Source organism: Argopecten irradians, chromosome 10 (assembly GCF_041381155.1).
Source record: "Argopecten irradians isolate NY chromosome 10, Ai_NY, whole genome shotgun sequence".
Classification (NCBI taxonomy): domain Eukaryota; kingdom Metazoa; phylum Mollusca; class Bivalvia; order Pectinida; family Pectinidae; genus Argopecten; species Argopecten irradians.
Window position 1 is genome coordinate 54,311 of NC_091143.1, and position 123,228 is coordinate 177,538.

At 35.9% G+C, this 123,228-nt stretch overlaps 1 protein-coding gene and 2 long non-coding RNA genes across 6 annotated transcripts; 2 read left to right on the plus strand and 1 right to left on the minus strand.

Moving 5' to 3' along the window:
- Positions 1-8,453: 8,453 nt before the first annotated feature.
- Positions 8,454-13,905, minus strand: LOC138332849 (uncharacterized). The gene is made up of 3 exons (XR_011209893.1): positions 12,759-13,905; positions 9,395-9,467; positions 8,454-9,133 (listed from the first exon to the last, which is right to left on the minus strand). It is a non-coding gene; the product is annotated as an uncharacterized lncRNA (long non-coding RNA).
- Positions 13,906-40,815: 26,910 nt separating this feature from the next.
- LOC138332851 (serine/threonine-protein phosphatase 6 catalytic subunit-like) lies at positions 40,816-99,262 on the plus strand. 4 transcript variants are annotated; one of them, XM_069280806.1, is made up of 7 exons: positions 40,828-40,951; positions 47,014-47,133; positions 59,390-59,469; positions 59,775-59,892; positions 66,059-66,149; positions 70,385-70,442; positions 98,080-99,262. In XM_069280806.1, exons 2-6 carry the CDS (start codon positions 47,064-47,066, stop codon positions 70,404-70,406), a joined length of 381 nt encoding a protein of 126 aa, XP_069136907.1. In that variant the 5' UTR covers positions 40,828-40,951; positions 47,014-47,063; the 3' UTR covers positions 70,407-70,442; positions 98,080-99,262. The 4 variants fall into 4 exon arrangements, with proteins under 4 accessions (XP_069136904.1, XP_069136907.1, XP_069136906.1 ...); XM_069280805.1 differs by lacking the exon at positions 98,080-99,262 and adding an exon at positions 70,884-71,979; XM_069280803.1 differs by lacking the exons at positions 66,059-66,149; positions 70,385-70,442; positions 98,080-99,262 and adding an exon at positions 92,692-92,852 and having other exon boundaries at positions 40,816-40,951.
- LOC138332850 (uncharacterized) lies at positions 77,178-89,929 on the plus strand. The gene is made up of 3 exons (XR_011209894.1): positions 77,178-77,259; positions 80,958-81,077; positions 88,005-89,929. It is a non-coding gene; the product is annotated as an uncharacterized lncRNA (long non-coding RNA).
- Positions 99,263-123,228: the final 23,966 nt, after the last annotated feature.

The following is a 123,228-nucleotide window of genomic DNA, read 5'->3' on the forward strand; positions in this document are numbered from 1 at the left end:
CTTCTTGGGGTTATTTTTAAAAAGGCTTGTTACCTGAGTGAATTGTCCCTTTAAATATCCACGTGTAGTTGAAAGAAAACAAAATAGCCAGTTAGAGTTTTTTAAAGTAAAATCATGGTCGACATACACGACATGTTGTCAAATATTAAATTGAAGACGACAATTGCTGGTACCAAAGCAATAACTTTCGCGATATTCACGTTGCATATACATGTAGCATTTACACGGTAGAATTTTTGTTTATCTTTCAACTACACGTGGATATTTAAAAATAAAACCGGAAGCGAAGTTCCATTGGCTGCCGTTTGCTCAAAACTAAATGTGTATACGGGCGGCCATTACAAAATGTGTACAAATAGAAGGGTTCTGGAAGTAATTTCAGGATTATACATCAGTTGTTTAATTTCATAAACATCGGGTTGTTTTATGGGGGCAATAGGAGCACAAAAGATCGCAATATAAAGGTATGTTTACGTTTTTTCCGGCATTGCACGGACGATAAATTAGAAATATCCGCTGACGTAGCGTAGGGCCAAATCTGAACAAAACTACTAATTTCACATTTTTAAGGAGGTACCAGCAGCTGATCTATATCTAATTAGGCAAAAAAAAAAAAATAATAAAAAAGCCTCATAAATAATATAGGCAGGTTTAGCGGACTAGCCATTTCCCCACTTTACAGTCTAGCTATTTTCAATCTCTCCCAAGTGCATTGCGGTTACCCTTCATTTAATGAAGGGTAACCGCAACACTATGGGAGAGATTGCTAGATTTTGTCGGATTCGAAGGTTTTCAGAGCGTAGTATTTCAACGTTACCATGACTACATTTATTTACACACACAGAGTTTCGCTTTCAGAGTTTCGCTTGTGGAACCAATCATGTCGGGGACGCGATTGGAGCTGTGCCCTCTATGACAATATAATATAAATATATTGATCGTAAAATAAGAAATTTGTTGTTCATATTACTTTCGGTAATTGACGTATCACCAGCTGCACATGACTTTATAATTACATTTTGTATTGTGTATGCTACAACATTACTTTTGCTCCGACATTGAATAGATTCACGTGCGTTTGCGTGCACGAGACGTAGCTATACTTCCAGGCGATTAACTTTAACATTTATTACCTAACTTTTTTCACCTTACATAGTAACATTTATCTCTGGAAAATCAATAAAAAATAGCTTGTATAACAAATGAGTTCTGACGAAATAGTTGCAGGCATTGCATGGACTGAAAAAAAAACGAATTAAATCGTTGCGGTCAATTTTATAAGGAAATGCAAACACAACGATTTTGTTTCATACAATACTTGAAATTGAGTTGTTATATGTTTTAAGATAACATGTTCATTGAAAGTATATTCAGTCATACAATACTAGTAGAAATGTTTAGGCCCACTTACGTACTAAACCACGAAAGGGATCTGCAGTCCAAAAGCGCTGTGTGTCGATATTACGTGGCAGACGTGGTGTCTGAGCAGCGCAAGAACAATGGCCTTATCATTAATAAAACTAACACTATGTGCCAAATCTGAATTTGTATTTTTATTCGTGGTTGCATTTTCTTACAAATTGAATTTTTATATGGAGAATAATGCCTGTCGCTCTAAACGAAAATTGAATGAAATACACGTACATTTTTTGTTGTAATTAGGACATAGGGATAATATTTATAGGATGCTCCACCGCCGAACATAGCATAATTGATATTCATCGTAGCCTGAACAATAAGTGAGTGTTTGTATCATTGTATTATATATGTCTAATAAATATTCAAAAAAATAAATATAAAATAATATTTTTTAGCCTTTGGTGCATGCGCAATTCAGTACTTCCATTCCATATAGATATAGTGTGACACGGATTTTTTTACGGGAATGCAAATTAATTATTTTTTCTTGCTTTTAACTTGAGTAAAAATGTAGAAGCCTCAAACTCTTTTAATGTTGGTAATGGTGTAAACGCTTAGTAACTTTTGTAACTGATAGAAAAATACTAAAGTCTGTCCTGTTTTTGAAAGTGAAAAAATTCCATTGTCAGTAGGTGGAGCATCTTTAAGTAGACTTTGTTTTTTGCAAAGTCTAAATATTTTCAGGAATTGGACGATGACCATTCAGACAATTAGCACAGTCTGTACCTAGCTTGTGTTGCCGATTGTTTAGATGATGAATTCAGAGAATGAGTTATGACCTAAACATGTATTTATTTTATATATACCAGCATTGCCATAAGTTCAGATAATCTTGTCTTTTTGGATTGACCTGTGAAAATATCGTGTATTGCGCACTCGATTATCACTTCTTTGCTTTACAAAGAATATTATGTAACTGCAAATCAACGAAATGCCATCAATAAAATATGAGAAATTTTGGGGTTCATAATATATTAAATAGAACATTTAGTCCAGGGTACTTACACGCATTTTTCACAATACATTTAACACGTTGCCATACTTTCTGATAAGAAATTTAAGAACAATGGCCAATGGTGATTTAAAGGGAAACTTAAAAGACTTATTAGAAAATAAAAATAGATATTGAAATATTTATAAGAAATAATTGATGAAAGTTTCAAATTTATATGACAAAAAAAATGGGTAGTTTCTGCACCTGTTTACTGCCTGTAAATCACATACATTCAAACAATTAAAGGATTGTTAAAGTTTGCATTTATTATGGAGATATATATGCCACCCATGTGCATTTATATCTCCAATCAAATGTAATCTAACAATCCTTATAATTATTATATTTACATTTTGCTTTCTAGTTCAAAGTAAAAGATAATTTAGATACGAGTGAACATTTAATTTCCCGCTTCAGCCATTTAACCTCAACAGCCAAGTTCAATGTGATAACAAATTAGTCCCCTAACAAAATATTGAAAGATAAACAAAATTTCTATGGTTTATCAATAGCTTTTCAGTTTGTCCATTACATGACATTTAAAAAGATTTTTTTTTAAAGTTTCATAACCAAACTAGTTTTTATTCAGTCCACAATTCAATTTTCCCACGCGGACTTGGTGGTCAGTATACAAGCCTCACATCCATTTATATAGATATTATTACACCAAAGTCTGCATTTATTGGCACTTAATGCAGATCACTGGCGATTATCATTAGAATAATCGGGAGTCAGCTGTGTCAAAATGTAAATATAATGATAAAATAACACTGTAATAGCTATACAGTGGACCCTCGATAATCCGGACACCTTCGTTCCCAGTCCTAAACCGTCCGGATTACGAGTTTTTTTTTCCGGACTGCCGAATTCCGTGCTCTTAGTCAATTAAATTGTCACGTACGAGTTACTCCCCTTGACCTTGTAATCGATGACAGGCTTTTATGTAATATACGTGTATTATAATCAATACTTCGTTTGTTATGTTTTATAGGTATTTATATATCATTACGTTAAGAATAATAAATAAACGTATTTCTTTTTCAAAATACGAAAACCTAAAGAAATAGTTAATAGGGACAATTCACTTCAGGCTAATTGTTTTACATAACCAAAGAAGCAATATATGACATATGTATATTGTTCTACATTTCTTATAAGCATATGACATAAAATATTGACAAATTCACGTCATTATTTGTATTTTAATTGATACAAAGTGTAATTACAAATCGTTGATCAATAACGATTAAGCAGGTACAATATGTACACTGTACATCTCAAATTAGCCAAAGTCAAAAAAACTATGAACTAACAAACAACTGTGGAGTTGAATGAAATTTTTTGGCATTTCAGACAATTCACCTAATTACTAAGGTAAACACATAACTGTCAGAGCGATTGGAGAGTTAAGACAAAAGTACAGCATTTACTCTACGAGCAAGGGACTCGGCATACAAGATGTTCGACCAACACAACTATTGTGTAATGGCGGACAGCGAGCGAATTTGAACATATACACACGCAGTTTCACCACCATGGGCTTTTCTGGCATAATCACAGAAAAAGTTTTGGTCTAATTTCCATTAGAATACTGGGTTTTATCCGATAAATGTATAAATTTTAATTTTTCCTTAGACCTGAATTGTCCCTTTAAGTATAATGCTATGTATGCATATAGCTACGTATTCCAACTAAAATGATCTGTCGTATGGCAAAATATTTTTTGCCTGAAACCAAATATCAATGTCAATCTACGTTCTTGGCATGAAAAACTATGATAACAATAGTTGTGAACACTTTAGGATCTATATAATTGTTATTTTGGATAATGTGTGTTTTAATGACATCTACAAGTCTTTGCTTTTTCTGATATTACAGACGTATGTAACAACCACGCGCCGTTCACGTCTAACGTTTCGTGCACAATGTCACACACATCGCTAAGGCAAAAAAGGTTGTGCAAAGTGATCGGGCGACACGTAGAATTCGAATAGATTTACATACATTTAAAATTCTTATTAATTTTGTAAGTATTTTATCTCACTTTATTGTATCTGATACTCATATCGATATATATTCGCATGCGAAACATGTAAGGTATCTACAGCATACGTACCCGTGAAACCCAAGCTCAAACTTCTGTTTAAAAAGCGTGTGGCTAAAAATAATATATTGCGTATCTCAATCAACACTGAAGTTTGATCTCCTATAGAAAACCAATGAACCGTTACATGACTGCATGTACCCGTGTGAAAGGTGTTCAGGTAAACGCCTGTGGCTATGACCTGGCAGCCGTCGTTATGACAACACACTCAGTGTCAAGTGATAGTGTGTACTGTATTGTACACATGACTAGCTGGCCTTGGATTTTCACGGCACGTGTCGACAACAAATTGTCCGGATTATTGCGGGAATTTACTAACGAAAATTACATTCCGTTTCCAAAATGGAGTTCCGGATTCGGAACACGAATTTCCGGACTAGTGAGTATAAATAACGTTACGGAAATCCGTTGCCTGACATTTCCGTCCGGATTTGAAATATATAGAACTATCGGCGAACGGATTAGTACTGTGGTACTGTAGTTACATGTCATATGTAGAGCAAAGGCAATCTCCTGGTTCCACAAGATTCATGTTATTGATTCAAACTCTAAATGAGCCCCCACATGCGAGTAATGATCAAATAGGTGTTCATTTTGAACCAAGCCCCCCCCCCCCCCCCCATGCATCCCCCCATTCCCCCCCCATGGTATTCGCACCCCCCCCCCCTCCAATATCTCTAGAAAACGATTATTCTCTCACGAATTTCCCCGGATATACATCTGAATATCACGGAGTGATTTGTCCAAAACTCATAGCTAAAGATGTGCCGAATCCTTATCATTTAAGAATAGCAGATCTTTGACACCTAAACATTACATGGACGTAATTGCGGTACGTTTCAGTCCGTTGAGGCAGATACTGATAGGACATATATGTTAAATGGAAATTTGGATTACAAGAGTTAATTTGATGTGTAACCATATATATCTGTAATTAATAATCAAGCTAATACCTATCATCACTTTTAATGCAATATTAAGTACTGCACTGGTTTATGATTTGCCACTTAGTGCAATGAACAACAGGGCCATGAATTTTTAAAGAAGAAATCACTGCCCCATTATCCCTTCTTATCGGAAAAAGAACAAAGCATTTCGGAATAATTAGACTGTGCTGAGATAATAACCTTCAACATATACAAACTAAAAGGTGGTTGCTTACCGCATTGAGGCTGGATTTTGCATACGTAAAGGAAAATTGTACAGTTGGGATAACCTCTAGTAAAACAATGAGTTGAGAGGGTCCCAGTTGAACAGGATGCCTTGATTGCATAAGTAGTTGTCGGATCCGAGTAATTAGATATGTGCTCTTGTGGCAGGATCCTTGGGATCACAGGATTTTGACACGCGATGCAATCAAAATTCTGACAATTCAATCTAGTACTTAGGTGATCGGTCGTCATCCCGATGATATTACGGCCCAATGGGGGGATTCAGGAATTTTAAGTCTACTCCCGAGGAAATAACCGACTGATCGTCCATGGTGAATTAGGGGCTCTGTTAAGTCTCATCCATGTTTACCATGGTGGAGACAATCGTCAATTTTAGTTTAAAACTAATATCAGTTCACACGTGGAAGGTCTCCATCGAATAGTGGGAAACAACCTACGACTAATAGACGCCCGAATGTTTAACTTTGCAACAGCACACTGGGGTAGATCATTGGCATATATGCTAAAAAACTTTGTGTAGATATATGTATATATTGATAAAAACGCTGATTCGGCACATTGTATGACGCCTGCCACACTCAATCGCCAGTTTCCAACTGAGATTGTCGTAATGAGCTTAATGCTTCATCAACATCCAAAAAACTCTTTGGTAGAGCTATGAGACCCAACAATCCCCTCTTTTTACTTATGTTTGGCTGCTGGATTGTGCACCATTATAAGTCATATGTTATACTTCAGGCGGTCAGTTCCGTAGAGTATATCATCTATCCATCAAAGAACATTGCTATGGGCCTAAATAAGTGCACAATATGATTGTGTACTGGGGAAGTGTAATGTAAGCCTTAAATTACAATAGAGCCATTTTCAATGGCAAAATGATCGCTCTATTTTGTGATATATGCATGTACATTTCCAAGTTCGTAAGGATCTAAAGGGATACCGCGATAATGAATAATGTTTGCAGACAAGTCATATTTATGCGACATTCATTGTTTTGTGTTCACTAAAAAATAGATATCACTAAAACATCCACTAGCTATATGTATATATAGGCACATATTGCACATCACGATTATCTAGATAACTGTAATGAAATTACGCATGTGGCAGTGAATCTAAATTCCTATAATGGCTCTTGAAAATACATTATTTGTTATATGTTATTAAAGGTGCAAATAAACACTACTATTTTAAAACAAATTAATCAAATGAAATGCTGTGACGTATTTGATTGTTGTTAAAGGTGAGGAAATTCAAAAAAAGTGCATTACGTTTTATGCCGTAATAACAAAACATGAATTCACCCCTTCACGCAGACACATCAGTTTGAAGTGACAAAATTTGGGACCTGGTATCACAGTGAAATGTTACCGCGTTGTTTGTTACTATTCACGACCGGACTTGAGGCAAAATATGTAACGTAAAGTTATCAAAGGAAGAAAACAACTAGACACATCAAACATCGTTCAGTATGTAGACAGCGTTTATATTTTCGTAACGGGGTAACCGGAATAAGGCCGGTTAAAGATGTGTAGGCGGGTTAAAAAAATTATGTTGTTCAGACTCTTGATCGTGGTTCCGACTAACTATCAAATACTTAATCAAATTATGAAAGCCTAATGTTAGGTGATTATAACACAAATTAAAGAATGCTCCACCGCGAAATAGCATAAATGAATATTCAACTATTTGAACAATAATTTGGTGTATTATCGTGTAAAGTATCACAATAGACGCTGACTAGATCAACAAAAGAATGAAAAAATATATTTTATAAATAGTTTAATCAAAACACAAAAATGATGCGCCAAAATAATTTAATTTCGCCGTTGGTGCATGCGCAATCAGTACTTCATTCCATATAGGATATAGTGCAACGGAATTTTTTTCGGGATGCAATTAATTATTTTTCATATTTTTTTAACTTGAAGTAAAATTAGAAGCTCAAACTTTTCAATGTTGGTAATGGTTTTGTAAAGTAAGTAACTTTTGTAGCTGAAGAAAAATACTAAAAACGTAAAAACTTCTCCTGTTTTTGATAGTGAAAAAAATACCAATTTGTCAGCGGTGGAGCATTCTTTAATATATACTTGTACGTTTTCTCTAGTTTTTTTTTTTTTACTCGAGTTTTTTTCCGTAATTACTTACTCGTACAAGCTTTAGCTTATAACATTGCTAAGAAAACATTCTGGATGCAGAAACTGAAGAGTTATGTTATAAACGATTCTCAAAGTTTATAATTACTATGAATATGTATGGTGGCCGGGGGTGAATTTATTTATTAGGTTTAGGTAAATTATCAAATCCTTTAAAACCTAATTAAAACCTTCCATCAATTCTACATTGTCTGCTAGACGTTTATTAGCGAATAAATTAAGGTACATTTGACACAGGATTGTGGTGTGGGGGACTTGACAGGGTATGAGATCGATGAAAAACATGTCATGCATGAGTGGTGGTAGAGGTGCCGGGTTAGAGTTACCAGACACAGGATTGTTGTGGTGTGGGGATTTGACAGGGTATGAGATGGAGACACGTCATGCATGAGTGGTGGAGGTGCAGGGTTACAGTTACCAGACACAGGATTGTGGTGTGGGGGACTTGACAGGGTATGAGATCGAGACACGTCATGCATGAGTGTGGAGGTGGGGTTACAGTTACCAGACACAGGATTGTGGTGTGGGGGACGTCATTGATGGACAGGGTAAGTACAACAGTTGTGGTGTGGGGGACTTGACAGGGTATGAGATCGAGACAAGTCATGCATGAGTGGTGGAGGTGCCGGGTTAGAGTTACCAGACACAGGATTGTGGTGTGGGGGACTTGACAGGGTATGAGATCAAGACACGTCATGCATGAGTGGTAGGAGGTGCTGGGTTAGAGTTACCAGACACAGGATTGTGGTGTGGGGGACTTGACAGGGTATGAGATCGAGACACGTCATGCATAAGTGGTGGAGGTGCTGGGTTAGAGTTACCAGACACAGGATTGTGGTGTGGGGGACTTGACAGGGTATGAGATTGAGACACGTCATGCATGAGTGGTAGAGGTGCTGGGTTAGAGTTACCAGACACAGGATTGTGGTGTGGGGGACTTGACAGGGTATGAGATCGAGACACGTCATGCATGAGTGGTGGAGGTGCTGGGTTAGAGTTACCAGACACAGGATTGTGGTGTGGGGGACTTGACGGGTATGAGATTGAGACACGTCATGCATGAGTGGTAGAGGTGCTGGGTTAGAGTTACCAGACACAGGATTGTGGTGTGGGGTATTAGGTACTGAATTCAGAGCTAGTGGGGGGAGTGAAGCTATCTAAAGTTACAGGGTTTAACATACCATTCAACTGCGGTTCTGTTACCGCAACAGGCTTTAGTTTAAGCTTTCTGCATTCTGCAGGGTCAGTGATCGACTGTCTTCCCTTTGTCTCTTTTCTGCTTCAATTTCTGTGAAAGGAGAAAGCATTAAAATATATGAATGTAAAGAGATGACATATTTTACAAACATAACTTAATTGTTTAATTATATTTTTGTGAACAGTTTGCTAGGACATTTTTTGTAATATAGACATATATATAACAATTAGCAATGTTGTTTATTCATAGTTAAAATAAATCAATCAATCAATCAATCAACACAATCTCAAAATTATGGAATTCTTAACTTGAAATAAATAATAGGTAAGATGTTATTTTTAATATACTCACCTGATTTTTTTCTTTTTTGCAGGCTGTTGTTCAGGGCACTCTCTTCCACTTTTTTTAGATTTTGATGATGAAGCTGTGTAGAATAGCATTCAGAATTTAATATAAAGGAATAGCATGAATAACAAGAGATCCCAGAGGGATCTTGGCGCCCACCAAAGAATGATCTATATCTGACAAAGGAAAGATGGATCTTTTCTCTACTTTTTAAACTTTTTTAAACATACTACATATGAAATTTGAGACAGATCGCTTCAGTTCCTTTTGAGAAATAGCGGTAACAAACTTCAACTATCAAAATCCAAGATATGACTCCTTGGCGGCCATCTTGTTGATCAATCGGTCCCAAATCACAATATGCACAACTAGGGCCCTAGGGGAACCTACATGTGAAATTTGAGAAAGATCCATTCAATACTTTCTGAGAAATAGCGATAACAAACTTTGAATATAAAAATCCAAGATGGCAGCCTGGCAGCAATCTTGTTGACCGATCGGTCCCAAATCACAATATGCACAACTAGGGCCCTAGGGACACCTACATATGAATTTTGAGACAATTCCCTTTGTACTTTCTGAGAATTTTGAGACAATTCCCTTCAGTACTTTCTGAGAAATAGCGATAACAAACTTTAAGTATCAAAATCCAAGATGGCTGCCTGGTGGCCATCTTGTTGACTGATCGGTCCCAAAATGCAATATGCACAACTAGGTCCCTAGGGGAACCTATATATGAAATTTGAGACAGATCCCTTCAGTACTATCTGAGAAATATCTATAACAAACTGTAACTTTCAAAATCCAAGATGGCGGTCTGGCGGCCATCTTGTTCACCGATTGGTCCAAAAATGCAATATGCACAACAAGGGCCCTAGGGGAACCTACATATTAAATTTGAGAAAGATCCCTTCAGCACTTTTTGAGAAATGGGGATATCAAACCTTAACTATCAAAATCCAAGATGGCCGCCTGGCGGCCATCTTGTTTTTCCTATCAGCCTCAAAATCTGTATGGCACAAAAAGGGACCAAGGGTAACCTCCATGTGAAGTTTGAACAAAATTCCTTCAGTAGTTCTCAAGAAATATCGATAACAAACTTCAACTGCCAAAATCAAAGATGGCTGCCTGGCGGCCATCTTGTTTTTCCGATCAGCCTCAAAATCTGTAAGGCACAACTAGGGACCAAGGGTACCCTCCATGTGAAGTTTGAACAAAATCCCTTTAGTAGTTCTCAAGAAATATCGATAACAAACTTCAACTGCCAAAATCAAAGATGGCTGCCTGGCGGCCATCTTGTTTTTTTTCGATCAGCCTGAAAATCTGTATGGCACACAACTATTGGGCAGCCTCAAAATTGTATGCACAAATATGACCAAGGGGACCCTCCATGTGAAGTTTGAACAAAATCCCTGCAGCAGTTTTTAAGAAATAGTGATAACAAGCATTGCTTACGGATGGACGACGGACGACGGATGGCGGACTACGGACGCAGGGCGATTTGAATAGCCCACCATCTGATGATGGTGGGCTAAAAAAAGAAACAATGAAGATGAAATCAACATGGACGCCGTCCATAGTTCTCATTTGTAGATTAGGGATTCATGAATTCATAATTGCAATAGACTTTCCTCACAAATTAACATGAAAATAAATACCTTGATGGTGAAATATTTGTGATTTACAGTGTAAGTCCTTAATCCAGTCATTAAATGAAAATTAATTAAACTGATCAATATATTTCGCCTCAGGGACAAGTCCCTGTATAATATCCATGCACATAGGTAAAGTAATATAATTTCCCATTGTTGATTCAGGATATGAAATTTAACTTAAATTTAATTTCATATAAAGTTCAGAGCAGCTATTGGCATATATAAAGTATTGCACAAACAAGAGGCCCAGAGGGCCTGTATCGCTCACCTGGTTTTTAGTTAGTAATTATCACAAGAATCTGACAATTAGAAAAATAAGCAAAATTGACTCCCAAAGTTTAATTTTGAATCACAACCATACAATGATGCTATTGATACCATACAAATATGCTATCCAATACAAAGGTTCAGAGACAAAGTAATTTATATGAAAATAGTAGCCTAATTGACCTTTTTGACCTCGCATCTATTGCCGTTTAAGGCCCCGGGGGTCAGCCCTATCATTTGTACAATTTCAAATCCCAACCCTATAAGGATGCTACCATTGCATTATAAGTGCTCTTCCATTCTTATAGTTGCAGAGAAGAAGTCGTTTATATGGAAATAGCTAAATTGACCCCTTTTGACCCCACCCTTCAGGCTCCCGGGGGGGTCAGCCCCATCATTTGCAAAATTTTGAATCCAAACCCTATAAGGATATAACCATTGCATTATGAGCGCAATCCCATGTTAAGTTGCAGAGAAAAAGTCATTTATATGGAAATTGACCACTTTTGACCCCGCCCCTCAGGCCCCCGGGGGTCAGCCCTATCATTTGCTCAATTTGGAATCCCCAGCCTACAAGGATGCTACCATTGCATTATGGGTGCTATACCATGCTTAGTTGCAGAGAAGTAGTCATTTATATGGAAATAGCCAAATTGACCCCTTTTGACCCCGCCCCTCAGGCCCCCCGGGGGTCAGCCCTATCATTTGCACAATTTTGAATCCCCACCCTATAAGGATGCTACCATTGCATTATGGGTGCTATACCATACTTAGTTTCAGAGAAGAAGTCGTTTATATGGAAATAGCCAAATTGGCTCCTTTTGACCCCGCCCCTCAGGCCCCCGGGGGGGTCAGCCCCATTATTTGTACAATTTTGAATCCCCACCCTATAAGGATGCTACCATTGCATTATGGGTGCTATCCCATGCTTAGTTGCAGAGAAGAAGTCGTTTATATGGAAATAGCCAAATTGACCCCTTTTGGCCCCGCCCCTCAGGCCCCGGGGTGTCAGCCCCATCATTTGTACAAATTTCAGTTAGTAGCCCATAAGGATACTACCAGTCAAATTTTATTGAAATCCGACCAGCGGTTATGGAGAAGAAGTCGATTGTTGACGGACGACAGACGACGGACGACGGACGCCGGACGCTGCGTTATCCCATAAGCTCACCTCGGTCCTTTGGACCAGGTGAGCTAAAAATAAGAACAACATTTATACTTAACAGACAGATTCTCCAGTTTAATATTATCTATGGCCAGTTTTCTTTGAAAAGCAAAAAAATGCACTTATTATTAATGTATATAAAGTTTTTCAAATATATTTGAGAGTTAAATGGATATCTAATGGTTTAATGTTCTCCTTGAACTGCATACATTATACAATATTACAGGTATGATACTGTTGTAATGTTACAATCACCACATACATATAGCTAGGTAGTATTTACAGCTATTGACTTTGACTTGATTAGAAGGCAGTAAGTCATGATCTGACTCAACAACAAAGTCATCCCCCATGCTCTTTTTTTTGGTCTGTCTCTTTTTTGGTCTGCCTGAACCTATATATAGATCGAGATAAGTAAAGCAATAAATACCAATGTCAACACAGTACGGTCAGGGCATGGATCATAAAAAATTGTCTCCATTTTTTATTTGTGCCAATATTTCTGAAAATATTTATCAAATCATCCGCCTGTTAGCCAATCCCCCATGGTGAGGTCAATCAGGAAGCTATAGCTAGTGCATGCAGACCATGGCGCATATCAAAATGGTTAATTGTCTCCATTTCATTGTTGCAACATTATTATAAGATTTCAATATAATGCACATATATATATATGTAGGTTTTTTGAGTGATATTAAAAGTGTCTTAAATTTGTGCTGTCATACAAGGTTTATGGAACATGTCTTGACATATAGCTTGCAAAAAAAAAAAAAACACACACACAATTATATAAGACTTGTTTCATAAAAACAAGCTAGCTCATTTAAGATCATATGTGTATCTTCTTTAATTAGAATCTTATTGAACCTTTGTATTCTTTTGTTTCCTACACAATGCATTACGTAATTGGTCTACGTAAACAATGGATCTTCATCTGAACCTGGAACATATACATCGATCATATAGGCCTACATATAAAAGTAACGAAATTGCAATGAAAATGCATACATATTCAAACCTGGGACATCATTTACGTGTATGTGATATTTAGTTATTTGATCGATAATTGTGTGTAAAATTAGCGTGCAAATGTGTGTAAAATCAAGTTACGATTGGATGAAAAGGATCGATCCCAGGAATAACGATCCAAAAAAATATGTAATATTACTAGAACACTTTTAAAATAATTAAGCCGATAGTAAACCTTGCGTACTTTATCACAACGGTATATATGTAAACCTGATAAATCTGTAAATTTTGAACGATCGGCTTTAAAATATTATAAACGAAATGTTGCACTTACCTCTGTACACTAGAGTTACTTTATATCTATCCCTGCCATACATGGCCTCGCATTTTTTGCCATACACATTCTCATCGAGACTGCTGGCCTCTCAATGTTTATCAAGTCGCCGATTGACACCACGCCAAAAATGTATGGAAACTACTCTGTTTTTAAATTACAATATAGGAGGCCTAAAGGGCCTTAACGGTCATCGGAAACTACATTGCGCATTAGTATAATTTAATTTCATTTGGTGATCACTTGTTGTCAGGAGACATTGTCAGAGCCAGATCTGTTAAATTTCTTTCAACAATGTTTCTTTCAATCTCAAGAGGCCAAAAGGGCTCATTAACATGTTAGGAAGTTAATTTAGTTATTGTGTTACATTGGTAAGCCATTCTTCCGAAGTTTGGGTATCACCTCCAGAGATGTAACAAACACTTTTGGCAGGTCCCATGTTTCAAGGATCAGTTCTTGCACGTTATCAGCCCATATCGCTACTGGTTAGAAACCTTGAGAAGATGTTCAAAAATCGTGGTTGTTCAAGATGGCGGCCTGTGGCAGGGCATCTTGGGATTACGGATCGACCCGAAAAATAACAACACTTTGTCGGGACCCATATCAGGATCATTTCATGCCAGTTTCAGCCAAAACCGCACCGGTAGAACTTCAGAAGAAGTTCAAAATGTGTTTTCAAGATGGAGGCCATCTTGGATTTCGGATCGACCCGAAAAATAACAACACTTTGTCGGGGACCATGTCAGAATCATTTCATGCAAGTTTCAGCCAAATCGCACTGGTAGATCTTGAGAAGAAGTTCAAAATGTGTTTTTAAAGATGGCGGCTGTGGCGGCCATCTTGGTTTTTGGATGACCCGAAAATTAACACACACTTTGTCGGGATCCATGTCAGGATCATTTCATGCAAGTTTCAGCCAAATCGCACAGGTAGAACTTGAGAAGAAGTTCAAAATGTAGTGTTTCAAGATGGCGGCTTTGGCGGCCATCTTGGATTTCTGATGGACCCGAAAAATAACAACACTTTGTCGGGACCGCGTCAGGATTATTTCATGCCAGTTTCAGCCAAAGCGCACAGGTAGAACTTGAGAAGAAGTTCAAAAATGTATTTTTTCAAGATGGCGGCTGTGGCGGCATCTTGGAATTTCTCGACCGAAAAATAAACAACACCTTTGTCGGGATCGAGTGCCGGTTTCAGCCAAAGCCAGGTAGAAAAAATGAAGTTCAAGAATGTGTTTCAGACGGCTTCTGCGTGCGGCCCATTTGGTCGGAACCGAAAAATAACAAAACACCATGTCAGGATTATTTCATTGCAAGTGTTTTAAGCCTGTGTCTATCGCACAGGTAGATACGCTTGAGAAGAAGTTCAAAATGTGTTTTCAGATGGCGGCTTTGGCGGCAATCTTTGAGATTTCGGATCGACCCGAAAAAATATACAAGCACTTTGTAAGGGGACCCATATGGCAGGATAGTTCATGCAAGTTTCAGCCAAATGCGCACAGGTAGGTCTTGAGAAGAAGTTTCAAAATGTATTTTCAAGATGGCGGCTGTGGCGGCTAAATTCTTGGATTTCGGATTCGAGCCCGAAAAATAACAACACTTTGTCGGGGACTATGTGTCAGGATCATTTCATGCAAGTTTCAGCCCAATCGCACCGGTTAGTAGAACTTGAAGATGAAGTTCTTCAAAATCGTGTTTTCAAGTATGGCGTTTTGCTTTGCGCGGCACATCATTGAGGTCATTTTCTGGATTGCATACAAGAAAAAGTAAACAACATTGATTTGTCGGGGACGCCATGGATCGAGGATCTCTTTTCATGCATACGTTTCAGCCGCAGAATATCGCTAACTGCGTTAGGAGCTTCGAAGAGAAGTTCATAACTGAGATTGTTGCTCTAATGATGGCGGGCTGTGGCGGCCATTTTCGGATTTCGGATCGACCCGAAAAGTAACAAAACAAACTTTGTGTCAGGAAGACATATGTCTGGGTCTGTATCTATTTGTGCTAAGTTTCAGCCTAATTGACAACAGGTAGAAACTTGAGGAAAGAAAGTTCAAAATCGTATGTTTCATTACGATGGCGGTGGCTGTGGACGGCCATCTTGGAGATTTCGGGATCGACCTGGAAAAAATAAACAAACACTTTGTCAGGACCATTTGTCAGGATCATTTCATGCACATAAGGGGGTTTCAGCTATATCGCACCTGGTTGTTGTAATCTGTGAAAAAACATGATATATTTGACCAATAATTAATCATTTTTATTTTAATGTCAATTATGAGTGGTCTAGTACTAGTACACAGTTCACCATTTACCATGTAACTTGGTGTACTTTTTTTTTCAAATCCAATAGCAGTTTACAAAATTTTAAATAAAAGCGCTCAATTGTTCGTACATTTGTAAAACCCCATATCTCACAACCGTATAACAAAACCGGTTTAACTATTTTTTCAAATAGTTCAAAAATACATCTAACTGATAAATTCAATTTTCTGCCTTTTCTCAAAATATCATACATTGCAATCGATGCTTTTTAATATTCTGACTCTTTGCATCATTACCTAAATAGTTAAATTTATTAACACATTCTATTACGTTATTATCAAATCTGAAAACATGTCTATTAACAAATCTTCCTTTTGAAAACGCCATACATTTGGTTTTATCACTATTTACTCTTAATTTCCAGCGAATACAGTATTCACTAAATATATCAAGCTGATTTTGAAGATCAGTAGGATTATCGGAAAATAATTAATTTTCTCTTTGTTACAGGCTTTCTGATTGGTCCATTCATTTTTTTCATTCCACGATGAAAAAAAATCTGAGAATGGCGCGGAATTCCCGACGTTATCATGACATCACAATAGAAACATTGACGTTGCGTATTGATTTGGAAAAAATAATCCCTTGGAAAAAATCAATGGAATCGTACGTGTAAATGTATTTCATTTTATAAAGTAGCCTGGGAAATTAATTATAAGTATTGAAGTCACTATTTTTTAATTTCATCGGGGTATGAAATAAATTGTGTTTGCAAACTTTTGTAATCCGCTACGCGGATTCACACAGTTTGCAAACAAAATTTATTTCATACCCCGATGAAATTAAAAATAGTGACTTCAATGCTTAAATAAAATTGTGTCATTGCATAACATATAGAAATAACAATGACGTTTATTCCGCATGTCTCACCATTTTTACGGTTTACACTATAAATGGCGAGACAATAGGTTAAGTGACCAATGCTCAAGGTCGCCAACTGGTAGATTTGTGTATCTCTTCTAGGCTACGGATATTAAATTATAAATGGGATATACAAAGCACAATGCAATGGTTGTAGCGCTGTTGACTATGCTAGTCTGCTTTCCTCAGTAAATTAGTTTGTCGTAGAAGAACCAGCTATATTTTTGTTCAAACAATTACGTTTTTGGATTGTAAAATATCAGATAATCCTGGGTTTTTCCTCATATATATTTTTTCAATCATATGTAATATTTACCTTTACAAAATACAGATATGAAATCATATAATGGAAGGAATTGTTAAAATTATGTATTTTGGAAAGCTCATTGAAATTTTGGGGGATGTAATATTTAGAGACGATATAGTGCAACTACTAACTATGATAATACCTTAAGGAATTGAGAACGCGACTTCTTTAATTACAAACATGTATGAAAAGCTACAAAACGATGTATGTCTGTTAACATTAGGAAAAACGATAAATGCAAGCGAGCGAATTAAAAGGACGCTTTGGACTGATAAGGATTTGTTCAGCCTTCGAAAAACCGTAAATAGTCTTTGGTAGTAAACTTAAAAAGTCAAGATATGACTCGCACTTAGGTTAAATTCCTCTAATATACAAAACAACTTAAAAGGATGAAAAAACTAAAAAGAGAGCTTTCAAACAAACATTACTGAACAAAATCAATAGAATATCAATTAATGATTCTAAACAGTTATTGGCAGCAAGTACTTAAAATGCAAAAAGCAATGATAACTGTGAAGATCCTCCTAATATTGGCAAGAGTTTGTTGCACATTACAAAAACTTGGGGAATCAAATCTTGTACCCAGATCTATACCAAATTTAGAGAGAGATATTGAGCTGCAACTTGACCAACTAAAAACCCAGTTGTTGCAGGCGCCAAATGGGACCATTGTAATTTTGAACACGAAATCCAATTTTGTGTGGACAAAAATGAATATTGTTCAACAAAAATGAGTCCACTTTTTCATTAACAAAATTTATAACATATTATAAAAGTAAGTTTTACAAGAGGCCCATGGGCCTTAACGGTCATCTGACTATTAGTACAATACAACATAGTCGTTTAAAGATTTTAGCCTATTTGACCTCTGTGACCTAAAATGAAGATCAAGGTCATTCATTTGAACAAACTTGGTAGCCTTTTATCCCAGCATGCTTCATGCCCAATATCAGTACCCTGGGCCTTCTGGTTCTTGAGAAGAAGTTATTTAAAGATTTTAGCCTATTTGACCCCCGTGACTTTGAATGAAGGTCAAGGTCATTTATTTGAACAAACTTGGTAGCCCTTCATCCCAGCATCCTACAGGCCAAATATCAGTACCCTGGGCCTTCTGGTTCTTGAGAAGAAGTCGTTTAAAGATTTTAGCCTATTTGACCTCTGTGACCTTGAATGAAGGTCAAGGTCATTCATTTGAACAAACTTGGTAGCCCTTCATCCCAGCATGTCACAGGCCCAATATCAGTACCCTGGGCATTCTGGTTCTTGAGAAGAAGTCGTTTAAAGATTTTAGCCTATTTGACCCTCGTGACCTTGAATGAAGGTCAAGGTCATTTATTTGAACAAACTTGGTAGCCTTTCATCCCAGCATCCTACAGGCCCAATATCAGTACCCTGGGCCTTCTGGTTCTTGAGAAGAAGTCGTTTAAAGATTTTAGCCTTTTTGACCCCTGTGACCTTGAATGAAGGTCAAGGTCATTCATTTGAACAAACTTGGTAGCCCTTCATCCCAGCATGTCACAGGCCCAATATCAGTACCCTGGGCCTACTGGTTCTTGAGAAGAAGTCGTTTAAAGATTTTAGCCTATTTGACCCTCGTGACCTTGAATGAAGGTCAAGGTCATTTATTTGAACAAACTTGGTAGCCCTTCATCCCAGCATGCCAGAGGCCTAAAATCAGGTCTCTAGGCCTCTTAGTTATTCACAAGAAGTTGTTTAAAGGATTTTACCCTATTTGACCCCTGTGACCTTGAATGAAAGTCAAGGTCATTCATTTTATCAAACTTGGTAGCCCTTCATCCCAGCATCCTACAGGCCAAATATGAGTACCCTGGGCCTTCTGGTTATTGAGAAGAAGTTGTTTGAATGAAAAGTTTACGCACAGCAGACGCCGGATGGCACACGGCGGACGGCGCACAGCGGACGGCGCACAGCGGACGGCGCACGATGACGGACGGTGCATGATGACAATAGGTCATCCTGACCCTTCGGGTCAGATGACCTAACAATCTTCCAGTGGACAAAAGTCAAGACGAAATTCAATTTCGTGACACAAAATTGAATTATGTCGTAACAAAATCACTTTCGTCTTACAAAAATGTTTTTTAAAATAACAGCTTCATTTTCATTATGACAAAAATAAATTTTGTTAAACAAAATCATCTTTCAGTGGACAAATTTCATTTTTGTGGACAGAATTCATTTTCGTCTCAACGAATGACAGAGGCATCTCTCTCCAAAGGTGTTTTGAAAAGTTATTTAATTTTATTTTAAACAAAAGGCTTAAAATGTTTATGCAAAAGATTATATGTCCAAATCAGTTTGGGTTTCAAAAATATTGTAGAACTACTGATGCCTTGTTCGTATTACAATGTAACATTGCTAAAGATGCTTAACCGCTGACAGAGCATGAATGATACTCATCATTTGAACAATCATTGGTGTTTGATCATGTATATGTATGTCTAATTAAAACACAAAGTAATATACAATATCTGGTTTTGCCTTTAATCCTCAATTAAGTTTAAAACGTCCATGACAGAATATTCTAATATTATTGGGGGGTGGGGGGTGGTAAATAAGGGGATAGTTTAAGTCCTAACCTTTTCAACATGTACATTTATTACATTTATGATTTACCATTCATTCTGAATAACAATTTAGCTGTTGGTAGTTTGTCATTTGCGGATGACTTATTGAGTTTACCAGAAACTCCCGAGGGACTGCAGTAATCATTAATTGAATTGGAAAAATACTGTGAAAAATGGCAGCTACAATAAATACTAAGAAAACAAAAACAATGATCTTCCAAATAAGGCAGAGATATATCCAAACTAAATATAATGTAAAACCGTTTATGTTTAAAAATCAGGAAATTGAATAAATCACTGAGTATAAATATTTAGATACAACTTTATGTAACAACGGTAAATATATGCTAGCTGCTAAGGAATAGTGTAAAAAGTAGAATTAAAGTTTTGTACTCAATTAGGCAATATTTGAATATAAAATAGCTGATATGCCCATATGGCTCTGGAAAAAGTTGCATAATTCTTTAGTCAGGCCAATCTTAACATACAATTCTGAAAAATGGTATGCTGACTTTTACAATAAAATTGCAAATGCAAGTATAGGAGCTAGTGTGAATAATTCAACATTTGACGAATTTTCAATAATAGATAAAATGCTATTTGAACAAATAAATTTAAAATTTGGAAAGTTTGCAGTAAATATTGCTTACAGTTCTGAATTATCGCACTATAACACTAGACTGATTCATTAATACACAAGCATTGTGTTATTTGACTAAAGAATATCACAAGATGACATGAATAATCTTGTAAAAGAAGCTTTGAAGGTAAGTAAAAGCATTCATGAAAGTGGATCATATTCGTGGTTTTCAAACTATCAAGTATTATCAACGAAAATACATCACATTTGACATTAAAAGGGAAAACTTCAGTAGGTAGGAACAAGCCAGATTAAAGCGGTCATTTCAAAAATTTATACTTTGTAGATTTGACATTATCTTCTTAAAATTGCTGGCAAAACTTGGACCTAGATATTGAAGCTGGTAAGACAAAAAAATCCTCATGTGTATACAGTGAATCCTACTGAAAGAAAAATGTTCTTATCTAAATACAAAATTAACTCTATGTTCACAGACTATGAAAATTTAGTAAATTAGTAAAGTTATTGTCATCTAATGAACCACAACTTCTGCAGGATTTGGGCCTCTTTATTAAAAAGTCGTTTGACCTGAGGAAATTGGGCTTGCTGAATGCATGAGTTGTTCTCGTTTTATTATTATTGTTTGATACATGTAAACGTTATCTTAACTAATTTGCTATCAACTCTTTTGTGTGGATGTAAAAATGCAAATACAATGTATTGTGTATTAGTAAACGATTTGGTTTACGGAAAGTGCCGAACATTCCCGACTGGAAAATGATTCTTACAGCTCTTTCAAACTGTTTCATCCCCTGAAATTCATTCCCAAGATTCTGGAAGCAATAACAATTTGATTGGTCAATTCAAAAGGTCACCGGAACGTGGCCCCTAACGATATATCATTAGGCTGACCCAACGACCGATAACTAGCAAGGAGACCTAACTCTCGATGGATCGTGAAATTAGTTAAAGTTGAAAAGTTTTTTTATTTAAGTTCATAAACAAGAGGCCCAGGGGGCCTGTATCGCTCACCTGGTTTGTAATGTCAAGTCATGTTCTGAATACAGGTTCATTGTTTCTTTTCTGAAGGAATTTGAATATTTACCTCTTATTTCCCTATTGGGCCCCACCCCTCCTGCCCCGGGGGGTCAGAGCCAAAATTTATACAAGTTCTGTTCCCCTTCCCCCAAGGATGTTTGTGGCCAAATTTGGTTACAATCCATGCAGAACTCTAGGACAAGTAGTGATTTATAGGATTTACCTCTATTTCCCTATTGGGCCCCGCCCCTCCTGCCCCCGGGGGGTCAGAGCCAAAATTTATACAAGTTCTGTTCCCCTTCACCCAAGGATGTTTGTGGCCAAATTTGGTTGTAATCCATGTAGAACTCTAGGACAAGTAGCGATTTATAGGATTTACCTCTATTTCCCCTATTGGGCCCCGCCCCTCCTGCCCCCGGGGGGTCAGAGCCAAAATTTATACAAGTTCTGTTCCCCTTCCCCCAAGGATGTTTGTGGCCAAATTTGGTCACAATCCATGCGGAACTCTATGACTAGTAGCGATTTAAATTAAATGTTGACGGACGGACGGACGGACGGACGGACGACGGACGCCGCGCCATGACATAAGCTCACCGACCCTTTGGGCCAGGTGAGCAAAAAATAACTGTTAAAATTTAAATAGTATTAAGCAACGATTGAGGTTAATGTTAGCATAACTTAGGACAGGCAAACATTTTCAACAATTTTTAGTGCTGTACTGTAACGATAATGACATGCATTGAAAGAATAGCTTTCATTGTAAAGATTAGATGAAACCACTTCAAGTATTTGAAGAAATAACTCAATATCTATTATATTATTTAAGGTGAAAAATTGATACATACATTTTGGCAGGACATTTGACAGTAATACAGATATTTGGCACTATATGTAAATACGGTAAACCTTCGGTTAGTTCGAACAAAATTAAACAAGAGGCCCATGGGCCTTAACGGTCATCTGACTCATGGCACAAAACAACAAAGTCACAGTATAAAGTATTGGTTAACGATTAATATAAACAATACAAGGAACTCCTTAGTTGAATATGTAAGTTTCTGAAAAAGGTAAATGTCATTTGTTGAACAAACTTGGAAGCCCTTCATCCAAATATGGTCGAAACCCATTCAAGGATTAATATAAGGAGGAGTCAGATTTTAAAGCCAAATTTCAGCAAAGCTCCCATTTTGGACCTCGGTCATACTATCCCCATGGGTCTTACCTCGGTCCTTTATAAAATATGATTGTCCTTACCTAAAGTTCCCCCTTCTGAATCAATTAAAACCACTATAGACCAATTTTCATTGAGATCGGAGACTGAAACCTTAAAACAGGAAGTGGGCCAGCGGCCATCTTGGAATACCAAAATCTTTACGAAAATGTTTGCATGTTGTTTGGCATCAATTAAAACCCCTACAGACCAATTTTCATTGAGATCGGAGACTGAAACCTTAAAACAGGAAGTGGGCCAACGGCCATCTTGGAAAACCAAAATCTTTACGAAAATGTTTGCATGTTGTTCGGCATCAATTAAAACCCCTATAGACCAATTTTCATTGAGATCGGAGACTGAAACCTTAAAACAGGAAGTGGGCCAGCGGCCATCTTGGAATACCAAAATCTTTACGAAAATGTTTGCATGTTGTTCGGCATCAATAACAAACCCTTTTGACCAATTTTGATTGAGATCGGAGACCGAAACCTTAAAACAGGAAGTGTGCCAGCTAAAATTAAGAAAATTTGCCCTTTTGGGACCCCACCCCTCAGCCCCTAGGGGTCGGACCAGACTCATTTATATAAAATATGATTGTCCTTCCCCAATGATGTTTCATACCAAATATGGATGAAATTCATCCAAGGATGAAGGAGGAGTAGGATTTTAAAGCTAAAATTAAGAAAATTTCCCCATTTGGGGCCTCAGCCCCTAGGGGTCGGACCAGGCTCATTTATATAAAATATGATTGTCCTTCCCCAATGATGTTTCACACCAAATATGGATGAAATCCATTCAAGGATAAAGGAGGAGTACGATTTAAAAGCTTAAATTAAGAAAATTTCCCCTTTTGGAGCCCCGCCCCTCTGCCCCTAGGGGTCGGACCAGGCTCATTTATATAAAATATGATTGTCCTTCCCCAATGATGTTTCACACCAAATATGGATGAAATCCATCCAAGGATGAAGGAGGAGTAGGATTTTAAAGCTAAAATTAAGAAAATTTGCCCTTTTGGGGCCCCACCCCTAAGCCCCTAGGGGTTGGACCACGCTCATTTACATCAAATATGATTATCGTTCCCCAATACTGTTTTACACTAAATATAGATGAAATCCATCCAAGGATGAAGGAGGAGTAGAATTTTAAAGCTAAAATTAAGAAAATTTGCCCTTGGGGTGCCCCATCCCTCAGCCCCTAGGGGTTGGACCACGCTCATTTATATAAAACATGATTGTCCGTCCCCAATGATGTTTCACACCAAATATGGATGAAATCCATCAAAAGATGAAGGAGGAGTAGGATTTTAAAGCTAAAATTAAGAAAATTTGCCTTTTGGGGCCCCACCCCTCAGCCCCTAGGGGTCGGACCAGGCTCATTTATATAAAATATGATTGTCCATCCCAAATAATGTTTCACACCAAATATGGATGAAATCCATCCAAGGATGAAGGAGGAGTAGGTTTTTAAAGCTAAAACAAGGACATAGTCATTCAGATCCCCCGCCAATGGATATATCAAAGCTGCGCATGAAGTAAGTTTGATTGTGGAAACTTATGTGTATGAAAAAAAAAACAGGAAAAAGGAAGTTGCATGCAGAGCTAAAGAAAGATGGAGTATAATTCAAGTAGAGCGGGGCTGCAATTGTTGAATCAGTTATACAGCCTTGACATTTATATTACCGGTAGACTATATACACAAAGATGGGTGGAGTTTTGCAAAGTAACATTTACCATTTACCATGATATTTTCAGCAATGTTTCCATGGTAACAGAAAAAGTGCAAAAAATGAAAACCTAAAAATAGCAAAAGGTACTACTAGACCATAAAAAGAATGTGTTTATGAAGTTTCGTGGAAATATCTCTGCTGGTTTTAGAGTTATGCTCTGGAAATGAACCTGCTACAAAAATATGATATTTTCAGCAATGTTTCTATGGTTACAGAAAAAAGCACAAAAAGTGAAAACCTAAAAATAGCAAAAGGCACTACTAGACCAAAGAACAATGTGTCTATGAAGCTTCATGGAAATATCTTTGCTGGTTTTAGAGTTGTGCTCCGGAAACGATTCTTACACAAAATCTGCCATTTTCAGCAATGTTTCCATGGTTACAGAAAAAAGTACAAAAAGTGAAAACCTTAAAATAGCAAAAGGCACTACTAGACCATAAGACTAATGTGCCTATGGAGTTCCGTGCATATATCTCAACCGGTTTTCCAGTTATGCTGCGGAAACGAACCTGGTACAAAAATATGATATTTTCAGCAATGTTTCCATGGTTACAGAAAAAGTGCAAAAATTAAAACCTAAAAATAGCAAAAGGCACTACTAGACCATAAGAACAATGTGTCTATGTGTGTCTATGAAGTTTCATGGAAATATCTCTGCTGGTTTTAGAGTTGTGCTCCGGAAACGATTCTTACACAAAAATCTGCCATTTTCAGCAATGTTTCCATGGTTACAGAATAAAGTACAAAAAGTGAAAACCTTAAAATAGCAAAAGGCACTACTAGACCATAAGACCAATATGTCTATGAAGTTTTGTGGAAATACCACTTCTGGTTTTAGAGTTATGCTCCGGAAACAAACCTGGTACAAAAATATGATATTTTCAGCATTGTTCCAATAGTTACGGAAAAAATGCAAGAAATGAAAACCTAAAAATAGCAAAAGGCACTACTAGACCATAAGACCAATGTGTGTATGAAGTTTCGTGGAAATATCTCTACTGGTTTTAGAGTTATGCTCCGGAAACCATTCGTACGGACGGACGGACAGACGGACGGACGGACGGACGGACGGACGGACGGACGGAACCCATTTGTATATCCCCCGCCAACTTCGTTGGGCGGGGGATAATTAAGAAAATTTGCCCTTTTGGGGCCCCACCCCTCAGCCCCTAGGGGTCGGACCAGGCTCATTTATATAAAATATGATTGTCCTTCCCCAATGATGTTTCACACCAAATATGGATGAAATCCATCCAAGGATGAAGGAGGAGTAGGATTTTAAAGCTTAAAATAAGAAAATTCGCCCTTTTGGGGCCCCACCCCTCAGCCCCTAGGGGTCGGACCAAGCTCATTTATATAAAATATGATTGTCCTTCCCCAATAATGTTTCACATCAAATATGGATGACATCAGCCTAGCGGTTAAGGAGGAGTAGCGTTTTAAAGGAAAAAGTTTACGCACGACGGACGGCGCACAGTGGACGGCGCACAGTGGACGGCGGACGGCGGATGACGACGGACAAATCACGATGACTATAGGTCATCCTGACCGTATGGGTCAGATGACCTAATAAATATTGATGGACCAGTTCTAAAAATCCGAAATTAAGCTTCAGGAAAAAATCGTGAGTTCGAACTATCTGAGTTGAAATCGGTAAAAACCAGTTTTGAGTACCGATGTACCTGGCATAAGCAATGTAAGGCAGAAAATCTATAGGGAAAGTATTTAGTTTCCTGAAGATAATTTATTCAATCATTTTCTCGTAAACATGAGCATTTAATTTGTGAATTTATAATTAATTGCGTAGCAGAAGCCGCATGCATATGTGCACATGGACAAGGCCCCAAACAGCACCGTTCACGATCGAAGCCTATAATTTACATCGACGTCTGTCAACTGAGATAGAAACTTTATTTAAACCACAGAAAATCTAGTTAGATCTTTGTTATATTTCGTAACAAACTTAAATTTTTTTCATTTACTTTTTAGTTAAAGAAAGTCCAGTTGCATTTACGAAACTGCTGTTGAAAATATTTGTTTACATTCAGTTCGTAAAATTAGGTCACAATCGCATTGTGACTGTCAGATTGTCCAAAACCCGATTGCATATTGTCTGCTTCTAAAATTACGTAACTAGTTTTAACCTGATGAAAAGCTACGTATCTATTGTTTAATTACCCAACACGTGGATTGTTTTGGCTGGAGCTGAATATGTAATCACACCCACTTGCTGTGACCCAGCGGCTGGCTTTTGATGCTCGCTTTGACACATCATAACTGGCCTGTCCAAGCCAGTGTGAGGCACGTGTTTACAGGTAATTTAACACCTTGATCGGCTGATTAAAGATAGATTGAATGCATATTTTAATGTCGACTTAAACTGATATCCGTATCTAGATTGGACTTAACAAACATTGGCAATTTCTTCCATGTGTTTCCATCAGGTACAGCGAATTTAGATATACATTGTCGGGGCCTAAGATTAAACATTTGGCCTTGCTGCTTTGTGTACGATATCGGCATAAATAATTTTTATCATTTATGGCTTAAAATGTTCATTACTTATCTGTCGTATGGTCATAATAATGATCATTTATACAATCTTTATTCCAAACATCAAAACAGTTGCAATATGCAAAATATATCGCCATTTTTGAGGACCCCATTGCGTCGATTTGCCGACAAAAATCTTACTATACGTTCATAATTTGACGTGTTCGAATTATCCGAAATAGGATTGATTATAAAAAGTCAGTGTTCGAACTATAACTATAGCTAAAAAATTACCGTTTTTTCTGCAAAAAATTGCGTGTTCGAACTATCCGGCAGTTCGAATTAACCGGAGGTTTACCGTATAGATATTTAGAGATATCTTTCATATATAGAGATTTAGATAGTAAATTATCTATGTCTCTGTTACATGCATTATATTTGATTAAGAGAAAAACATTGAGGACGAAAATTGTGTGCTATTGAGATATTGACCCATGTCCATCTTTAGCTAATTATGATAACATTTTCATTAGTTACATTATGTTTTAAATAAACACCCAATCAACCCCAGACCCTAGATGACAACGTAATTACTACAACAACACTGACACCACAGGGATCTGAGAATTAGTTACAGATTACATAATCATGGACGTTTAAGAGATCTAGATAAAAAAAACGATAACAAGAGGCCCAGAGGGCCTGTATCGCTCACCTGGTTTTTGTTTTTTGTAATTTATCACAAAGACTCGTACAATTAGAAAAATTAGTAAAATTGACTCCAAAATTTGTTTAATTTTGAAACACAACCATATAATGATGCTATAGATACCATACAAATATGCTATCCAATACAAAGGTTCAGAGAGGAAGTAATTTGTATGAAAAAAAATTAGCCTAATTGACCTTATTTGGCCCCGTGTCCAAGCCGTGTCAGCCCTATACTTTGTACAATTTTAAATCCCCATCCTATAAGGATGCTACTATTGCATTATGAGTGCTCTTCCATGCTGAGTTGCAGAGAAGAAGTCGTTTATATGATAACAGCAAAAATTGCTCCCTTTCGACCCCGCCCCTCAGCCCCCGGGGGGATCAGTCCCATCATTTGTACAATTTTGAATCCCCACCCTATAAGGATGCTACCATTGCATTATGGGTGCTATCCCATGCTTAGTTTCAGAGAAGAAGTCGTTTAAATGGAAATAGCCAAACTGACCCCTTTTGACCCCACCCCTCAGGCCCCCGGGGGATCAGCCCCATCATTTGCACAATTTTGAATCCCCACCTTATAAGGATGCTACCATTGCATTATGAGCGTAATCCCATGTTTAGTTACAGAGAAGAAGTCGTTTATACGGAAATAGTCATATTGACCACTTTTGACCCCCACCCCTCAGGCTCCCTGTGGGTCAGCCCTACCATTTGCACAATTTTGAATCCTCACCCTATAAGGACGCTACCATTGCATTATGGGTGCTATATATATATATCCCGTGCTTAGTTGCAGAGAAGAAGTCATTTATATGGAAATAGCCAAATTGACCCCTTTTGACCTCGCCCCTCATGCCCCTAGGGGGTCAGCCCCATCATTTGTACAATTTTGAATCCCCACCCTATAAGGATGCTACCATTGCATTTTGGGTGCTATCCCATGCTTACTTTCAGAGAAGAAGTCGTTTCAATGGAAATAGCCAAATTGACCCCTTTTTGCTCCGCCCCTGAGAGGCTCCTGGGGGGTCAGCCCAATCATACGTACAATTTTCAGTTAGTAGCCAATAAGGATGCTACCAGTCAAATTTTGTTGAAATCCGACCAGCGGTTATGGAGAAGAAGTCGATTCTTGACGGACTGACGGACGACAGAAGCCGGACGACGGATGCCGGACGCCACGGTATGGCGTGATCGAGCTAAAAATGATTCTCTACATGGTACTATATACGATGTTGTACCATGTAGAGTATCATTTTTATCGTTTCATAATTGAACTTATCAAGATAAACTTAAAGCATGCGTAACAAGAGGCCCAAAGGGCCTTAACGGTCATCTGACTACCTTGGCAATAGTAAAATTAATTATATATGGTGTCACTTTGTCAGGACCATGTCAGGATCATTTTCAATTTCTTTCAACAAATTTTATTTCAAACAAGAGGCAGAAGGGCCTTAACATATAGGAAATTAATTAGATATAGTGTCATGGTAGCCATCTTCGATTTAGGATCAACCAAAGATGTAACAATACTTTGTCGGAACCATGTCAGGATCATTTCATGCAAGTTTCTGCCAATTCCCACTGGTAGAACTTGAGAAGAAGTTCAAAATGTGTTTTCAAGATGGCGGCTGTGGCGGCCATCTTGGATTTCGGATCAACCCAAAAAATAACAACACTTTGTCAGGACCATGTCAGGATCATTTCATGCAAGTTTCAGCCAAATTGCACCAGTAGAACTTGAGAAGAAGTTCAAAATGTGTTTTCAAGATGGCAGCTGTGGGGGCCATCTTGGATTTCAGATCGACCCGAAAAATAACAACACTTTGTCGGGACCATGTCAGGATCATTTCATGCAAGTTTCAGCTAAATTGCACTCGTAGAACTTGAGAAGAAGTTCAAAATGTGAAAAGTTAACGCACAGCAGACAGCGCACGGCAGACGCGGACGACGACGGACGAAACATGACGGCTATAGGTCATCCCGACCCTTCGGGTCAGATGACCTAAAAATTTAAGTTGAAAACTCCACACACAACATTTTTGCTTTGAAAAAGTGTGATAAAATAGCTAGGGTCGGAAGTAAAAACTAGGATAGGTAGGGGTACCTAAAACATACATATTTTTTTTGGGCCTTATTAGAAAAATCTGACAAAAATGCACACACAAATAATGGCAGGGCCATGTTGATTCAAGAAAACCTGCTGCTCCATCGCATCTCGCTGAACAATGACGTCACAATAGATTTTTGACGTCATTGATAGTCCATTTATTTGGGTACGACCTGGAGCCATTGGAATCTTATATCAACCTAGGATGATGTCACAATGCATAGTTCGGAATTTTCTGGTGGATATCGTGTTGTATCACAGGTTTACGACGCGCAAAAAAAAAAACTCTAAAAAAACTTTTTTTAGTATTTTTTTTTGCGCATCGTAAACCTGTGGTTGTATCAAGGCGGGAAGTGTAGTTTCAGCCAATCATAATCAGGAGAGAGCAAAAACGTGCACAAGTCAATATGATGACACTTTTTAGCAGGACTGAATGATGTTATATTCATCAGAAGGTTAAAATTTGGGGTCAAGTTAGAAAAAGTCTCGTCAGGTGTCACGTGGAACAAATTCATGTGCTCTTGTTGACAGATAAAGTACAAGTTTATCTGGCATATAACTAGTGGTTATCCGTCAGTATGTGCGGCAAATATATCTACATTCTCTAGAAAAAACCACTTGATACTATGGCACGACATTATGTCATAAAATAAATATATTACTTAAGGTCAAATTTTTTGCCCTTAAGGTAAAAAGTCAAATCTTTTTACCTTAAGGTTAAATCTTTTGACCTTAAGTGCAAAAACGTATGGCACACTGTTTTGTTATAAAATACACATAATACTTAAGGTCAAATCTTTTGACCTTAAGGGCAAAAAATGTTTTTTGCCATTATGTACATTTCACCTTAAGGGCAAAAGATTTGACCTTAAGGTCAAAAAACTTTTTTGCCCTTTAGGTCAAATCTTTTGCCCTTAAGGTTAAATGTACATAATGGCAAATAATTAATCTATAGAAGTCACTATGCTATTCATACCCCTAATCACAAAATGGACTTGTCCACATACTGAACAACATGAAACACTTAGGGAAATGACATTTTTTAAGTGCTTTAAAAGTTAAAAAAAACAATGAAAACACCAAACAACTGATGAAAATTGAAAATCTCCAAAAAATCTTTTGCCCTTAAGGTAAATAAATCTTTTTGGTATAGCAGATAAACAAGAGGCCCAAAGGGCCTTAACGGTCATCTGACTACCTTGGCAATAGTAAAATTAATTATATATGGTGTCACTTTGTCAGGACCATGTCAGGATCATTTTCAATTTCTTTCAACAAATTTCATTTCAAACAAGAGGCCCAAGGGCCTTAACATATAGGAAATTAATTAGATATAGTGTCATGGTAGCCATCTTCGATTTGTGATCAACCAGAGATGTAACAATACTTTGTCTGGCCCATGTCAGGATCATTTCATGCAAGTTTCAGCCAAATCGCACCGGTAGAACTTGAGAAGAAGTTCAAAATGTGTTTTCAAGATGGCGGCTGTGGCGGCCATCTTGGATTTCGGATCGACCCGAAAAATAACAACACTTTGTCGGGACCATGTCAGGATCATTTCATGCAAGTTTCAGTCAAATCGCACCGGTAGAACTTGAGAAGAAGTTCAAAATGTGTTTTCAAGATGGCGGCTGTGGCGGCCATCTTGGATTTCGGATCGACCCGAAAAATAACAACACTTTGTCGGGACCATGTCAGGATTATTTCATGCAATTTTCAGCCAAATCGCACTGGTAGAACTTGAGAAGAAGTTCAAAATGTGTTTTCAAGATGGCGACTGTGGCGGCCATCTTGGATTTCGGATCGACCCGAAAAATAACAACACTTTGTCGGGACCATGTCAGGATCATTTCATGCAATTTTCAGCCAAATCGCACTGGTAGAACTTGAGAAGAAGTTCAAAATGTGTTTTCAAGATGGCGACTGTGGCGGCCATCTTGGATTTCGGATCGACCCGAAAAAATAACAACACTTTGTCGGGACCATGTCAGGATCATTTCATGCAAGTTTCAGTCAAATCGCACCGGTAGAACTTGAGAAGAAGTTCAAAATGTGTTTTCAAGATGGCGGCTGTGGCGGCCATCTTGGATTTCGGATCGACCCGAAAAATAACAACACTTTGTCGGGACCATGTCAGGATCATTTCATGCAATTTTCAGCCAAATCGCACTGGTAGAACTTGAGAAGAAGTTCAAAATGTGTTTTCAAGATGGCGGCTGTGGCGGCCATCTTGGATTTCGGATCGACCCGAAAAATAACAACACTTTGTCGGGACCATGTCAGGATCATTTCATGCAATTTTCAGCCAAATCGCACCGGTAGAACTTGAGAAGAAGTTCAAAATGTGTTTTCAAGATGGCGGCTGTGGCGGCCATCTTGGATTTCGGATCGACCCGAAAAATAACAACACTTTGTCGGGACCATGTCAGGATCATTTCATGCAATTTTCAGCCAAATTGCACTGGTAGAACTTGAGAAGAAGTTCAAAATGTGTTTTCAAGATGGCGACTGTGGCGGCCATCTTGGATTTCGGATCGACCCGAAAAATAACAACACTTTGTCGGGACCATGTCAGGATCATTTCATGCAAGTTTCAGCCAAATCGCACCGGTAGAACTTGAGAAGAAGTTCAAAATGTGTTTTCAAGATGGCGGCTGTGGCGGCCATCTTGGATTTCGGATCGACCCGAAAAATAACAACACTTTGTCGGGACCATGTCAGGATCATTTCATGCAATTTTCAGCCAAATCGCACTGGTAGAACTTGAGAAGAAGTTCAAAATGTGTTTTCAAGATGGCGACTGTGGCGGCCATCTTGGATTTCGGATCGACCCGAAAAATAACAACACTTTGTCGGGACCATGTCAGGATCATTTCATGCAAGTTTCAGCCAAATCGCACCGGTAGAACTTGAGAAGAAGTTCAAAATGTGTTTTCAAGATGGCGGCTGTGGCGGCCATCTTGGATTTCGGATCAACCTGAAAAATAACAACACTTTGTCGGGACCATGTCAGGATCATTTCATGCAAGTTTCAGCCAAATCGCACCGGTAGAACTTGAGAAGAAGTTCAAAATGTGTTTTCAAGATGGCGGCTGTGGCGGCCATCTTGGATTTCGGATCGACCCGAAAAATAACAACACTTTGTCGGGACCATGTCAGGATCATTTCATGCAAGTTTCAGCCAAATCGCACCGGTAGAACTTGAGAAGAAGTTCAAAATGTGAAAAGTTAACGCACGGCGCACGGCGGACGGCGCACGGCGGACGACGACGGACGAAACATGATGACTATAGGTCATCCTGACCCTTCGGGTCAGATGACCTAACCAAACGTTTTTGCCCTTAAGGTAAATAAATTTTTTGCCCTTAAGATAAATAAATCTTTTGCCCTTAAGGTCAAAAAACGTTTTTGCCCTTAAGGTTAAAAAAAGTTTTTTAACCTTAAGGTAACTAAATCTTTAACCCTTAAGGTCAAAAAAACGTTTTTGCCCTTAAGGTAAATAAATCTTTTGCCCTTAAGGTCAAAAAACGTTTTTTCCCTTAAGATAAATAAATCTTTTGCCCTTAAGGTTAAAAAATCGGATAGGTAACATAATGGCAAAAGCGTTTATTTGACATTATGTCCATATTTTTTATAACCTTAAGTTGTTGTAAACAAATCTTTAGATAATAGCAAATCTTTTGAGCTTAACGTCAAATCTTTTAACCTTAGGCCATTCCAATTTGATTTCTTGTTCTTCGGATTTTGGGATTTTAAAATAGGAGCGAGCGAGCGAAATTTTTTTATTCTAGAAATATTTTGAAAGCGGAAAAAATTGGAGCGAGTGAATATTTTCACAGTATTTTTTTATTAGACTTTTATGTTTATTTCTTGAAATAACAATTACTATTAAATAACAGAGTTTTTATGTTAAAGTATGAGTTTTGCTGTTTTCTTCAGTGTTTTCAACATTCATAACTGTATCAAAGTTGAACTTTTTGTCAATAATTTCAATAATTAATTTGCTGTTGACAGAGCTATCAGCAAAAACCAACAAACTTATAGAAACAATCAGGGATTAGCATTAATGGAAAATATTTTAAACCAATATAACCTCATCTGACATGTACATTCTTTCTTAGTTGTCACATAATATTGTATGGAACTGACTGTTTATTATTGATTTTCTCATGAAACGCAAACATACATATAACCTATCAACACAAAAATGAAGGCAATTGTATGTTATATTGTCGTAGAAAGTTAGTAACACTGAGTTTGGATCTCAGTAAAATGTGTAATTTACTACTCATGTTAATTTGACCGAATAGTAGACGAATCGTCACCTAGCTAGCTGTTAGTAAGTCATGCAGTCAAAACATGTTTGCAAATGCAAACTATGTGGGCCACGTGTCAAAATTCACACTGGCCAGGTCTTAAGATATAATGCAACTGATGTGTTAATTAATTAGGCTAGAGATTACCTTCAAATAATGGACATGCTTGATTACCGTTATTCGTTCGTAAGTCGGCCAGTCAAATCACCTGTCATGGTCGCCATTTTTAGAGTGAGATCGAACGCAAAGTCTTTTAAAAGAGTTGCAGACATCGGCAAAAACAGACTGAAATCGGGACACATCCTATTAAAAAGTATGCGTCCCTCAGTCTCTACCTCACAGTACCACTCTGCACGTGGTGGCGGAAAAACTTGACATTTCTGCTGTTGTAAAGGTTTGCAAGACGCTTGCGGGTTTGAAGACACAATGTACGAATAATTCAAACATCTGAGTGACCAGGAAATGGTGACTAGTAAAATTGAACCCTATGAACATTTGCCCGGGTTCGTCAGATTCCTGGACAAAAAAAAATGAGGAGCGGTAAAAAAATCATTTTATTTTTATTTCATTTTCGGAAAATAGGAGCGGGAAATCCAACGAACGAGACATTAAATTGGAATGGCCTTAAGGGCAAAAAATATTTTTTGTCATTATGTGTGATGTCACAAATGTTGACACACAGGTGTTCATTTCTAATATAAGTATAAGTATAATACTGGGTCAAGATCTATAACTCGGCCGGTCATATAACACTACCCAATTTCAGAAAAAGAATGATTATTAACCAACCGTATAGGATATTACAATAGGAATACTCTCAATCGACAGCCAGATAATTTATCTTTAATTTGGTATATGATACAATATAAATCATGCCGTATAAATGTCACTAGGTATCCAGAAACATCGGAAAACAGCCAGGGTGGTGGCTAAATCTTGTATCCCGTGCCACGCCCACCCGGGGAACCGCGCCGAGCTTTGGTTATTTTTTCATTTTTCTCTTCAACGACAGTCTACATTACAACAATTTCTTGTACATGTATTCTTTGAGTTATATGTTATTCCGTGTAAGTTACGTAACATGAGATGACTCGGAACTTTATAAATCGCCGATTTCAGTTTGTCAAGTGTCATTTGTTTACCCCGCGCTCAAGCGTTGAGTTTCATAAACAAACTGCATAATACAGAATAATACAGAACATTGGATAAAAGAAATATATGTAACTATACACAGGAGAATTACAAGACAGCAAAGCATGACACTAGCGGTTATTCTGCAAAAAACAGACAAATGGCACAATGACAAATTTGGCCATCCCTGTTTGTCTGTTGTTGTACACATGGTAAAATTGCTTGTAACATTTTCCTATTTTACCCATCAGTAGATGTTAACCGAATTTCTAATGATGCTGACAAATGATCCTTCTGCCTAACTAGTTATACCTATCAAGCGATCAAGTATTGAAGTATATATACCTCACTACCATCTTCCTCTTGAACTGACACTACCCAATGGTCCTCACTTGTATGATGGATCTGTGCTGCTGATGCTGAAGTTGGTTTCAATCTTAACGCATAATCCCAATTACCATTTTTCAAAACTGTTTTAAAATATTTGAAAAAGTATAATTATACATGTATGTTACACATGAATAAAAAATATATACATAATTGGTAATGTATTATTTATTTAATACATATCCATATAGGTAATTCATATCTAGAGATGTTGTTATTTACAAGAGATTTAGAAAAGCAATTGTATAAATATAGCTAGCTCAGTGTATAAGGTCAATAGAGTTGTCTACCCTAAGCGCGGGCACAGGCGCAGGTAAACAAATGAGATCGGCGAGGCCCGCGCTAGTAGACAGGGTTACAAAAAAGACAGAATTTGTTATGAAAAGATTTGTACTTTATGTTGAAATATACACATTTGTAATCAGCTTGGTTTACTTGATGTTGGAATTATAACAATTATTACAATAAAAGCTTTCTAGAAATAAAGTAAATAGTTTGTATTAAAGAGGTAACGTTTTAATATAAGTATATTGTTATAGTAGAAAATCTAGTTACTAGTTATAGAATAGGTTCATTAGAAAATCTAAAATAGTAAATTCGGAAAGAAAATATATGGGCTCCTTGTAGAACTGTGTCCCTGTCGTAGATCTAGAACCCGGTAACATTCCCAAAAGAATGGTTAAATGTATGTTCTATTCTAACTAAAAGCTTGATAGTATAGACCTCGAGTTGTCTGCCCTTAGCACGGGCGCGGGCTCGGGTAAACAAATGAGATCGGCGAGGCCCACGCTAGTAGACACGGTTACAAAAAAGGGAGAATTTGTTATCAAAAGAATTGTACTTTATGTTAGAATATACACATTTCTAATCAGCTAGGTTTACTTGTTGTTGGAATTATAACAATTGAATTATTACAATAAAAGCTTACTTTTGAAATAATCTGCAAAAAACCTTGAAACGATATTACAAAATTTCGAATCATCTCAAATAACATAACTTACACGGAATGATACAGATTACCACAAAGACTAATTGTGCAAAATATTATTTTAATGTATGCTGTCATTTAAGTGAATAGTCGGGCAAAGAAAACCAGTCTAAATGCGTTCATTGGCCTTCCAAAAGTTCTCACATACTGTATTAATACGACGGCCAAGTTCTGCTTAGTTTCCCAGTTCTGACCATTAAAGTAAAGAAAATTTGAAAGCATTGAAAGCAAGGCTGCATGGAAATCAATGATAAATCTACATGCGCATCCCGAGTCCTGTACTCACAGAATTTTAAAAGGACCCATGAAATTTCTGGGAATTGGTATCTATAACACTGTGGGACCCATGGTTTTCACAAAAACCATTGAAAAGGACCCACGAATAATGATCGTAGATTGAGCTCTGGGAAATGTAACCACCACTGTGGGTATCCGTACACCAGTTTTGCAATATTTTCACAGTTTTAATGTAATTAATGTATCTGTAACTATTGGTCAGTTCAAGCTTATTATATATCGTGTCCGTATGCGATCTGTCAACCCCCATCGACATATATTCATTGAAGAATAGACAGGAATCCAGGGTCACCTGTAAGGGGGTACCACAATGAAAACGACTGTGAACAACTGTTGATGATATTGAATAACTAGATTGTTCCATGTTACCATTTTCGGGTTGTATAGACGGGTTATGATAGGGAAGTTTATGTTTAGGTTAATTTCATACTGTCGTGGCCGTGGATGTTTCCACAAGACGACTCAAAATTTAGTTTGTGTACGGGGACTTGCTAAACTGGTGTACGGGGACTTACTTTATGTGATAAAAATTGTGTACGGGGGCTTGGCATCATTAAAATGACAATCTTCACAATAAATTTAAAACAGATAGTGTCTAATCGTCCAAAAGACAGATGCAAAGCTTTCTTTCGACGCCTATGTCTTCGTAGATCTCATGTTAAGATGTCAATGGAATAGTAGCCCTACCAGACGAAGATGATGGATGTTGGTTGGTCTGTAGTTTCTGTATACAATATCAGTTTGTTTGTTGCTGACAATTTTGTTAAATTCTTTAACGGATGGGATCATTTTGAGGAAGGAATGTATTTGAATTAGACAAGCATATAGCGCCGATTTCGATTAGATATATAATTTCATCTGGTAAGATTCAAGTAATTTTACTTTTGAACTGTAAACCATGACTACGAATACATATAATTTGTTATAGCTTTGTTTTGACATCGCGTTTGTACAAGAAAAAACTCCAATCAGGTATTTTCCACAATGCTCCAAACACAATGAAGGTGAGTAGTATATTTTAGCATAGTTAATTGTAATATTTAATGATATATACGGTGCAATGTTTGATGGAAAGTCTGTGACCCTCAGCAGCTGCAAAACTCGTCATTACAGATTTAAATATTGACGATGTATTTTGCAATGAGGTCGTGTTTGATGACAAACCGATGAACTCTATAATTCGAGAATACAGCACGGAACTTCAGTTTAATGCACACTGTCCAGATGTCATCCTTTACTGATATGATTCCGTTTCTTACATTTTCCGTTTTAATTTTGCATCCTATCCTTATTTGTCAGATTTATTGTTTATCATTTGCAGTTATTTATTTTATCTACAGATAATGTTTTAATACTTTAATACTTTTAGGTGCCCAAACTCAAAATTAATTAATTGAAAAGAACAGTTTTTGCCTGAATTGATCAAAATCGTATAGAACGCTATATATATTGCTATCTAGAAAGGAATATTTGGCTTATAAAGCTACGTTTCTCAATTCCTCAACCAATTCGTCGTACAATCCTCAACCAAGCTGCCGTACAATCAACATCCGAGCCCCCGTACACTTGATTTTTAACAACAAGCAAGTGCCCGTACACAATGTGATTTTCACTGATTCATTTTGTAATCTTCATGACCTGAAAATTAGCCATCGGGGTGTGAGTTGCTTTCTTATAAGATAAGATAAGATAAGTTTATTTCTGGTTCAGGACTTATATGTAAAGTCCTCTATACCAGACTCAGACAAAATATAGAGTTTACAGTTAATACATTTTTATCCGGTAATAATAATAAATTAATGATGTATAAAGGCTTTGTAGTTGTATAAGAGTTCTTGTTCTTTCCAATGTTTGTCTAACGCATTTTTGAAGGAGTTTATATTTGGCGCCATCACTACATTCTCTGGTAGATCGTTCCATATCTTAGTAGTTCTTAGTGAAAAAAAGTTTCTCCTAATCTCATAGTTTGATCTTGTATGGAATAGCTTCCTCCTATGCCCCCTGCTGCTCTCGCGGTCCGTTGCATCTTTCCATAAAGATAAAATGTTACAACATTCGGAGTCATATATTCCATCTAAAATTTTGAAGAGTTCTATCATGTCTCCTCGTATTCTTCTATATGCCAATGTTGGTAATTTCAGTTTCTCCAGCCTTTGACTGTATGCTAGATGTGACATTCCTGGTAGACATTTTGTCGCTCTTCTTTGGACACTTTCTATCATTTCTATATGCTTCTGTAGGTAAGGCGCCCATACGGGGCAAGCATAGTCCAAATGAGACCGAACTAAGCATTTATATAGCGGAATAAATGATTTGATGTCTAAAAACTGAAAAGTTCTTCTCAAAAGTCCAAACATGGAATTGGCTTTTTTTACTTTCTCTGATATATGGGTGTCGAAGCTTAACGTGGAATCTATAACTACTCCTATATCTTTTTCTTGGTCTATATGTTGCAGTGTTTTTCCATTGAGCTGGTATTGTATAATTTCCTCACGTTGGTTTCTTGTTCTCTGTTTGTGTATCCTCATGTGTTTGCATTTATCTGGGTGCATTTTTAGAAGCCACGTTTCACTCCATTTCGACATTGTATCTAAATCACTTTGCAGATCTAAAGCATCATCTTTGCCACGGATAGCCTTGAATATTTTAGTATCATCCGCAAATAAGTATACGTCTGACTGCACTATATCTGGAAGATCATTAACAAATATCACAAATAATAAGGGTCCAAGAACCGATCCTTGTGGAATTCCTGATGTTACACTTGACCATTCGGAATTTTTGCCATTCACTGTTACCATTTGATGTCTTCCTTTCAAAAAAGATGAAATCCAAGTTTTCATCTGCTGGTTGAAATTATATGAGTTTAATTTATTCAGTAAACGGTTGTGCGGAACTGTATCAAAAGCTTTCTGATAATCCATGTATATACAATCGACTACGTCACCTTTATCTAAAGCAGTTGTCCATTTATCCAAAACTTCTAAAAGTTTTAATGTTGTTGATCTACCTGATAAGAAACCGTATTGTTTGTTGGAGAAGTACTTGTTTTTCCTCATAAATGTTACTATATGATCCCTTATTAGAGTTTCTAGTGTTTTACAAACAACTGACGTGAGAATTATGTTGAGACTTATGTTGTGAATTAGCCATAGAAAATGAATTCTGTAATCAGGAAAGCAATTAATATCCATATAAGTGATTTATTTTGAACCGCCTTTCTCACTGCGGTACCCCTCTGCATGTGACCCTGGATTCCTGTCTATTCCTCAATAAATGTATGGCGCTGGGGGCTGACAGACCGCATACGGACGCGATATATAATAAGCTTGAACTGGACAATAGTTACAGATACATTAATTACATTAAAACTGTGAAATATTGCAAAACTTCCCCTTGTTGTGACCGATCACCGCCTCGTCGATACCAATATCCGGTGTACGGGTACCCACAGTGACCACGGACATAGTGAGCCGGGAGGACGTTTTAGAATTTCCATACTTTAAATTAATTTCTGGATACATTCAGATTTTGACGAGAGATTTTATTTTTCCGTTTCATAAGAAATTATACTGGATACATTCACACCATTTTTACCGACTTCAGCCATCCTTGCCCGACTGTTCAATTTAAGGAGAAAACTGAAAATAACCAAAGCTCCGCGCGGGTCCCGGCGCGGGTCCCGGCGCGGGCGCGGCACGGGATACAAGATATAGCCACCACCACACGCCAGGGCTCTAATGGGTAGCTCAAAAACCACTGCATGTCAACATTTCAGCTTCATAGGAATTAAAGTTTGGTAAAAAAAACTTACCTGTATGTTAGTGTTTATTAATATACCATCCATTTGCTCAATACAGCCCTTTGAAATTTCCGATTGAAAAACTTTGTGTCTCTAGCCGCCATGTTGATATGTGTGTAGTAGCCTACATTTGTTTTCTCGGCGTTGATTGGTCAATTAATTTTCGAGAGCCAATCAACGCAGAGAAAACAAATCTACTGCTCACATACTTACATGGCGGCTAGAGACTTAAATTTTTCAATCTGAAATTTCAAAGGGCTACGTTAGGCAAATGGATGGTATTTAGACATGGACTTACTAACCGGTAAGTTTGTTTTCTACTAAACTTTCATTCTTTTGACGCTGAAGTGTTGACATGCATTGGTTTTTCAGCACAGGCGTCTGCATCTGGTTTTGGAAAAATACAATGCCCTACCCCTACTATATCATATATGTTCTAATATCATAATATATGAACATATAGTAGGGGTAGGTTATTATATTTTCATCAAACAAGAAGCAGACGCCTGTGGTTTTTGAGCTACCCATTAGAGCCCTGGCGTGTTCATCGGAGGACACCAGTGTCCGACGAGTTGAAATCTGGCTGTTTTCCAATGTTTCTGGATACCTAGTGACATTTATACTGCATGATTTATATTGTATCATATACCAAATTAAAGATAAATTATCTGGCTGTCGATTGAAAGTATTCCTATTGTAATATCCTATACGGTTGGTTAATAATCATTCTTTTTCTGAAATTGGGTAGTGTTATATGACCAGCCGAGTTATAGACCTTGACCCAGTATTATACTACGTTATACTTATGTTAGAAACGAACACCTGTGGTTGACATACCACTTGCTGGGAAAGGTCAGATTTAGTATGAATTTCATTAAGGGGAAGGAAGAGTCATTTTTAGATCAGGTGTTTCTTCAATTTACAGAAGCAGCGATTGACAATGAGGTTTCAATGTTTCAAAAAACCAAGAATCTTATAGTATTTTTCATATTTTGAAGGGAAATGGTGAATTTTTTTTATCATAGTCTAAAGTATAAAATAGTCCAAACTGTTATTTAACCTTCAGGTAAAAAGACTTTTTTTTACTCAGGCTAATTCTAGATATAACCAAGAAGCAAAATATGGTATAAATGTATTGTTCTACATTTCTTATGAAACATATATCATGAAATATTGACAAATTCCACGTCATTGTTTAGTATTTTAATTGATACCGTTGTTATTACAAATCGTTGATCATTACGATTAAGCAGGTACAATATGTACGCTGTACCCATACCCGAGCCAAAGTCACGAACGCTAAACAAATGAACTACATAGCCCTTGTTGAGGTGATACAATGATATATAGGCAAGACAATTCACCTAATAAGGTAAACACACTACTTTCAGGGCGATTTGAGCAGTTCTAGACAAAAGTTGCATTACTCTACGAGCAAGGGACAGGGTTCGGCATACAAGATGTTCAACCACAATGTGTAATGGCGGACGTGAGCGAGTTTGAACTTTCACACGCATTTCACCACTATGGACTTTTCTGGCATATCAAGGGAAAACCGACTGATCTTATATCCATAAGGCAAAAAAAAATTAATTGTTAGTTTCTCAGGCCACTTTTTTAAAAAGTCAGTGCAGGCGGCGGGAATATTTTGTATTCCTCTGAAAACAAATGCGGCAGATAACATTTTATTTTTTTCTCACTTGAAGGACATGAAAATCAATGAAAACACGTGTAGAAAATGTAAATTCTTACTCAGTCTTTAAGAATAGCTTTTAAATATGTCAATCATCACTATATCAAAAGAAAACCAGTTGAAAATACATAATCCTGGGAGGAAACATTCCGTTTTGAGCAAATGCTGACATCGGCAGCCATTTTTTACCGGAAATGAAAGGTGCATACTAAAATTGGAGCCAATTTCCGGGTGTGTTTTCGAATGGAAATTTCGGGCAAGTTCGAATGGAAATTTGGGGTTCGTTCGATGCGGCGGTCTGGATTTTAATTTCTAAGTTATGGCGCATAAAAAACATTGGTGCGGGGGGTAAATGTCGACGCGGCGGGGCCTAAGAAACTAAGAATTAATTTTTTTTGGCCTAAGAACTTGGTTTTTTTCGATATATGTACAAATTTTAATGTTCTCTTAGACTGAATTGTCCCTTTAAGGTTAAAAAAGTTTTTTGACCTTATTAGGGCCAAATATTTATTTACCTTAGGGCAAAAGATTTATTTACCTTATGGTTAAAAGGTTTTTGACCTTAAGGTTAAAAAAGTTTTTTGACCTTAAGGGCAAAAGATTTATTGACCTTAACAGCAAAAACGTATTTGACCTTAAGGCCAAAAAATTTAGTTACCTTATAAGGTTAAAAAAGATTTTTTACCTTAACAGCAAAAAAGTTTTTTGACCTTAAGGGCCAAAGATTTTTGACCTTAAGGGCAAAAGATTAACTTACCTTATGTTTAAAAGATTTTTGACCTTAAGGTAAAAAAGGTTTTTTGACCTTAAGGCCAAAAGATTTAGTTACCTTAAGGTTAAAAAAGTTTTTTTACCTTAACGGTAAAAAAGGTTTTTTGACCTTAAGGGCAAAATATTTAGCAGACGTGATATTTTTTGATCAATTTGTTTTTGATACATTCAGCTTTCATATAGAATCTTCTACAGTGCATCCGACAACTTGTTGATATTTCGCTCAAGGTCATTCATTAGTGTCTTTACTTGAAAAATAAATCATGCACGGGTCAGACAATAAAAAATGAGACTGAAGATGTCTAATCCAAATAGCAGATATCAAGTATCAAAATCAGAATGCTTCTGAATAGCCAATGTCGTGCTGCGTTAATCTCTTCACCTGTATACTGCAGTATAAAACGCGTGGTCAACTCTGGCTAATTAGGGGGCTAACGAGTTATGTAAGAAAGGTGTTTAGTGACCTGTCAACTAGCACACGTCACTTCTCAAAATATCTGTCCACAGGTAAGTTAGACGAACTATCATGTAATTGTTGTATAATGTCATATTTACAGTAAAATATACTGTTCGTACATAATATATAACAAGTGTAACACACTATATGCATGTTTAATATTTCTGATAGTTGCTCCAATTCTTTGCGAATTTTTGTCAATTTCGATCCTTATATGATACCAATAATGATTATCTATATAACCAATAAATGTACTGTTGAAGATTGTTTAAATAACACATGTCGACACAGGAAGTTTTTACACAAAAAAAAAATAATAATAAATAAATAAATAAATAAATAAATAAAATAAAAATATGTATATGATATCTACGTGTATTGAGCTATGAAATACATTATATAACATACTTTCTTTTTGTTATGTTGGTTCTTTATTTATACAGAAACATATTCAAAGGGATAATTATATATAACCATCATTTTCCGAAATCGTCTCCATTTAGATTACATAGTGAAAATTAAATATTCCCGAACTTTGATAATTTAATAATTTAATAAAACAGATATTAGATTTCTAGTAAAAAAGGTACCGAGCCGTGTATGTATGATAGTTTACACAAGGCAGAGATATAGATAATCTAATTTTCAAATCTCTACATAATTATGTATTTTAGCCTTGTTTCAGTTGCACTATTTCCTTATAGATGATCAAATTGTCATCATAACTATATATACTTGTAAAATTCTCGTTAGCCCATTTCAGGAATACATATATGTCCACCTTTGTACTATAACCCCACTACCAAACAACCCACTGCCGTTGTCCTCGTGACGTCACATCCGGCTATTCCCCAAATCAGCGTGAGTGGCCGATTCCCTGAATAGCAGTCGATATACAGGTAAAAATTGGGCAGTTCAGAGGGCGGTATCTCGGTATTGAAGTGGCCAATTTTGATGCGGTTTTCAACATTCTTGTCAGGAGATCAAACAGAATAACATATCAAAATATAATTTTCCGTTCCGTGTACACTTTAAGGGCAAAAGATTTACTTGCCTTATGATTAAAAGTTTTTTGACCTTAAGGTTAAAAAAGTTTTTTGACCTTAAGGTTAAAAAAGTTTTTTGACCTTAAGGTTACAAAAGTTTTTTGACCTTAAGGGCCAAAGATTTATTTACCTTAAGGGCAAAAGATTTATTTACCTTATGGTTGAAAGGTTTTTGACCTTAAGGTTACAAAAATTTTTGACCTTAAGGGCAAAAGATTTATTTACTTTAAGGGCAAAAGATTTACTCAACTTATGGTTAAAAGTTTTTTCACCTAAGGTTAAAAAAGTTATTTGATCTTACGGTTAAAAAAGTTTTTTGACCTTAAGGGCAAAAGATTTAGTTACCTTAAGGTTAAAGATGCTCCACTGCTGACAAATGGTATTTTTTCACTATCAAAAGCAGGAGTAGACGATGTAGTATTTTTCTTTAGTTACTAAACTTACTTACTTTACACCATTACCACCATTGAAAAGTTTGAGCTTCTAATTTTACTTCAAGTTAAAAATATGAAAAAGAATTAATTGCATCCCGAAAAAAATCTGTGGCTCTATTTTCTATATGGAATGAAGTATTGATTGCGCATGCACCAAAGGCAAAATAAATTATTTTATGTTATTTTTTTTGTTAATTATACCTATATATACACGATTATTCACAAATTATTGTTCAAATAATGAATATCATTTATGCTCTGTCGGCGGTGGAGCATCTTTAAAAAAGTTTTTTTACCTTAACGACAAAAAAGTTTTTTTGACCTTAAGGGCAAAAGATTTATTTACCTTAAGGGCAAAAGATTTATTTACTTTAAGGGCAAAAGATTTACTCAACTTATGGTTAAAAGTTTTTTCACCTAAGGTTAAAAAAGTTATTTGATCTTACGGTTAAAAAAGTTTTTTGACCTTAAAGGCAAAAGATTTATTTACCTTAAGGGCAAAATATTAACTCACCATATGGTTTAAAGTTTTTTGACTTTAAGGTTTAAAAAGTTTTTTGACCTGAAGGGCAAAAGATTTATTTACCTTAAGGGCAAAAAAGTTTTTTGACCTTAAGGGCAAAAGATTTACTTACCATACCTGAAGGGCAAAAGATTTATTTACCTTAAGGGCAAAAAAGTTTTTTGACCTTAAGGGCAAAAGATTTACTTACCATATGGTTAAAAGTTTTTTTAACCTATAAGGGCAAAAAAGTTTTTCGACCTTAATGACAAAAAAAATGTTTGACCTTAAGGGCAAAAGATTTATTTACTTTAAGGGCAAAAGATTTACTCAACTTATGGTTAAAAGTTTTTTCACCTAAGGTTAAAAAAGTTATTTGATCTTACGGTTAAAAAAGTTTTTTGACCTTAAGGGCAAAAGATTTATTTACCTTAAGGGCAAAAAATTTACTAACCTTATGGTTAAAAGTTTTTTGACTTAAAGCTTTTAAATTAAAAAGTTTTTTGACCTTAATGGCAAAAGATTTATTTACCATACCTTAAGGGCAAAAGATTTACTAACTTTATGGTTAAAAGTTTTTTGACCTTAAGGTTAAAATGGTTTTTTGACCTTAAGGTTAAAAAAGTTTTTTGACCTTTAGGTTAAAAAAGTTTTTTGACCTTAAGGGCAAAAGATTTATTTACCTTAAGGGCAAAAGATTCACTTACCATATGGTTAAAAGTTTTTTTACCTTAACAGCAAAAAAGTGTTTTGACCTTAACGGCAAAAAAGTGTTTTGACCTTAACGGCAAAAAAGTTTTTTGACCTTAAAGGCAAAAGATTTATTTACCTTAAGGGCAAAAGAATTTATTTACCTGTAGGTTAAAAGTTTTTTGACCTTAAGGGCAAAAATTTATTTGATCTTAAGGGCAAAAAAGTTTTTTGACCTTAATGACAAAGATTTATTTACCATACCTTAAGGGCAAAGATTTACTTACTTTATGGTTAAAAGTTTTTTGACTTAAGGCAAAAGATTTACTTACCATATGGTTAAAAGTTTTTTGACCTTAAGGGCAAAAGATTTATTACTTATGGTAAAAGTTTTTACCTTAAGGGCAAAAGATTTACTTACCATATGGTTTAAAAGTTTTTTTTTGACCTTAACGGTTAAAAAAGTTTTTTGACCTTAAGGGCAAAAGATTTATTTACCTTAAGGACAAAAAAGACCTTAAGGTTAGTATGTATCTTTAAGACATTGTGAATTACAAAGTTTGTGACTGTAAAGTAAAATTTTACATAACAATTATAGAAATCCTTGATTAAAGTATTGAGGTAGGTACACACTGATGATTGTTAACCGAATAAATTGAGATACATTTATTACAATACCGTAAAACGTTTCAACATATGGTAGAAAGATTTTTTTTTATACTATAAGAGATCTAAATATTGAGATATTAAGCAAAATAAACTATTTTTTTCAGACCGTTCGGTTTTGTAATACCTGGACCTGGATGTTGTTTACCTGTACACAATGCCATTTCATCGAACTCACCTGCAATTACCTGGCCAGGGGCAATTTGCTATTTGGTGGACTATATCAGGTATTTGCTATAGTCTTACTGTCAGTCAGGTTAGGACATCTGTTAATTGGATTGTGATTTGAATTATGGAAACCCCTAGTCCGCTTAACCTGCCTATATTATTAGACTGTTTTGGTTTTTTTTGCCTAATATATATTACGCAAAAGAAAAAAAAAAAAAAAGCCTAATAACTAATATAGGCAGGTTTAGCGGACTAGGAAACCCCGTACATCTATGCTCTAGATTTTTTATTGTCAACTCCATTTTTAAAATGAAGATGTAAAAGCAAATGGAAATAAAATATCCCTGATCATAACTAGAAATATATATTACATATATATGTCGCACACATGTAAAACAATAATTGAAGTTGACTTATTCAGAAACAAAAATGGTTCTAAGAACTATTTCACTAAAGGTTTAACCTTAAAAATGATTCAAGTCTATAAGTACTGTAATTACGGAATCGTGGCATATAGCACAGGCGTCTGCATCTGCTTAGGGGTAGGTTATTATATTTTTATCAAACCAGAAGCAGACGCCTGTGCATATAGCAATCTCCCGTAATGTCTAAGGTATTAGTAACAATTCTAAGCATGTATTTTCACCTTTCGAATCTACATGTATAGTCATACAAGAAGGGTTACAGGATTACCACAATAAATACACTTATTTAAATATCACTAAGGATATTTTTGAAAAGGTTCAAGATATTATATCTATTTATAATGCCTGTATACAAGTAATTTCATTTTTCATTTGAACATTATATGAAGTTACTTTTTGGATTATAAGATAAATGTTCATATATCATACTATGAAATCTCGGTATGATATACAAAAGGATCGACAATAAATATACTATTTTAAGGATTTAGTATAATTTTGAAATAATGAATTTAAATCTACACTTATACAATGGGGACAACCTATATGTCACCGGAAGTGATATTGGGCACACAAAAACAATGGAAAAAAAGCCCTCTTCAAGATGAAAATCGACTGAAATTATGACATAAAAGCAATGCATCTTCTAAACCTATCGCGCGTCAAAGACAGTGTATTGTTAGAGACTCTGTGAAATTATTAGATATCGTCAAACTAGCTCAGATTATGCAAACACCTCGACACAATATTTTTTGACAGCAGGGATATCGGTCACATTTTATTCACTAAAACATTATAAATTGCAAATAAATAAATTGCAAATAAAAAAAAATTTCTACCACAAAACTATCCCGTTTACTAATATTTAATGTATGACTGCATGTTGGAAGAAAATATTTCATTCATTATATCTGATAGTGGAGAATCATATACGGTGCTTAATTAGAAATTATGAAAGTGATATCGGTCACTCTTAGAACTTTAGGGGTAACGGTCACATCCAAAGTTACGAAAACTGTGGATAAGACGCCAAAATACTTTGTCCGTCTTTTTTTTCCACAGCGTGGCTATTGGTCACATTTTTGTCAAGTGTAATTTTTTTTAACTTTACTGTTATATACTGATATAAAATACCTTATATTTCAAGTAGTAGCTATCGTTCATTTTATCCGCTACAAAAGTGACATACCTGTATAACCTTGTTGGTGTTTTGTTGTTTTTAAAAAAGATGTCGTTTACAGGGTAACGGTCACATCAAAAGATTTTGAAATTGTTTGTCGCTTCGTAAAGATTGCTGAAATATTGCAACGTTGTTTTCCCTAACTAATCATTCAGGTAAAGTGGATATACTACCGAGATACATGATACATCATAAACTATTATCGTAATTATTTTTTTGCTGAATACTTTGTGTGGCTACATACAGCCTGGCGATCAGTCAATCACCAAAGGGTAGGACTAATCCACAGTAAAACGCAAATTACACAGGGGCTGATGACTTGCTTATTAGTCTATACATGATAGGCACACGCATATTTGATACAAAAGTAGTTGTCATAGTCATATGGAAATGTTCCGGTCAAAACGTATTGTGACATTCATTGATATGGGCATTTCAACCACAATTTTAATAGCTCACAGGGCCAAGGTGGGAACATGGTGACGTTGCTAAATAGCGAGGGCATCATACTGTCTGTTCACAGAGTAGAAACATATTTTTCTAGCATAACCGCAGTAGATCAAGTTTTGTAACATTATTATAAAAATTTGTAAGGTAAAGGTCAAAATATAGGGGACAGTAAGGTAAAGGTCAAAGTACAGGGGACAGTAAGGTAAAGGTCAAAGTACAGGGGACAGTAAGGTCAAGGTCAAAGTGTAGGAAAACATAAGTTAAAGGTCAAAGTGTAGTTGACATTTAGGTAAAGGCCAAAGTGTAGGAGACAGTTAGGTAAATGTCAAAGTGAAGGAAAGCGTAAAGTAATGTCAAAGTAAAGTGGAAATGAAGGTCAATGTCAAAGGATAGGGGACAGTAAGGTAAAGGTCAAAGTGTTAAGTACAGTAAGGTAAAGGTCAAGTGTATGAGACTAGAAGGTAAAGGTGAAAGTAAAGGAGACTAGAAAGTAAAGGTCAAAGTGTAGGGGACAGTTAGGTAAAGGTCAAAGTGAAGGAAAGTGTGAGGTAATGTCAAAGTAAAGATGAAAGGAAGATAAATGTCCAAGGGTAAGGGACAGTAAACTAAATGTCAAAGTGTAAGGAGACTAGAAGGTAAAGGTCAAAGTGAAGGAGACTAGAAAGTAAAGGTCAAAGTGTAGGAGACTAGAAGGTAAAGTTCAAAGCGTAGGGAACATAAAGGTAAAGGTCAAAGTGTAGGGGACAGTAAGATAAATTTCAAAGTTTAGGAAAGCTTAAGGTAAAGGTCAAAGTATAGGGGACAGTAAGATAAAGGTCAAAGTGTAGGAAGCATAAGGTAAAGGTCAAAGTGCAGGGGACAATTAGGTAAAGGTCAAAGTGAAGGAAAGCGTAAAGTAATGTCAAAGTAAAGGGGAAAGGAAGGTCAATGTCAAAGTATAGGGAACAGTAAGGTAAAGGTCATAGTGCAGGGTACGTGTAAGGTAAAGATAGGCACAGTCAAAAGCATATTAAAGGTCAAAGTGTAAAAGTACAAAGTTGTCAAAGTCATATGGAAATGTTCCGGGTAAAGGTCAAAGTGTACATTACAGTAAGGTAAATCAAATTGTCAACCACTAAGGTAAAGCTCATAGGAGTTTAAGTGTAGGGGAAGGGGGTAAAGGGAAAATCATACTGTTCAACAGAGTAGAAACATTTTTTAGTAGACAAGTTTTGAAACAGTTTATTATCAAAATTTGGTAAAGGTCAAATTTTTTTGGGGACAGTAAGGTAAAGGTAAAGGTCAGTAAGGTAAAAAGGTCAAAGTGTGTAAAGGTTAGGTGTAGCATGGAAAGTTAGACATAAATGTAAAGGTCAAAGTGTAGGGGACAGTTAGGTAACCTTCAAAGTGCCAAAGAAAGGTTAAAAAAAGGTCAAAGTCCAAGACTTCTTGAAAGTAGAAAGGTCAAATGTCAATTAGGCTAGGGGACATGTTAAGGTAAAGGTCAAAGCGTTTAAGTAAGTAAGGTAAAGGACAAGTACCTTATTGAATGCCAAATGGGTAAAAACTCAAAGTAAATCTTCTAATGACTTCTTATGAAGTTCAAAAGTAGGGGAACAGTTAGGTAAAGGTCAAAGTGAAGGAAAGCGTAAGGTAATGTCAAAGTAAAGATGAAAAGGAAGGTAAATGTCAAAGGGTAAGGGACAGTAAAGTAAAGGTCAAAGTGTGTGAAGTTCTAGTAAGGTAAAGGTCAAATATTAGGCCTGACTAGAAGGTAAAGGTCACAAAGTACTGAAGGCAGCCATCTTGGATTTTGATAGTTAAAGATTGTTATCGCTATTTCTCAGAGGATCTAGAAAGTTATTGAATGAATCTTTGATTTTTGATAGTTAATAGATTGTTATGCTATTTCTCATGAAAGTATTGAATGAATTTCATCATATATAGGTTCCTCTAGGTCCCTAGTTGTGCATATTTCGATGTATTTTGATAGTTGAAGTTTGGTTACTGCTGTTTCTCAGAAAGTACTGAAGCTATCTGTCTCAAATTTTATATGTAGTTTGTTTTGCAAAAGTTTTAAAAGCAGAGAAAAGATCCCTCTTTCCATTGTCAGAAATAGATCATTGATTGGAAGGTCAATGTCAAATCCCTATAGGGAACAGTAAGTTAAAGGTCAAAAGTGCAGGGTACTCAGGAAGGTAAAGGTCAAATGCAGGGGACAGTCGGTTGTAAAGTTCAAAGTGTAGGAACTTTTAGAAGGTAAAGGTCAAAGTTCAATAACTGAAAGACCCATACTGATTTTTTGAAAATATTAAAAAATCTTCTTTACCAAGTTTGTTCAAAGAAAGCCCCAGAGACCATTGTCAGTTTGACTTTCATACTCAATTGGACATAGATCATTGATTGATCTTGATCTTATTGTGAAGTTCACTAATATTAAGCCAGTGAGTAGCATGCTGAAAATTGGCTAAATGGCTTCTAGTAAAGTTCTAGAAAGCCCATAGGAACCTAATATTAGGCATGCAGCATGTTGACATAAGATTGACTACCATGTTTAATTTGTTGATATGAATGACATTGACCATCATTCAAGGTCAAATGGGTAAAAAACTCATAAAATCTTCTAAAATGACTTCTGATAAAGTTCGTAGAAAGCCTAAGGAACCTAAAGCATTAAGCCGAGTTAGTATGCTGGAAATAATTGGCTACCCATATTTGTTAATATGAACGACCTTGACCTTTATTCGAGGTTCACATGGGACAAAAAAAACCTGAAAGCTTCCCAATGACTTTTTGTGAAGTTCTAGAAAGCCTTAGGAACCTAATATTAGGCATGTAGCATGTTGAAATAAATGTAAATGCCACTACCACTGTTAACAATGGCATGTTTAATTTTGTTGATATGAATGACATTGACCTTCATTCAATGCCAAATGGGTTTAAAACTCATAATATCTTCTAATGACTTCTTATGAAGTTCTAGAAAGCCTAGGAACTAAACATTAAGCCAGTAGCATGCTGACATAATTGGCTACCATGTTTGTTAATATGAATGACCTTGACCTTTATTCGAGGTCACATGGGCCAAAAAACTTGAAACCTTCCAATGACTTCTTGTGAAGTTCTAGAAAGCCTAGGAACCTAATATTAGGCCTGTAGCATGTTGACATAAATGACTACCATGTTTAATTTGTTGATATGAATGACATTGACCTTCATTCAATGCCAAATGGGTTTAAAACTCATATCTTCAAATGACTCCTTATAAAGTTCTAGAAGGCCTAGAGACCTTATATTAGGCATATTGCATGCTGACATCAATAGTTTATCAAGCTTGTTAAAATGATTGACCTTGAACTATATCCGGGATTACAGGGCCAAAAATTCCTAAAATCTTTGAACTACTTCCTGTCAAGTTCTGAAAGGCCTACTGTAGGGTAGAGACCTGAAACTGGACTAGTAGCATGTTGAGATATTTCTTTCAGTTTTTAGCCCACCATCATCATATGATGGGCTATTCAAATCGATACTTTTTCTGTGGTCCGTGGTCCGTCCTTCCGTCCGTATATTAGTCCGTATCTCACTCTAGTTAACAATTTTGTTATCGCATCAAATATTATCTAAAGTACTGAAGGGATCTGTCTCAAATTTCATATACAGGTTCCCCTAGGGCTCTAGTTGTGCATATTGCGTTTTGGGACTTTTTCGAAATCGGTCAACAAGATGGCGGCCAGGCTTTTTCTATGGCCATCTTGGATTTTGATACTTAAAGACTTTTGTTATCGCTATTTCTCAAAAAGTATCCCCCCTAGATAATGAAGGGATCTTTCTCAAATATACTACTTTTTCTATGGCCATCAAATATGGAGGTAGATATTAGACTTATCTAGTTGTGATATATGGCCATCAAATTTTGCGACCGATTCGGTCAACACTCTAGATGGCCGCCATATGTATCCCCATCTTAGATATATTAGACTTGATAGTTAAGAGACTTTTTTATGGCAAATTTCCCACAAAGTATTGAAGGGATCTTTCTCACTCTCAAATTTTTTATCTATAGGCCCAAATATGGATCCCCTCTAGATTTGCATATCTCACTGTAGATACTTTTTTATGGCCATCATTGATCCCCCCTAGAGTCAATTAGACTTATGGCTCACAGGCAGCCATCTTTTCTATGGCCATCAAATAGTATTAAAGATTGTTATCGCTATTTCTCAGAAAGTATTGAACGAATCTGTCTCAAATTTCATATATAGGTTCCCCTAGGTCCCTAGTTGTTCATATATAAGATCCCCCCCCTAGATATATATTTTGATACTTTTTCTTGAAGGTTGTTACTTTTTGATCAGTTTGTCTAGATATTGACTTGGCTGAAGCCATCTGTCTCAAATATTTCCCCCTAGATATGTATTTGCAAGTTTTATCTCACTCTAGATAAAAGATGGCCATCAAATATGTATCCCATAGATGTATTAGACTTATCTCATCATTTCATTGTGGGCGCCAAATATGTATCCCCTGGGAACTTATCTCACTGTAGATACTTTTTCATCTATGGCCATCAAAGGGTCAGGTATGACCTAGATATTTTGTCATAATGCACTCAAGAGGTCGTTGCTATGGCCATCAAATTGGATCCCCATAGATAAACTAATTCTTCTCTAGATACTTTTTCCTATGGCCATCAAGACCCAGGGTACTGATATTTTTTGATGTATCAAATATATATCCCCCCAAAGGCTACCAAATTTGTTCAAATGAATGACTTTTTTTCTATGAACATCAAATCAAGTATCACAGGGGTCAAAAATATTAGACTTATCTCTAAACGACTTTTTCTCATGACCATCAAATATCCCCCAGATATTGTACTGATATTTGCCATCCTGTATCATCTGCTATGGATAAAGTTCTGCCAATTTTGTTAAAATAAATACTATGACCATCATTCAAAGTCACTAGGGATGAAATAGGCTAAAATTCCTTTAGACATTTTTTCTTCTGAATGGCCATCAAATATATTTCCCCTAGGCCTATCTCACTCTAGATACTTTTTCGATATATGTTCCCCCGAATACTAACTTTTTCGATGGCCATCAAATATGTATCCCCCCCTAGATATCATACTTATTTCCCCTTGATACTTTTTCTATGGCCATCAAATATGTATCCCCCCCTAGATATATTAGACTTATCTCACTCTAGATACTTTTTCTATGGCCATCAAATATGTATCCCCCCCTAGATATATTAGACTTAATATCTCACTCTAGACACTTTTTCTATCGTCATCAAATATGTATCCCCCCCTAGATATTAGACTTATCTCCCCCTAGATAATTTTCCTATGGCCATCAAATATGTATCCCCCCCTAGATATTAGACTAAATCTCACTCTAGATACTTTTTCTATGGCCATCAAATAAGATCCCCCCTAGATATTAGACTAATCTCACTCTAGATAATTTTTCTATGGCCATCAAATATGTATCCCCTCTAGATAATATTAGACTAATCTCATTCTAGATACTTTTTCTATGGCCATCGAATATGTATCCCCTCTAGATAAATTAGACTAATCTCACTCTAGATACTTTTTCTATGGCCATCAAATATGGATCCCCCTACATATGTAGGTATTAGACTAATCTCACTCTAGATACTTTTTCTATGGCCATCAAATAAGATCCCCCATAGATATCATACTTATTTCCCCCTAGATAATTTTTCTATGGCCATCAAATATGTATCCCCCTCTAGATATTAGACATATTTCCCCCTTGATACTTTTTCGATGGCCATCAAATATGTATCCCCCCTAGATATGACACTAATCTCACTCTAGATACTGTTTCTATGGCTATGGCTATCAAATAAGATCCCCCCTAGATATCATACTTATTTCCCCCTAGATACTTTTTCGATGGCCGTCAAATATGTATCCCCCCTAGATATATTAGACTTATAATTACTCACTCTAGTTTCTTTTTCTATCGCCATCAAATAAGATCCCCCCCTAGATATTAGACTTATAATTATTTTCCCCCTAGATACTTTTTCGATGGATGTCAAATATGTATCCCCCTTGATATTACACTAATCTCCCCCAAGATACTTTTTCTATGGCCATAATAAGTATCCCCCTAATAAAGATATGACACTTAAATCTCCCCCTAGATACTTTTTTTATGGCTATCAAATATGTCCCCAGATATTACACTAATTGCTACCTAGATACTTTTTGATGATCATGAAATATGTATCCCTCTATATCCCACATTTCGATAATACAAATATCTCGATCCCCCAAATACTTTCTTTTGCATTGGTCATAAAATATGTATATACATGTATATTATACTCCACTTCCCAGAGACATCTTCAGCTACAGCTATACTAATATAAATAAAGCGCCACCAATGACAAGTATTTAAATATATATAGATATTTTATAAATTTTCCCTCTCACACATATTTCCTTTTTGATAATATATGAGTATCTTTCTGAGATTTTGTCAACAAAGCTGTAGATTTTATTTCCAGATCTATGCAACTATATGTATACATGTATGCATATATAGTGTATAATCCTTATATAAAGTTGAATTACAACTGACATACAATTTTACACTTTTGCACTCATAAAATAATTTAATACATTGTATTCATTAAATTAGTAAATATGTCATCTGAAATATATATGACAAGGTATTTTGGTTTTTTTTCCAGATACAAAATCAATGTAATCAATCAATTAATTGGTTCATATATACATATAAGCTTATAAATGTGTTTGTATCTATTAATAACAAAGGTCTTGATGAATTATATATGTGTACAAGTTAAGAGCTATATATATAGTTTTAAACATATGTTAGAAAACATAAATAAATTGTATAAATTTGCAAGCACAATAAAATCAAGGGATGATGTACCTGTACAGGTAAACATTTGGTAATACAACTGTGTACAGGTGACTATCTGACAGTGCCTATATATAGACACACCTGTACCTGTCCCTCCCACCACTAATTAGGTAGTTAGGTAATACCTGACCAGGTGTAATTAGTTACCTGGCACCTGTAAAGGGACTCCTGGTATATGTATATGACCATTTGATTTACTGCCAACTAAAATTATAACAATCACTATTGATGTCATGGGGGGATACTTTTTTGATAGGGGGGATACCTTTTTGATGGGCAAAAAATGGGCAAAAAAGTATCCGGATACTTTTTTGATGGGGGATACAAATTTGATATGACACCGGTACCTTTATCTTCATTCTAGGTCACAGAGGTCAAATATGCTAAAATCTTTAAACGACTACATTGTGTTGTGCTAATAGTCAGATGACTATTAATCTGGTCAATATTGGTTGATAATATATCTATCCAATTTTGCTTTAGTCACACGTTAAGTGGTTCATCAAAGTACACTAAAGGCCTATATCCCATTTTGTATTAATGTAGTGTAAAACTTCACATTCCTTCTCAAGATTCATATTCTAATGCTAAAATAATTATCCTTTATTTATGATTTAAATGATCATTTACCGTACTGTACAGTAGAAATTCTATTAAACAGATTAAAACATATTCTACGCTTACCTTTATTTTAGTCATCGTATCCATCTTGTTTCTTCGACAGCTTTTCTCACAATTCATCACATGTGCAGACGCATCAGCATTTTTATCTTCTAACGCAAAAGATTTCACGCTCTTATATAGTACATGGGGTTACTATTTAAGATGACCATGTCAACAGTCAATAGTTGACTATTTAGTATGGAGCATGTGTTGAGAATATACATATATAGTTACAAGAATACAAGTATACCATGAAGGGGAATAACTCTTTATAAATTAAAAACAAAATGACCTTCTTTTGACTGTTATACATGTACTATAATCTTGTAACAACTATTCAACCTACATAACCAACAAATTGGGTTTTTTTTTCTTTTGAAAATCATTTTTTTATCAGAATTTGGTCATTCATGTGATATTCATCATACATTTTTAGGTCAACTGACCCGAAGGGTCAGGATGACCTATTGTCATCATGCACCGTCCGTCGTCGTGCGCCGTCCGCCGTCCGCCGTGCGCCGTGCGCCGTGCGCCGTGCATAAACTTTTTATTCAAACGACTTCTTCTCAATAACCGGAAGGCCCAGGGTACTCATATTTGGCCTGTAGGTTGCTGGGATGGAGGGCTACCAAGTTTGTTCAAATGAATGACCTTGACCTTCATTCAAGGTCACAGGGGTCAAAAAGGCTAAAATATTTAAACAACTTCTTCTCAAGAACCAGAAGGCCCAGGGTACTGATATTTGCCCTGTAGGATGCTGGGATGAAGGGCTACCAAGTTTGTGCAAATAAATGACCTTGACCTTCATGTAAGGTCACAGGGGTCAAATAGGCTAAAATCCTTTAAACAACTTCTTGTGAATAACTAAGAGGCCTAGAGACCTGATATTAGGCCTGTGGCATGCTGGGATGAAGGGCTACCAAGTTTGTTCAAATAAATGACCTTGACCTTCATTCAAGGTCACGAGGGTCAAAAAGGCTAAAATCTTTAAACAACTTCTTCTCAAGAACCAGAAGGCCCAGGGTACTCATATTTGGCCTGTAGGTTGCTGGGATGGAGGGCTACCAAGTTTGTTCAAATGAATGACATTGACCTTCATTCAAGGTCACAGGGGTCAAAAAGGCTAAAATCTTTAAACAACTTCTTCTCAAGAACCAGAAGGCCAAGGGTACTGATATTTGCCCTGTAGGATGCTGGGATGAAGGGCTACCAAGTTTGTTCAAATAAATGACCTTGACCTTCATTCAAGGTCACAGGGGTCAAATAGGCTAAAATCCTTTAAACAACTTCTTGTGAATAACTAAGAGGCCTAGAGACCTGATATTAGGCCTGTGGCATGCTGGGATGAAGGGCTACCAAGTTTGTTCAAATAAATGACCTTGACCTTCATTCAAGGTCACGAGGGTCAAAAAGGCTAAAATCTTTAAACAACTTCTTCTCAAGAACCAGAAGGCCCAGGGTACTGATATTTGCCCTGTAGGATGCTGGGATGAAGGGCTACCAAGTTTGTTCAAATAAATGACCTTGACCTTCATTCAAGGTCACAGGGGTCAAATAGGCTAAAATCCTTTAAACAACTTCTTGTGAATAACTAAGAGGCCTAGAGACCTGATATTAGGCCTGTGGCATGCTGGGATGAAGGGCTACCAAGTTTGTTCAAATAAATGACCTTGACCTTCATTCAAGGTCACGAGGGTCAAATAGGCTAAAATCTTTAAACGACTTCTTCTCAAAAACCAGAAGGCCCAGGGTACTGATATTGGGCCTGTGACATGCTTGGATGAAGGGCTACCAAGTTTGTTCAAATGAATGACCTAAACCTTCATTCAAGGTCTCGGGGGTCAAAAAGGCTAAAATCCTTTAAACAACTTCTTGTGAATAACTAAGAGGCCTAGAGACCTGATATTAGGCCTGTGGCATGCTGGGATGAAGGGCTACCAAGTTTGTTCAAATAAATGACCTTGACCTTCATTCAAGGTCACGAGGGTCAAATAGGCTAAAATCTTTAAATGACTTCTTCTCAAGAACCAGAAGGCCCAGGGTACTGATATTGAGCATGTGGCATGCTGGTAGCATGCTGGGATGAAGGGCTACCAAGTTTGTTCAAATGAATTACCTTGACCTTCAATCAAGGTCACAGAGGTCAAATAGGCTAAAATCTTTAAACAACTATGTTGTATTGTACTAATAGTCAGATGACCGTTAAGGCCCATGGGCCTCTTGTTTGACTTGCTAACAGATCATTGGTATCAACTAACCAAATGTCATTTATTAATTACATACATGTATTACTGTATTTCAGATGGCCAGACAAGATCACATTATTACGAGGAAACCATGAAAGTAGACAAATTATATATATACACAAATCTATGGGTTTTATGGTGAGAACAAACAACACATCTGTGACATAGAACATTATAGTAAATAACAATAAACTGTGATTATCAAATGATGATTTAGTGTGAATAACAAAAATCTTATGCTTTTCAGGGAAGATCAGTATATCTCAAGATATTCTATGTTGGGAACAGAGAATTCTAAGTACATGTACCAGTACATGTATATGGAAACATGAGACACATCATTTTGTTGGCTTATCAATAATAAAAGTGGACCTTAACTCAGTCAAGGGTTAAAGTTTATTGTATGGATGCTGAAACTAAGTCTTTTTAAATTTTTGCAGATAAATGTCAAACCAAATATGGAAATGCCAATGCGTGGCGGTACTGTTGTAAAGTGTTTGATTTGTTGACAGTATCAGCTGTAAGTATCACACTAGTAAATGAAAATTCATTTGTCATTAAGTCTTTGTTTAATGATTTTCCACAGATGATATCAAGTTGAAAACACCTATACATGTGTAATTGGATATCTGATGTAATAATGTGAATGAAACAAAAAATCTAAATGTAAAAATACTTATGGATATGTGTATGTGTCATATGTTTCTTCCTGCTTATTAATTCATGTATTTATAATTTAAAAAAAAGAAAAATCTAAATGTTAACATACTTATAGATATGTATGTGTGTCAAACATATTGACCGATTGATTTCCTTGCCCTACAGATTATAGACGAGTGTATCTTGTGTGTTCACGGCGGTCTGTCCCCAGACATCAAGACCATTGACCAGATCCGAACTATAGAGAGAAACCAGGAAATCCCTCACAAAGGAGCCTTCTGTGATATCCTTTTATTGTCTTCTTGTGTATCCAGCATGTTGATGATAAATGTACAGTAATAGCTGTAGAAAATAAATATATGGTAACAAAGTCCTTGATTTAAAATACAGAATTTCGACCAGATACTCAGAAGTTAATGCCCACTACACCATTAGAAGTAAATGCCCACTACACCATGACCATTTTCGATTATATGGTTTGACTGGTTGGACCTACTTTTATTGATTAAAGACGGACCTGGTGATTTTATATTGTTTTCAGACGAGCCTTGACACAGTCACAGGCCTGTATTAAAACTGTAGGTCCGCAAGGATTTATTCTTGAAATAATGACTTTAATAAACGGTCGAACTGGTTGTTCCAATTGAACGGAAACGGCCCTATAGTTTTCTTTATAGTGTATAGTATATTTTCGCAGCTAACTAATTTGCTTTAAGGTCCAAACACCCCACCTAAATTGATGCAGAACGTACAAAAAATTCCAAATTATCAAGAAATTTGTGAGTAGTAATTGGCTCCCCAAACCATACAAGTGTAGAATATGAGCTTATTGTAGAAAAAATAGGTTATAATTAACTTACATTATATATAATAATAATAATAAAAATACTGTAAGAGGTTTCTTCATAATTCCAATTGTTCTGAAATCAGAACGATTTTTAAGTGTTCCAGCAAAATTAATGTAGTGTAACTTACTTACTTTTGGAGAAAATTGACTTATTGTGTCCCTATTTCCCCTATCCAGATATTCACTATTGCCATACTTGGAAGGTCTTTATCACTACGGTGTTTATTCCCGTTGAAAACAAGCGCTCTGACGCCCTTTGCGGGTGAAGTTCATTTTACGAATTTAAAGTCAACAAAAGAAGCGGAACAAAATCAAGAAACAATGCATTTTCAGCACTAATATCGACGTTAGTCGGGCACAGAAATCGATACCGGATTATAAGAATTTCCTGTAATATATTCAATAGGAAAATCTTACGATGTCTGTAAATAAATGTTTGATTTCTTTCGTTTCATTCAATTTCTAAATTTGATGACTTGATCCCGAACATTCCAGTGACGTCACGTTTAGTAGGAGTGAATGAAACGGCATTCGGCAAACCTCGGCCGATTCCAGTACCCTACATCTAGGGTACCGGAATCGGCCGAGGTTTGCCAAATGAATGAAACGGCAGTCAGTCCCGCCAAACAGTGACGTCACAATCACCGGAATGACGTCGCTTACATATTTCCAACGGTAGTCAAAAGGAGTTCACACTCATTCGGTTTAGTGAATGCATCTTTTCTTGATCATCAAAGAAGCGTTTCGCTTTGAGTGAAATCGTGTAAATAACAGGCAATTTGCTTTCGTTTTGAATACCATCTTCTGTATATATAATGAAAAAGTTGCAGGATAAACAGAATACACAGTCACTATCTTACAATACAAGTTTTATTTTGGTGTCGACAGGGAAAACCGAGATGACTCGGCAAAACCTCTTCATCTCATCTCCTCGCATAAACGATAGCAGCATCGATATTAATTTTAGCAAAATAAAAATGTCCAACGTTGGAAATATTGCAAGAACATTCATTATTTACATAAACCAGTAATAAGAATAAACATTTATTTCATCTAGACTAAATAATTTGCAAATCCCATACACTGCCTGCAAGGAGATGTCCTTGGCCTATCGCTATCCACAATGCTCTCGATCGTGGTCTTATATTATGTAACTTTTTATAGGATATTAAATCTAGATATAACCGGTTTTAACAGTTTAATTTCTATGAACATGTGTAAAACAAGCAGTCTGAACTGCTATTCCGAGACCGTAAAATACAATCTTGGTCACCTCAGCCAAAACACAGGGGCACGCAAATTATAAAACTCGGTTAGCTTTTTTATTGTCATTATTGTTATATACACTGTATGTGATATTTAAACGAAAACATATATTTACCTAAGAAGCCAATGATATATATATAATGTAAGTATCGGTTAGCTTGTAATAATAATAATAATAATAATACTGGACGCAGGCATAATGCCTATATATCCAGATCGCTAATCATGCTATACATCCCGACTATTAATAAGTTCAATATTATCTATCTCATGATGAAAGTAGCATTCGGGCTGCCCCAATGCTTATCCAAGCGAGATTCAAATGTTTTTATTGATGGTGACGTAACCACGGCTTCGGGAAGAGAGTTTCAGTGATTGATGATCCGCTCCTTGAATAAATACTTTCTCAAATTAAAACGACTTTATCGTTTTAACAATGTCAAAGAGTAGCCCCTATAAGTTCTTTTGTTGTTATTTTGAATTAAAAATCTCTCTACGACAACTCGATCATATCCTCCATGTATCAATTTATATACTTGGATCATGTCTCCTCTAAGCCTTCTGTGTTTTAGTGTAGGTAACTTCAGGATCATCAGTCTGTTTTCATAGGTTAAATCTTTCATTCCCAGTATTTGTTTTGTTGCTCTTCTTTGTACATTTTCTATCTCATTTATTTGTGTTTGTAAGTACGGGTTCCATATGCAGGCTCCATATTCCAAATGTGGTCTGACAAGTGCTTTATATAATAGACAGAATGTTTGATTATCTAAATAATTATAGGTTCTTCGGATAGTTCCCATTATTCTATTTGCTTTATTGACGGCATCATGAATATGTTCACTGAAGCTTAGGCTGTTGTCTGTTGTTATCCCAAGATCCTTTTCTTTCGAGACCTCCTCTAATGTTACCTGTATTCTAGCTTCCTTCCAAAGTGTCTTTATATAAATGTAGGGCGGTTTTATTTGGTATCTTCCCTAGATATAGCACCTTACATTTATCAGGATGAAATTTTAAAAGCCATTGATCAGACCATTTTTTGAGTTGATTAAGATCATCCTGTAGATTTGTGTTTTCGTTATATTTAAAAAGTTTAGTGGCTGATTTAAGTGACAAGTAAGTGGCTGATTTAATAGTTTCGGGAAGGTCATTAATATAGATTACAAACAGAATCAGTCCTAAAACACTTCCCTGGGGGATACCACTTGTCACCTCCATCCATTTTGACAGTTCTCCGTTTACCGATACTTGCTGTTTCCGGTTACTTAAAAAACTTTCTACCCATTTGAAGATTTCAGGTGATAATCCGTATGATTTTAATTTGCCAATGAGCCGCAGGTGTGGGACTGTGTCAAAGGCTTTCATGAAGTCTAGATATATGGTTTGGATTGATCCTCCTTGTTCGATAACTTCTGTCCACTTATCAATTACTTTAAGTAACTGTAAAATAATTGATCTTCCCTTGATGAATCCATATTGCTGTTTACAAAGAAGATTATTCTTATCTAGATGATCCATTATTCTTTTCCTCACAATTTTTTCCATAGTTTTACAAACAACACTTGTCAAACTTACTGGCCTGTAATTCCTTGGGTTTTTCTTGTCTCCTTTTTTGTGGATCGCAGTTATCTGACTTTCCTTCCAAGTTTTGGGGAGCTAGTTCTCCTGTTTTCAGTGACCACTTAAATTGTTCGCTGTTTCTTTTAGTACTTTCGGATGAATATTATCTGCTCCTGGTGATTTGGTTGGATTTAATGCCTTCAAAATATTTAATACTTCCAGTTCCGATATATCAATGTTAATAAATGGATTTTCTATGCTAAGTTTCTTCAATACGGGAATATCATCTTGAAAAATAGTCCGCTAATACGTTTGCTTTATCTTGATCAGAGTGGGCAATGGTCAGTTCGTTTCCACATTTAATGTGCAGCTCTGTGATTCCGATTTCGATTTAATTTTTGAATTTGCATATCTCCAAAACTTTTTCGGTTCGTCTTGACATCTTTAGCATCCTTTCTAAACACTTTTTCAATTTTCTTACTAATGTTTTGACATTGATTCTTGCTTTCACATATTCGTTATATTTCCGCACTTCCCTGGTTTCAAGATATCTCTGCCAGCTCCTATGTTTCCGTTTCATAGTTTAGGGTTTTTTAGTATAGTTTGATTGTTAAGAGGATTTTGCCTTTTCTTCGTTTCTTGAATGTTCTTTGGTATATTCATATCAATAGTGGATTTTACAATCTTCTGAAATAATTCTTATTTTGATTAAGTCTCCGGTGCGCGCTGTAATATTTCCTTCCAATCTATTGATAGATCTGTCCTTATTTGTTTGTAATCGCCCTTGTTGTAGTTATACTTAACTGTTTTGCTAATGTCTTAAGTTTTTGTACAGTTCAGTTCAAAAAATATGGTACCATCATCGCTCTTTCCTAATCCGCTTTTTATTGCAATGTTACTAGTCATATCTTGTTCGTTTGTAAATATTAGGTCTAAAATACTGGGTTCATTATTGGCTCTGATTCTCGTTGGATTCCTTATATGTTGAAATAAAAACGCATCTTTGATTGATTCAATGAATTGGTATTCCAAATGTTTTGCTTTTCTAGATGGAGTCAACTGATCCCAATTGATATATTTCAAATTAAAGTCTCCCATTATTAGCAAATGTGATGTTTTCATCTCTACTATATTGGTAAGTAGCGCGCACAAATCTCTGTTGTTTTCATCCTCGCTGTTTGGACTCCTGTACAGGCACCCAATAGTTAATATGTTTCCATTATCAAGATTTATATTTACCCGTAATTGTTCATTAAATGTTTTTGTTGATTGATGGCTCCTAGTTTGTGTGCCCTGTATATGATAATTCCTCTCGATCCATTTTTTTGCTCCATCTCTCCGGGAAAAGCTTCAAATCCATCAATATTCAACTCAGACTTGTTTATTTGGTATCTGGAATTTTTTGGAAAAGCAACAACTCCTATTATATCTAACTTTTCATGATTTATTAAAGATTTAAGTTCCTCGATTTTGTTGGTGAGAGTATCTGCATTTGTAAACATACATCGGAATTTTTCGACATGCATTATTCTTTTCTTACTGCCAGTCGGACGATTTTCCTGTTCAACGGTGGTCCCCGTACCCGATGCATGAATTTCCCCGATTCTTTCTTTTCCCTTTCCTTCGCCTCATTTCTAAGAGCGGTTTCCGCTTCCCTTTCTTGTTTTGTGAGGTCGCTACTGATACGAATTTCTTTGTATTTATCGCTGTTTTTTAATTCAGATATATGTCTGAAGAGTGATTTCTTTCTCTCGGAGGATACTAAGAAACCAGCAGCGGCCTCGATTTCACTTATGTTTTGTCAAATTTGCCAAGTCTTATGACTTTAGCTACATTGTCCTCATAAATAACTTTGCATGTTTTGAGCATCTCCCGTATTTCCTTCTCATCTGCTGCTTTTCTCGCGGACCCGTCTGCACTGCATTGCTCCTTTATTCCGAAGACAATGATGTTTGCTTTCCTGGTTTTTCTCTCATTGATTTCCGTGATAACATCCAGTTGATGGGTAGTGGCCTCCTTTCTATTTTTCTTAGTTTCGTGCTGTTCGCTTTCTTCTTCCCTTTTCTTTAACTCGTGTCTTATCATTTTCTTTATTATGTTCTTCACTACACATATTATAAACTCTTGCCTCCAGTGATTTGATTCTTTCCTCAAACATTTCTCTTAATTCTGCACACTTCTGTTCAATTTGTATTTCTGTCTGGAGGTTTTTCTCTACTGTGGCAAGGCAAGGAGGACAAAACCACATGGAGTCCACAGAGTTACTTAATACGGCATGCATGTTGTTATTTTTTGTTGACACATTTGATGCAGTATTGATGACTACATCTCCGACATTTCAGTACCTTTGTATTGGAATCCAGTACTACTGAGCAAAGTTTGTAACAGTCTCCATCCCACGGTAGAAGGAACAGGTTTCCGGGAGGCTTCTCAGACTTGCTTGTTGACCTGGTCGCACGGATCGTTGCTTGGTCTCTATCATTTTGTTTGTTGACATCACGATACTCCTGTCCTGGTTGTGGCATGTTGATGTTTGACGTTTTCTACAGGTTTCCAGTTTCCAATTCTTCCAATATTTTGGGTGTAGCCTTTTGGCACGTCGCTGCCTAATTTGGCTGGATTCTATCTCTGTTTACAGCGTAAATCTGTAATATTTGTCTTCACTGTTTACGGAGCTCAGGACAATCACGTCTTTTGCCATCGATGACGTCAGAATCCAATGTTATGCATGACTTTGACCAACAAGAATTATCTTGATATTTACCTTAACTTTGCGTACATCTGGTTTGGTCCGACCCGGAGGATGTGGAAACTTGGGCAATCAGTCCCCGGGGAGCTGGTTGGCTGTTTGGATCAAAGTCACCAATGAAGTAAGTAATCCGAAACCTTCAGTTTTCAACAGAAAATATTGGTTATAACTTATAGGAATATTTTCTCATTTGATATCCTATTGTACAAATAGAAACTATTTTGTCTTTTAATTGTAATACTTATGTTATTGTCTATCGTATATGTTCAACAATTAAAGTACTTACATTAAAGATGCTCCACCGCCGACAGAGCGTAAATGATATTCATCATTTGAACAATAATTGGTGTTTAATCGTGTATGTATATGTCTAATTAAACACCAAAAAATAATATAAAATAATTTATTTCGCCTTTGGTGCATGCGCAATCAGTACTTCATTCAATATAGGATATAGTGACACGGATTTTTTTCGGGATGCAATTAATTGTATTTCATAACTTGATGTAAAATTAGAAGCACAAACTTTTCAATATGGTGGTAATGGTGTAAAGTAAGTAACTTTTGTAACTGAAGAAAAATACTAAATCGTCTGCTCCTGTTTTTGATAGTGAAAAATTACCATTTGTCATCGGTGGAGCATATTTAAGTGTACGTGTGATGTCTATTTTGGATGGTGTATCTGGTAAAGGTCATCAATGGTAAAGGTCCAGAATGGAGAATGTAAGAATAAGACGTATGAGCACACTGTGTATACATGATGTAAAACATAAAATTTCACAGAAAATGTATATTATTTATCTGAAGTGGAGACATAATTAATAGTAACATGTTGATGTAGAATATTAAGGGAAGTAACTCTTGAAAGCTGGCGTTTAATCAATTTTCTACATCTGTGTTTGACAGATTTATAACTTAAATTGTCAGGTCACATATTTTTAGCTCCCCATCATCAGATGGTGGGCTATTCAAATCGCCCTGCTTCCATGGTCCATGTCCGTCCATAAACAATGCTTGTCATCACTATTTCTTAAAAACCACTGCAGGGATTTTGTTCAAACTTCACATGGAGGGTCCCCTTGGTCCATAGTTGTGCCATACAGATTTTGTGGCTGATCGGAAAAACAAGATAGCCGCCAGGCAGCAATTAATCTATGATTTTGGCAGTTGAAGTTTGTTATCGATATTTCTTGAGAACTACTGAAGGGATTTTGTTCAAACTTCACATGGAGGGTACTCTTGGTCCCTAGTTGTGCCATACATATTTTTAGGCTGATCGGAAAAAACAAGATGGCCGCCATGCGGCCATCTTGGATTTTAACAGTTGAAGTCTGTTATCACTATTTCTTAAGAACTACTGAAGGGATTTTGTTCAAACTTCACATGGATGGTTCCCTTGGTCCCTCGTGTGCCATACAGATTTTGTGGCTGATTCCAAAAACAAGATGGCCACCAGGCAGCCATCTTGGATTTTGGCAGTTGAAGTTTGTTATCAATATTTCTTGAGAATTATGGAAGGGATTTTGTTCAAATTTCACATGGAGGATTCCATTGGTCCCTAGTTGTGCCATACAGATTTTGAGGCTGATCGGAAAAAACAAGATGGCCGCCAGGCAGCCATCTTGGATTTTGATACTTGAAGTTTGTTATCGCTATTTCTTGAGAACTACTGAAGGGATTTTGTTCAAACTTCACATGGATGGTTCCCTTGGTTCCTTGTTGTGCCATACAGATTTTGTGGCTGATCCGAAAAACAAGATGGCCACCAGGCAGCCATCTTGGATTTTGGCAGTTGAAGTTTGTTATCACTATTTCTTGAAAACTACTGAAGGGATTTTGTTCAAACTTCACAAGAAGAATCCCATTGGTCCCTTGTTGTGCTATACAAATTTTGAGAATAATCGAAAAAACCAAAGACCGAAAAAAAAACCGAAAACTAATCCGAAGGTTTCTGATGTTAGTACTGTGTATAAATAGAGAGTAAATATAGTCCACTAAATCTGACCATATTATTAGGATTTTTTTTTTTTTTTTTCACTGCAGGAAATTCCATTTTTCAAATAAATAAATAAATACTTTAACTACTTTAATCAAACCGCTTGAAATATCACAACCTATTTTGAATAACTTGTTTGCTGTTTCCCTGTTTTACAGGACTGTTCAAATAATCTGACAAAAAATAATGTGAATAGTGCTATAATTCTAAATACAGTATCTAACAATACTATGATACCGAAATCTGCCACCTGCATGCACAGCTGAACTTAATATATAGGAGGAGAAAAAAAGATGTAGACCAGTCCCACAATCACAGACTTATCAAGCACTGGAAAATAATGTGAACAGTATGAAATACCCGGTGTGCCCGTCAGCTATGCACGGAAATATACGATACAACTGTACTAAAGATCAGCAAACATGCTCGGACAAGTTAGTGTTTAGATATCAACCTGCCCTCATATGTTGTAACCGTTGATTAAAAGGAGCTTTGCAGTACCAGTCTATTCTCTGAATGACAGAGCATCCCAGGGGAAAAATAGGTACCTTTTAGGTACTTTTTTAGGTGTACCTACCTTAGGTACTTTTATGGTAAGAAAGAAAAAGAGGGAGAATGATGAGGGGTTTTATATAGTCAATATAGGTACATTTTAGGTATGTTTTAGGCACAGTTTAGGTATACCTACATGTAATATGTGCCTAGTGGCATGATGTGCCTAAAAAGTACCCGAAAGCTGCCTATGATATACCCAGAGAACTACCTAAAAGATACCCGAAACATACAAAGTACCTAAAACATACCCGAAAGCTACCTACCTAAAATGTACCCGAGAGCTACCTAAAACATACCAGAAAGTACCTAAAACATACCCGAAAGCTACCTAAAAGGTACCCGAGAGCTACCTAAAAAATACCAGAAAGTACCTAAAACATACCCGAAAGCTACCTAAAATGTACCCGAAAGCTACCTAAAAGGTACCCGAGAGCTACCTAAAACATACCCAAAAGCTACCTAAAACATACCAGAAAGTACCTAAAACATATGTCAATTTGACAAATAGCATTTCAATGGAGTTAACCCCTTGTGGTTGTCCACCAATCTGTTAACAATGCTTTGTAACAAATTATTTCTGACTCTGAAACTTATATCGTTACAATAATGATTTGTGAATCCTGAAGTTTTATATTGCAATTTTCAAGAATTACATATCAAATTTTATTTTGCACTTTTTTGACAAATGCTTCAAATATATTCCACACACATCAAAGAACGCGGTAACGACTTTGTCCATATTTTTATCAGATTGTTTGAATGATAATGAAACTAGAATGAGGAGAGAAAAAAGAGAAAAGAATTAAAAAAATCTATCATTCATTTGACTAACATACAGTAGAGCATACAATGGTTGGCGCCAAGATCCCTCTGGGATCTCTTGTTATAGTTAAAGTTTGTTACCACTCTTTCTCAGAAAGTGCTGAAGTGACATCTCTCAAATTTCACATGTAGGTTCCCCTAGTGCCCTAGTTGTGCATATTTCATTTAAGGACCGATCAGTTATCAAGATGGCCGCCAGGCCGCCATCTTTGATTTTTCAATGAAGTTTTTTTACCGCTATTTCTCAGAAAGTACTAAATGGATACGTCTCAAATTTCATGTGCAGGTTCCCCTAGGGCCCTAGTTGTGCGTATTTCATTTAAGGACCGATCAGTTAACAAGATGGCCGCCAGGCCGCCGTCTTGGATTTTTCAGTTGAAGTTTTTTTACCGCTATTTCTCAGAAAGTGCTGAAGGGATATGTCTCAAATTTCATGTGCAGGTTCCCTTAGGTCCCTAGTTATGCATATAACATTTTGGGACCGATAGGTCAACAAGATGGCCGACAGGCCACCATTTTGAATTATTTCTCAGAAAGTACTGAAGCGATCTGTCTCAAATTTTATATGAAGGTTCTCCTAGGACCTGCATATTGCATTTTGGGACCGATCGGTCAAAAGATGGTCAAAAGTAGCCATCTTGGATTTTGATGATTGAAGTTTGTTAGTGTTATATATCTCAGAAAGTACTGAAAAATTCTTTCTCAAATTTCATATGTAGTAATATGTAGTAAAAGTTTGAAAAGCAGAGAAAATATCCCTCTTTCTATTGTCAGATGTGAATCATTCTTTGGTGGGCACCAAGATCCCTCTGGGATCTCTTGTAATACTTTGTATACATATCTTTAAGAGTTAAATGGATGTTATGTGTTTACGTCTTCCTTAAGTTAAGCAAAGAAACAGTTTAGGAAACAGGCGTAACATATCCTAGAGTTGTATGTGATTGTGGATGTTTGATAATTATGTACATGTATTCTCTTTTCAGTTTGTACACATTAACAACCTGAAGTTGATACGCCGAGCACATCAGTTAGTCCATGAAGGTATGAATCACCTCCACAATATGTATTAATGTTCATTAAGGGTACAGGCAAATAGACACCTGATTTAACAATGCTAGCAATAGAGAACTTGAATTATACATACATGTACCTATGAATCTCTTGTGATTAAAATATGCCATGCATTCTGGGTAGAATAATTGTTTACTTTAGCCTATGGACTGTAATTTCAATTTGACTTTAAATCTGAAAGATATTAATTCAGGTAACATGTTTTCAATGGTAAAGAAACAAAATTCGAGATTTTATACCCATTGAATGTTTGTGTTTATGTGTTGATTAATAAGTTCATTCATATGGCCAAACCATAATAGAAATATAATATTGTAAATGTAAATGTTCATCTGTCATCTTAGAATGTAGAAGCATAAGAATCAATACATGTTATGTGATGTTTGTGTCTGTATTTGTTTCCTGTTTTAGGTTACAAGTACATGTTTGATGAGAAGCTGGTGAAGGTGTGGTCAGCCCCTAACTACTGCTATAGGTGTGGAAACATAGCGGCAGTCCTTTCCTTCAACGACGCTGATCAACGAGAGGCCAAACTGTTCCGAGCAGTACCCGACAGTTAACGTGTGATACCATTGCGCACGACGACACCCTACTTTCTATTGAAATATGTGATGACCTTATAAAAGTTGTAAATACTCGTACAGGACCATTAAGGTAACGGACAACGTGTCGGGCATAGCAGTGCTGATGTCATTCTAGGTCTATCTAATGTAGGACCTGCTGTGATTTGATATGAAAGACAGGGTTATCTTCAGATGGATTTGTATGCATCAGATTTGTTTCAGTCTTGAAATGTTTAACTGGAATTGTGATGATCTAAATTAAGTTGATCCTCGATTTTAAACTACTTTGGTTAGTACACAAACAATATATGTTACCATGGTAACTGTGGAGTGAACACACAAAGCTAGCACTGTTAAACATTGATAACCACCTTTAATACATGTTTACTAGAGTCCTATTCAGTATTCTCAATAGAAACAAGAGACTCCTGTAAAGCAGATATCAATTCCAGTAAATGAAATCAGATGGAATCATGTATGAATCAAGAAAAACTGAATTTGCATTACGTGCCCAGCAAGACAAGAAAATTTGTAGAAACAAGTACTAATAGCCTTTCATGATTTTTATTGTGAGTGATTTTATACATTTTAACTACTACAGGTGTGAAACCCTTCCGTAAGAAATGTTTATAAATCAGTCTACTGTATGCAAGGTAAATTATAGACTTTTCTGTGTTAATTGTAAATGTTCATAAAAATTAGTATCTTCAGTTCTCAATTTGAAATTAGAACCAAGGACTTGTGAACTATTTTCTTACAACTGTTTTACTGTAATATGTGATATTATATGTACGAAGGGGTTGTCTCAACAGTTAATACATTTATAAAGTACAGATACAGACTTGCAATGTTTACGGAGGAGAAAGTATAAGGGCTTGAATGTGTGGTATGATTAAGGTTAGATATTCGTGTTCAGTGGTTCTCCATTGCATGTATTGATGTACAGATTTGTTCTCCATTGCATGTATTGATGCACAGAGGAAATAAATCATTATCATTTTAACAATAGTTTCCAACTTTTGTTTTGGCATTGAATGAAACAAATTGCTGAATAGCAAATTATTTGATGTTCAACAATGTCCAGTTATTAAAAAGTGATTAGGTTAATTACCTGTGTAAATATCTTATTTCTATGGGAATTCTTTTATGTCATATAAGCGTTTAAAAATTATCTTTAAATGTAATTTACCCGATCACCTTTTCAATACAAGAGCCCAGGATGCAGCGTCAGATGATGGATTATCCAATTGCCTTTGTTGATAGTTCAGTATCAGACTGTCTGTCCTTTAAAGGGACAATTCTTGTTATCACTATTTCTCAGAAAGTAGGAATCTTTTAAAAACTCCATATGTAGGTTTCTGTCTGTACCTTGTTATTCATATTCCATATAAGGGGGATTGGAAAACAAGATGGCTGACAGACAGCCATCTTTGACTTTGACAATTTAAGTTAGTTGCAAAATAGCTAGGTTCCCCTTGATTCATCGTATTGCATATTTCATTTGCCAGCAATTGGAAAACAAAATGGCTGACACACAGACATTTTGGCAATTTTGACAATTAAAGTTTGTTACCCAACTTTCTCCAATCTCCTTAGTCCATAGTTGTACATTTAGGAAGAAATCAGAAAACAATAAGTCATTGATATTTTCTAGCAAATAATTCTTTGCTAGCTTATTTTTCTGTAAACATACACATTTTGTCTTATTTAACCACATTAGAAGGAAAATATTGATGAGACTTATTAGCATAACATTATTCAGTGTATTTGTAAATGAAACTTAACAAAACATCTTCATGAAAAAATGTTTTTATTCCACTTCAAATCCATCTTAATGGCATCAATTAAATAAAATATCAATAATTTTAAAAGGCTGATTGCACAATTACAAAACAGTGGATATATTCAAAATATGCTACTATGGCAACTGTTACAAAAAGCGTGGATTAGGACATTTTTTTCTTCATAGTATACAATAGCAATAACGCGCACCACTAGATATGCTAGAACACCCAATGTATGTCAAAAATATGACAACCAATAATGTTTAATCAAATTTTGCGTATGTCATATACTATATATGAATTTGCAAAAATTGAGGAATGTTAACTCTAGATCTCAATACAAGACAGAATCACGGAATTAAACCGGAGAACATTAAATGAAGTCGCCATGGTAATGATCTGGTTAACAGTAACTGCATCCTTGATACTCCAGGGGTTCCTATCTCATTTAAAACTGGAGGCAAAGGACAGAACTTTATATCTTTGATGTACATCAAAAGAGTCATTTAACATTACACTGTGGTTGACTGTGTGGCTTTGATGTACAATGTAGGGCGTCACTTTTTCTGTAGTCTTCAAAGGGAGCCTTTGCAGGACTTGGATTGGTTCAGATGTTTTCCCCTGAGCTGCCTCCAGTTTTACGATGAGATAGTCCAGAGATGTAGAGATCATAAGTGATCAGAACGCCTGGAGTATCGAGGATGGGGATGAAGAGATCATAAGTGATCAGAACGCCTGGAGTATCGAGGATGCAGTAACTGAAATATACATCATTTCTCAGACATGGTGGCATTGCTGCAGCACCAGTTTCACCCCAAGAGGTACCACCATATTAATCTCACTGAACATGATTCTGTCATTAGAGACTGCCTAAAATGAAACTAGACCTAAGATCTGTACAGATTACATTTTGAATAAGATGTTGCCTTTGATTCTGGTTCATATAAAGCTAAAACCTTTATATATCATACAATTAAGCTATATGAAGTATGGATATTAGTTTGAAATCCCAGATTTTGGGGATTTAATCAACATGTGATGTATGGGTTTATCAGAATGATATTTGGTATAACAACTTGTTGGTGAATTTTCGCTGTAGGCAGTCCAACCAGTTTAGTAATTGTGTGCATAGACCAAACCTCAATATACAACAATTTACAAACAGTAAAATAAATAGCATTCACAGTAGGGGGTCATCCAAAGTTGTAAATGAACTCCACTTCAACAAGAGGCCCATGGGGCCTAACAGTCACCTGACATATACAAATTTTAATGTCATATCAAGGGGTGAACTTTTTAGAGACAATGATATTACAAAGGGCAATAACTCCAATTTTCTGTCAACTAATTCCAATCTGGTTTGATAGTTTCATTATCTTCAATGAAAATTTACCCAAGGTTTCATGTTCACAGTCTAATACTTATGTGATTGCAAAGGGCAATAACTCTGTTAGTGATGAAATATCTACATGCATGATGTATAAGCCCTGTCACACATTCACGGATCACCTCGCCTGATTAGCTATGGATCACAGGGATCGGGGAATGAGTTACAGATTATATAATTATGGACCCACCGGAGTGCCCTAAGAATATTTTTATACGTTTTAGTGGTCTTCATAAAAAAACCGGTAAAAATCATACTCTACATATAGTACTATATCATACATGTAGTACTATATACACTGTACGTATATTCAATTGTAGTACTATGTACATTATGATTTTTACCGTTTTTTTTATCTTTTTATAATCATAATTTATAAATTCATGTTCTATTTTCGTTGAGGTTGGACATGCAAGTTACATTTTATGAACGTTAAGTGGTTACATTTCAAGAACGTTAAGTGGTTACATTTTAAGAACGTTAAGCGGTTACATTTTAAGAACGTTAAGTGGTTACATTTTAAGAACGTTAAGTGGTTACATTTTAAGAACGTTAAGTGGTTACATTTTAAGAACGTTAAGTGGTTACATTTTAAGAACGTTAAGTGGTTACATTTTAAGAACGTTAAGTGGTTACATTTTAAGAACGTTAAGTGGTTACATTTTAAGAACGTTAAGTGGTTACATTTTAAGAACGTTAAGTGGTTACATTTTAAGAACGTTAAGCGGTTACATTTTAAGAACGTTAAGCGGTTACATTTTAAGAACGTTAAGTGGTTACATTTTAAGAACGTTAAGTGGTTACATTTTAAGAACGTTAAGCGGTTACATTTTAAGAACGTTAAGTGGTTACATTTTAAGAACGTTAAGTGGTTACATTTTAAGAACGTTAAGTGGTTACATTTTAAGAACGTTAAGTGGTTACATTTTAAGAACGTTAAGTGGTTACATTTTAAGAACGTTAAGCAATACATTTTGTCTTTTGATTTTTTTTCTGTATTTTGCGACGTTAAAACATCTGGACAATGTTAATGTCAGCCAATCGATATCTAGATAAATATGTAATGTTTAGTTTGAGCATTTCTCCACATTTTTGTTTCATACTATCGTAACAAAATCGATGAAAATGTAGAAAATGAATATTGGCCATTGAAAATAATGATCTTGAATTTTGACATTCATTTTTTTTTCCAGTGTTAGATCGAGTCATTCGGAAAGTGTTTGTCGAGATCTTGTTTGTAGTGTTGGGTTACGTAATGATAAACAAGTTCGTATGTGTGAAAAGTGCACTTAAAGTTAAGTTTTCAATGGCATTTGGAGTTATTTTTCATCCGAGATCAGTTTTCAACGGGGTCCATTTTCAACTTTACACCTGTACCATTCGTGGTATTCTTTAATGGTCTACAGGTTTCCGTATAGTAGCCGTAGTCTTGGTAGCATTCGTATATCTGTGGCAAATATTGTAAAATTTGACTACGGTTCAAACAATCGTAGTATGTCCAAACTAAACCGTTTTAGAATGTATTGAGCCGTGTTTCTACCTATCACAACCACAGGGATCTAAGAATTAGTTATAGATTATATAATCATAGGCCCACCAGAGTGCCCTAAGACCATTTTTAAACGTTTTAAAATATATGGTACCATGCATATAGGGTATGATTTTTATCGTTTTTTATCAAGACCTCCAAAACCTTTAAAAATGGTCTTAGGGCAATCTGGTGTGGGTCCATGGTTATATAAAAAAGTAACAAAAAATGCAACAATAATAAGTAGATTATAGTTTTACACATGCCCTGTGTTACTTTTTTTCGTACTTTTTCTGTACTTTTTTAGTACTTTTTCTGTACTTTTAGGTGATGTAGATGGTCTACCCGAAAAAAGCTGAAAAAATGTACAAAATAAAAGCACAATTACAGTTAGATTTTTAGTTTACAACATGGCCTGTGTTACTTTTTTCTGTACACTATTTTCTGTACTTTTTTAGTACTTTTTTGTCTACGTTTTAGCACAAAAAAAGTACTAAAAAAAAAGGCACAATTGGTGGGTCCATGGTTATATACCCGAAAAAGCTGAAAAAAAGTACAAAAAAAGCACAATAAAAGTAGATTTTAGTTTACAACATGCCTGTGTACTTTTTTCGTACTTTTTCTGTACTTTTTTAGTACTTTTTTTAGTACTTAGATGTCTACCCGAATAAAAAAACACACAAAAAAAGTACAAAAAAAGCACAATAAAAGTAGATTTTAGTTTACAACATGCCTGTGTACTTTTTTCGTACTTTTTCTGTACTTTTTTAGTACTTTTTTTAGTACTGTAGATGTCTACCCGAAAAAACACAAAAAAAGTTCAAAAAAAGCACAATAAAAGTAGATTTTAGTATACAACATGCCTGTGTACTATTTTTTGTACTTTTTCTGTACTTTTTTTGTAACTTTTTTAGTACTTCTAGATGTCTATCCGAATTAAGCACAAAAAAAGTACGAAAAAAGTACACATGACCTGTGGTTGGTAGACAGTACTTTTTTCCTACTTTTGTATTTTTTTCCTACTTTTTTTCTACTTTATTTGTCTTTTTTAGTACTTTTTTTTGACTCAATTTGGAAAACTACGGTTCCAAATCTTGAGTCACTAAAAGTATACTTTTTTTGTGTTTTTTTTGTGCTTTTTTTTCCTACTTTTTTGTACTTTTTTTTTCTTTGATAATTTAATAATTTAAATAAAACAGTATAAAAAAAGGGACAGCCGTGTAATGATAGTTTTACACAAGGCAGAGATATAGATAATTCTAATTTTTCAAATCTCTGCACAATTATGTATTTTAGCCTTTGTTTCAGTTGCAAATATTTCCTTATATATAATCAAATTGTCATCATAACTATATATACTTTGTAAAATTCTCGTAAGCCCATTTCAGGAATACATATATGTCCCACCTTTGTACTATAACCCCACTACCAAACAACCCACGGCCGTTGTCCTCGTGACGTCACATCCGGCTATTCCCCAAATCAGCGTGAGTGGCCGATTCCCTGAATAGCAGTCGATATACAGGTAAAAATTGGGCAGTTCAGAGGGCAGTATCTCGGTATTGAAGTGGCCGATTTTGATGCGGTTTTCAACATTCTTGTCAGGAGATCAAACAGAATAACATATCAAAATATAATTTTCCGTTCCGTTGTACACTTTAAGGGCAAAAAGATTTTACTTGCCTTGATGAATTAAAAGTGTTTTTTGACCTTAAGGGAACAAAGTTAAAAAAGTTTATTGACCTTAAGTATTTCAAAGACCTTAAGGTTATAAAAAGTTTAGGGTGACCTTTAAGGGCAAAAGATTTATTTACCTTATAGTTGAAAGGTTTTTGACCTTAACGTTACAAAAAAATTTTGACCTTAAGGGCAAAAGAATAAATGATTTATTTACCTTAAGGGTTTTTTCACCAAAAGAAGGATTTAAGTTTTTATATTAAGTTTTTGTACCTTACTCTGCCATTGGGAAATGTTAAATTTTACCTTAAGTTTTTTTTGAACATTAATGGTGGCCTTGATATGCTATTATTTTCTAATGCAAAAGATTTTAGTTACTTTTTAAGGATTTTAAAATGATTTACTCTAACCTATGACTTAACCATTTATTTTCCTGCACCTGGAGGGTCAGCATCTGTAAGTCAAAGTTTTATACACATTTATCAAAAGTTCATGAAACTATTGACCTTCCCCCAAGGAGTTTAAAAAAGATTTATTTGACCTTAGTACCACCTTATGGTTTAAAAGATTTAAACCTTAAGGAAAAGATCTCCACATTTGACAAATGACACACAATTTATTTTTCACTATCAAAACTTAAAGCGATGTGTGATTCCCCTTAAGGGCAATATTACTACCAAAACTTCTTACCTGCCACCAGTTTTATCACCATTGAAAAGTTTGAGCATTCTAATTTTACTTCAAGTTCTGGTCCCTTATGAAAAAGAATTTTTTGCATCCCGAAAAAAAATCTGTAGAACTCTATTTTCTATTTATGGACCTTTGACCCCCTATTGATTGCGCCTCCACTCCCCCCAAAGGAAAAGAAATTATTTTAAAGTTTGTTTTTGTTGTTTATACCAAATATGGTTACTCCATTATTCACTCTATTATAGTAGCGATTTAAATAATGAATATCATTGACCTGCTAATCGGCTATTGGCCCCATGCCCTCCTAAAAAAGTTTTTTTACCTTAACGACAGAGCCAAAAGTTTTTTTGACCTTAAGGAAAAAAAAAAGAGGATTTTTGGGCCAAAACTTTGGTTAAATCCATTTAAACTCTATGGTTAAAAAGTTTTTTTTGACCAATAGACGATTTACGGGAAAAGATTTACCTTAAGGGCTCCTGAAAAGATTTATTTACTTTTATAGGGCAAAAAGATTTACTCCCCTTATGGTTAAAAGTTTTTTCACCTAAAGGTTAAAAAATTTATTTGATCTTACGGTTAAAAAAGTTTTTGACCTTAAAGGCAAAAGATTTTTTTACCTTAAGGGCACCGCGCCAAGACTTATTTAGCTCACCCTTAAAAAAGATTTATTAACTTTCACCATTTGGTTTAAAAGTTTTTTGACTTTTAACATTTAAAAACAAGTTATTTTTTACGGTTAAAAAAGTTTTTTGAAAAGGCAAAATTTTATTTACCTTAAATAAAGTATTTTCACCATATTTAAAGTTTACCTTAAGGTTTAAAAAGTTTTTTGACCTTAAGGCAAAAGATTTATTTACCTTAAGGGACAAAAAGTTTATTTGACCTTAAGGGCAAAAGATTACATTTACCATATGGTTGAAAAAGTTTTGGTTTAAAATTGGAATGGCTAAAAAGTTTTTCGACGGTTACATGACAAAAAAAAAAATTTATGCGCTGGGGGATGTAAACTTAAGGTAAAAAGATGATTATTTACTTTAATACAAAAAACTTTTTTTCCAATTTGAGCAAAATGGTAGAATGTTTGTTTTTGACCCTATGAAAATGGGTTAAATTTAGACAAATTACGTCTTTGTCTTAGGATTTTTAATAATGTGTTAAAAAATTGTCTTTTTTTACCTTAATGCAGTCATCCACTTTACCATTGAAGCTGAAAAAAATGCATGACAATGTACTTCAATGGTTTAAAAGTTTATATACTTAGTTTTTTTAAAAAGTTTTTTAGCTGTACTTTAAAAGATGTTCCGACATAAGGATACACAACCTTAAGGCAAAAGGTTTATCCATTTGCAACATGAGAGTTTTTGACATAAATCCTTAAAACCAAGATTTATATGATAGAAGGATAGTCATAAAATGTAACTAGGTAAGTGACCTCCATGGTGCTGTTAAAAGTCCTTTTATTAATTAAAGAAACGTTTGATTAAAGTATTTTCCTCATTATACCAGCCTACCCATGTAGGTAACATTGATTGTTAACTCGAATTTTTATTTGACATTTATGTACAATACCTTTAAAGCAAGTTAATACATGGGAAATTTAATAAACGTTTTGAGGGGTCTTCAACAGATTAGTAAGAAAAGTTTTTGACCAAAACGGAAAGTAAGGCGTCAAAAGTGGTGTTATCACATGTAAAGCAGAAATGCCGACCGGAATATTTTTTTTAACACACCCATTGTCACATTATAAACTGGACAAGGTTTACGAAAATAAACCAAAGTCCGTACCTTGGATACTAGTGTATCAATGCAGATGTATCGCTAAGTAGGGCAGAAAGACTCATGCATATAACATTTTCTCGTAAAACTTATTGGTTACATGTATATGTTTTTGTCTAGGTAAAAAAATTATTTGGCATCCTTCCGGAACATAAAAATATAATGATTTGACCTTGAATTCTGATAGGCAAAAGATTAAGGCAAATGCCAATTCTTAGTGAATAGATATTTACTTAATAATGAATATTCATAATTGTTAAAATTAAAACGTATGCAGGTGGGAAAAGGGAGGTGATTTTGTAATTTAAAAGGTCCAGAGTTTGTTTTTAAATGGTCAAAAAACTTTTAAAATAAGGTAAAAATTGATCCTTTTTTGACCTTGTCATGGTAAAATTTTGATATTAGGTCAAAAAACTTTTTTGACCTTAAGTAGTTAGTTTAACAAAATAATATTGGTTAAAAGTTTTTTTACCTTTGTGTATCAAATATATATGCAGTATACAGTTAAGACGACGTTTTAATTATATATAAAATAGGAAATATTGCAACTGATATCAGTCTAAATACATAAGAAGATTAGAGGATTCATATTTAAGTTATATATGTTTCTGGTATAAGCCCTTGTGTACAAACTTTTAACTAGAAATCTTATGTCTGTTTTAACAGCACTTACTAAATTAACAGACCTCGAGAATATTCAATTTTCATTACGTGATCTAAAAACAGACGAATTAGAAAAATGATGGCCATATAATTATCCATTTGAGTATGGTTTTTTGACCTTAAGGGCAAAAGATTTATTTACCTTAAGGGCAAAAAAGACCTTAAGGTTAGTATGTATCTTTAAGACATTGTGAATTACAAAGTTTGTGACTGTAAAGTAAAATTTTACATAACAATTAAAGAAATCCTTGATTAAAGTATTGACGTAGGTACACACTGATGATTGTTAACCGAATAAATTGAGATACATTTATTACAATACCGTAAAACGTTTCAACATATGGTAGAAAGATTTTTTTTTATACTATAAGAGATCTAAATATTGAGATATTAAGCAAAATAAACTATTTTTTTCAGACCGTTCGGTTTTGTAATACCTGGACCTGGATGTTGTTTACCTGTACACAATGCCATTTCATCGAACTCACCTGCAATTACCTGGCCAGGGGCAATTTGCTATTTGGTGGACTATATCAGGTATTTGCTATTGTCTTACTGTCAGTCAGGTTAGGACATCTGTTAATTGGATTGTGATTTGAATTATGGAAACCCCTAGTCCGCTTAACCTGCCTATATTATTAGACTGTTTTTTTTTTTTTTTTGCCTAATATATATTACGCAAAAGAAAAAAAAAAAGCAGCGTGGCTATTGGTCACATTTTTGTCAAGTGTAATTTTTTTTTAATTTACTGATATAAAATACCTTATATTTCAAGTAGTAGCTATCGTTCATTTTCTCCTCTACAAAAGTGACATACCTGTATAACCTTGTTGGTGTTTTGTTGTTTTTAAAAAAGATGTCGTTTACAGGGTAACGGTCACATCAAAAGATTTTGAAATTGTTTGTCGCTTCGTAAAGATTGCTGAAATATTGCAACATTGTTTTCCCTAACTAATCATTCAGGTAAAGTGGATATACTACTGGGATACATGATACATCATAAACTATTATTGTAATTATTTTTTTGCTGAATACTTTGTGTGGCTACATATAGCCTGGCGTTCAGTCAATCACCAAAGGGTAGGACTAATCCACAGTAAAATGCAAATTACACAGGGGCAGATGACTTGTTTATTAGTCTATACATGATAGGCACACGCATATTTGATACAAAAGTACAGTAGTTGTCATAGTCATATGGAAATGTTCCGGTCAAAACGTTAGTATTGTGACATTCATTGATATGGGCATTTCAACCACAATTTTAATAGCTCACAGGGCCAAGGGGGGAACATGGTGACGTACGTTGCTAAATAGCGAGGGCATCATACTGTCTGTTCACAGAGTAGAAACATATTTTTCTAGCATAACCGCAGTAGATCAAGTTTTGAAACATTATTATCAAAATTTGTAAGGTAAAGGTCAAAATATAGGGGACAGTAAGGTAAAGGTCAAAGTACAGGGGACAGTAAGGTAAAGGTCAAAGTACAGGAGACGGTAAGGTAAAGGTCAAAGTACAGGGGACAGTAAGGTAAAGGTCAAAGTGTAGGAAAGCATAATTTAAAGGTCAAAGTGTAGTGGACAGTTAGGTAAAGGCCAAAGTGTAGGGGACAGTTAGGTAAAGGTCAAAGTGAAGGAAAGCGTAAAGTAATGTCAAAGTAAAAGTGGAAAGGAAGGTCAATGTCAAAGGATAGGGGACAGTAAGGTAAAGGTCAAAGTGTTAAGTACAGTAAGGTAAAGGTCAAGTGTATGAGACTAGAAGGTAAAGGTGAAAGTAAAGGAGACTAGAAAGTAAAGGTCAAAGTGTAGGGGACAGTTAGGTAAAGGTCAAAGTGAAGGAAAGCGTAAGGTAATGTCAAAGTAAAGATGAAAGGAAGGTAAATGTCCAAGGGTAAGGGACAGTAAACTAAAGGTCAAAGTGTAAGGCACTGTAAGGTAAAGGTCAAAATGAAGGAGACTAGAAGGTAAAGGTAAAAGTGCAGGAGACTAGAAGGTAAAGTTCAAAGCGTAGGGAACATAAAGGTAAAGGTCAAAGTGCAGGGGACAGTTAGGAAGGTAAAGTTCAAAGCGTAGGGAACATAAAGGTAAAGGTCAAAGTGTAGGGGACAGTAAGATAAATTTCAAAGTTTAGGAAAGCTTAAGGTAAAGGTCAAAGTATAGGGGACAGTAAGATAAAGGTCAAAGTGTAGGAAGCATAAGGTAAAGGTCAAAGTGCAGGGGACAATTAGGTAAAGGTCAAAGTGAAGGAAAGCGTAAAGTAATGTCAAAGTAAAGGGGAAAGGAAGGTCAATGTCAAAGTATAGGGAACAGTAAGGTAAAGGTCAAAGTGCAGGGAACAGTAAGGTAAAGGTCAAAGTGCAGGGTACTTTAAGGTAAAGGTCAAAGTGTAGGAGACTAGAAGGTAAAGGTCAAAGTGTAGGGGACAGTAATTTTTTGAAAATATCATTAAAAAATCTTCTTTGAGTTCCAGAAGCCCCAGAGACCTAATATTAGTTCTGTAGCATATTTTTTTGCTGACATAAATGACTACTAAGTTTGTTTATATGAATGAGTTTGACTTTCATTCAAGGTCACATGGGCCAAAAATACTAAAATCTTCCAATGACTTCTTGTGAAGTTCTAGAACCTAATATTAAGCCAGTGAGTAGCATGCTGACATAATTGGCTACCATGGCTTCTTGTGAAGTTCTAGAAAGCATAGGAACTTAATATTAGGCCTGTAGCATGTTGACATAAATGACTACCATGTTTAATTTGTTGATATGAATGACATTGACCTTCATTCAATGCCAAATGGGTTAAAAACTCATAATATCTTCTAATGACTTCTTATGAAGTTCTAGAAAGCCTATGAACTAAGCATTAAGCCAGTAGCATGCTGACATAATTGGCTACCATGTTTGTTAATATGAAGGACCTTGACCATTATTCGAGTTCACATTTGCCAAAAAAACTTGAAACCTTCCAATGACTTCTTGTGAAGTTCTAGAAAGCCTAGGAACCTAATATTAGGCCTGTAGCATGTTGACATAAATGACTACCATGTTTAATTTGTTGATATGAATGACATTGACCTTCATTCAATGCCAAATGGGTTTAAAACTCATAATATCTTCTAATGACTTCTTATGAAGTTCTAGAAAGCCTAGGAACTAAACATTAAGCCAGTAGCATGCTGACATAATTGGCTACCATGTTTGTTAATATGAATGACCTTGACCTTTATTCGAGGTCACATGGGCCAAAAAACTTGAAACCTTCCAATGACTTCTTGTGAAGTTCTAGAAAGCCTAGGAACCTAATATTAGGCCTGTAGCATGTTGACATAAATGACTACCATGTTTAATTGGTTGATATGAATGACATTGACCTTCATTCAATGCCAAATGGGTTTAAAACTCATATCTTCAAATGACTCCTTATAAAGTTCTAGAAGGCCTAGAGACCTTATATTAGGCATATTGCATGCTGACATCAATAGTTATCAAGCTTGTTAAAATGATTGACCTTGAACTATATCCGGGATTACAGGGGCCAAAATTCCTAAAATCTTTGAACTACTTCCTGTCAAGTTCTGAAAGGCCTACTGTAGGTAGAGACCTGAAACTGGACTGTTAGCATGTTGAGATAATTCTTTCAGTTTTTAGCCCACCATCATCAGATGGTGGGCTATTCAAATCGCTTTTTGTCTGTGGTCCGTGGTCCGTCCTTCCGTCCGTCCCTCCGTCCTTCCGTTAACAATTCTTGTTATCGCTATTTCTCAGAGAGTACTGAAGGGATCTGTCTCACATTTCATATGTAGGTTTCCCTAGGCCCCTAGGGCTCTAGTTGTGCATATTGCGTTTTGGGACCGATCGGTCAACAAGATGGCGGCCAGGCAGCCATCTTGGATTTTGATAGTTAAAGATTGTTATCGCTATTTCTCACAAAGTAATGAAGGGATCTTTCTCAAATTTCATATGTATAGGTTCCCCTAGGGCCCTAGTTGTGCATATTGCATTTTGCGACCGATCGGTCAACAAGATGGCCGCCAGGCAGCCATCTTGGATTTTGATAGTGAAAGATTGTTATCGGTGTATCTCACGAAGTACTGAAGGGATCTTTCTCAAATTTCATATGTAGGTTCCCCTAGGGCTCTAGTTGTGCATAATGCGTTTTTGGATTGATCGGTCAACAAAATGGCGGTCAGGCAGCCATCTTGGATTTTGATACTTAAAGATTGTTATCGCTATTTCTCAGAAAGTATTGAACGAATCTGTCTCAAATTTCATATATAGGTTCCCCTAGGTCCCTAGTTGTGCATATTTTGATGTATTTTGATAGTTGAAGTTTGTTACTGCTGTTTCTCAGAAAGTACTGAAGCGATCTGTCTCAAATTTTATATGTAGTATGTTTGCAAAAGTTTTAAAAGCAGAGAAAAGATCCCTCTTTCCATTGTCAGACATAGATCATTCATTGGTGGGCGCCAAGATCCCTCTGGGAACTCTTGTTAGGTCATCTGACCTGAAGGGTCAGGATGACCTTTCGTCATCATGCACCGTTCGTCGTCGTGCGCATGCGTAAACTTTTCATTCAAACAACTTCTTCTCAATAACCGAAAGACCCAGGGTACTGATATTTGGCCTGTAGCATGCTGGGACAAAGGGCTACCAAATTTGTTCAAATGAATGACCTTGAACATCATTCAAGGTCACAGGGGTCAAAAAGGTTAAAATCTTTAAACGACTTCTTCTCAAGACCCAGAAGGCCCAGGGTACTGATAATTTGGCCTGTATCATGCTGAGATAAAGTGCTGCCAAGTTTGTTAAAATAAATGACTTTGACCTCCATTCAAAGTCACAGGGGTCAAATAGGCTAAAAATACTTTAAACAACTTCTTGTGAATAACTAACAGGCCTAGAGACCCGATATTGGGCCCGTAACATGCTTCGATGAAGGGCTATCAAGTTTGTTCAAATAAATGACCTTGATCTTCATTCAAGGTCACAGGGGTCAAAAAGGCTGAAATCTTAAACAACTTCTTCTCAAGAACCAGTAGGCCCAGGGTACTGATATATGGCATGTAGTATGCTGGTATGAAGGGCTACCAAGTCTGTTTAAATGAATGACCTTGATCTTCATTCAAGTCACAGGGGTCAAATAGGCTAAAATCTTTAAACGACTTCTTCTCAAGAACAGAAAGGCCCAGGATATTCATATTGGGGCTGCTGCATGCTAGAATAAAGTGCTACCAAGTTTGTTAAAATAAATGACCTTGACCTTCATTTAAGGTCACAGGGTCAAATAGGCTAAAATTCCTATAAACAACTTCTTGTGAATAACTAAGAGGCCTAGATACCTGATATTGGGCCCGTAACATGCTTGGATGAAGGGCTATCAAGTTTGTTCAAATAAATGACCTTGATCTTCATTCAAGGTCACAGGGGTCAAAAAGGCTGAAATCTTAAACAACTTCTTCTCAAGAACCAGTAGGCCCAGGGTACTGATATATGGCATGTAGTATGCTGGTATGAAGGGCTACCAAGTCTGTTTAAATGAATGACCTTGATCTTCATTCAAGTCACAGGGGTCAAATAGGCTAAAATCTTTAAACGACTTCTTCTCAAGAACAGAAAGGCCCAGGATATTCATATTGGGGCTGCTGCATGCTAGAATAAAGTGCTACCAAGTTTGTTAAAATAAATGACCTTGACCTTCATTTAAGGTCACAGGGTCAAATAGGCTAAAATTCCTATAAACAACTTCTTGTGAATAACTAAGAGGCCTAGATACCTGATATTGGGCCTGTGACATGCTAGGATGAAGGGCTATCAAGTTTGTTCAAATGAATGACATTGATCTTCATTCAAGGTCACAGGGGTCAAAAAGGCTGAAATCTTTAAACGTTTCTTCTCAGGAACCAAAAGGCCCAGGATACACATATTGGGCTTGCAACATGCTTGGATGAAGGGCTACCAAGTTTGATAAAATGAATGACCTTGACTTTCATTGAAGGTCACAGAGATTAAATTGGCTAAAATATTTTAAACGACTTCTTTAGAATAAGTAGGAGTCTAGAGACCTGATATTGGGCCTTTGACATGCTGGGATGAAGGGCTATCAAGTTTGTTCAAATGAATGACCTTGATCTTCATTGAAGGTCACAGGGGTCAAATAGGCTTAAATATTTAAACAATTTCTCCTCAAGAACAAAAAAGCCCAGGATACTCATATTGGGCCTGCAGCACGCTGGGATGAAGGGCTACCAAGTTTGTTCAAATGAATGACCTTGACCTTCATTCAAGGTCACAGGGGTCAAAAAGGTTAAAATCTTTAAACAACTTCTTGAGAATAACTAGGAGGCCTAGAGACCTGATATTGGGCCTGTGACATGCTGGGATGAAGGGCTACCAAGTTTGTTCAAATGAATGACCTTGATCTTCATTCTAGGTCACAGAGGTCAAATATGCTAAAATATTTAAACGACTACATTGTGTAGTGCTAATAGTCAGATGACCGTTAAGGCCCATGGGCCTCTTGTTTATTAATCTGGTCAATATTGGTCGATAATATTTCTATCTTATTTTGCTTTAGTCACATGTTAAGTGGTTCATCAAAGCACACTAAAGGCCTATATCCCATTTTGTATTAATGTAGTGTAAAACTTCACATTCCTTCTCAAGATTCATATGCTAATGCTAAAATAATCATCCTTTATTTATGATTTAAATGATCATTTACCGTACTGTACAGTAGAAATTCTATTAAACAGACTAAAACATATTCTACACTCACCTTTATTTTAGTCATCGTATCCATCTTGTTTCTTCGACAGCTTTTCTCACAATTCATCCCATGTGCAGACACATCAGCATTTTTATCTTCTAACGCAAAAGATTCCATGCTCTTATATAGTACATGGGGTTACTTTTTAAGATGACCATGTCAACAGTCAATAGTTGACTATTTAGTATGGAGCATGTGTTGAGAATATACATATATAGTTACAAGAATATAAGTATACCATGAAGGGGAATAACTCTTTATAAATTGAAAACAAAATGACCTTCTTTTGACTGTTATACATGTACTATAATCTTGTAACAACTATTCAACCTACATAAGCAACAAATTGGGTTTTTTTTTTTTCACAATTACACAAATCTATGGGTTTTATGGTGAGTACAAACAACACATCTGTGACATAGAACATTATAGTAAATAACAATAAACTGTGATTATCAAATGATGATTTAGTGTGAATAACAAAAATCTTATGCTTTTCAGGGAAGATCATTTAGTATACCTCAATATTTTTTATGTTGGGAACAGAGAATTCTAAGTACATGTACCAGTACATGTATATGGAAACATGAGACACATCATTTTGTTGTGCTTATCAATAATAAAAGTGGACCTTAACTCAGTCAAGGGTTTAAGTTTATTGTATGGATGCTGAAACGAAGTCTTTTTAAATTTTTGCAGATAAATGTCAAACCAAATATGGAAATGCCAATGCGTGGCGGTACTGTTGTAAAGTGTTTGATTTGTTGACAGTATCAGCTGTAAGTATCACACTAGTAAACGAAAATTCATTTGTCATTAAGTCTTTGTTTAATGATTTTCCACAGATGATATCAAGTTGAAAACACCTATACATGTGTAATTGGATATCTGATGTAATAATGTGAATGAAACAAAAAATCTAAATTGTTACCACTACACCATGACCATTTTCGATTATATGGTTTGACTGGTTGGACCTACTTTTATTGATTAAAGACGGACCTGGTGATTTTATATTGTTTTCAGACGACCCTTGACACAGTCACAGGCCTGTATTAAAAACTGTAGGTCCGCCAGGATATATTCTTGAAATAATGACTTTAATCAACGGTCGAACTTGTTGTTCCGATTAAACGGAAACGGCCCTAGTTTATTTATAGTGTATAGTATATTTTCGCAGCAAACTAATTTGATTTAAGGTCCAAACACCCCACCTAATTTGATGCAGAACGTACAAAAAAATTCCAAATTATCAAGAAATTTTTGAGTAGTAATTGGCTCCCCAAACCATACAAGTGTAGAATATGAGCTTATTGTAGAAAAAAATAGGTTATAATAATAATAATTAATAATAATACTGGACGCAGGCATAATGCCTATATATCCCGACTATTAATAAGTTCAATATTATCTATCTCATGATTAAAGTAGCATTCGGGCTGCCCCAATGCTTATCCAAGCGAGATTCAAATGTTTTTATTGATGGTGACGTAACCACGGCTTTTGTTGTTATTTTGAATTAAAAATCTCTCTACGACGACTCGATCATATCCTCCATGTATCAATTTGTATACTTGGATCATGTCTCCTCTAAGCCTTCTGTGTTTTAGTGTAGGTAACTTCAGGATCATCAGTCTGTTTTCATAGGTTAAATCTTTCATTCCCAGTATTTGTTTTGTTGCTCTTCTTTGTACATTTTCCATCTTGTTTATTTGTGTTTGTAAGTACGGGTTCCATATGCATGCGCCATATTCCAAATGTGGTCTGACAAGTGCTTTATATAATAGACAGAATGTTTGATTATCTAAATAATTATAGGTTTTTCAGATAGTTCCCATTATTCTATTTGCTTTATTGACGGCATCATGAATATGTTCACTGAAGCTTAGGCTGTTGTCTGTTGTTATCCCAAGACCCTTTTCTTTCGAGACCTCCTCTAATTGTACCTGTATTCTTCCTTCCAAAGTGTCTTTATATGAATGTAGGGCGATTTTAATTGGTATCTTCCCTAGATATAGCACCTTACATTTATCAGGATGAAATTTTAAAAGCCATTGATCAGACCATTTTTTGAGTTGATTAAGATCATCCTGTAGATTTGTGTTTTCGTTATATTTAAAAAGTTTAGTGGCTGATTTAAGTGACAAGTAAGTGGCTGATTTAATAGTTTCGGGAAGGTCATTAATATAGATTACAAACAGAATCGGTCCTAAAACACTTCCCTGGGGGATACCACTTGTCACCTCCATCCATTTTGACAGTTCTCCGTTTACCGATACTTGCTGTTTCCGGTTACTTAAAAAACTTTCTACCCATTTGAAGATTTCAGGTGATAATCTGTATGATTTTAATTTGCCAATGAGCCGCAGGTGTGGGACTGTGTCTAAGGCTTTCATGAAGTCTAAATATATGGTTTGGATTGATTCTCCTTGGTCGATAACTTCTGTCCACTTATCAATAACTTTAAGTAACTGTAAAATAGTTGATCTTCCCTTGATGAATCCATATTGCTGTTTACAAAGAAGATTATTCTTATCTAGATGATCCATTATTCTTTTCCTCACAATTTTTTCCATAGTTTTACAAACAACATTCTCAAACTTACTGGCCTGTAATTCCTTGGGTTTTTCTTGTCTCCTTTTTTGTGGATCGCAGTTATCTGACTTTCCTTCCAAGTTTTGGGGAGCTATAGTTCTCCTGTTTTCAGTGACCACTTAAATTGTTCGCTGTTTCTTTTAGTACTCTCGGATGAATATTATCTGCTCCTGGTGATTTGGTTGGATTTAATGCCTTCAAAATATTTAATACTTCCAGTTCCGATATATCAATGTTAATAAATGGATTTTCTATGCTAAGTTTCTTCAATACGGGAATATCATCTTGAAAAATAGTCCGCTAATACGTTTGCTTTATCTTGATCAGAGTGGGCAATGGTCAGTTCGTTTCCACATTTAATGTGCAGCTCTGTGATTCCGATTTCGATTTAATTTTTGAATTTGCATATCTCCAAAACTTTTTCGGTTCGTCTTGACATCTTTAGCAATATCCTTTCTAAACACTTTTTCAATTTTCTTACTAATGTTTTGACTTTGTTTCTTGCTTTCACATATTCGTTATATTTCCGCACTTCCCTGGTTTCAAGATATCTCTGCCAGCTCCTATGTTTCCGTTTCATAGTTTAGGGTTTTATAGTATAGTTTGATTGTTAAGAGGATTTTGCCTTTTCTTCGTTTCTTGAATGTTCTTTGGTATTTTCATATCAATAGTGGATTTTACAATCTTCTGAAATAATTCTTATTTTGATTTAGTGTCCGGTGCACGCTGTAATATTTCCTTCCAATCTATTGATAGATCTGTCCTTATTTGTTTGTAATCGCCCTTGTTGTAGTTATACTTAACTGTTTTGCAAATGTTTTAAGTTTTTGTACAGTTCAGTTCAAAAAATATGGTACCATCGTCGCTCTTTCCTAATCCGCTTTTTATTGCAATGTTACTAGTCATATCTTGTTCGTTTGTAAATATTAGGTCTAAAATACTGGGTTCATTATTTGCTCTGATTCTCGTTGGATTCCTTATATGTTGAAATAAAAACGCATCTTTGATTGATTCAATGAATTGGTATTCCAAATGTTTTGCTTTTCTAGATGGAGTCAACTGATCCCAATTGATATATTTCAAATTAAAGTCTTCCATTATTAGCAAATGTGATGTTTTCATCTCTACTATATTGGTAAGTAGCGCGCACAAATCTCTGTTGTTTTCATCCTCGCTGTTTGGACTCCTGTACAGGCACCCAATAGTTAATATGTTTCCATTATCAAGATTTATATTTACCCATAATTGTTCATTAAATGTTTTGTTGATTGATGGCTCCTAGTTTGTGTGCTGTGTATATGATAATTCCTCTCGATCCATTTTTTTGCTCCATCTCTCCGGGAAAAGCTTCAAATCCATCAATATTCAACTCAGACTTGTTTATTTGGTATCTGGAATTTTTTGGAAAAGCAACAAATCCTATTATATCTAACTTTTCATGATTTATTAAAGATTTAAGTTCCTCGATTTTGTTGGTGAGAGTATCTGCATTTGTAAACATACATCAGAATTTTTCGACATGCATTATTCTTTTCTTACTGCCAGGCGGACGATTTTCCTGTTCAACGGTGGTCCCCGTACCCGATGCATGAATTTCCCCGATTCTTTCTTTTCCCTTTCCTTCGCCTCATTTCTAAGAGCGGTTTCCACTTCCCTTTCTTGTTTTGTGAGGTCGCTACTGATACGAATTTCTTTGTATTTATCACTGTTTTTTAATTCAGATATGTGTCTGAAGAGTGATTTCTTTCTCTCGGAGGATACAAAAGAAACCAGCAGCGGCCTCGATTTCACTTATGTTTTGTCAAATTTGCCAAGTCTTATGACTTTAGCTACATTGTCCTCATAAATAACTTTGCATGTTTTGAGCATCTCCCGTATTTCCTTCTCATCTGCTGCTTTTCACGCGGACCCGTCTGCACCGCATTGCTCCTTAATTCCGAAGACAATGATGTTTGCTTCCCTGGTTTTTCTCTCATTGATTTCCGTGATAACATCCAGTTGATGGGTAGTGGCCTCCTTTCTATTTTTCTTAGTTTCGTGCTGTTCGCTTTCTTCTTCACTTTTCTTTAACTCGTGTCTTATCATTTTCTTAATATGTTCTTCACTACACATATTATAAACTCTTGCCTCCAGTGATTTGATTCTTTCCTCAAACATTTCTGTTAATTCTGCACACTTCTGTTCAATTTGTATTTCTGTCTGGAGGTTTTTCTCTACTGTGGCAATGCAAGGAGGACAAAACCACATGGAGTCCACAGAGTTACTTAATACGGCATGCATGTTGTCATTTTTGTTGACACATTTGATGCTGTATTGATGACTACATCTCCGACATTTCAGTACCTTTGTATTGAAATCCAGTACTACTGAGCAAAGTTTGTAACAGTCTCCATCCCACGGTAGAAGGAACGGGTTTCCGGGAGGCTTATTCTCAGACTTGCTTGTTGACCTGGTCGCACGGGTTGTTGCTTGGTCTCTATCATTTTGTTTGTTGACATCACGATACTCCCGTCCTGGTTGTGGCATGTTGATGTTTGACGTTTTCTACAGGTTTCCAGTTTCCAATTCTTCCAATATTTTGGGTGTAGCACGTAAGTGCCTTTTTGGCACGTCGCTGCCTAGTTTGGCTGGATTCTATCTCTGTTTACAGCGTAAATCTGTAATATTTGTCTTCACTGTTTACGGAGCTCAGGACAATCACGTCTTTTGCCATCGATGACATCAGAATCCAATGTTATGCATGACTTTGACCAACAAGAATTATCTTGATATTTACCTTAACTTTGCGTACATCTGGTTTGGTCCGACCCGGAGGATGTGGAAACTTGGGCAATCAGTCCCCGGGGAGCTGGTTGGCTGTTTGGATCAAAAGTCACCAATGAAGTAAGTAATCCGAAACCTTCAGTTTTAACAGGAAATATTGGTTATAACTTATAGGAATATTTTCTCATTTGATATCCTATTGTACAAATAGAAACTATTTTGTCTTTTAATTGAACAATAATTGGTGTTTAATCGTGTATATTAATCAGATATACTGTTGGTAAATAAAAACACAAAGACAGGTTTGGGCTAAAAGTAACCAATATTTAATATTATGTAATATTATGTAATAATACACAATATATATCTTTGGAAACGATAGTCCCTATATATGAAATATCGGTCTTCTGCTAATAGACAATAACAAACTAGAAACTACAACATAAACAACTAATCACTATAAAAAGAAACATTACAAAGCATAGCTAAATTATATGGGATGGGTGGGATGGGATTTTGTTCCATGAGGAAATACCAACTGTATAGAAATTGAACAGGTGTTGGAACCTGGTGATGACTAGACACCATCACAGTGCTCAGGAGACTGTACTGTACAAGTCCTAGCACAGTAACCTATAGCCCTTCAACCTCTGTCATTGGCTAGGATGTGCCAGAACTAGAATGTGATTGGCTCGTCACCAAACCTCCCCAGCATAGGGATCCCATAAGGGTCTCAGGCCCTCACCCCACATGCTGTACTAAGTCATGTAGCCAGCAGCTGTCAGAGGAAGCAAGGTGACACATTGGCAAGCAAAGGGGGCCCAAAGGACCCATTGCCCCTAGTCTGGTATACCAAGCATGAGTGCACAAATCCAATAGCTGACAGAGGATGAAAGTGACCCCTGGTCAATCAGAACATGTAAGATAGTGGGACCGCCAGAACTAATTAGGTTTCCACATCCCATCTTATTGATACTGTATTAATGATTTAATACCTACGTATATGTCTGTAACGACTTGTTTCGCTACGACCGCAGTCATTAGCGTAGAGTAAGAATGATACAATTAATTTGTTTTGCTCTGGGTTCGACTGCCGCGTTAGCTTGCAGATTCCTATGTCTCGCTACAATATTCAATGGTACTAGTGAGTATGGACAATGGACGACATCAATTTCAAATTCATTTAACAGTTTATTAATATTTAACATGTGAAAGGTGACAACAAGAAAATACCCGCGTGGCTCAGTGGGAAGTACTGTGAAATGGACAATTTTGCTGCTAATATTCTAACGTTTTCGCTATCAGAATTAACTCCTACCCATCAATGAAAGACCGAGCACGTGGCGCTACACACCGGGCCGATTATCGATAGTTTAACCTCCAATTTCACAAACACCGTTCTCCAGCGAAGATTCTCAAAATATCTCCTTAACGGTTAACCCCGAAACTCAACACAGGAGGCTCCCACTCTTTTCCAGCCTACCAACGGCTCTCAACACAAGAGTGAAGACTTTTAAATACTATCGAAACCCGTCTAAAAGCGAGACATGCCAAGTCCGACATTGCACAATTTCAAACTCAAAAATATAGCAAAAATATCGACTGACAGCGAAAAATACACACACAGTAATGTTAATGCATTTCCATACTATACGATAACAGCAAATTAGGGAAAGGATGGGCGACAAATATATAAAAATTACATAGGTTTCAAAAACACAACCCTCACCTCTCAAGGCCCGGTAGAAAACCGAAGGCCTCGGCGCAGTCCCGAGATCTCGTGCACAGCAAATTCCCGCCAAAGTCCCGGTTAATATAATTTCCGGAAAATATAGCAACGAAGCGTATTAATGATTTAATACCTACGTATATGTCTAATTAAACACAAAAAATAATATAAGATAATTTATTTCGCCTTTGGTGCATGTGCAATCAGTACTTCATTCCATATAGGATATAGTGACACAGATTTTTTTCGGGAGCAAATTAATTGTATTTTATAACTTGATGTAAAATTAGAAGCACAAACTTTTCAATGGTGGTAATGGTGTAAAGTAAGTAACTTTTGTAACTGAAGAAAAATACTAAATCGTCTGCTCCTGTTTTTGATAGTGAAAAATTACCATTTGTCATCGGTGGAGCATCCTTAAGTGTACGTGTGATGTCTATTTTGGATGGTGTATCTGGTAAAGGTCATCAATGGTAAAGGTCCAGAATGGAGAATGTAAGAATAAGGCGTATGAGCACACTGTGTATACATGATGTAAAACATAAAATTTCACAGAAAATGTATATTATTTATCTGAAGTGGAGACATAATTAATAGTAACATGTTGAAGTAGAATATTAAGGGAAGTAACTCTTGAAAGCTGGCGTTTAATCAATTTTCTACATCTGTGTTTGACAGATTTATAACTTAAATTGTCAGGTCACATATTTTTAGCTCATCATCATCAGATGATGGGCTATTCAAATTGCCCTGCTTCCATGGTCCATTGTCTGTTGTCCGTCCATAAACAATGCTTGTCATCACTATTTCTTCAAAACCACTGCAGGGATTTTGTTCAAACTTCACATGGAGGGTCCCCTTGGTCCATAGTTGTGCCATACAGATTTTGTGGCTGATTGGAAAAACAAGATGGCCGCCAGGCAGCAATCTATGATTTTGGCAGTTGAAGTTTGTTATCGATATTTCTTGAGAACTACTGAAGGGATTTTGTTCAAACTTCACATGGAGGGTACTCTTGGTCCCTAGTTAAGCCATACAGATTTTGAGGCTGATCAGAAAATCGAGATGGCTGCCTCGGATTTTGGCAGTTGAAGTTTGTTATTGATATTTCTTGAGAACTACTGAAGGGATTTTGTTCAAACTTCACATGGATGGTTCCCTTGGTCCCTAGTTGTGCCATACATATTTTGAGGCTGATCGGAAAACAAGCCATCTTGGATTTTAACAGTTGAAGTCTGTTATCACTATTTCTTAAGAACTACTGAAGGGATTTTGTTCAAACTTCACATGGATGGTTCCCTTGGTCCCTCGTGTGCCATACAGATTTTGTGGCTGATTCCAAAAACAAGATTGCCACCAGGCAGCCATCTTGGATTTTGGCTGTTGAAGTTTGTTATCAATATTTCTTGAGAATTGTGGAAGGGATTTTGTTCAAATTTCACATGGAGGATTCCATTGGTCCCTAGTTGTGCCATACAGATTTTGAGGCTGATCGGAAAAACAAGATAGCCGCCAGGCAGCCATCTTGGATTTTGATACTTGAAGTTTGTTATTGCTATTTCTTGAGAACTACTGAAGGGATTTTGTTCAAACTTCACATGGATGGTTCCCTTGGTTCCTTGTTGTGCCATACAGATTTTGTGGCTAATCTGAAAAACAAGATGGCTACCAGGCAGCCATCTTGGATTTTGGCAGTTGAAGTTTGTTATCACTATTTCTTGAAAACTACTGAAGGGATTTTGTTCAAACTTCACAAAAAGAATCCCATTGGTCCCTTGTTGTGCTATACAGATTTTGAGAATAATCGAAAAAAACAAATGGCCACCAGGCCGCCGAAAACTAATCCGAAGGTTTCTAATGTTAGTACTGTGTATAAATAGAGGGTAAATATAGTCCACTAAATCTGACCATATTATTAGGATTTTTTTTCACTGCAGGAAATTCCATTTTTCAAATAAATAAATACTTTAACTACTTTCAATCAAACCGCTTAAAATATCACAACCTATTTTGAACAACTAGTTTGCTGTTTCCCTGTTTTACAGGACTGTTTAAATAATCTGACAAAAAATAAATGTGAATAGTTCTATTCTAAATATCTAACAATACTATGATACTGAAATCTACCACCTGCATGCACAGCTGAAGTTAATATATAGGAGGAGAAGAAAAGATGTAGACCAGTCCCACAATCACAGATTTATCAAGCACTGGAAAATAATGTGAACAGTATGAAATACCCGGTGTGCCCGTCAGCTATGCAAGGAAATATACAATACTAAAGATCAGCACACATGCTCGGACAAGTTAGTGTTTAGATATCAACCTGCCCTCATATGTTGTAACCGTTGATTAAAAGGAGCTTTGCAGTACCAGTCTATTCTCTGAATGACAGAGCATGTCAATTTGACAAATAGCATTTCAATGGAGTTAACCCCTTGTGGTTGTCCACCAATCTGTTAACAATGCTTTGTAACAAATTATTTCTGACTCTGAAACTTATATCGTTACAATAATGATTTGTGAATCCTGAAGTTTTATATTGCAATTTTCAAGAACTACATATCAAATTTTATTTTGCACTTTCTTGACAAATGCTTCAAATATATTCCACACACATCAAAGAACGCGGTAACGACTTTGTCCATATTTTTATCAGATTGTTTGAATGATAATGAAACTAGAATGAGGAGAGAAAAAAGAGAAAAGAATAAAAAAAAATCTATTATTCATTTGACTAACATACAGTAGAACATACAATGGTTGGCGCCAAGATCCCTCTGGGATCTCTTGTTATAGTTAAAGTTTGTTACCGCTCTTTCTCAGAAAATGCTGAAGGGACATCTCTCGAATTTCACATGTAGGTTCCCCTAGTGCCCTAGTTGTGCATATTTCATTTAAGGACCGATCAGTTATCAAGATGGCCGCCAGGCCGCCATCTTGGATTTTTCAGTTGAAGTTTTTTATCGCTATTTCTCAGAAAGTACTAAAGGGATACGTCTCAAATTTCATGTGCAGGTTCCCTTAGGTCCCGAGTTATGCATATTACATTTTGGGACCGATCGGTTAACAAGATTGCCGACAGCTCCACCATTTTTGAATTTTTATAATTAAAGTTTGTTACCGCTATTTCTCAGAAAGTACTGAAGCGATCTGTCTCAAATTTTATAAGAAGATTCTCCACTGAAGGTCAAAAGAATCAACCAAGTAGTCACTTTGATTTTGATAATGTGATTTGTTTATGTTCATTATCTCAGAAAGTACTGAAAGGTAAGAATTCATTTAGGGTACAGGCAAATAGACACCTGATTTAACAATGCTAGCAATAGAGAACTTGAATTATACATACATGTACCTATGAATCTCTTGTGATTAAAATATGCCATGCATTCTGGGTAGAATAATTGTGTCCTTTAGCCTATGGACTGTAATTTCAATTTGACTTTAAATCTGAAAGATATTAATTCAGGTAACATGTTTTCAGTGGTAAAGAAACAAAATCAGAGATTTTATACCCATTGAATGTTTGTGTTTATGTGTTGATTAATAAGTTCATTCATATGGCCAAATCATAACAGAAATATAATATTGTAAATATAAATGTACCTCTGTCATCTTAGAATGTAGAAGCATAAGAATCAATACATGTTATGTGATGTTTGTGTCTGTATTTGTTTCCTGTTTTAGGTTACAAGTACATGTTTGATGAGAAGCTGGTGACGGTGTGGTCAGCCCCTAACTACTGCTATAGGTGTGGAAACATAGCGGCAGTCCTTTCCTTCAACGACGCTGATCAACGAGAGGCCAAACTGTTCCGAGCAGTACCCGACAGTTAACGTGTGATACCATTGCGCACGACGACACCCTACTTTCTATTGAAATATGTGATGACCTTATAAAAGTTGTAAATACTCGTACAGGACCATTAAGGTAACGGACAATGTGTCGGGTATAGCAGTGCTGATGTCATTCTAGGTCTATCTAATGTAGGACCTGTTGTGATTTAATATGAAAGATGTCTTACGAATCCTGATGCATACAAATCCATTTGAAGATAACCCTGTACATCAGGATTCGTTTCAGTCTTGAAATGTTTAACTGGAATTGTGATGATCCAAATTAAGTTGATCCTCGATTTTAAACTACTTTGGTTAGTACACAAACAATATATGTTACCATGGTAACTGTGGAGTGAACACACAAAGCTAGCACTGTTAAACATTGATAACCACCTTTAATACATGTTTACTAGAGTCCTATTCAGTATTCTCAATAGAAACAAGAGACTCCTGTAAAGCAGATATCAATTCCAGTAAATGAAATCAGATGGAATCATGTATGAATCAAGAAAAACTGAATTTGCATTACGTGCCCAGCAAGACAAGAAAATTTGTAGAAACAAGTACTAATGGCCTTTAATGATTTTTATTGTGAGTGATTTTATACATTTTAACTACTACAGGTGTGAAACCCTTCCGTAAGAAATGTTTATAAATCAGTCTACTGTATGCAAGGTAAATTATAGACTTTTCTGTGTTAATTGTAAATGTTCATAAAAATTAGTATCTTCAGTTCTCAATTTGAAATTAGAACCAAGGACTTGTGAACTATTTTCTTACAACTGTTTTACTGTAATATGTGAAATTATGTTATATGTACGAAGGGGTTGTCTCAACAGTTGATACATTTATAAGGTACAGATACAGACTTGCAATGTTTACGGAGGAGAAAGTATAAGGGCTTGAATGTGTGGTATGATTAAGGTTAGATATTCGTGTTCAGTGGTTCTCAATTGCATGTATTGATGTACAGATTTGATATCTGTAAGATGTATTTAATGTATAGAGGAAATAAATCATTATCATTTTAACAGTAGTTTCAAACTTTTGTTTTGGCATTGAATGAAACAAATTGCTGAACAGCAAATTATTTGATGTTCAACAATGCCCAGTTATTAAAAAGGTGATTAGTTAATTACCTGTGTAAATATCTTATTTCTATGGGAATTCTTTTATGTCATATAAGCGTTTAAAAATTATCTTTAAATGTAATTTACCCGATCACCTTTTCAATACAAGAGCCCAGGATGCAGCGTCAGATGATGGATTATCCAATTGCCTTTGTCTGTCCTTTAAAATAATTCTTGTTATCACTATTTCTCAGAAAGTAGGAATCTTTTACAAACTCCATATGTAGGTTTCTGTCTGTACCTTGTTATTCATATTCCATATAAGGCGGATTGGAAAACAAGATGGCTGACAGACAGCCATCTTTGACTTTGACAATTTAAGTTAGTTGCAAAATAGCTAGGTTCCCCTTGATTCATCGTATTGCATATTTCATTTGCCAGCAATTGGAAAACAAAAAGGCTGACACACAGACATTTTGGCAATTTTGACAATTAAAGTTTGTTACCCAACTTTCTCCAATCTCCTTAGTCCATAGTTGTACATTTAGGAAGAAATCGGAAAACAATAAGTCATTGATATTTTCTAGCAAATAATTCTTTGCTAGCTTAATTTTCTGTAAACATACACATTTTGGCTTATTTAAGCACATTCGAAGGAAAATATTGATGAGACTTATTAGCATAACATTATTCTACGGAGCCCGCGAAGGGACATGGAAATATATTTATTAATCCGTGCACACGGTTTGTGAATCCGTCCGCACGGTTTGTCAATCCGTTCGCACGGATTACTAATCCATGCACACGGTTTGTCAATCCGTGCACACGGTTTGCCAATCTGTCCGCACGGTTTGTCAATCCGTGCGCACGGATTACTAATCCGTGCACACGGTTTGCCATTCCGTGCACACGGTTTGTGAATCCGTTCGCACGGATTACTAATCCGTGCACACGGTTTGTGAATCCGTGCACACGGTTTGTGAATCCGTGCACACGGTTTGTCAATCCGTGCACACGGTTTGTCAATCCGTGCACACGGTTTACCAATCCGTGCACACGGTTTGTCAATCCGTGCACACGGTTTGACAATCTGTCCGCACGGTTTACCAATCCGCCTATAATTAGACTATATCTATGCACTGGGATTACTATCTTCACTGGACAAGGGTTCAATTCAATACTTAGGGTTTACACGGACTTGTATTAAGGATTACACGGTTATATAAGGTAAGGACATGCTACTTTCTCTTATTTAACCTTTTTGGTCAATTCTTTGTATTATTTTGTTAGGGAGAATAGCTGTATTCTACTTCTTACTTCGTGTTAATGTCATCAAAATGATGTGAGAAAACATACCAGGTGTACAATTGTCACGTTTTTCTTCGAGTTTATACGACGTTCTTATACAATATTGTTAGAAGATAATGGCTTATAATTAAATCCAGATTTTGGGATACATATGATAAAATGTGGTATTACAGTGTACTGTCTGAAGTTTATGCAAAATATTGTATTTTCTGTTACAGGTATGGGTGACGGATGTACATGTATGCCATTGGACAAGCGATATTTCGTCAAATATATCCATAGAATCGCTTGATTAAAAATCATAACTTTAGTTTTGATGTGGAATATGTACATTGGTCATTGGGATAAATCCTTTAAGTCCTTTTAGCAACCCAAAGTTTCTGCAAGATTAAAATACCCCTATAGATATTATCCACGGTGATACAACGGGCTTAATAAACTGTTAAGTACAGTGCAGATAATTGTCAGAAATAATGAATGATCTTAGTTCCTGACCAATGAAGGGACTGTCTTCACGGATAAACTTAAATTAATTAAAATGCGACGTATTTAAATTTAAAGTAATCCTGAAATTTTGTGTAAATTCAAGTGAATATAAGACATCGTTTTAAATAGATGGAACAACGTCTTAGAATGTGACGTGACAGTCGGGGAAAACTGTGTACCTTCGATATATGAGTAGTGCCTTATTATGCCATAGCCATCGAAAAGAAAGTTTCGAACTGGCAATTTATATAATTAGGGGCAGCATGCCAGCTGACGCCTGATTCACAGGGACATGAGAATTAGTTACACTTTATATAACCATGGACACACCAGAGTGCCCACAGACCATTTTAGATGTTTTAGAGGCTAGATAAAAAAAATAGGTAAACATCATACTCTATAGTTTGGTATCAGTGTCTTAGTAACTCGGGCTACCTTGCTTGTCGGGACATTACTCGGTTGTCTGACCGATTGGAGCCCTACTCTTTATGTTGTCATTATTCAAGAATGCTACATATGTAATATCAATACCTATAATTCATTCTAAAGTTGTCGTAGCTATCATATCATTTCTAAACGCGTGCACAATATAGAAGCCTAAGAATTAGTTAAAGGAGAGTTGCCAAGTGGTTCAGATGTCCTGACATATTACCACACTACCTCTGGATCGCGAGTTCAAAACTTTCTTCCCTATGTATACAACTGTATACATTACAAAGAGGTATGATTTTTACCGATTTTAATCTAGACCTTTAAAACATATAATATGCATTGCCATCCAAAAGGTCTGTTACAAGTGTCTAGATTCTGTATAAAATAGTTTTGACAAAAATCCATGTGTAACAAAACTTTTGGAGGACAGTGTATGTCCAATATTACGAGTTTAAGTACATATGGACCATCAAGTCCCTGTGATCAAGGATTACGTCCTTATAGAAAACAACCAACTGTACTGTATTATTAAAACAGAGGAATATTAGTTATCTATTGAGTTCTATAATTAAAGTCTAGGTTCTCATATAACACTAGATAGAACAAAAATGGGTCCTTCTGCTCAAACTCCACCCAGGGTAGCTATATTGAATTAAGGCGCATTATGCGCTAAAAAATCCTGAAATTCTAATATTTTACCTATTCATTATCAAAATTGATATTTTGAACTTAAATCTCAATATGAATTTCCAAATTCATATGGTTATCTAGGAATAATTGCCTGTCAGAAAACATTTTTACTTTTGAAATTCATAATTAGCCAGCCAATCAACGGCCGGGTTAAATTTTATCCTGGGCTCGTATACACAGGGGCCATTTCGAAGGTCTTTTTTTCATTTTGTTGGTTGTTCCCTACTGTGGTTCACATCGTGTACAAGAGAAATCGCTGTAGTGTGTGGTGTATAGATAGGAGGCTGCGAAGAATCACTTCATATTATAGATTGACGAAATACAAGCACGAGTTTCATGTTTTCCCATTATTCAGTCAATATCCTATCTTTAACAAAGCACATCATAATTTCTACAAGATAACTTATTAATCTTTACTCATCCTCGATAACCCAGTGGTTAATATGACTGTTTTTATATCGACCGTGGATATATCGTCAGTGATAGCAACCCATGGAGTATCAAGGATGACCGCCCCTCACTGGGCATCCTTTTTTTGCGCTGAACCATGCAGGTAAATTGAGGTTCTTGGAATTCTCAAAATCTTACATTTTCTCCCTTTAAATGTTTTGCATATACAGCAATAATGACCATATAATAATGTAGAAAGCAATGTCATTTACAACGGCTAACAAACCAAAACCAAATCTGACGCCGACGCCAAGGCGATTCCACAAAACAAGGAATGTGTACCTAAATACTCTATGGTGTTTTACCAAATTCTGTAAAACATTGCTGCACACAACGATGTGTATGGTACATGTATATATTTAAAAAAATAAACAAAAAAAAAACACATATATTTGTGCCTTTCTGTGTTAATATTAAGTCATATGTGCCTGTATATAATTAAAGAATAACACAGTGCTTGGGATTTTGAGCACAGGTATTCGTCACATCTCCTCTGTATTCGCCAATGTTATCCACTCCTACTTGAAAGTACACGCACCTCATGTTTCGAAATTTGTTACAACGCTCAGCCGAAAAAGTTCAAAGAATATTACAAAAATAACATTGAAGCTAGTCCGAACTGTCTTTATAAGGTCGCAGCCCTTCGTACATGAAAATAAAGAAAAAACACACTCTTCAAAATTTAATCCTACACACTGACAGCTTCAATTTGCGGCCGCCATTTTTTTATCCACTGTAAAAAAATCTCATCAGCGGGAATGCGATGTTTGAAGTCGGCTCATTATATAATCAAGCGATTCAAAGCCTTTTAAGATCCGACGAACGTGATCTTCATCCGACAGAAGCTCAGTGCTGTTGCTCTTTATTTGCAAGCGTTCAAGTGATATCCTAACGTCCAATATAATCACCTGACCAAAAACGGCATATCTGTTACGGAAATAAAAGTTTCTTTCTTCTCTTATGTGGGTTTCCTTCTCAAATGGGATTTTGGGACAAGGATAGTGTGTGAATATATATGGATAAAAAAATAAACAAAAAATTCGGCTCCGTTATTTCCATAAATTGAACTTTTTAACATTGCATAATTTATGCTTACTGAAGCCTTCGGTCATATTACCAAACTTAATATCGTCTTTAGACGTCACATTGTCAGATTGGTTCCCAGTCGTCAGTAAGCCCAACACAGGGATCTGATAATTAGTTACAGTTTATAGAAATACAGGTTACAAGAGTCGTTGTTGTTGCATACAGAATATATTCCACAGGGTGAGTTACTTGTTAAAAGTTACGAGCTTGAACTCGAGTATGGAAAACATTGTATGACCTGTGTCTACCACAATACGTTTTAAAGGTCTAAATCTTACATTTGTCTTATACATGTACACCATGTAGAGTATGATTCCAGCCGATTTATTATATAAATCTATACAACGACTGAAAATGGTTATACATGTCTATAAACTAATTAATTTGCAGATGCCTTTGAGCTCCAACATTCGGACGAGGACAACTGTACAATTTTAAAAGTGAACGAATCCATGTACAGGTTGATGTTAAGAAACAAACAATATATTGTGTCCATTTAATACTAGATTATTGCACATGTATTTCACCACTATGTGAAGACGGACCATGTTACAACTCATTTAAATATTGCTAATGTAAATATTTTCATATGTACAGGTCAGCATACATACACTGATTATACATGTAACAAAAAATGTGAAAACGTAGCCAAAACAAATCGATTTATTGTGACAATCAATCAACTATCATTTGTAAAATAATGAGATACATTTGTGTATCAGTCAGCGTATATACATGTTTTTTTATTAAAGTCAACAATAAATCCATGGAAAATATCCCGTTTGACATAAAACCCCAAAACATGTACCTTTTCGAAACACCTTTTATTTTAAAAAAATAGGAATATAAAACGAGACTGATAATTTTGTAGAGTTGCAAAAGTTAATTAACACTATACTTATCATCATCTTCTGAACAATTTAAATAAAATGTTCACCTTCATAACGCGGGTCGTCTTATGCTTTCCGCCTCGTTGTAATCATCGTGCGTTAGTTGACTATCACTGTGTCAGACGAAAAAAACAGCTCAATGAATATTTTCTTCACATGTAGTTTTAAAGAAACTTTTTTTTTTTAATGGCAGTGTTTATTGGTCTTTGGTCAAATTAGTGACAGTCGCGCGATGTCTTTCACTTTTGAGTTCGAAACCTATGTGGAGTGGGGCAGTTGTCAGGATTTTGAAACATATCGATGGTTTTCTCCCAATACGTACTCTGTCTTTATTTTTTCTCTCGATAAGACTCGTCCTTTTATAGCCCTGTCTGATCTTATCCTTGGTCACCAGACGAGCGTGACATTATTTTGAGGACAATTAATAATATGGTTAACTAATCAATGTCAGATTTTAGATAGAGCCATTTTAGCATCACATTGAAACACAGGCAACCGGTATTCTTCTTAAAAACTTTGGTATCGTTTTACCACCAGTATGTCGTCTCTCCGTTGAGTTACACAATAATATTTGACTACTTTTTCCCGTAATGGAAGCACGTGTCATTGTTTTTGAATTGCCGTCAACTGGAATATAAAGAAGAAATTGTCTATTAGATGAAGTACATATATACATGCATTGTGTATATTTTTTAATATTACTCTTTACTCTGTGATCTAATTATTTAAAATGTTAACATCGACTTCTAAGCATACTTATAACATGTCGTTTACTTCATACTTACAAATTGAAAATAATAAATAATCTGTAGGCATCCATTAAAAAACACATTAAACGTTTTGTAAGATACATGTTTATAGGTCTCCATTGTATTATCCATTAATTAAACCTAGATTTCCTTACCTCATGTTGCCGCCATGCCCTCTATAATCAATTGACTCGAAGGTAGTCGATGGTTCAATGTTCAATGTACACGTCACGGTTTAATAATATATCAAATAGACAAACCGTGTGCACGGATTAGTAAACCGTGCGGACGGATTGACAAACCGTGCGGACGGATTAGTAAACAGTGTGTACATATTGACAAACCGTGTGCACGGATTAGTAATCCGTGCGAACCGATTGACAAACCGTGTGCACGGATTGGTAAACCATGTGCACGGATTGACAAACCGTGTGCACGGATTAGTAAACCGTGTGCACGGATTCACAAACCGTGTGCACGGATTGGAAAACCGTGTGCACGGATTGGCAAACCGTGTGCACGGATTGGTAAACCGTGTGTACAGATTGACAAACCGTGTGCACGGATTAGTAATCCGTGCGAACGGATTGACAAACCGTGTGCACGGATTGTAAACCGTGTGCACGGATTCACAAACCGTCTGCACTGATTAGTAATCCGTGCGGACGGATTGACAAACCGTGTGCACGGATTAATAAATATATTTCCATGTCCCTTCGCGGCTCCGTACTACGGAGCCCGCGAAGGGACATGGAAATATATTTATTAATCCGTGCACACGGTTTGTCAATCCGTCCGCACGGTTTGTCAATCCGTTCGCACGGATTACTAATCCATGCACACGGTTTGTCAATCCGTGCACACGGTTTGCCAATCCGTCCGCACGGTTTGTCAATCCGTGCGCACGGATTACTAATCCGTGCACACGGTTTTGCCATTCCGTGCACACGGTTTGTGAATCCGTTCGCACGGTTACTAATCGTGCACACGGTTTGTCAATCCGTGCACACGGTTTGTGAATCCGTGCACACGGTTTGTCAATCCGTGCACACGGTTTACCAATCCGTGCACACGGTTTGTCAATCCGTGCACACGGTTTGTCAATCCGTCCGCACGGTTTACTAATCCGTGCACACGGTTTGACAATCCGTCCGCACGGTTTACCAATCCGCCTATAATTAGACTATATCTATGCACTGGTATTACTATCTTCACTGGACAAGGGTTCAATTCAATACTTAGGGTTTACACGGACTTGTATTAAGGATTACACGGTCATATAAGGTAAGGACATGCTACTTTCTCTTATTTAACCTTTTTGGTCAATTCTTTGTATTATTTTGTTAGGGAGAATAGCTGTATTCTACTTCTTACTTCGTGTTAATGTCATCAAAATGATGTGAGAAAAACATACCAGGTGTACAATTGTCACGTTTTTCTTCGAGTTTATACGACGTTCTTATACAATATTGTTAGAAGATAATGGCTTATAATTAAATCCAGATTTTGGGATACATATGATAAAATGTGGTATTACAGTGTACTGTCTGAAGTTTATGCAAAATATTGTATTTTTTCTGTTACAGGTATGGATGACGGATGTACATGTATGCCATTGGACAAGCGATATTTCGTCAAATATATCCATAGAATCGCTTGATTAAAAATCATAACTTTAGTTTTGATGTGGAATATGTACATTGGTCATTGGGATAAATCCTTTAAGTCCTTTTAGCAACCCAAAGTTTCTGCAAGCTTAAAATACCCCTATAGATATTATCCACGGTGATACAACGGGCTTAATAAACTGTTAAGTACAGTGCAGATAATTGTCAGAAATAATGAATGATCTTAGTTCCTGACCAATGAAGGGACTGTCTTCACGGATAAACTTAAATTAATTAAAATGCGACGTATTTAAATTTAAAGTAATCCTGAAATTTTGTGTAAATTCAAGTGAATATAAGACATCGTTTTAAATAGATGGAACAACGTCTTAGAATGTGACGTGACAGTCGGGGAAAACTGTGTACGTTCGATATATGAGTAGTGCCTTATTATGCCATAGCCATCGAAAAGAAAGTTTCGAACTGGCAATTTATATAATTAGGGGCAGCATGCCAGCTGACGCCTGATTCACAGGGACATGAGAATTAGTTACACTTTATATAACCATGGACACACCAGAGTGCCCACAGACCATTTTAGATGTTTTAGAGGCTAGATAAAAAAAATAGGTAAAAATCATACTCTATAGTTTGGTATCAGTGTCTTAGTAACTCGGGCTACCTTGCTTGTCGGGACATTACTCGGTTGTCTGACCGATTGGAGCCCTACTCTTTATGTTGTCATTATTCAAGAATGCTACATATGTAATATCAATACCTATAATTCATTCTAAAGTTGCCGTAGCTATCATATCATTTCTAAACGCGTGCACAATATAGAAGCCTAAGAATTAGTTAAAGGAGAGTTGCCAAGTGGTTCAGATGTCCTGACATATTACCACACTACCTCTGGATCGCGAGTTCAAAACTTTCTTCCCTATGTATACAACTGTATACATTACAAAGAGGTATGATTTTTACCGATTTTAATCTAGACCCTTAAAACATATAATATGCATTGCCATCCAAAAGGTCTGTTACAAGTGTCTAGATTCTGTATAAAATAGTTTTGACAAAAATCCATGTGTAACAAAACTTTTGGAGGACAGTGTATGTCCAATATTACGAGTTTAAGTACATATGGACCATCAAGTCCCTGTGGTCAAGGATTACGTCCTTATAGAAAACAACCAACTGTACTGTATTATTAAAACAGAGGAATATTAGTTAGCTATTGAGTTCTATAATTAAAGTCTAGGTTCTCATATAACACTAGATAGAACAAAAATGGGTCCTTCTGCTCAAACTCCAACCAGGGTAGCTATATTGAATTAAGGCGCATTATGCGCTAAAAAATCCTGAAATTCTAATATTTTACCTATTCATTATCAAAATTGATATTTTGAACTTAAATCTCAATATGAATTTCCAAATTCATATCATGGTTATCTAGGAATAATTGCCTGTCAGAAAACATTTTTACTTTTGAAATTCATAATTAGCCAGCCAATCAGCGGCCGGGTTAAATTTTATCCTGGGCTCGTATACACAGGGGCCATTTCGAAGGTCTTTTTTTCATTTTGTTGGTTGTTCCCTACTGTGGTTCACATCGTGTACAAGAGAAATCGCTGTAGTGTGTGGTGTATAGATAGGAGGCTGCGAAGAATCACTTCATATTATAGATTGACGAAATACAAGCACGAGTTTCATGTTTTCCCATTATTCAGTCAATATCCTATCTTTAACAAAGCACATCATAATTTCTACAAGATAACTTATTAATCTTTACTCATCCTCGATAACCCAGTGGTTAATATGACTGTTTTTATATCGACCGTGGATATATCGTCAGTGATAGCAACCCATGGAGTATCGAGGATGACCGCCCCTCACTGGGCATCCTTTTTTTTGCGCTGAACCATGCAGGTAAATTGAGGTTCTTGGAATTCTCAAAATCTTACATTTTCTCCCTTTAAATGTTTTGCATATACAGCAATAATGACCATATAATAATGTAGAAAGCAATGTCATTTACAACGGCTAACAAACCAAAACCAAATCTGACGCCGACGCCAAGGCGATTCCACAAAACAAGGAATGTGTACCTAAATACTCTATGGTGTTTTACCAAATTCTGTAAAACATTGCTGCACACAACGATGTGTATGGTACATGTATATATTTAAAAAAATAAACACAAAAAAAAACCCACATATATTTGTGCCTTTCTGTGTTAATTAAGTCATATGTGCCTGTATATAAAGAATAACACAGTGCTTGGGATTTTGAGCACAGGTATTCGTCACATCTCCTCTGTATTCGCCAATGTTATCCACTCCTACTTGAAAGTACACGCACCTCATGTTTCGAAATTTGTTACAACGCTCAGCCGAAAAAGTTCAAAGAATATTACAAAAATAACATTGAAGCTAGTCCGAACTGTCTTTATAAGGTCGCAGCCCTTCGTACATGAAAATAAAGAAAAAACACACTCTTCAAAATTCAATCCTACACACTGACAGCTTCAGTTTGCGGCCGCCATTTTTTTATCCACTGTAAAAAAATCTCATCAGCGGGAATGCGATGTTTGAAGTCAGCTCATTATATAATCAAGCGATTCAAAGCCTTTTAAGATCCGACGAACGTGATCTTCATCCGACAGAAGCTCAGTGCTGTTGCTCTTTATTTGCAAGCGTTCAAGTGATATCCTAACGTCCAATATAATCACCTGACCAAAAACGGCATATCTGTTACGGAAATAAAAGTTTCTTTCTTCTCTTATGTGGGTTTCCTTCTCAAATGGGGATTTTGGGACAAGGATAGTGTGTGAATATATATGGATAAAAAATAAACAAAAAATTCGGCTCCGTTATTTCCATAAATTGAACTTTTTAACATTGCATAATTTATGCTTACTGAAGCCTTCGGTCATATTACCAAACTTGATATCGTCTTTAGACGTCACATTGTCAGATTGGTTCCCAGTCGTCAGTAAGCCCAACACAGGGATCTGATAATTAGTTACAGTTTATAGAAATACAGGTTACAAGAGTCGTTGTTGTTGCATACAGAATATATTCCACAGGGTGAGTTACTTGTTAAAAGTTACGAGCTTGAACTCGAGTATGGAAAACATTGTATGACCTGTGTCTACCACAATACGTTTTAAAGGTCTAAATCTTACATTTGTCTTATACATGTACACCATGTAGAGTATGATTCCAGCCGATTTATTATATAAATCTATACAACGACTGAAAATGGTTATACATGTCTATAAACTAATTAATTTGCAGATGCCTTTGAGCTCCAACATTCGGACGAGGACAACTGTACAATTTTAAAAGTGAACGAATCCATGTACAGGTTGATGTTAAGAAACAAACAATATATTGTGTCCATTTAATACTAGATTATTGCACATGTATTTCACCACTATATGAAGACGGACCATGTTACAACTCATTTAAATATTGCTAATGTAAATATTTTCATATGTACAGGTCAGCATACATACACTGATTATACATGTAACAAAAAATGTGAAAACGTAGCCAAAACAAATCGATTTATTGTGACAATCAATCAACTATCATTTGTAAAATAATGAGATACATTTGTGTATCAGTCAGCGTATATACATGTTTTTTTTTTTATTAAAGTCAACAATAAATCCATGGAAAATATCCCGTTTGACATAAAACCCCAAAACATGTACCTTTTCGAAACACCTTTTATTTTAAAAAATAGGAATATAAAACGAGACTGATAATTTTTGTAGAGTTGCAAAAGTTAATTAACACTACACTTATCATCATCTTCTGAACAATTTAAATAAAATGTTCACCTTCATAACGAGGGTCGTCTTATGCTTTCCGCCTCGTTGTAATCATCGTGCGTTAGTTGACTATCACTGTGTCAGACGAAAAAACAGCTCAATGAATATTTTCTTCACACGTAGTTTTAAAGAAACTTTTTTTTTTTAATGGCAGTGTTTATTGGTCTTTGGTCAAATTAGTGACAGTCGCGCGATGTCTTTCACTTTTGAGTTCGAAACCTATGTGGAGTGGGGCAGTTGTCAGGATTTTGAAACATATCGATGGTTTTCTCCCAATACGTACTCTGTCTTTATTTTTTCTCTCGATAAGACTCGTCCTTTTATAGCCCTGTCTGATCTTATCCTTGATCACCAGACGAGCGTGACATTATTTTAAGGACAATTAATAATATGGTTAACTAATCAATGTCAGATTTTAGATAGAGCCATTTTAGCATCACATTGAAACACAGTCAACCGGTATTCTTCTTAAAAACTTTGGTATCGTTTTACCACCAGTATGTCGTCTCTCCGTTGAGTTACACAATAATATTTGACTACTTTTTCCCGTAATGGAAGCACGTGTCATTGTTTTTGAATTGCCGTCAACTGGAATATAAAGAAGAAATTGTCTATTAGATGAAGTACATATATACATGCATTGTGTATATTTTTTAATATTACTCTTTACTCTGTGATCTAATTATTTAAAATGTTAACATCGACTTCTAAGCATACTTATAACATGTCGTTTACTTCATACTTACAAATTGAAAATAATAAATAATCTGTAGGCATCAATTAAAAAACACATTAAACGTTTTGTAAGATACATGTTTATAGGTCTCCATTGTATTATCCATTAATTAAACCTAGATTTCCTTACCTCATGTTGCCGCCGTGCCCTCTATAATCAATTGACTCGAAGGTAGTCGATGGTTCAATGTTCAATGTACACGTCACGGTTTAATAATATATCAAATAGACAAACCGTGTGCACGGATTAGTAAACCGTGCGGACGGATTGACAAACCGTGCACGGATTGCAAACCGGACGGATTGACAAACCGTGCGGACGGATTCAAACCGTGTGCACGGATTGAAACCGTGTGCACGGATTGCAAACCGTGTGCACGGATTAGTAAACCGTGTGAACGATTGACAAACCGTGTGCACGGATTAGTAATCCGTGCAACGGATTGACAAACCTGTGCACGGATTAGTAAACCGTGTGCACGGATTCACAAACCGTGTGCACGGATTCACAAACCGTGTGCACGGATTGGCAAACCGTGTGCACGGATTGGTAAACCGTGTGCACGGATTCACAAACCGTGTGCACGGATTCACAAACCGTGTGCACGGATTAGTAATCCGTGCGAACGGATTGACAAACCGTGTGCACGGATTGGTAAACCGTGTGCACGGATTCACAAACCGTGTGCACGGATTCACAAACCGTCTGCACGGATTAGTAATCCGTGCGGACGGATTGACAAACCGTGTGCACGGATTAATAAATATATTTCCATGTCCCTTCGCGGGCTCCGTAGATCATCGTACGGAGCCCGCGAAGGGACATGGAAATATATTTATTAATCCGTGCACACGGTTTGTCAATCCGTCCGCACGGATTACTAATCAGTGCAGACGGTTTGTGAATCCGTGCACACGGTTTGTCAATCCGTGCACACGGTTTTACCAATCCGTGCACACGTTTGTCAATCCGTTCGCACGGATTACTAATCCGTGCACACGGTTTGTCAATCTGTACACACGTTTTACCAATCCGTGCACACGGTTTTTGCCAATCCGTGCACACGGTTTGTGAATCCGTGCACACGGTTTACTAATCCGTGCACACGGTTTGTCAATCCGTGCACATGGTTTACCAATCCGTGCACACGGTTTGTCAATCGGTTCGCACGGATTACTAATCCGTGCACACGGTTTGTCAATATGTACACACTGTTTACTAATCCGTCCGCACGGTTTGTCAATCCGTCCGCACGGTTTACTAATCCGTGCACACGGTTTGTCTATTTGATATATTATTAAACCGTGACGTGTACATTGAACATTGAACCATCGACTACCTTCGAGTCAATTGATTATAGAGGGCATGGCGGCAACATGAGGTAAGGAAATCTAGGTTTAATTAATGGATAATACAATGGAGACCTATAAACATGTATCTTACAAAACGTTTAATGTGTTTTTTAATGGATGCCTACAGATTATTTATTATTTTCAATTTGTAAGTATGAAGTAAACGACATGTTATAAGTATGCTTAGAAGTCGATGTTAACATTTTAAATAATTAGATCACAGAGTAAAGAGTAATATTAAAAAATATACACAATGCATGTATATATGTACTTCATCTAATAGACAATTTCTTCTTTATATTCCAGTTGACGGCAATTCAAAAACAATGACACGTGCTTCCATTACGGGAAAAAGTAGTCAAATATTATTGTGTAACTCAACGGAGAGACGACATACTGGTGGTAAAACGATACCAAAGTTTTTAAGAAGAATACCGGTTGCCTGTGTTTCAATGTGATGCTAAAATGGCTCTATCTAAAATCTGACATTGATTAGTTAACCATATTATTAATTGTCCTCAAAATAATGTCACGCTCGTCTGGTGACCAAGGATAAGATCAGACAGGGCTATAAAAGGACGAGTCTTATCGAGAGAAAAAATAAAGACAGAGTACGTATTGGGAGAAAACCATCGATATGTTTCAAAATCCTGACAACTGCCCCACTCCACATAGGTTTCGAACTCAAAAGTGAAAGACATCGCGCGACTGTCACTAATTTGACCAAAGACCAATAAACACTGCCATTAAAAAAAAAAAGTTTCTTTAAAACTACATGTGAAGAAAAATATTCATTGAGCTGTTTTTTTCGTCTGACACAGTGATAGTCAACTAACGCACGATGATTACAACGAGGCGGAAAGCATAAGACGACCCGCGTTATGAAGGTGAACATTTTATTTAAATTGTTCAGAAGATGATGATAAGTATAGTGTTAATTAACTTTTGCAACTCTACAAAATTATCAGTCTCGTTTTATATTCCTATTTTTTTTAAAATAAAAGGTGTTTCGAAAAGGTACATGTTTTGGGGTTTTATGTCAAACGGATATTTTCCATGGATTTATTGTTGACTTTAATAAAAAAACATGTATATACGCTGACTGATACACAAATGTATCTCATTATTTTACAAATGATAGTTGATTGATTGTCACAATAAATCGATTTGTTTTGGCTACGTTTTCACATTTTTTGTTACATGTATAATCAGTGTATGTATGCTGACCTGTACATATGAAAATATTTACATTAGCAATATTTAAATGAGTTGTAACATGGTCCGTCTTCACATAGTGGTGAAATACATGTGCAATAATCTAGTATTAAATGGACACAATATATTGTTTGTTTCTTAACATCAACCTGTACATGGATTCGTTCACTTTTAAAATTGTACAGTTGTCCTCGTCCGAATGTTGGAGCTCAAAGGCATCTGCAAATTAATTAGTTTATAGACATGTATAACCATTTTCAGTCGTTGTATAGATTTATATAATAAATCGGCTGGAATCATACTCTACATGGTGTACATGTATAAGACAAATGTAAGATTTAGACCTTTAAAACGTATTGTGGTAGACACAGGTCATACAATGTTTTCCATACTCGAGTTCAAGCTCGTAACTTTTAACAAGTAACTCACCCTGTGGAATATATTCTGTATGCAACAACAACGACTCTTGTAACCTGTATTTCTATAAACTGTAACTAATTATCAGATCCCTGTGTTGGGCTTACTGACGACTGGGAACCAATCTGACAATGTGACGTCTAAAGACGATATTAAGTTTGGTAATATGACCGAAGGCTTCAGTAAGCATAAAATTATGCAATGTTAAAAAGTTCAATTTATGGAAATAACGGAGCCGAATTTTTTGTTTATTTTTTATCCATATATATTCACACACTATCCTTGTCCCAAAATCCCATTTGAGAAGGAAACCCACATAAGAGAAGAAAGAAACTTTTATTTCCGTAACAGATATGCCGTTTTTGGTCAGGTGATTATATTGGACGTTAGGATATCACTTGAACGCTTGCAAATAAAGAGCAACAGCACTGAGCTTCTGTCGGATGAAGATCACGTTCGTCGGATCTTAAAAGGCTTTGAATCGCTTGATTATATAATGAGCCGACTTCAAACATCGCATTCCCGCTGATGAGATTTTTTTACAGTGGATAAAAAAATGGCGGCCGCAAATTGAAGCTGTCAGTGTGTAGGATTAAATTTTGAAGAGTGTGTTTTTTTCTTTATTTTCATGTACGAAGGGCTGCGACCTTATAAAGACAGTTCGGACTAGCTTCAATGTTATTTTTGTAATATTCTTTGAACTTTTTCGGCTGAGCGTTGTAACAAATTTCGAAACATGAGGTGCGTGTACTTTCAAGTAGGAGTGGATAACATTGGCGAATACAGAGGAGATGTGACGAATACCTGTGCTCAAAATCCCAAGCACTGTGTTATTCTTTAATATATACAGGCACGTATGACTTAAATTAACACAGAAAGGCACAAATATATGTGTTTTTTTTTGTTTATTTTTTTTAAATATATACATGTACCATACACATCGTTGTGTGCAGCAATGTTTTACAGAATTTGGTAAAACACCATAGAGTATTTAGGTACACATTCCTTGTTTTGTGGAATCGCCTTGGCGTCGGCGTCAGATTTGGTTTTGGTTTGTTAGCCGTTGTAAATGACATTGCTTTCTACATTATTATATGGTCATTATTGCTGTATATGCAAAACATTTAAAGGGAGAAAATGTAAGATTTTGAGAATTCCAAGAACCTCAATTTACCTGCATGGTTCAGCGCAAAAAAAAAGGATGCCCAGTGAGGGGCGGTCATCCTTGATACTCCATGGGTTGCTATCACTGACGATATATCCACGGTCGATATAAAAACAGTCATATTAACCACTGGGTTATCGAGGATGAGTAAAGATTAATAAGTTATCTTGTAGAAATTATGATGTGCTTTGTTAAAGATAGGATATTGACTGAATAATGGGAAAACATGAAACTCGTGCTTGTATTTCGTCAATCTATAATATGAAGTGATTCTTCGCAGCCTCCTATCTATACACCACACACTACAGCGATTTCTCTTGTACACGATGTGAACCACAGTAGGGAACAACCAACAAAATGGAAAAAAAAGACCTTCGAAATGGCCCCTGTGTATACGAGCCCAGGATAAAATTTAACCCGGCCGCTGATTGGCTGGCTAATTATGAATTTCAAAAGTAAAAATGTTTTCTGACAGGCAATTATTCCTAGATAACCATATGAATTTGGAAATTCATATTGAGATTTAAGTTCAAAATATCAATTTTGATAATGAATAGGTAAAATATTAGAATTTCAGGATTTTTTAGCGCATAATGCGCCTTAATTCAATATAGCTACCCTGGGTGGAGTTTGAGCAGAAGGACCCATTTTTGTTCTATCTAGTGTTATATGAGAACCTAGACTTTAATTATAGAACTCAATAGATAACTAATATTCCTCTGTTTTAATAATACAGTACAGTTGGTTGTTTTCTATAAGGACGTAATCCTTGATCACAGGGACTTGATGGTCCCATATGTACTTAAACTCGTAATATTGGACATACACTGTCCTCCAAAAGTTTTGTTCAAAACTATTTTATACAGAATCTAGACACTTGTAACAGACCTTTTGGATGGCAATGCATATTATATGTTTTAAGGGTCTAGATTAAAAATCGGTAAAAATCATACCTCTTTGTAATGTATACAGTTGTATACATAGGGAAGAAAGTTTTGAACTCGCGATCCAGAGGTAGTGTGGTAATATGTCAGGACATCTGAACCACTTGGCAACTCTCCTTTAACTAATTCTTAGGCTTCTATATTGTGCACGCGTTTAGAAATGATATGATAGCTACGGCAACTTTAGAATGAATTATAGGTATTGATATTACATATGTAGCATTCTTGAATAATGACAACATAAAGAGTAGGGCTCCAATCGGTCAGACAACCGAGTAATGTCCCGACAAGCAAGGTAGCCCGAGTTACTAAGACACTGATACCAAACTATAGAGTATGATTTTTACCTATTTTTTTATCTAGCCTCTAAAACATCTAAAATGGTCTGTGGGCACTCTGGTGTGTCCATGGTTTATATAAAGTGTAACTAATTCTCATGTCCCTGTGAATCAGGCGTCAGCTGGCATGCTGCCCCTAATTATATAAATTGCCAGTTTCGAAACTTTCTTTTCGATGGCTATGGCATAATAAGGCACTACTCATATATCGAAGGTACACAGTTTTCCCCGACTGTCACGTCACATTCTAAGACGTTGTTCCATCTATTTAAAACGATGTCTTATATTCACTTGAATTTACACAAAATTTCAGGATTACTTTAAATTTAAATACGTCGCATTTTAATTAATTTAAGTTTATCCGTGAAGACAGTCCCTTCATTGGTCAGGAACTAAGATCATTCATTATTTCTGACAATTATCTGCACTGTACTTAACAGTTTTATTAAGCCCGTTGTATCACCGTGGATAAATATCTATAGGGTATTTTAAGCTTGCAGAAACTTTGGGTTGCTAAAAGGACTTAAAGGATTTATCCCAATGACCAATGTACATATTCCACATCAAAACTAAAGTTATGATTTTTAATCAAGCGATTCTATGGATATATTTGACGAAATATCGCTTGTCCAATGCATACATGTACATCCGACACCCATACCTGTAACAGAAAAAATACAATATTTTGCATAAACTTCAGACAGTACACTGTAATACCACATTTTATCATATGTATCCCAAAATCTGGATTTAATTATAAGCCATTATCTTCTAACAATATTGTATAAGAACGTCGTATAAACTCGAAGAAAAACGTGACAATTGTACACCTGGTATGTTTTCTCACATCATTTTGATGACATTAACACGAAGTAAGAAGTAGAATACAGCTATTCTCCCTAACAAAATAATACAAAGAATTGACCAAAAAGGTTAAATAAGAGAAAGTAGCATGTCCTTACCTTATATGACCGTGTAATCCTTAACACAAGTCCGTGTAAACCCTAAGTATTGAATTGAACCCTTGTCCAGTGGAGATAGTAATCCCAGTGCATAGATCTAGTCTAAGTCTAATTATAGGCGGATTGGTAAACCGTGCGGACGGATTGTCAAACCGTGTGCACGGATTAGTAAACCGTGCGGACGGATTGACAAACCGTGTGCACGGATTGGTAAACCGTGTGCACGGATTGACAAACCGTGTGCACGGATTGACAAACCGTGTGCACGGATTCACAAACCGTGTGCACGGATTGACAAACCGTGTGCACGGATTAGTAAATCCGTGCGAACGGATTCACAAACCGTGTGCACGGAATGGCAAACCGTGTGCACGGATTAGTAATCCGTGCGCACGGATTGACAAACCGTGCGGACAGATTGGCAAACCGTGAGCACGGATTGACAAACCGTGTGCATGGATTAGTAATCCGTGCGAACGGATTGACAAACCGTGCGGACGGATTCACAAACCGTGTGCACGGATTAATAAATATATTGACGTTAATTTAAAGGGCGAATCTAGGATCATTCATATATACCAGAGATACTATAAGTATAATATGTATTACTTGTGGGGGAATTGTTATTTAGAATATTTTGTGCCGACGGGTTGACAAGGTCTTATTCTTGCGCACTTGTAAGTGGCGGAATTTCCCGCCAATTTTGTAAATGAACAGTAAGGCAAATAACGTGAGTTGAGATCTGTATAACTGGAATCATATTATCACATGGGGATATTCTCCCGGTATGAAAATATTGAACGTTTTATTTATCTGTTTGGTTAAAAACACATGGCGCAAAATGCGTTTGGGTTTTGAATCTTGACATATTTGTATGATTACACTGCGTTCGTTACAAATTTCATAACGTGTTCAAGAACATGGATTGTTTAAGTAGTTGTGACTTCGGAATTCAAAGTTAAAATGCGCCTGTGTTTCAAGGAGGTGTGAATTAAACAGGAGAGTTTTCTTTCAAATTGTGCCCTCCACTATTGTTTCCCCAGTTTTATTTATCAGTTCACGTTTGACAAAACTGCAGATAGAGTAACCAACTAAGTATAATTGAAATAATAGTATTTCATTTTTGAATGCAGTCATTTTCTGGATTTTGGAGACTTTTTAAATGTAATCGGAAATCGTTTGAGTCTCGAACATGTAATTAAAACACACGGTAGGCTAATGAAGGCTCTTTTTCAAGTTGTAAAGAGTCAATACTGCTCTCAAATAAAATGTTGCTTATAGAATATTGTTGATTCAGTAACACTTCATATAAATATTAGGAGATATCTATTGACAAGTATTTAATAAAGCTGCAATATTAGGTTTCGTTTGTTAGTATATTTCGGAACACCCAAAGGTACATTGCTTTATGTAATGCCTCTCACGCCGATTCACTAAGTAATAGAGGTTCCTATTCATATAAAGTAATGACGGATGTTCGTGTCCCCCAGGCGAAATGATTCATGCATTATCGCGACTACTTGCATGTTTTTCCAATTTTAACAGTCCATTATGCAATTCAAGTTCACTTACTGAGCGAAAGAATTTGTCAACTGTTTACAACAGTGAGATAATCTTCCTGGATTAGTTCCATTCACTCTATTACGTAGGGTAAGTGGTACTTTTGCGCCAAAAGCTGTTAAAAAAAAATAATTGAAACCATTTCCTTTCAGGTATCTATTAATTTCAATCTAACATTCTGGTTGACCAACATGTCACACTGATTTAACAACATTGTTTCATAGAATGCATCTGACACACAACATGTAAAACATTATATAGTACATTACCACTATTAGTAAATCGTAAATGTGCAAAATTTTGTACATATGCACAACATTGTAAATTTAGCTTAAAAACTATAAAGTTAATTTCAATGGTATTGCTACAAAAGCTCTATTTATTGTAGTATACATAAAGTCTTATTTTCGTAAGTTTTCTAGCTTTTCTACATTTTGTTATTACATCATTACATGCTTGTAAATGTGTTATAGCGAGCAAGGTGCACTATTTTGATGGCTAATGTAATGTTCTATCGAACGTTTACAGTATCAAGTTGGTCTGAAAATATCTGATCCATTAATTTCTTATGAAGATGGGATGTTCATAAATTCAAACCGACATATTGTGAATTTAACCTTATTTACGCTTCTATATGAGAGACATATAATCAATCAATCATTTTGGTAGTCTTTATGAGAAGACATAAAGTTGATATGCCAAGTCGTATATGCTTGTTTGATGTAATCAACGGGGTACACATACTATACGAGTCATAAGTTCACCACTGACTGTAAATATTTTAATATTAATTTTATTTTAAGGGTATTGCGTTTTTCACTGTCGTATTAACGGTAATCGGTTTTATACTCAATTATTGAAGCAAATCCTAACTGTCTTTACTCCAAAGATTATTTTGTAAGTTGAAATGGAGACATAAATTACAAGCATTTCATTTGGTTTACCTTCAGGAACCTTTCTATATGGTATGCTTTCATGTGTAGAAAATTACAAGCTAAAGTTTCATGGACTTAACATTAACCCAGGTAAGTTATAAATAAGGACAGACGGAGTCTTTAAGAAACTACTGTAACTTGAACCCCAAAAATGAAAGCGACGGGAGAATTAGGTATGCCTAGACATGACCAAGTGTAATCGTGTTTCAGACCGATATGATTATTGGGCAGCTCAGTTAGTCATCTATACTTTAAGATTGCAGAGGCGAACTGAATGTATCTAATCGGGATCAAATAAACAATTCCTCTGCTTAGTTCCCAAACACGACTAGAAGTTGGTCATAAACAATTACATAGGGGGCCGTCATTAAATAACCCTGGCTGTTATAGGACGTTGATTAACTCATAATGAGCAATTAGTACGATTACACAGCTTTTTGCTTTTACAGGGAATTATGCTACTGTTTATGCGCTTGCAATGAAAGTCATAACAAACAATTAAAATGATAACATGTTCAAAACGCTTAGATAGAAATATTCGATTTAATTTCATTAACCTTTTGCTTGAACTTTTGTTTAAATGAAAACTGTTTATATTTTAGTACTCGTGTTAATAAATAGGCATTTCATAGATACTAAAATCTTGAAATAGTATTGGATACATTATCGACTTTTTTTGCATTTTAGGAGCATCCACTTTTATAGACGATATCTGTCCATGTCGTTGCCCTTGCAAACAGATCGAACGAGGTGTTATATAGTACCTTGCAATGACATCTGGGAATACAAATATCAGTTTGTGAATGGCTTTACCCTTGGAGAACTCTTCAAGTCGGATGTCTATCCATTGTCTCAAATTCCCCTTCGATGGCACCAACTGGCTCGACAATCAGCCAATGTTTAGATACATAGTTTGTGGCAGTGGGATAAACTCCTGTTACGCGATTTGATCAAGAAACAAAATCTATCAGGACCCTTGCCGATAACAGTGCAGCGAGCTCATTCGGGAGAATCGGGCTTTGCGGATAAGGGACTTTGTAAAGTAGATAAACTGTAATATTATGGCGAAGTGATTCCTAGATTGAATTGAGGAGTTTGAAAGTATGAACAAGGATAGAACTTCAGTAGGAGCCATGACTCGTGAACACAAAAAAAAATCTTTAGCAAAACTGCGCGGGTTTCATCCTTTGTTATCTTTACATTTTGTAACGTTAACTTGTGCATTTGTCGGTAGTCAATAATTTATGAAACTAATCGTCTCAATTGAAGATTATTCCAAAGTAATTGAAGCTGATCTGAAATCAATGTCAGCAAAAATGCTATTTATAATGAATTTTGGTCACAAATTGTATTTTTTTTTAGTGGTTTAAAAAGGAAATAAATCTATTAGTTATGGTTTCTCAGTCTATTGCGTAACTTATCAAATGGCACCCACTGTATATTATGGTCAACCAGGTTTCCTAACCAAAGGATGATTTAAGTATAATGTGTGACTCAGTCAACTGAAACTGTGTTCTAAGGATAATGTAAGAAACCATTTGGTTGATTTTGAGGACTTTACTTATATCCGCTAAGTTTCAGCTACAGTTTTCAGTTGGTGACACCTATGTTTTCAATTATCTTTATATTGGTACAAGTGCTTCTGTCACAATAAATTCTATGAGAATATCAGAATGCAATTTGTTAACAATGGAAACAATCGTATTTACATAACCGACATCGGGCTATCCGCACACTGCTGATCCACAAATCGAACTTTTTTCTATGATGAAACAAATGGGCTAAATGCTAGCAAGGACATAGTCAGAAGTAAGTTTGATTATGTGTATAAAAAAAAAAAACAGGAAAAAGGAAAGTTGGTGCTAAAGAAAAATGGGAGTATAATTCAAGTAGAGCGGGGCTGTAATTGTTGAATCAGGTATACAGCCTATGAACATTTTTATTAGACTATATACACAAAGATGCGGTGGAGTTTTGTGCAAAGTAACATTTACCATTTACCATGATAATTTTCAGCAATGTTTTCCATGGTAACGGAAAAAGTGCAAAAAATGAAAACCTTAAAATTGCAAAAGGTACTACTGAGACCATAAAAAGAATTGTGTCTATGAAGTTTCATGGAAATATCTCTACTGGTTTTAGAGTTATGCTCCGGAAATCCCATTCGTACGGACGGACGAACGGACGGACGGACGGACGGAACCCCATTTGTGTATATCCAATAAAACATAATTCGCGTTCAGCGTAAAAATGGAATGCACACTCGTGAAATTAGAAAAAATTCAGTTTCAATTCCCTTTTCCTTTTTACTACGTTCATGTAATAATTACGTACCGACGGCAAATAATAGTCCACCAGGTAGTATCAAGGGTCAAAATAATATATGTTGTGTCTTTTTAATGATGAAACTCCAATAGTCTGACAATATTTATATCCCCTTTGTTCCCTCTAATACTGACGTTTGTACTAATATAAATGCGAGTCTTTGATTAGTTTAATTCGCTCCGTGTACATAAAATTGTAGGCCTATATTTAAAAATGCCCATACGATAATTAGGACTTAGGAATTACGATAATTATGATTCTTTTCTAAATACACGAAACGTAATCGAAAAACATTTAATCAGTTAATCATACTGAAATGTAATCTCGACAGGTATTGGTACATGTATATAGATACAACATACAGATTGATGTATCTCGACTAGCGTCGATTCCAGTGACCTTTCATCTATATGTACATGCATGTACTATCACATATTTTCAT

Bases quoted from the DNA above. Each gene is read 5' to 3' on its own strand.
- LOC138332851 (XM_069280803.1), top strand. From the start codon at position 47,064: ATGCCATTTCATCGAACTCACCTGCAATTACCTGGCCAGGGGCAATTT. The intron at 47,134-59,389 runs GTATTTGCTATA...AAATTTTTGCAG, and splicing joins TATTTGGTGGACTATATCAG to ATAAATGTCAAACCAAATAT. The intron at 59,470-59,774 runs GTAAGTATCACA...CTTGCCCTACAG, and splicing joins ATTTGTTGACAGTATCAGCT to ATTATAGACGAGTGTATCTT.